The following is a 138,938-nucleotide window of genomic DNA, read 5'->3' on the forward strand; positions in this document are numbered from 1 at the left end:
CCAGGGTGTGCAGTGTGTGTGAAGGGAGGTGGGGGAGGCAGTCGCTCTGCTAAAGCCGACTGGATAAAATGTTCAGCCTGTTAATTGAGAACAGTTTGCTTCCGTGACAAACAACTGCTACACAACCGAGCAATGAGAGCTCTCTCCCTCCTGCAATGGAACTGAGTTCTCACTCAAAGTACCCTTCACAGCAGCTTATATCCCATAGCTCTCATACCCATACACAAATTATGTATTGTACCTCATTCTCTCTAGACACTGTTAATGCAATATACTGTCACACCCTGATCTGTTTCACATGTCTTGTGCTTGTCTCCACCCCCTCCAGGTGTTGCCCATTTTCCCTCATTATCTCCTGTGCATTTATACCTGTGTTTTCTGTTTGTCTGTTGCCAGTTCGTCTTGTCTCGTCAAGTTTACCAGCATGTTTTTTCCCGTACTCCTGTTTGGTCTAGTCCCTGTTTTCTAGTTCTTCCGGTTTTGACCATTCTGCCTGTCCTGACCCTGAGCCTGCCTGCCTTTCTGTACCTTTCTTACACTGCCCTGGATTACTGACCTCTGCCTGCCCTGACCCTGAGCCTGCCTGCCTTTCTGTACCTTTCTTACACTGCCCTGGATTACTGACCTCTGCCTGCCCTGACCCTGAGCCTGCCTGCCATTCTGTACCTTTCTTACACTGCCCTGGATTACTGACCTCTGCCTGCCCTGACCCTGAGCCTGCCTGCCATTCTGCACCTTACTGACACTACCCTGGATTACGGACCTCTGCCTGCCCTTGACCTGTCGTTTGCCTGCCCCCTGTTTTGTAAATAAACATCTGTGATCCGAACTGTCTCCATCTGGGTCTTATCCCGAGTTCTGATATATACAGTATACAAAAAAAGTGGGTGTTAATAAGTTAGCAGTTGTAATATATGTTGATTTCCCATAATCTGTAGCCAAACCCTGTGCATACTATTGCTAGTCATAATAATCTACACTTAGCCACAGAAGAAGATATCTGAAAGTGACAGTGTCTTTCTAATCATCTTCAACATTTCAATGGCATCATTTAGTAAACCTTGAATCCACTTTGATGTGGATGTCTTATTCTACTTCTGCTTTGATTAAAACAATTAAAATACGTTGGTTGTGTTTTGTTCTGCCAACTGCAATTGTTTGCCATTGTGTTCTCCAGACTGCAGAACAGACTGCTGTTAGATGCCTTTGTATGCATATGTTTTACTACACATACAATTGAACTGAAATTGATGTATCATGTTGTGTTGTCTCCAACAATAGAGTTAATTTGTTTTATAGATGCCAAAACAGACCTGACAAATTCTGGGCATTGCTTGACAGAAACTCGGCTGACGTTTCGAAGTCTGAAGTCTGTACTATAACTACATGTCTCCGGTTGTTGTTTATCAATTTTTCTCTGTCCAAATGACAAGCTTTTCAGGCAGGACTCCAACTGTTCTGAGCAATAGGCCAGTCCAATATCCTTGTGGTTGTTGATGGACAGATAATACAGCACTGCTTATGAGAGCCCACAACTTGTCTAACAGGAAAGATGATGGGAAATTGCTGCCACGTTGCCTTGGAGTTATTTTTAGTGCTCAATTAAATAGGCCGCATGATAGGTTTTGTATTGCCAGCTATTAGATAATTGTAGAAACATAGCTACTGTTAAGTGTTGGTCAACTTGTTTCTAGGCCTGTGAGCAGATTTATATCCCTGAAGTTTGAAAGATGAGCAGAAACTACTTATTATTATGTCAGTAAATCCTGTAGTTATGACATGTCATCAAATCCAATGATCTGGATTTATAGGGATTAAAATATACATTTTATTGCATTAAAGTGGTGGGATCAGCTGCCTTCATAAAATGCAATTAGCCTGAATAGCATCTGGGTAAATATGTTTCTCTTGACCAACGATAAAAAATGTGATGTATTGCTAAATGCCTGGATTTAGCATCCGAGGGAACGCCTTTTATCCTGACCGTTTATTATGTCCTGGAGAATGAATATGGTGCATGTTCACAAACTGTCACAATCGTCGGATATAGAGGACCAAGGCGCTGTCACGCTCTGGCTCCGGGACTTTGTATGTTGAGCCAGGGTGTGTTCGTTTCGTTGTGTTCTGTTTGGTTGGGTTGTCTATTTGGTTGTGTTTCCTTGTTTGGTCAAATGACTCCCAATCGGAGGTAACGAGTGTCAGCTGTCGGCTCGTTATCTCTGATTGGGAGCCATATTTAAACTGTGTGTTTTCACCTTGGGGTTGTGGGTTTTTGTTCCTGTACAGTCATTGTCACTGTGGACTTCTCGTATCGTCATTTGTTTTGTGGTTTTCGTGTTGCACTTTAATTAAATAAAGTCATGTTCGCTCAACGCGCTGCGCTTTGGTCCACTCCCTCATTAGACGATCGTGACAGAAAAACCCACCGTAAAAGGACCAAGCAGCGTGTCCAGGAGCAAGGAGGCTGGACATGGGAGGAAGCGCCGGGTAAGGAGATCGAGAGGCTGGCGATGGCCCAGGTGGGCAAATCGTGGTCCTGGGAGGACATGCTCGGGGGCAAGGGACCTTGGGGTCAGCAGGGCCATCGTCGGACGGACGAGAGGCAACCCCAAAAAAAATTTGGGGGGGGGCACATGGCTTGGGCGGCTGGGCAGCAGGAGGCTGCCACAGGGCAATTCGGAGAGGAGGCCACCGGGTTTTGGGGGCCAGAAGGCAGGTTGGCTCGGCCGGGATGGAGAGCGGAACCAACTTCCCGTACTCAGGCATGGCAGCATGGGACGGGGCAGGTTCCGCGGTATGCGGAGCAGCGTACGGTGCCACGAGTGGTCCGGCACAGTCCTGTACGTCCTGTGCGAGCACCCCGCACGTGTCGTGCGAAGGGGGGTATGCAGCCAGGACGGAGTGTGCCGGCTCAACGCTCGTGGTCTCCTATGCCTCTCCGCGGTCCCGGATATCCTGCTCCAGTATCACGTGCTGTCATGTCGGTACGGGTACACAGCCCTGTACGTCCTGTGCGGATGCCTCACACAGAGTGTGTGAAGGTAGGCATTCAGCCGGGACGGGTTGTGGCCGCTCTTCATTCCAGGTCTCCTATCCGTCTCCACAGTCCGGTGAGGCCTGTCCCTGCTCCACGCACTAAGTTAATGGTGCGCGTTGCCAGCCCAGCCCGGCCTGCCCTGCTCTACGCACAAAGCCTACGGTGTGCGTCGCCAGCCCAGCCCGGCCTGTTCCTGCTCCACGCACAAAACCTACGGTGTGCGTCGCCAGCCCAGCCCGGCCTGTTCCTGCTCTACGCACAAAGCCTACGGGGTGCGTCGCCAGCCCAGCCCGGCCTGTCCCTGCTCTACGCACAAAGCCTACGGTGTGCGTCGCCAGCCCAGCCCGGCCTGTTCCTGCCCCACGCACAAAACCTACGGTGTGCGTCGCCAGCCCAGCCCGGCCTGTTCCTGCTCTACGCACAAAGCCTACGGGGTGCGTCGCCAGCCCAGCCCGGCCTGTTCCTGCTCCACGCACAGAACCTACGGTGTGCGTCGTCAGCCCAGCCCGGCCTGTTCCTGCTCCACGCACAGAGCCTACGGTGTGCGTCGCCAGCCCAGCCCGGCCTGTTCCTGCTCCACGCACAGAGCCTACGGTGTGCGTCGCCAGCCCAGCCCGGCCTGTTCCTGCTACTCGCACCAAGCCAAGGGTGCGAGTCGTCAGCCGGATCCAGCCTGTTCCTGCTACTCGCACCAAGCCAAGGGTGCGAGTCGTCAGCCTGGTTCAGCCCGTTCCTGCTACTCGCACCAAGCCAGGGGTACGAGTCGTCGGCCTGGTACAGCCCGTTCCTGCTACTCGCACCAAGCCAAGGGTGCGAGTCGTCAGCCTGGTTCAGCCCGTTCCTGCTACTCGCACCAAGCCAAGGGTGCGAGTCGTCAGCCTGGTTCAGCTCGTCCCTGCTACTCGCACCAAGCCAGGGAGGCGAGTCGTCAGCCTGGTGAGGCCCGTTCCGAATCCACGCATCAAGCCTAGGGTGCGTATCGTCGGCCAGGTCCGGTCCGTTCCTGCCTCACGCGCCAAGCCAGGGGTGCGCGCCGTCAGTCCAGATCCTACCAGCTGGGTCAGATCGGACCGGGGGCGCTACGGGGGGATTGAAGAAGGGTGGTGGTCAAGCCCGGAGCCGGAGCCGCCTCCGAGGAGTAATGCCCACCCAGCCCTCCCCTGTTTGGGGTTTTTGAGGCGCGGTCGCAGTCCGCGCCTTTAGGGGGGGGTACTGTCACGCTCTGGCTCCGGGACTTTGTATGTTGAGCCAGGGTGTGTTCGTTTCGTTGTGTTCTGTTTGGTTGGGTTGTCTATTTGGTTGTGTTTCCTTGTTTGGTCAAATGACTCCCAATCGGAGGTAACGAGTGTCAGCTGTCGGCTCGTTATCTCTGATTGGGAGCCATATTTAAACTGTGTGTTTTCACCTTGGGGTTGTGGGTTTTTGTTCCTGTACAGTCATTGTCACTGTGGACTTCTCGTATCGTCATTTGTTTTGTGGTTTTCGTGTTGCACTTTAATTAAATAAAGTCATGTTCGCTCAACGCGCTGCGCTTTGGTCCACTCCCTCATTAGACGATCGTGACAGGCGCAGCGTGGAAGGTGAACATACTTATTTATTAAATGATACACGAACAAAAGAACAAATCGATACGTGACGTCCACAGGTGCAAAACACAAACCAACACGGAACAAGATCCCACAAACACTGTGGGAAAACCACCTGACTAAATATGGTTCCCAATCAGAGACAACCAGCAACAGCTGATACTCGTTGCCTCTGATTGAGAACCACTCTGGCCAACATAGATATACAAAAACTAGACTAGACACAACGAGCACAAAACATAAACTCTACACACCCTGGCTCAACTTAAAAGAGTCCCTAGAGCCAGGGCGTGACAGTACCCCCCCCCTAAAGGCGCGGAATGCGACCGCGCCTAAACATCACTGAACAGGGGAGGGCTGGGTGGGCATTCCTCCTCGGAGGCGGTTCCGGCTCCGGGCTTGACCACCACCCTCTACTAACCCCCCCGTAGTGCCCCTGGTCTGGTCTAGCCCCACTGGCTGGAGCTGGACTGGACTTCGGTGGAGCGGATTGCTCAGGTTCCGGTGTGGAGCAGCTGACCGGTCCCTGACCAGGCACCGGTGAAACGGGCACGGGCTGGCGAAGCGCACCACAGGTTTGGTGCGGGGAGCAGGAACAGACCGGGTCGGGCTGGCGACGCGCACCACTAGCTTGGTGCTGGGAGCAGGAACAGGCCGGACCGGGCTGGCGATGCGCACCACAGGTTTGGTGCGGGGAGCAGGAACGGGCCGGGCCGGGCTGGCAACGCGCACCATTGGCTTGGTGCGGGGAGCAGGAACAGGCCGGGCCGGGCTGGCGACGCGTACCATAGGCTTGGCGCGATGGACAGGAACAGGCCGGACCGTACTGGGAACACACACCACTGGCCTTACACAGGGATCAGGAACGGGCCGGACCGGACTGGCAACACACTTCAGTACCTCTCGCCGTGCCTCTACATTTTCCTTCCCTCTATACACCAATGGTTCCCGTAACCCGGTGGCCTTCTCTCCTCGTCCACCAACTCGCCCCTTATCTGCCTCCAGTGGCCCCGTCGTCCCTGCCATGTGCCCCCCCCTAAAAATGTATTGGGGGTGCCCCTCGCCTGTCCGACGACTGCCCGGTTGGCGCCGCTTCTCCTCTCCTGCCTGGGCACGCTGCTTGGTCCTGTATTGGTGGGATCTTCTGTCACGATCGTCGGATATAGAGGACCAAGGCGCAACGTGGAAGGTGAACATACTTATTTATTAAATGATACACGAACAAAACAACAAATCGATACGTGACGTCCACAGGTACAAACCAACACGGAACAAGATCCCACAAACACTGTGGGAAAACCACCTGACTAAATATGGTTCCCAATCAGAGACAACCAGCAACAGCTGATACTCGTTGCCTCTGATTGAGAACCACTCTGGCCAACATAGATATACAAAAACTAGACTAGACACAACGAGCACAAAACATAAACTCTACACACCCTGGCTCAACTTAAAAGAGTCCCTAGAGCCAGGGCGTGACACAAACTTGGTTGTTTGTAGGATTTTTAATGAATTTATTTGCAAATTATGGTGGGAAATAAGTATTTGGTCACCTACAAACAAGCAAGATTTCTGGGTCTCACAGACCTGTAACTTCTTCTTTAAGAGGCTCCTCTGTCCTCCACTCGTTACCTGTATTAATGGCACCTGTTTGAACTTGTTATCAGTATAAAAGACACCTGTCCACAACCTCAAACAGTCACACTCCAAACTCCACTATGGCCAAGACCAAAGAGCTGTCAAAGGACACCAGAAACAAAATTGTAGACCTGCACCAGGCTGGGAAGACTGAATCTGCAATAGGTAAGCAGCTTGGTTTGAAGAAATCAACTGTGGGAGCAATTATTAGGAAATGGAAGACATACAAGACATATTACATTTACATTTACATTTTAGTCATTTAGCAGACGCTCTTATCCAGAGCGACTTACAGGAGCAATTAGGGTTAAGTGCCTTGCTCAAGGGCACATTAACGTCATTTAGCAGACGCTCTTAGCCAGAGCGACTCACAAATTGGTGCGTTCACCCTATAGCCAGTGGGATAACCACTTTACAATTTGGGGGGGGGGGTTAGAAGGAACACTTTATCCTATCCCAGGTATTCCTTAAAGAGGTGGGGTTTCAAATGTCTCCGGAAGGTGGTGAGTGACTCCGCTGTCCTGGCGTCGTGAGGGAGCTTGTTCCACCATTGGGGTGCCAGAGCAGCGAACAGTTTTGACTGGGCTGAGCGGGAGCTATGCTTCCGCAGAGGAAGGGGAGCCAGCAGGCCAGAGGTGGATGAACGCAATGCCCTCGTTTGGGTGTAGGGACTGATCAGAGCCTGAAGGTACAGAGGTGCCGTTCCCCTCACTGCTCCATAGGCAAGCACCATGGTCTTGTAGCGGATGCGAGCTTCAACTGGAAGCCAGTGGAGTGTGCGGAGGAGGGGGGTGACGTGAGAGAACTTGGGAAGGTTGAACACCAGACGGGCTGCGGCATTCTGGATGAGTTGTAGGGGTTTAATGGCACAGGCAGGGAGGCCAGCCAACAGCGAGTTGCAGTAGTCCAGACGGGAGATGACAAGTGCCTGGATTAGGACCTGTGCCGCTTCCTGTGTAAGGCAGGGTCGTACTCTCCGAATGTTGTAGAGCATGAACCTGCAGGAGCGGGTCACCGCCTTGATGTTGGCGGAGAACGACAGGGTGTTGTCCAGGGTCACGCCTAGGCTCTTCGCACTCTGGGAGGAGGACACAGTGGAGTTGTCAACCGTGATGGCGAGATCATGGAACGGGCAGTCCTTCCCCGGGAGGAAGAGCAGCTCCGTCTTGCCAGGGTTCAGCTTGAGGTGGTGATCCGTCATCCATACTGATATGTCTGCCAGACATGCAGAGATGCGATTCGCCACCTGGTTATCAGAAGGGGGAAAGGAGAAGATTAGTTGTGTATCGTCAGCGTAGCAATGATAGGAAAGGCCATGTGAGGATATGACAGAGCCAAGTGACTTGGTGTATAGGGAGAAAAGGAGAGGGCCTAGAACTGAGCCCTGGGGGACACCAGTGGTGAGAGCACGTGGTGCGGAGACAGCTTCTCGCCACGCCACTTGGTAGGAGCGACCGGTCAGGTAGGACCACTGATAATCTCCCTCGATCTGGGGCTCCACGCAAGATCTCACCCCGTGGGGTCAAAATGATCACCAGAACGGTGAGCAGAAATCCCAGAACCACACTGGGGGACCTAGTGAATGACCTGCAGAGAGCTGGGACCAAAGTAACAAAGCCTACCATCAGTAACACACTACGCCGCCAGGGACTCAAATCCTGCAGTGCCAGACGTGTCCCCCTGCTTAAGCCAGTACATGTCCAGGCCCGTCTGAAGTTTGCTAGAGTGCATTTGGATGATCCAGAAGAGGACTGGGAGAATGTCATATGGTCAGATGAAACCAAAATAGAACTTTTTGTTAAAAACTCAACTCGTCGTGTTTGGAGGACAAAGAATGCTGTATTGCATCCAAAGAACATCATACCTACTGTGAAGCATGGGGGTGGAAACATCATGCTTTGGGGCTGTTTTTCTGCAAAGGGACCAGGACGACTGATCCGTGTAAAGGAAAGAATGAATGGGGCCATGTATCGTGAGATTTTGAGTGAAAACCTCCTTCCATCAGCAAGGGCATTGAAGATTAAACGTGGCTGGGTCTTTCAGCATGACAATGATCCCAAACACACCGCCCGGGCAACGAAGGAGTGGCTTCGTAAGAAGCATTTCAAGGTCCTGGAGTGGCCTAGCCAGTCTCCAGATCTCAACCCCATAGAAAATCTTTGGAGGGAGTTGAAAGTCTGTGATGCCCAGCGACAGCCCCAAAACATCACTGCTCTAGAGGAGATCTGCATGGAGGAATGGGCCAAAATACCAGCAACAGTGTGTGAAAACCTTGTGAAGATTTACAGAAAACGTTTGACCTGTGTCATTGCCAACAAAGGGTATATAACAAAGTATTGAGAAACTTTTGTTATTGACCAAATACTTATTTTCCACCATAATTTGCAACTAAATTCATAACAAATCCTACAATGTGATTTTCTGGAATTATTTTTCTCATTTTGTCTGTCATAGTTGACGTGTACCTATGATGAAAATTACAGGCCTCTCTCATCTTTTTAAGTGGGAGAACTTGCACAATTGGTGGCTGACTAAGTACATTTTTCCACCACTGTATATACACAGTTGAAGTTGGAAGTTTACATACACCTTAGCCAAATCCATTTAAACTCAGTTTTTCACAATTCCTGACATTTAATCCTAGTAAAAATTCCCTGTCTTAGGTCAGTTAGGATCACCACTTTATTTTGAGAATGTGAAATGTCAGAATAATAGTAGAGAGAATGATTTATTTCAGCTTTTATTTATTTCACCACATTCCCAGTGGGTCAGAAGTTTACATACACTCAATTAGTATTTGGTAGCATTGCCTTTAAATTGTTTAACTTGGGTCAAACGTTTTGGGTAGCCTTCCACAAGCTGAATTTTGGCCTATTCCTCCTGACAGAGCTGGTGTAACTGAATCAGGTTGTAGGCCTCCTTGCTCGCACACACTTTTTCAGTTCTGCCCACACATTTTCTATAGGATTGAGGTCAGGGCTTTGTGATGGCCACTCCAATACCTAGACTTTGTTGTCCTTAAGCCATTTTGATACAACTTTGGAAGTATGCTTGGGGTCATTGTCCATTTGGAAGACCCATTTACGACCAAGCTTTAACTTTCTGACTGATGTCTTGAGATGTTGCTTCAATATATCCACATCATTTTCCTTCCTCATGATGCCATCTATTTTGTGAAGTGCACCAGTCCCTCCTGCAGCAAAGCACCCCCACAGCATGATGCTGCCACCCCCGTGCTTCACGGTTGGGATGGTGTTCTTCGGCTTGCAAGTCCCCCTTTTTCCTCCAAACATAACGATGGTCATTATGGCCAAACAGTTCTATTTTTGTTTCATCAGACCAGAGGACATTTCTCCAAAAAGTACGATCTTTGTCCCCATGTGCAGTTGCAAACCGTAGTCTGGCTTTTTTATGGCGGTTTTGGATAGTGGCTTCTTCTTTGCTGACTCAAATGATTGACTCAAATGATGTCAATTAGCCTATCAGAAGCTTCTAAAGCCATGGCATCATTTTCTGGAATTTTCCAAGCTGTTTAAAGGCACAGTCAACTTAGTGTATGTAAACTTCTGACCCACTGGAATTGTGATACAGTGAATTATAAGTGAAATAATCTGTCTGTAATCAATTGTTGGAAAAATGACTTGTGTCATGCACAAAGTAGATGTCCTAACCGACTTGCCAAAACTATAGTTTGTTAACAAGAAATTTGTGGAGTGGTTGAAAAATGAGTTTTAATGACTCCAACCTAAGTGTATGTAAACTTCAGACTTCAACTGTACATATACAAAGTATTGCCAATAGAAAACAGGTCAAACAAAATGAAGTGCAGCTAGTTTGCATTCTTTCCAGCTTCAGTTTGAAGTGATTGTGTTAGCTTTGTTGTTGGCTAGCTCCTCTGAACAACAGTGTCCTGATGAGAGAGCACATCTTCTATGCCAGCGAAATCGTGCATCATTAGCTCATTGTTATGGATGTATCCAAATAAATGTCACTAGAAAACAGCTTAAACAAACGCAAATGCAGCTACTTTGCTGCACTGTTTGACGTGACTGTAAATGAGCCATAGTTGACTAGCTAGCAAGCAAGGGATAAGAACATTGCCAGCCAGTATGACAATGGAACATTTAGAACGAACGACTGGGTCGCGTCCATAGTTACAGAACCAAAAGACTGAGCGACTGGGTCGCATGTCTGGCAACCGAACCGATAGAACGAACGACCAGCCGGCTTGGATAGCAACCTTAGATTTGTGTCGGGACTATATCTTGTGCAAGGATGAACTAGAAGATGAAAATTAATTTATTGGCACGGTTTGCCGGGCCTCTGCTTCGTCTCAGACCTAACAACACCGATGCCAATATATCCCCCAAACACCGGCTTCTCGGGCATTATCACTTAAATGAAAACCATAAACACTCAGAATTCCATTCATTCATCAGAAAGAGCAAGATGGAATGTTCTGTTTCTGTATCTTCTAGCACAATGAGAGCAGCACAGTGAGAGCATTTCATGCAGACCATTCATAACCATTCATTTCTCATGTATATCTAGTGCAGTCGTAACTCCTAACGATTGCAGAACACACATTCATTCGTGGTGCAACAACCAGCTAAACCCGTCCTGGACTCTATCTCGGGAACAGTCAGGCTAACTGTCCCTGAATTCCGTCCAATTTCCCAGCATGCCACTCCACGACAAGCAAACTCATCAGTGATAATTATACAGCCCAGCACTCAGCCTCTTCAAATAAAACAGCCAGGGCCATTTTGGAGATGCTCCAACAGGGGCTGGGAATGTGCAGACAGGGACCTATAGCCAGAAGAAAACCGCTGATGAAGGCGTATCAGACACTTAAATTGTAATCATTGTCTTCATCCAAGGATCCTCTGATTATTTACAGGGAAAATCACAATTGTTAAATGTCTCAACACTATCCCTGCTTTCAGCAGAACTGCCATAGACTGTACAAGATAACTGCAACACATAAAATATGCTGTAATGGAAAATAAATCCACAAGATGGCGACTGTGGGCTTTGTAGAATTCCAGTGCAGTATCTCATAATAATACTGCATGTCTGAAGTATTCATTTGTTTATCACCCTCTCTACAGTACTAAAAACAGAGTATTTATGCATCTTGTAAAAAAACACAGCTAATGGTGTGGGACTGTAAACTGTATTGATTCATGTTGAGAATCATGCCAAGCAGAGATTAGTAATAACCACAGGGGTCCAACAATTATACTCCTTTAAATATGGCCACACACTTAAAAGAGGCCTATTTCACAAAGACATGATGGACAGCTCGCAAAGTAACCTTGGTTATTTTAAAAGGAAGTAACTAACTTCCCCACACCTCCCATGTCTTTTTTTCATTCTTCCTTTTCCAGTGTGCATATTGAACTTATTTTCATGTGTGCAAGAACAAGGGAGATTGTTTCCTTCTTGTAATGTCAGGGGGGTGGGATGATGCAACAAAGAAAATCACTTAGACGAGACAGACACTCTGTGCAGCAGTTTAATCAGATCCCCTCAATGGGATTAGGGCCCAATTTAATCTGGAATAAAAGCGATAAACAGGTCTGAAGGTGTGGAGACTGGAAAGTGTGGGGAGAAATGGCTTTAGCCAAGCAATCAAGAGATGAGAAAAGATAAAGGGATTAAATATCTCATGATAATCTTCCACTTTGCATGGCCGGCATGGGTTTTTAGTTGTTTTTATTTTTCATTTCTAATGTCGATACTGTTGTTGATAGGGAAGGAATGAAAGAGGTAGTGCTAATGAAAGACGTAGTCTGATTAGAGGAAAACATCACGCCATAACATCATAATACCTACAGTGCCTTCAGAAAGTATTCACACCCCTTGACTTTTTCCACATTTGGCTGTGTTACAGCCTGAATTTAAAATGGATTACATTGAGATTCGTTTGTCACTGGCCTACACACAATACCCCATAATGTCAAAGCGGAATTATGTTTTTTGAAATGTTTACAACTTAATTAAATGTCAATGAGTCAATAAGTATTCAACCCCTTTGTTATGGCAAGCCTAAATAAGTTCAGGACAAAAGATTTGCTTAACAAGTCACATAATAGATTGCATGGACTCACTCTATGTGCAGTAGTCATTTTTAATGAGTAGCTTATCTCTGTACCCCACACATAAAATTATCTGTAAGGTCCCTCAGTCGAGCAGTGAATTTCAAACACAGATTCAACCACAAAGACCAGGGAGGTTTTCATTGGGAGAAAAAAAAAGAAGCAGACACTGAATATCCCTTTGAGCATGGTGAAGTTATTAATTAATAATATGCCATTTAGCAGACGCTTTTATCCAAAGCGACTTACAGTCATGTGTGCATACATTTTTACGTATGGGTGGTCCTGGGGATCGAACCCACTACCCTGGCGTTACAAGCGCCGTGCTCTACCAATTGAGCTACAGAGGACCACATTACACTTTGGATGGTGTATCAATACATCCAGTCACTACAAAGATGCAGGCATCCTTCCTAACTCAGTTGCCGGAGAGGAAGGAAACCGCTCAGGGATTTCACCATGAGGCCATTGTTGACTTTAAAACAGTTACAGAGTTTAATGGCTGTAATAGAAGAAAACTGAGGATGGATCAACAAACATTGTAGTTCTCCACAATACTAACCTAACTGAAAGAGTGAACAGAAGTAAGCCTGTACAGAATAAAAAATATTGCAAAACATGTATCCTGTTTGCAACAAGGCACTAAAGTAATACTGCAAAAAACTGTGGCAAAGCAATCACTTTTTTTCCTGAATAAAAAGTGTTATCTTTGGGGCAAATCCAATATAACACATTACTGAGTACCTCTCCATATTTTCAAGCATAATGGTGGCTGCATCATGTTATGGGTATGCTTGTAAACGTTAAGGACTGGGGAGTATTTCAGGATAAAAAAAGAAACGGAATGGAGGTAAGCACAAGCAAAATCCTAGAGGAAAACCTGGTTCAGTCTGCTTTCCACCAGACACTAGTAGATGAATTCACCTTTCAGCAGGACAATAACCTAAAACACAAGGCCAAATCTACACTGGAGTTGCTTACCAAGAAGACAATGGATGTTCCTGAGTGGCCGAGTTACAGTTTTGACTTAAATCTACTTGAAATCTATGGCAAGACCTGAAAATGGTTGTCTAGCAATGATCAACAACCAATTTGACAGAGCTTGAAGAATTTTGAAAAGTATAATGAGCAAATGTTGGAAAGTCCTTAAAGACTTACCCAGAAAGACTCACAGCTGTAATCGCTGCCAAAGGTGCTTCTACAAAGTATTGACTCAGGGTTGTGTAAATTAGATATTTCTATATTTAATTTTCAATACATTTGCAAAAATGTCTAAAAACATGTTTTCACTTTGTCATTATGGGGTATTGTGTGTAGATGAGTGATTTAAAAAAAATATTTAATCCATTTTGAATTCAGGCTGTAACACAGCAAAATATGGAATAGGTCAATGGTTATGAATACTTTCTGAAGGCACTGTATATCACGCTATTCCTCTAAGCCTCTACTGACTCCCATTTAGTCTTGGGGTACTGTACTGTCCACCTATTCACTTAACAAAGGTTCCCTTTCATAAACGAGCAATGGGTCAATGAACCAGCATCATATTTTGAGGTGTGCAACGAGGCATCTTTCATTTCCTGTTTCTGTTTCACTCCTAATGACCTCAGCGTGTTGGGAAGGCTAGAAGATATGACCTCAGGTCTGCTGTGGCCTCCGAAGTCCGACCACGTATTCACCAGGGAGCCAGGGGCCCTTCACGCTTGATTAATATGTGGAGCATATATACATGTAATATGTGTGGCAGACTAAACAGTACCCCCATTGCTATTTTTACTGATTAGCGCTCATTAATAAGACTATTAATTCCACCCCCTAAAAAGAACAGCCCTTTCTTTGAGCAAGCCACACAACTCCAGTCCACAGGAGGAGAAGGAGGTCGTTCCTGCCACAGTCAGACTGATACATACCAGGTAATTCGTAATAATCTTTTACTGACTTCCATGGGGTTTTTGTTACATATTTTAATTGACAAATGTGTTAAGTTATTGATGTGCTTCTGACGCTCTTCCTCGAGCTCAGTTTCTCAGACACAACTTTATGCCTGAAATCGGGGACACAATGAGGCAGAGCGAGTGTGTTTAATGTTATTCTTATGTTTGGCATTCATTATGCATGAGTTTGTGTTTTGCATGGCTGTAACTTCATGGTGAGTGGATAAATTGGAATGGAGTGCCACTCTCTTTCTTTCTTTCTCTCACTCTGTATTTATCCCCCCCCCCCTCTCTGAGGGTAATCTGTTACCAACCCTGAGAGGGACAAACAAAAATGATTCATTATCCTCTCAAATAGCTTTTATCTCCTAGGCAGAACCATTTGATTATTTTCTATCAATGAGCTTTGCTATCGGCACGGCATCTTTGTGGATGCAAAATAAGTCTTATTGTGCCATTAAAAATCCACTAAAACAACTCCCTCTCTCAGGCAGAAACCAATGGGAGACAAGAGCTTTTCAATGTCTAGAAATAGGAAAACAATGACGTTTATATGCAGGATTAATTAGGTATATTTATAGAGATAATCCACAATCAGTAGGAGTTTGGTTTATTTATTAATCATGCTTCAATTAAGACTGCGGCCTGCGGTGACTGACAAATGGCTTGGGTATCCTGCCTCTGTGCATGGCTGTGTCTGATAAGTCACTAACAGCCAGCTCAACCTTTTTTCCCCCAAGCTTTCGGGGACATTCACAGAAATATCAGCTCTCGTGATGTTTCTGTTTGTATTTTCTCTTTCATTCTCTCTCCGTGCCCTATTGTGGCGGCTCATGTGGCATATAATAAACAAAAACATTAGCCCTTTGCCTTGAGTCAAATGTAGAAAGGGTTAAAGTGTGGCTTTGGTTTAGGGCTAGGCAAAAGCATTACAGCTTCTAAATCCATACATCCAAAAATCCACTTAAGAGGCACACATTTCCTCTTCAATTACCAGGGTCCAAATTCTTTTTTTCCGCCTGGAAATATTGGTTAGAAAATGTAGGCTACAATGCTAAAGGGGATCAAAATCCGACACAAATCATTTTCCCGTTATCAGTCTTTGGATGTCCCCTCTAATAACAGGTTTAAAAGTATTTTATATGTATACCTTGGATGATCCCAACCTTCTATAAACAACAAGGGAATCCATCCTGGTCAAATGACTCCCCTGAACACGCCAGATATACCAGCTGCTGTTGTGTCGCTATAGGATCAAAGAGCTCTCCAAACCTAACTTTTTTTAAAGCTGATTAAAACAAACTGTAGTGACCCTTTCAATATTGATTCAATCTTCTTTAATTGTCTGATAATCCCATTGCTTGTTATATCATCCTTACATGAGTGGCCATCATTTCAATTTTACAAGCCATTTCAAAGCAGATGGAATCAAAATAAATAACATTGTCAATAACCTGTTAAGGAACACTATGGAAATCATTTGTACTATTGAATATTTACATTGAATATGAACGAGATTGGAGAGGTGATAATCTGATATTGAAATGTCTGATTGATTAACTGCCAAGCCACTTCATTTTGCCAGGTAATAATAAAGATAGGTACTTGTGGGAGACTTTTGTATCGGATAAGAGGATTCAAACAGATTGTAATGTAGAGGTAACTTTTGACCAGCAGTGGAGGAATATTGTTGTTGTGCTAGGTCAATCCCACTTCCTCCTATTGAAACAGTAGCTACATTCCCCCTTTAAAACCTTTAACCCTTATCTTCCTGTTGAGAAAATGGAAATCCCTTGGACGGCGCACAGCTGGCCAGCTGAGAACTTTTGTTCCCGCAGATACAGAGGCGATTATGCCAGTGACAGAGAGATTGTGACACAGTATGTGTCCGTCAGTGTTTGTCTATGATGGAAAAATTTAGGCTTACGTGTTTTTGTCTGCATTTGTCTGTGACTGAGTCTGTGAGAGTGTGCGTGTGAGCGCCTGAGTGTACGCATCAGTGTGCAATTAGACAGCAAACGAGCGAAATGCATATACTTCCCACAATAGACAAACATAGCCTACGCTGATAACCAAAGAGTTATGTTGCATCTTTGTTTCTTTTCCCAATCAGAAATAAAAGGCCGGCTTTGTGGGCTGCCCAGCCCATTGGCCATAGAGGTTATGTTGTAGTAATCAACTGCTAGAGTGCAAATCTGCTCCCTGATTAAACATAGAGAGCAGATAAACCGTTCCCAATTGCGGCCGCTTCCAGAAGGTTGAAACACAGGACATGAGCTCCCGATTAGTTTGGTTTTGGGAGGAAGCCGAGGCTTGACACTACGGAAATGACTGTGAGGGCTGGAGCTCCTTGATTAGGACTGAGCAGATTAGATTACCAGAACCACTGATTTTCAAAATGTGTAATAAGACAATGAGAGGTCTTTGTAGTGAAGCTAGCTATCACCTCTGATGTGAGGACAGGGAAGTGAGTCAGGGCATACATTATACAGTACGGCCCTATGCATCATGGGAGTTTGGACGTCATGAGTTAAAGGCAGATGTGTGACTAACTACCCCAACTATTCTATACTGACTATTCCTTTTTTTACAAAGTCTTCATCAAGGGTAGATACAAAGTCGTAAAGTCGCACTCCGAATAATGTATGATTTCTCCATCTGATTTAAATGAGCTATGTTGGGAGTAAAATATCAATTGAAATATGACAATTATAATATCTGTTGGTTTTATTGGTCCTGTACATGACAAATTACAGCATTTTTGCCAAATGAAGAGCTTTCTCTTGTGGTTAACCATAATGCAGTGTCTGTACGGTTTGTTATTGAGAGAAGGTATGAAGGGCAAAGTGCAACACCATGATGAAACTCTATGGCAATTTTAACTCAAGTCTAAAAACCTGAAGGGAATATATTCTGGGAATTAATGGTTTCAACATGTGAGTCTAAGGAAAGCAACATGAAAGCATTGCCTAAGTCTATTTTCTCAAACAACTAAGTGGCTTTCTCTTTCATTTTTCCAAGCATCGCTTCAGGTTTCTTCAACTCCACACATCTCGCTATCATAAAACATTTCTTATTCGTTTGGATTGTTGTTGGTGTTAACAGTGGAGTGCCAGCTTGTCTTTAGTTTCAGAGAAACTGTACCAAAATATAGTGAATTTGTTAATTATATCCTGGTCAAAGCAGTTAAATCAAATGTTTTATTACAGTACTACATCGTTAAAGTGGTTAACCTTTGAACTGTCAAGGTAACATGACCTAGATTACCTTTTTATTTTACACATTTAGACATTTGATGTAATCACTTTCAGTGTTTAAAAACATGGCACTGTACATTGTATTCCTTACAATTCCCTATTTCCACTCGACTGTATCTTGTACTTTGCTTTATTTAGAGTGAGCATCCAGCCACCACAGTCTAGCTGAGTTGAATTAACACTGGGTGTGTTAGAAGCATTAACATTTTCCAACTTGAATACTTAACCATAATGCAGTGAAGAGGAATGCTTCCACCATGTTGCATAATTTACCATGATCCCCCCCCCCCCCCCCCCCCCCCCCCAAACAACAGATCTAGAGTGCATTGTAGGCACCATCTGAAAGCACTGGAAAGTGAGAGGGGCACAACCCTCTGCATCAGGTTGGTGTCATTGAAATAACCCCTCGCTGGCTGGATTGTCCGAGAAGCTTGAAAAGTGATGAAAGTGGGGGGCAATCACACAGAGTCAGGTAAAATCAGGGGGAGAGAAAAGAAACCACCCTTTACAAAAATCAGTGCAAAATCATTCAGAGGTGTTTCGGTGCATTGCTTAAAATGTCGAAGTATGTATAGCGTTAGAGATGGGAGGGGGAGATGTGTTGATTTGGGAATTTGGGATGGAGGGGTTATAAAGTCAGTTCCCTCCCAATCCTAGCCCCAGGCTGAATGCCACATTCACATTGAGATCAGTCAGATGAGTTCTTGTAAACTGTACGTCACCATTCTCTAAGGGGCTTTACAGCGTATTGCTTGCCCAACGCAAATGAACCATGACAAGAACCCTGCTATTTTTAAAGAGCACACTTCACAAGGAATTGACTCCCCTTCACTGGCTGTGATGAACATCAAGGATCACATACCAAGGACTGGACAGGGTTAAACACTGTCTCAATGGTCAAGACAGTCAGTGCGACACAACCACTAGCTGACCACTTGAAACAGAAATGACTGCCAAAACGGAAAATGAGAAGAGCTTCCAGTAATATCATTAGGTCAAAGCACTGCTACATTCCACTGAGTGTCCTCTGAGTCCTACAGAGTGACTTTTATTACATTTCCCAGACACCGCTTTTAAGGACGGTCATGAAAAGTAGCTGAGTCTTTGCATAGGCTACATGGAAAATCAAGCTTCCTTTCCAAGAATCACCCCTGGTCTGCATAATGAAGTATCTCAGTCACACAGCACACCTCTCACCCTGTCACATGCAGGGCCAGTTCAGATCAATGTAAAGTAACACATACATATTTATAATCTTTATGATTAAATATCTACTGCTCTGAGAAGGATGTATTTCTGTAATTATATCTATGGTCTGCATGGCATTTAGAGTGTCACACCCTGATCTGTTCCACCTGTCGTTGTGATTGTCTCCACCCCCTCCAGGTGTCACCCATCTTCCCCATTATCCCCAGTGTATTTATACCTGTGTTCTCTGTTTGTCTGTTGCCAGTTGTTTTATTTCGTCAAGCCTACCAGCGGTTTTCCCCTTGCTCCTGTCTTTCTCAAGTTCCTGTTTTCTAGTTTTCCCGGTTTTGACCATTCTGCCTTCCCTGACCCTGAGACTGCCTGCCGTTCCGTACCTTGTCACACCACTCTGCATTATTGACCTCTGCCTGCCCTGACCCTGAGACTGCCTGCCGTTCTGTACCTTTTGGACTCTGATCTGGATTACTGACCTCTGCCTGCCCTTGACCTGTCGTTTGCCTGCCCCCTGTTTTTGAAAGAAAAGTTTTTTACTTCAACACTGTCTGCATCTGGGTCTTCTCCTGAAACGTGATAGTACGAACTGGCCATGACTGACCCAGCAGACTCGGACCAGCTCTGCAATGCCATCTCCTCCCAAGGAGCCACCATTGGAAGGCACGAGGAGTTGCTTCGTGGTCTCATGAAAGGGTTCCAGACCTTGGCCGAATGCCATGACCGAGCGTTTAACACCTTGCTGGAGCAATTCCGCAGGTTGTCTGTTAGGCAGCCTACCACGACGGTAACCTCCCAGCCCCTCAGTAACCCAGCTGTTAGCAGCACGGCCTCCCCGGCCACCTCGGTTTCCCGAGAACCCCGCTTACCTCCCCCGGAACACTTCGCTGGAGAGTCTAAAACATGTCGGGCATTTCTCGCTCAGTGTTTGCTCATCATCGAGCTGCAGCCCTCCTTCTTCCCCTTGAATCGCTCTGAGATAACGTACCTCTTCACGCTGATGTCCGGGAGGGCTCCCGCCTGGGCTACGGCAGTGTAGGAACAACAGTCGGCCGTATGCTTCAGTCTGGAGTTCATGCAGGAGGTAAAGAAGGTTTTCGATGCTCCATTGTCCTTGAGAGAGGCTGCCCGGAAGTTACTCCAGCTTCAGCAAGAATCCCGCAGTGTGGCAGACTATGCAGTGGATTTCCGCACGTTGGCAGCTGAGTGTGCCTGGAACCTGGAAGCGCAGTTCGACACGTTCCTGCACAGAGTATCGGAGGAAGTAAAGGACGAGCTTGCAGCCCGGGAAGTACCGACGGATCTCAACTCGCTCATCGCCTTGACCATTCGGATCGATGGCCGACTACGGAAACGAAGGAAGGAGAGGAAGTCCGGTTCCACCTCGCCTCCGAGCCCTCCCGGAAGTCCCAGAGAGTCTCCGAAGTCTGCCGATTCACCTCTTCCCGAGCCAATGCAACTAGGCAGACGGCAATACAGGATTCACATGAAGAGTTGCCTGTATTGCGGGACTACTGGTCATTTTGTGTCCACCTGTCCACTAAAATACCAGGCTCACCTGTAGGAGCGAGTACTCTGGTGGGCCATATGGATAACTTTTCTTCTCCCCTTACTCACACCCCCTTTCATGCCATCTTGCTGTGGGGGAACCAGTCTAAATCTCTCCGGGTACTCTGGGACCGACTCTGAGGCCATCGACTATTGGGTTTCTCTTGACTCCAGCGACACAACCCCTTTATTGACTGGTCTACTGGTGCCATCATGGGCTGGAGCCCGTTCTGCCACGCTCATTGCCTGAAGTCAGTGCAGCCTGCCCCGGGACGTCTTCCTGGGGGCTCGGAAGTTGCCTCGGACCTCTCCGCCATTCCCAAGGAGTACCAGGACCTCCGGGAGGTGTTCAGTAAGGCCCGGGCCACTTCGCTTCTACCGCACTGACCCTACGACTGCGAAATCGACCTTCTCCCAGGCACCACTCCGCCATGGGGACGACTGTACTCGCTGTCGGGTCCGGAGACCAAGGCTATGGAGACCTACATTGAGGACTCCCTAGCTGCCGGGTTCATCCGTACTTCTGCCTTTTCGCCGGCGCAGGGTTCTTCTTTGTGGAGAAGAAGGACAAAACCCTGCCCCCGTGCATCGACTACCGGGGCCTCAACGACATCACTGTGAAGAACCGCTACCCGCTACCACTCATCTCCTCGGCCTTCGAGCCGCTCCAGGGGGCCAACGTGTTCTCCAAGCTGGACCTACGGAACGCCTACCATCTGGTGCGGATACGGGAGGGGGACGAGTGGAAGACTGCCTTCAACACGGCCAGAGCGGTCACTACGAGTATCTGGTCATGCCATTTGGCCTTACCAATGCTCCGGCTGTGTTCCAGGCCCTGGTTAATGATGTTCTCCGTGACATGTTGAACCGGTTCGTCTTCGTCTACCTCGACGACATCCTCGTCTTCTCCCGCTCTGCCCAAGAACACGTGCTCCACGTCCGACAGGTCCTCCAACGCCTCCTGGAGAACCAGCTTTTTGTGAAAGCGGGAAGGTGAGAGCGGTGGTGGATTGGCCACAGCCTACGTCCAGAGTGCAGCTGCAACGTTTCCTGGGCTTCGCCAACTTGTATTGCCGCTTTATCCAGGGTTACAGTACCCTGGCTTCCCCCCTGTCTGCACTTACCTCTCCCAAGGTTCCGTTCACATGGTCCCCAGCTGCTGACCGGGTGTTCCGGGACCTCAAACACCGTTTCACCATTGTTCCCATCTTGGTTCATCCTGACCCGTCCCGCCAGTTCGTGGTGGAGGCTGATGCTTCGAATGTCGGAGTGGGGGTGGTCCTGTCCCAGCATTCGGCCCTGGACCTCAAGTTACATCCCTGCGCCTTCTTCTCCCATTGCCTCAACACCACGGAGAGGAATTATGATGTGGGGGGCCCCAGACAACCGGATGTTTGTTCCTAGCGCTGTCCACTCCTCGGTCCTGGAGTGGGCCCACTCCTCCAGGCTTGCATGCCACCTGGGCTCCCGTCGGACCCTGGCCTCTGTGCGACAACACTTTTGGTGGCCTACCATGGTTCCTGACGTCTCCGCGTTCGTCGCCGCCTGCACCATCTGTGCGCAGAACAAGACTCCCCGGCAAGCTCCGGCTGGTCTCCTACAACCTCTGCCTGTTCCTCACCGTCCCTGGTCTCACATATCCGTGGACTTTGTCACGGGTCTTCCCCTGTCTGATGGCAACACCACCATCCTGACAGTTGTGGGCCGGTTTTCCAAAGCGGCCCAGCTCATGGTGCAGCACGTCTTCCAGATCCATGGACTCCCAGTGGACATGGTCTCCGACCGGGGTCCTCAGTTCTCGTCTCCGTTCTTGAAGGCGTTCTGCACATTCATTGGGTCGTCGGCCAGCCTGTGCTCCGGTTTCCACCCTCAGTCCAACGGCCAGTCGGAGCGAGCCAACCAAGACCTGGAGACGACTCTGCGCTGCCTGGTCTCCGCCAACCCCACCACCTGGAGCCAGCAGCTAGTGTGGGTCGAATACACCTGCAACACCCTTCCCTGCACTGCCACGGGTCTTTCGCCCTTTGAGAATTTCCTGGGATATCAGCCCCCGCTCTTCCCGGCATACCCTCGGCCCAGATGTTTGTCCACCGCTGTCGTCATACCTGGAGGAGAGCCTGGTTGGCTCTTCTCAAGACCATCTCCAGGTATCGACGACAAGCGGACCGCCACCGGACCCCGGCTCTCTGGTAATGTCTCGGGCAAAAGGTATGGCTGTCCACCCAAGATCTGCCCCTCCGGGTGGAGTCCCGCAAACTTTCCCCACAGTTTATCGGCCCTTTCCCCATCTCCAAGATCATTATCCCCTCTGCTGTTCATCTTCTGTTGCCCCGTACCCCCCGTATACATCCCACTTTTCATGTGTCTAGGATCAGCCCTTTGTCTCCTGTTTTCAGGCCCACCCCTTTCCCCCGTCTCATCGATGGCCAACCGGCGTACATGGTGAGGCGTCTCCTGAAGGTTCAACCTCAGGGCAGGGGTTTCCAGTACCTGGTTGACTGGGAGGGTTATGGCCCGGAGGAGAGTTGCTGGGTTCCGCTAGGGACATCCTGGATCCAGGACTCATCGCTGAGTTTCAACGCTGGCACCCCGGTCAACCAGGTGTGAGCCCAGGTAGGACGCCAGGTGGCGCCCCTGCGTTTTTCCCCTTGCTCCTGTCTTTCTCAAGCCTGTTTTCTAGTTTTCCCGGTTTTGACCATTCTGCCCTGACCCTGAGCCTGCCTGCCGTTCTGTACCTTGTCACACCACCCTGGATTATTGACCTCTGCCTGCCCTGACCCTGAGACTGCCTGCCGTTCTGTACCTTTTGGACTCTGATCTGGATTACTGACCTCTGCCTGCCCTTGACCTGTCGTTTGCCTGCCCCCTGTTTTTGTAATAAACTTGTGTTACTTCAACACTGTCTGCATCTGGGTCTTCTCCTGAAACGTGATATAGGGGGATTTAATTTATTCATTTTTAACTCTTTATTCTAGAGGCTGTGCCTTAAGCACAGTTCCTCTCATGGGAACCCTGTAGATTCCCATGACTATATCTAATATCTAAACAGCTAAATAGCTATGTGCATAATATCACATCTCTCTCTCTTTATACAGTACATATCTACAGAAGAAGCAGATCCCCTCCCTCCTACCAACAACAGCTAGAACCATGACCCCTGCAGTGACAAAGGATGGTGTAATTTTCTTGTAATACAGAATGCTTTAATTATAATAAAGGCTGCTTCCTTTTGAGAGTCCATTACCAGAAGAAAATACCTACAAGTAGCCATCAAAGAATGAATTGAAATGTAAAGTGAGGTCAAAGCAGGTGAATAACGAGAGAAGAATAGAAGAGTAAGAGACATAGAGAGAGACAGGAGGGTGATTTGCTGCTCCCACTCCAGGGACGGCTACTTCATTCTAGAGCTACTTGTCTGTCTGCTGTCTGATCCATGAAGACGTTGAGAAGAGTAATGGTTGCCAAGCCGGAAAATAAACAAATAAATAAACAAACGTCAAATGGGCAGTCTCTCTCTCTCGCTCTCTCTCTCTCTCTCTCTCTCTCTCTCTCTCTCTCTCTCTCTCTCTCTGCCCCAAGGTATCATCGTAGGTCTTCTGTCAAATAGGCTTGCCCTCTCTTTAAGACTAATCTCACTAAACTGACTGCCTCCCTTCAGATCTACAGGGTGTGTTGCTGAGGGGCTTTGATAAAAAAACTACCATACAGCTCCAGTCCAATTCCCCAAATTACAGATGATGCTCAAGGGATAAGCGAGAGGGCACTGGAGAAAGCCCACTCATCTCACTTACCAGCTTAGACAAGATCTCTGAGACAGATACGCCGCCGTAGCCCTGAAAAATGTAATACCACTATATGGGAAATCTCATGGGATTAACGTCTATAACCTGTTTATCATAATCTTTGTCCCATAGGTATGAATAATGAATCGCTTTGCTTTCTCTCCTTCTTTTTGTGTTTTCATCATGGAGGCGAGAGCAGGAATGTAATGCTTCTCACATCGCTCTGCCCCTCCACGCGCCACAGTCTGCCTGCCTCTTAACATGTGGCTGGTGCTCTCACCGCCTCCTCCAGTCACTTCAGCAGCGACGTGCAGCGCTGTGATCCACGCATCGCATGCCTCCCTCTCCCCCCTCAGCCCAGGCTCTTCAGGCTGCAATTAGGAGCTGCTGTTTGTTCTATCTGATTCTCTGTGGGACTCTCCACGTCAGGGGCCACAGAGTGGACTCCAACAAGAGGAGAGGAGAGGGACTGTAACAGGAAACGTGACAAGGGGAACTGGGCTGATCTTTGTGGCCATTGGGCTGGCCTGGAAGTCCTGAGTGCTCCCCTCTGAGAAGAGAATCAGACAGGTCCACAACCAACAGCTAACACTACTACTGCTCTTTCACCCAGGATCTACCTGAGACTCATACCTGCCTCATACGCATTGGACGATCTAAAAAGGAGGAGTTCTGAAAACAATTCATCTCTAGTAAGTCATTCCAGTCATTTATACTGTATGAATTGTTTTGTTTCTATTGTAAGTTTGGTTACACATAACTCATAACATTTTATCATTTGTGTGGATACGTATGAAATGTATGATTGAAATACCACATCGATACAGTATGTTGTATCTTGTTGCGTCTCAAACTGATATAATCTATTACCACAATGGGCAACAGCGACTGATTTGATAACATTAGCCCTGAGTGTAAGGCTGAACCCTCGAGACAATTTGATACCAGATTGACTATGTTTATATGTGCTACGCTAATACTCTGTAGCCAGGAGGGAGAAATAAATCAAAACAAATCCTGAAACCATCTGTGCATCTTGAGTTACACTATAGTGTACAACATATTGAGTCTTGTATTCTATGACCTAAGTGTAAGGTAACTCAACCTATCCTTTTCCTTTCAAAAGTAGAACAATTTATTCATTTACCTATACCAGATTTATGACAGTGTTAATAACATTGAATTGTTTCGATACTGTACATAGATAGATATGCAATTTAAATATATACTGACGTCAGCTGCTCTAGAACTAATTGTTGAGGCTTGAAATGATGAGAATGAAGTCAAACATACAGATGAACGCTAGGATAGCAGTTAAACCAGTCAAATAACATCTAATGACACTGAACTAATCCTTTTAGCAAATATAATGTCAAATAACTTTGGTAAAAGACCTCAGAGAAGAGGTGTGATAGATAGCCACTGTCTGTTAGACTCAGAGAACAAGTGCTGCCAGAGAGAGCCAGTGAGTCCAGTGTGATGGTGTGTGGGTGAAGCAGGGCTGAGGAGATGGCTCATCAGTGACAGACGGCGTTTCCTAGAGGAGTGAGTAGGCAGACAGATTGTTGGAAGCTGCTCTGTGATTAAAGCTGTTTTAATCTACAGCGGGCAAACACACACACCCACACACACATATTGTACGTCACTTAATTCTACTGTATCATCACAATATTGAGGCTTGCTTGATAGTTGATCTTGAATAGTCAGATTTCAACATAATGTGTATGCTGAGTGCTTGCCTTGATATTACCAAATATTGCCTATTTTCTGACTAATGTTACAGTACAGTATACGATTAGAGATCGCAGGTGCATCAGGTCAGGTTGTGTGAATATATCCATAAACTGATGAATTGATATGGATCTTCCATATAGCTTTGTGTGCTACTTGGGATTGGAACACAGCACCAATTGTCTCAGGCATACCAGGCTGTGAACTGTGTGAGTCATGTGGAATAATGTACAGCATATTTCAAAATACAGTACCGTATTCCTCTTTTTTTTCTACAAGATAAGCTGCCTTATTGAGAACTTCTGAAAAATGTCTACATGGTCATAAAATCGGACATTTGCATAGACCGCATTTAAAATGGCACAGACAGAGAAATATACTTTCAGTTATCATTGAATGGCATTCAAATGAAAGGTCAATGGACTCGCTTTGAGGAGAACAAGAAACTGACATTATGGATATAGGTTGCCCATCATTCGAGAGTTTAAATGGGTTTGATCCATTTGAACTAGGTATAGCTGAGGTCCTGAATGAAATACTTTACAATTGTCCGATAGCATCCTACCTAAACCAACTCATTTAACACATTGTTTAAAAATCCCATTGTTGTCTCCTTAACTCTCGCTACTGCTCAAGAAAATTGTCAGAGAAAGAGAGCCAGAGAGACAGAGAGAGAGGGAGAGAAAGAGAGAGGGGGGGAGAAGACGGGGGCAGAAATTGAATTGCAGGAAGGGTGTAAGGCCATAGTAGCATTAGCGTAATGATGACCCTTCATTAGAAATGTGAATGTTATTTCCCAAGGGCATTGTGTTTACACTTCCTCTCCTTGATAAAAGCCCAGACTTCACATCATGACCTCACTGGGAGGACTTACTGTATGTACCCAGTAACAGAACAAGGAGACATTCAAAAAATGCAATTTTTGACATAGTGGGCCATCCATGACTACAAAGACAGCTACAAATAGTGATGATTGAGGATGTCTATCTCTAAAGTAACTGGAGTTTAAAAAAGGCCTCTCTCCTTTATGGGACAAACTTCAGGGCGTGGCAAGAAGGACATCGGATGACGCACTGTTAACCCATATGATTAGGAGTAACAAGGTTTGACTCCTTACGTTATAGCACAGAGTAAATGTTTTCTAACAAACCATTTTAACTGTTCAGATAAATAGCTGAACACAATATTTAATAAGTTATGGAACAACAAAACATGATGAGATACTCACTTTGTGCCAAGTTCTTTACCTCAAAGGCCCAGATAAACCTATTGTCAGTGTGGAGAAGATAAGATACTTTATTATCTGTGCTGTATGGGGTTGTAATGAAAGTCATTTGATTGTAGTAGTTTTGGGACTTTAGAATATGATATTAAGCCATTTGGGAACATTTACGAACCATAATCCACCTCATCTTAATATCCACTGCTGAGGGCTGGCAACAATAAGAGTGGAATAACCCAGATAAAGCATATTATCTGGGATGGACTGATTTAATGTTTAGCTATCCTCTTGACCACAAAGAAAGTGTCCATTTAAAGAAAGTGTCCATTCAACTTTTCTAGCGGAAAACTCCCAAAAGTGCCAACAATGCCCACCGGGCATGCCAGGCAAGCTTAATTAAATGCACCCAAAGTAATAGTTAACAATTGAAAGAAGACAAATAAGTTTTGAGCCAGGTGTGTTGCCTGAGGCGTGAGTGGTCTCAATGGCCCGGATTTAATGATCTGCTTTCCCTTCCTCTGCTTCTCCCTTCCTTCCTTCAGATGATGAGACAGTCTGCATGGAGGCAGATGACTGGGCCAGAGCTGTGGATGGGTCTCTTTGCCTTGGCCCTGTCCCTCAGTCTAACCATGGCTGAACATATGGACCAGAGGCCAGCACTCCAAACCAGCCCAGTTCTCCACAGGCACAAGAGAGAGTGGTTGTGGAACAACCTTTACGTGGAGGAGGAAAGGCCAACCTACACCCAATACTATCTTGGAAAGGTATGTCGTTGTTTTACCATGTAGGTGTACTCTTGGAGGCTCAGGTAGAATGCCAGAAAGTTGAATTAACATTGTCTTCTGTTTTTCTATTTGTAGTTAAAGTCAACTAAGTCTGGTTACAGGACACGCTATGTCATTGAAGGAGAAGGTGCCAACACAATCTTCAAAGTGGATGAAAAAGGAGACATCTATGTCACTGAACGATTGGATCGAGAGGTGAAAAGCACATACCATCTAAAGGCCCAGCTGTTTGATACCAGCAACAACTTGGTGGAGAGAGTGGAAGAGTTTGTGATCCTGGTTACTGACATCAATGACAACGATCCAGTGTTTACTAAATCATTCAACGCTTCTATCAAAGAGAGATCCAAAAGAGGTACAGGAGGTCAAATCCTAAACACAAGGATGGTTATGCTGGATATTAAAAACTGCTTTTGCTAAATCCCTTCTCTTTATGTCTTCCCTGTGTAGGAACTAAAGTGATAGAAGTCACTGCCACTGATGCAGATGATCCAACGACTGCAAATGGAGAACTTGCTTACAAATTATTAGAGGGGGGAGATGTCTTCAATATAGACAGCACAACAGGTAGGAGATGTTCATTCATTTTAACTCATATGGCATAAAGTCCATTGTATCTTAATCTCTTTTCAATATTCTTTCCTAATAACCCTTATTCATTTCAGGGATTATCACCACCAAGTATGAGAACCTGGACCGTGAGACCCAGAGTAGCTATGTGGTTGTGGTTCAAGCCCAGGATCTGAGAGGACTTAAACAAGGGGGTACCGCCACCACCTCTGTCACCATCGCAGTCAGCGACATCAATGATAACATAGCCACGTTTACCAAAAGTAAGGGCAATATAGAACATCCCTGACAGCTACATATAGCATATTGACAATTATTGGTCTTATAGGAGATAAACCTAAATATGAATGATTGTTACGGAATGCTTAGCTGCAAATGAGGGATTATTCCATAATGTCCCTCAGAAGCTTCTCTTACTAAGATGTAGAGTGTATTTTGCCCCTAGGTTCCTATGTATTTAGTGTGAAAGAGGACATGAAGCGGGGACAGAGAATAGACACCATGGTCCTGGAGGACAGAGATGAGGTCCAGAATAAAGACCCCATCTTCACCCTAGCACCTTCATCTGACATCTTTGAAATGGAGCGCAGTCAGACCAAAGATGGCAACCTCATGCTGAAACAGGTATTTCACTCATCCTAAACTGTTTAAAAAAAAATATCACAGAAAATGATCCACATTTGTCTCAATAGTGCAACCAGGTTTAATGCTTTCCTAATGTGTCCTAAACTCTACTGTACATGTGAGCATTACAGAGTGATGCATAACACTGAACTATACAGTAGCAGAGACTAAAGAAATAAGACCATGCACTCTTTGAAGGACATATGAAAATGATTGTCCTTGAAAGACTCCTTGAAGGGCATTATTAAGTAAATTAAGAAAATTAAACTACTTAAAGTATTCTGCGAAAAAAGTATCAGTACAGCCTGTACATTATAGATAATGTTGTAGGAAATATGTATGAGAGTGACACATTTGCTAAAGATTATACGTATAGTACATGTACTGAGTCTTTTCCTTAACCTTCCTTACTTCTTTTCAGGGACTTGATTATGAAACTAAGAGCAGCTACACGTTCTTTGTGGATGTGAGGGAGAACCACTTGCAGTCCCCTGCAGATAATAAGGACAATCCAGTGATCAAGGCCCAGGTGACCATCCAGGTACTAGATGTTGATGAGCAGCCAGAATTCAGCAAGAGCATCTATAACTTCAACGTGATAGAGGAAATGATGGTCAATAATATTGGAGTCGTTTCAGCCAGAGATCCTGATAAAGCCAACAAGGCCATACGGTAGGCCTACACTTTCACTAATTGGCACATGCTAGAATAAACAGCACTTATTTTCTGAGAGGCCATTTCCACAATGTCTCAATGTGTCCTCTACAGGTATTCCATTGAGGACAAGGACAGTCCCATTGGTATCAACCCCATAACTGGACAACTTTTCACAGTGAGGAAGCTGGATCGGGAGTATGTAGCCAATCACATGTTCCAGGTTAAAGCTAAGGAGGAACCAAATGGTATGACATTAGCCATCATCTTTAATCTTATTAACTGCAAATTCACATTTATTGCATGAAATGTAATTAATGTCCAAAACATGTTTTACCTTAATAACTGGTATGCTTTAGGTGTTTCCCAATAATAAAATCATGTTTCCTGTCTCCTCTTCAGGACTGGAATCTTTTGTGAACGTCAACATACTGGTCATCGATATCAATGACAACAAACCAGAGCTGTCCATTGAAGAGATATTCGTTTGTGAAAATGATATGGCTGGCACGGTAGGATTTTTTCCAGAGTTAGATGTCATCTAAGCCATCAATCTTTAAACTCTTGCTGAAAATTGCATTATGTCTTTCTTAAAATGTATTCCCCTCACACAGGTGATTGGGACCATAAGTGCCACAGACAAAGATGATCATTTGCCCGCATTCAGCTTCACATTGGTGAAGCCGAACGCCAACTTTTCAGTCATCGCTAACAACGGTGAGAGAACTGATCATTTCTATGCATGAACATATGACAAGTGGCACCTTTATTATGTCAACTAGAGCTGTGCAGGCAGACACATTCTACTGATGCTAAGCTGTTGGTTGGTGTGAGGGGTGGTGAGGTGGGTATAACAGGGATAATGTGATTGGCTGGTTCACATATGGGCTCAGGATAGCACTGTGCTCCCCAGTGGCAGAGGAATCAGCCTGGGCAGCGCTCCGTTCTAAAGCTATCTGACGTCTGAACGTTCTCCACCTAGTCGGGTGGAAACGAGAACAGCAACAAACCGCAGAGAGCCCCTGAAATATTCATGATGTACAAGCTCTTTAAAACCAGCAGCCCTTCAATACATATTTTGAGAGCAACAGCGACGACCTCAGAGGCACTCTGGCTGGGGAACATTTTCAGTGCAGCGCTGGGGTGGCCTGGTCCAGTCTGTGCTGCCTCGTTGGCTGCACTGCATAATGAACTGATGTGACATTTCCCCATGTACTGATCAGCCAGGAACACGGAACACTGGGAGTAGGCTGCACATTAGCCCAGTGCAACTAGAGAGAAGGTCATAGCAACGGAAGAACAGAAGAACAGTGAGAAGTTGTTCTTACATTAGTGATGATGTGCATGTTAAGGCCATATCTCTAGCTTTGATGTACAGTATGCACTACAGGACATCCTTCATAGCTTCTATTTCTGAATGGTTATATACTGTAATTCTACTTCAATTAGGCCAGCCAAATTGAACATACAAAATGAGTATGCCCAGTTTCTATCAACATATACTGGCACCTAAAGCTCATGGAGATAATCATATGTGGAAAAGCATAATTTCTATATCAAGGTTCGGAGCACATTCAATCATCCTGCTTTGTGGATTCTTACCTACTGCGATTTTAGGTGATTGTTAGTGCGGAAAAGTTTCACTTACACAGGAACCCTCAGATTCAACAGTCTGCTTATTAGGTAGATGCAAAAGTCTACACCTAAGTAAATTGTAGCTAAGAACATTCCACCATTGGAACCAATGCACTATGAAGACCCATATAATGTATAAAAATGTCCTCCAAATCTAACCATGGCAAACCTCTGATAACTAACATTGTTTTATGTCCACCTCTCCTAGACAACACATCTAACATAGTGCTGAAACATGGAGGCTTCAGCCTGGAGGACTCCAGGGACTATGTAATAGACATTGAGATCAGCGATGGAGGCAGGCCTCCCATGAGCAGCATCACCTCTCTGCCTATCAAAGTGTGCAGGTGTGACAACAAGAGGATCCACACCCAGTGCAAAGCAGCCCAACTCAAAATGGGTGTCAGTGTCCACGCCCTGATTGCTATACTGTTGTGCATCCTGACTATTCTGGGTGAGTCAATCTCTCCTCTACTGTATACAGCCCTCTCCATTTTAACTGGCATTCTACAACACCACTGTTCCTGATTAAGACATATTGTAAAATAGAGCAATCGTCTAAGAAATAAAAAACTGAGATCATTAAACAAGGTACTTCAGCTCAAGGTGTTCTTGGGTAAAATCATGAAGTATTTACGACACAGGGAGAAGGATAGGTAAATGTGAACAATTCAGATGATGTGCGACTCATTTTAATTTTTTTGGACAAAGTTGAATAGTTTTACCTCAGTATCTGATTGGATAAATAACATACAAGAATCCAGGACAAGCTAAGTAAATAGTGGAAGGAACGGGAAGCATTGAGATGAATATTCTTTTTGATACATTCTCTGCTCTGCTGTCTTGGGAGAAAGCCATTTGTCATATTAGATGAGCCATGTGCCAGAGATGTTTTGTCAAAAGCTCATATCTGAAGCAGAGAGCAATCGCACTGCTGCAGTAGGCTTCCACTAAAGCAGATATGTGGGAAAAACATGAGAAGAATGGGAAGGCTAATGAGAAGATGATCAGTTATTCGGTCTTGTTATCAAAGACACATAATGAAGTGGTGATTAACTATTAAACAGTCATTATCGTATGAATCCCAAAGAAATATACTGGAGACCCATTCAACAAAGTATTTTCTCACACCCGATTTCATTTGCCTCATGAAATATATATTTTTCCCGCTCCTATCTCCTTCAGTACTTATTAAAACCCCAAAGTGTCTGTCATGGATATTAAACATGTTTTCGTTCTCGTTCCAGTCATAGTGATCCTGATTGCTATGAGGAAGCGTCACCAGAAGGACGCCCTGGTCACTCGGGGAAAGAGTGAGATCCACGAGCAGCTGGTGACGTATGACGAGGAGGGTGGTGGGGAGATGGACACCAACGGCTACGACGTGTCCATCCTGACCTCAGCTCGGAACGACGGCAGCATGAGCATGAGGCAGGGCCCCAGCCTTTACGCCATGGTGAAGAAACCACCAACAGCGTGCAAGGGAGACATGGCCATGATGATCGAGGTGAAGAAAGACGACGCTGACCATGACAGGGATGGGATCCCCTACGATACCCTGCACATCTACGGCTACGAGGGGCCAGAGTCCCTGGCTGGTAGCCTCAGTTCCCTGGATAGTTCCTCCACTGGCTCTAACCTTGACTATGACTTCTTAAACGACTGGGGCCCTCGCTTCAGAACCCTGGCTGAGCTCTATGGGGTGGATGGGTCTGAGGGAAGTGACTCCCCGTATTGAGCACATTGAGCCTAAAGACCAGCAGGCAGGACGTCTCTCAGCTCTCTCAGCTCTTCCTTTGACTAAAAGCACAACGGGATTAACTTCTTCCACTAATCCGTCCAATCATAGCACACTATGATAGGGTCCACTCAAGCGTGTGCCAATTTGAAGTAATTCTCTCTTGCTTCCTCTTTTTCTACCTCCTGTTCCTCCTCTTCTTACGTCTCCTTTTTCCTCTCTTTCCCTTTTTATTATTATTATTTTAAAGAAATCGTGTTTTATTTCCTTTTCTTTCATTTCATTAATTTCTGTCACATGTAAATATGACGATAAAGGGAAACAGATTTGCTGTAAAGAAAACTGTTAACATTCCACAACTGTGCTTCATTTATTTGTTTTACATTTATTTTAGGTTTCAGAGGAGATTGAGAAAATGAGTTTGATTTTTTATCTGATTACTCACACAGAAATCTGTATAACTTCATTTTGATTGATTGTGTTTTTTATGGTTGACTAAACCAACTGTAGCTATGTAGTGAGAGGTGGGCCATTCAGTGAGTCACAGTGGCAGCCTGAGTTGTCTTTCAGACAGAATTACCCTTCTCCTCAGGAGATACTATTGCACAGGGAGCCCGGCAGGAAACAATGATAACAGAAGCTCTGAAAGAATTAAAGTCTATTCCCAGTTTATTTGACAGGACTCATCAACACATCAATTGTTGTGGATACAGCCCAGGTCTCTGAGGTCCACTGTAACAAAAGTATTACATCCAACTCAGGAAATGTGAAGTATCTCAATAGTCATTTGGATGAAAACAAAGTTATCTGAATAACTTTAACCTTTCATCTTTGAGCTAATGCTTCAACGTACTGCTTCAACCTACTGCTTCCATATCTGCTTCAACATACTGCTTCAACATACTGCTTCCATATTCTGCTTCAACATACTGCTTCAACATACTTCTTCAACATACTGCTTCAATATACTGCTTCAATATTCTTCTTCAACATACTGCTTCAACATACTGCTTCAATATACTGCTTCAATATTCTTCTTCAACATACTGCTTCAACATACTGCTTCAACATACTGCTTCCATATTCTGCTTCAACATACTGCTTCAACATACTGCTTCAACATACTGCTTCAATATACTGCTTCAATATTCTTCTTCAACATACTGCCTCAACATACTGCTTCCACATACTGCTTCAATATTCTGCTTCAACAAACTGCTTCAACATACTGCTTCAATATACTGCTTCAATATTCTTCTTCAACATACTGCCTCAACATACTGCTTCCACATACTGCTTCAATATTCTGCTTCAACAAACTGCTTCAACATACTTCTTCAACATACAGCATGTGCTTCTGCTCCATTTGCTGAAACAGCTTAATATAATGAGGGCAATCTACACAAGTTCAAGTTTATCATTATCGCTATTGTCCTTCTTGACTGAATACAGCAAAAAGAGAGCAAAGGTTTACTCCTGTTTTCATTTTATTCCATATTATTTAGAATGTGGACTGTTTGTTGTATACTGAAGCTTTGAATACTTGGGACCACCTCTCATAAACTATGGATACAATATGTGGAAGCCATCTTACCACTTTCCTGTCTGGATCATATACATGGAGGGCTGGACCTCCATCCTTTTTCAAACACCGGAGTCCACCCCTACACATCACCCAAACAAAACACTGGAATCAGCTTCCTGCACATATGTGTGTGAGGAAGTCCTCTTCCTGTCCTGTTATCTTTTAAAGTAAAGCAACACATTGCGGCCCGCTTCCTGTTTTCCTGCCTGGGAAAAACCTTTTGGAGAGGGCAAAATAGATAGAGAACAATGCAAGAGCCATGATGACTTTAACAACAGGCAACATTTCATTTCATTGTCGACCATCTACCAAAGATCAGTATGGTGAAACCTCAGCTTACAATAGTTTCCACTGGTAAACTGTTCTGTAATGTTATGTCTCCAGTACTCCATTTCTATATAACATACCTGATCTACTTCGGTCCATGCTATTAATAATCATTGTCTGCTCACAATTCTATTCTATTTCACAAGCTCTTACTGTTAGTGGTGCTCTGTATAATCATCTGTAAACCTTACGGACTATTTTTCAATGGCACTAAGTAACTTGGCAATACGGGATCCATGTTATCGAGATTGTGAGTACTGGAAATATAGTTGTCTACAATGTATATAGAAAATGTGCCTGAATATTGATATTGGCCTCACTTCCTTTTGCGTTATTTCAAAATGATTTTACTTGACACTGGTCTTTGTCAGCTGAAAGTGTAAAATATGTAGTCTTTTTTTACACTTGTAGTTTAATTGATGTGTAATTGTGCATTGATTGATACTGTATGTAGGTGTGAGTCTACCTGTGTAAATACACTCCAGTGGGTGTCAGTATTGGGCACCAAAATGAGAAGAGAAAACATTCAAATGCATTTCTTTTGTATGCAGCTAGATTATTCTGTAGGGGAGCAATATGTGCCTTGGTTTATGATCATTCTCACGATGGTGAACACAATCTTTTCTAAGGTTTGTATTGTGTAAAACGTTTTATTATGTACCAATTTAATATGTGTAAAATAAACGTAGCACTCAAATGAGAAGTACAAAAAGTGGGCTTTATTGTTTCAAAAAATGCAAGAAGGAATAAAGTAATATCATGCTAAATGGAATTGAACTGACTAGATTAGCATAATATAGCTTTGAAACTTGGTACAAACAATGGTCCGTTCTAAGTTTTGGTTTCTGTGTTTTGCTGTAAGATAAAGAACAGTCTCATAATGCCTTTATAGCCATCTAAATTGGCCTCTTGTGATTGTAAAGTCATTATTGTATGAGAGGGTTATCTTCAGGTGAGGCTCAATCTTCAGATCCAACAGCAGCTACAGTCCCTGAGGTCTAGAAAGTATGTGGGAGGACTGGGTGTGTGTGTGTGAGATTGCAAAGATAACAGAGAGACTAGGGAAAATGCCTCAGTGATGTCATGCCTCAAACTACCGGGACTAAAAGAAAACAGCCAGTAGGGAACTTCCTGAAGCCTCACATGTCCTCACATTTTTTTAAAGGACCAGGAAAGTGTTGGGCCTCTCACGACCTCTGATATATGGTGAGTGCCGCTGTGCATTTGAGCCTTATGAGTCATTGTTACAATACTGAGAAAGCTATGTGCTGAAAATACTTTGATTCGTTAGGGTATAGGAGAACAGTTGGGATTTGTATCATGGACCGGAAGACGATAATGAAGGTCTTCCCTGGAGTCTTCAAGAAATATTGCATCACATTTTCCAACGGTCAGCAGCCAAGTGGCCCTTTACTATTCTCATTTGCACTGTGAACTGGGGCAGGAGGATTGTGAACCTTGACCAAAGATCTCTTCTTTACAGCACAGGAAGTCCAAAGGGGCAAATTAGAGAGAAAATGTGTCATTTGGAATGTTTTAAGTGGCCACAATTTGGCTAAAAAACGATTACAATTCAGTTATAACTCAGCTATGGGTCAGTTACAATCTGTGATATGTTTCAACAGAGTGCTGAACTGAATAACTGGCAGACAGGTGTAGTTTGCCCAAGTGAACACTGGGAGACAGTAAAATGTTACGAACGCAGTGCAGGAGGTAACATTTTAGATCAACACAAATGCTTTCACAGAGAATAGATTCACTCTCTCGCTCTATTGTCAGAGGAGGAACAATGCTGCTTTTTAGCCTGACCACATGTTGATTTGCTATCATTTTATTGTTTGTCATCCAACATTCAAACAAACTAATAACTATGTCATGGTTAGATCATAGAACAATGATGAGCCACTTCCTTCAAACAGTCAATAATAACAAAAGCCAGGTGAATGGGATAAACACTCTCAGGGGATATCCCATGTCATGTCCAGTCCATACTGCTACGGAATGCAACAATACAGAGTTAGTTAGGGTACGTCTCCTATTCCTGGCCACCCTGCCCATTCATACCCACGGACTATCTGACCGCTCCACCTGTTTCCTACGTCTCAGACAACCTTTCTGTGTTTGCTGCCTGGCAGACACAAAGATAAATACAACAGCTGGGAATGAATGGCCTCTTACTGGGGGAAGCAGCCAGGGCACCAATACACACACACGCAGGCGCGCACACACACACACACACAATGACACTGAGATAAAAACACAATTCAATGCTAAATGTAATTGTCTATCCCTATATTCATGGTTTTAATAGTTATAATTTTTTGTGCTACGGAGGAATGAGGATAAAGGAACCCAGGTCCTCTTCTCTGTCAGGGTGGTGATGTGTACGCGGCGAGTGAAGTCAGACGCAGAACACAGAGAATCAGGTTGACTACTTTACTGAACGTTACGCACAAAACAAACGTCTCCAACACTGGAGGGAAAAACACCATATGCGTAATCTGGAGAAGTAGCTAGGCCGAACATCAACTAGACATACAACAATAACACACAAAACCCAAACGTGAAACAAGGGAAATTATAGGCTAAACAATCAAAACTAATAGGCAACAGGTGTACTAATCTAGACAAAACAAGACAAACACCGAAAACATCGATCAGCAGTAGCTAGTACTCCGGGGACGACGAACGCCGAAGCCTGCCCGAGCAAGGAGGAGGAGCAGCCTCGGCAGAATCCGTGACAGTACCCCCCCCTTGACGCGCGGCTCCAGCCGTGCGCCGACCCCGGCCTCGGGGACGGCCAGGAGGATGCGGAGCAGGGTGAGTGGGATGACTCCGGTGGAACTCTGTCAAGAGGGAGGGATCTAAGATGTCCCTCCTAGGCACCCAGCACCGTTCCTCCGGACCGTACCCCTCCCACTCCACGAGATACTGCAGACCCCCCATCCGACGTCTCGAATCCACGATGGACCGGACTGAGTACGCCGGAGCCCCCTCGATGTCCAGTGGGGGCGGAGGAGCCTCTCGTATCTCATTCTCCTGGAGTGGACCAGCTACCACCGGCCTGAGGAGAGACACATGGAACGAGGGGTTAATGCGATAATCATTGGGCAGTTGTAACCTGTAACATACCTCGTTCAATCTCCTCAGGACTTTAAATGGCCCCACAAACCGCCGACCCAGCTTCCGGCAGGGCAGGCGAAGGGGTAGGTTTCGAGTCGAGAGCCAGACTCGATCTCCAGGTGCATACACTGGACCCTCACTACGGTGGCGATCGGCGCTCGCCTTATGCCTACGGATAGCCCGCAGCAGATGGACATGCGCAGCGTTCCATGTTTCCTCCGAGCGCCGAAACCATTCATCCACCGCAGGAGCCTCGATCTGGCTCTGATGCCAGGGTGCCAGAACCGGCTGATACCCCAACACACACTGAAAAGGAGTCAGATTAGTGGAGGAGTGGCGAAGTGAGTTCTGGGCAATCTCTGCCCAGGGGATATACCCCGACCACTCCTCCTGCCGGTCCTGGCAATAGGACCTCAGAAACCTACCCACATCCTGGTTGACTCTCTCCACCTGCCCATTACTCTCAGGGTGGAAACCCGAGGTAAGGCTAACCGAGACCCCCAAGCGTTCCATAAACGCCCTCCAGACTCTAGAGGTGAACTGGGGACCCCGATCAGACACTATATCCTCAGGTACCCCGTAGTGCCGGAAGACGTGTGTAAACAGGGCCTCAGCAGTTTGTAGGGCAGCAGGGAGACCCGGCATCAGAATGACAAAACCGATCCACAACGACCAAAATAGTGGTATTCCCCTGGGAGGGGGGAAGGTCCATGACAAAGTCCACCGATAGGTGAGACCACGGCCGTTGTGGAACTGGTAGGGGTTGTAACTTCCCCCTGGGCAGGTGTCTAGGTGCCTTACACTGAGCGCACACCGAGCAGGAGGAGACATAAACCCGTCCTTTGCCAATGTTGGCCACCAGTACTTCTCACTAAGGCAGTGCACTGTCCGGCCAATACCAGGATGACCAGAGGAGGGTGACGTGTGAGCCCAATAAATCAGTCGATCACGGATCTCGAGCGGCACGTACTTCCGCCCCTCCGGACACTCTGGAGGAGTAGAGTCGGTACGTAACGCCCGCTCGATCTCCGCATCGACCTCCCACACCACCGGTGCCACCAGACAAGACTCCGGAAGTATGGGAGTGGGCTCAATGGACCTCTCCTCTGTGTCATATCGCCGGGACAGGGCGTCTGCCTTAACGTTCTGTGACCCTGGTATATACGTGAGCTTAAAGACAAACCGGGCCAGAAACATGGCCCACCTAGCCTGACGAGGGTTCAGTCTCCTAGCTGCCCGGATGTACTCCAGGTTACGATGGTCAGTCAGAATGAGAAAAGGGTGTTGAGCCCCCTCAAGCCAATGCCTCCACACCTTTAGGGCTTGAACCACAGCTAGCAGCTCCCTGTCCCCCACGTCATAATTACATTCCGCCGGGCTGAGCATCTTAGAGTAAAAGGCACAGGGACAGAGTTTAGGAGGCGTGCCCGAGCGTTGAGACAGTACAGCCCCAATTCCCGCCTCTGACGCGTCCACCTCCACTTGGAACGCCAAAGAGGGGTCCGGATGTGCCAGCACCGGAACCGAGGTGAACAGGTCCTTCAGATGTCTAAACGCCCTGTCCGCCTCAGCCGACCACTGCAAACGCACCGGGCCCCCCTTTAGCAGGGAGGTGATGGGAGCTGCTACCTGTCCAAAACCCCGGATAAACCTCCGGTAGTAATTGGCAAAACCCAAAAACCGCTGCACCTCCTTAACCGTGGTGGGAGTCTGCCAATTACGCACGGCTGAAACGCGGTCAATCTCCATCTCCACCCCTGACGCGGACAACCGATGTCCCAGGAAGGAGATGGACTCCTGGAAAAACAGGCATTTCTCCGCCTTCACATACAAGTCATGCTCCAACAGCCTACCCAACACCTGACTGTCACGCCCTGGCTCTGGGGACTATGTTATGTTGAGCCAGGGTGTGTAAGTCTATGTTTTGTATATCTATGTTGGCCTGAGTGACTCCCAATCAGAGGCAACGAGTGTCAGCTGGTTGTCTCTGATTGGGAGCCATATTTAACTATCGGTCTTTTCACTTTGTGTTGTGGTTTCTTGTTCCTTTTGGTTTGTGTGTATCGAAGGACTTCACGTTTCGTTCGTTGTTTTGATCGGGTGATCTGTTTAATAAATAATATGTACGCATTCAACGCTGCGCATTGGTCCTCCTCCTTAAGCGAACGTGACAGAAGAAACCACCAAGACAGGACCAAGCAGCGTGAAGAGGAGAGAGGAAGGACCTTGGATCAGGGGAGTAGGAGTTTCGGCTGGGCTACGCTAAGTGAAGAGGAGAGAGGCTGGTCTATGAAGCAATGGATCGAGAGTCTGGCGAGAGCTAGGGAGGCCTGGTCCACGGGGAGGAGAGAACCCCAGAAAATTTTTAGGGGGGGGCTCACGACGTGGACGACGGGGCAGCCGGAGGCCGCGATGGAGCGGTCCAGCGGGTGTGCAGAGGAGGCCGCCAGGTTAAGGGGGCCACTGGTCACAGAGGAGAGGGAAAGTGTGGAGGCACGGCGAGAGGTACTGGGGTGTATTACCAGTCCGGTCCGGCCCGTTCCTGATCCCTGCATAGGGCCAGTGGCGTGTGTCCCCAGTACGGTTCGGCCTGTTCCTGCCTCTCGCACCGAGCCTGTGGTGCGCGTCGTCAGCCCTGTCCGGCCCGTTCCTGCTCTCCGTACCAAGTCGGTGGTGCGCGTCGCCAGCCCGGTCCGGCCCATTCCTGCTCTCCGCACCAAGTCTGTGGTGCGCGTCGCCAGCCCAGTCCGGCCCATCCAAGCTTCCCGCACCAAGCCAGTGGTGTGCGTCGTCAGTCCGGCACGGCCCGTTCCTGCTCTCCGCACCAAGTCTATGGTGCGTTTCGTCAGCCCTGTCCGGCCCGTTCCTGCTCTCCGCACCAAGTCTGTGGTGCGCGTCGCCAGCCCAGTCCGGCCCATCCAAGCTCCCCGCACCAGGTCAGTGGTGCGCGTCGTCAGCCCGGTCCGGCTCATTCCTGCTCCCCGCACCAAGTCAGGGGTGCGCATTGTCAGCCCGGTCCGGCCCGTTCCTCCTCCACGCATCAAGCCAGGGGTGTGCGTCGTCAGTCCAGCACAACCCGTGCCTGGGTCATGTCCGGAGCCGGATCCGCCGCCGAGGCGGAGTGCCCACCCGGTCCCTCCCCTGTTGTGGTTGTTTGGCGCGGCCGGAGTCCGCGCCTTTGGGGGGGGGTACTGTCACGCCCTGGCTCTGGGGACTATGTTATGTTGAGCCAGGGTGTGTAAGTCTATGTTTTGTATATCTATGTTGGCCTGAGTGACTCCCAATCAGAGGCAACGAGTGTCAGCTGGTTGTCTCTGATTGGGAGCCATATTTAACTATCGGTCTTTTCACTTTGTGTTGTGGTTTCTTGTTCCTTTTGGTTTGTGTGTATCGAAGGACTTCACGTTTCGTTCGTTGTTTTGATCGGGTGATCTGTTTAATAAATAATATGTACGCATTCAACGCTGCGCATTGGTCCTCCTCCTTAAGCGAACGTGACACTGACACACCAGGGCCACATGCTCGGCTCGTGTAGCAGAGTATATTAGAACGTTGTCAATATACACCACTACATCCTGCCCAGGCAAATCCCGGAAAATCTCGTCCACAAATGATTGGAAGACTGAAGGAGCATTCATTAACCCGTATGGCATGACGAGATACTCATAGTGACCCGAGGTGGTACTAAATGCTGTTTTCCATTCATCTCCTTCCCTAATGCGCACCAGGTTGTAAGCGCTCCTGAGATCCAATTTTGTGAAGAATTGCGCTCCGTGTAATAACTCTGTCATACTCGCAATCAGAGGGAGAGGATAACTGTATTTAATAGTAATCTGATTGAGACTACGGTAATCAATACACGGGCGCAAACCTCCATCCTTCTTCTTCACAAAAAAAGAAACTTGAGGGCGCAGGAGAAGTGGAGGGCCGTATGTATCCCTGTCCCAGAGATTCGGCGATGTATGTCTCCATAGCCGCCGTCTCCTCTTGAGACAGAGGATACACATGACTACGCGGAAGTGCAGCGCCTGCCTGGAGGTCTATCGCACAATCCCCTTGTCTATGAGGTGGTAATTGAGTCGCCCTCTTCTTACTGAAGACGAGTGCCAAATCATTATACTCAGGAGGAATGTGCAGTGCGGGCACTTGGTTCGGACTTTCCACTGTTGTCGCCCCTACGGAAACACCTATACACCGCCCGACACACTGATCAGACCACTCCCTGAGAGCCCTCTGTTGCCACGAAATGTTGGGGTCATGAGATATTAACCAAGGAAGCCCCAACACCACGGGAAACGCAGGAGAGTCGATCAGATAAAACTGTATAATTTCCTCATGACCCCCCTGCGTCTTCATCTTAAGTGGCGCCGTGACCTCCCTAATCAATCCTGACCCCAAAGGACGGCTGTCTAGGGCATGGATAGGGAAAGGCACATCTACTGGTATGAGGGGAATCCCTAACTTATAACAGAAATTACGATCAATAAAATTCCCAGCTGCGCCTGAATCGACTAGCGCCTTATGCTGGGAATGAGATGAAACCTGGGGAAACTCAACTTGGATACACAAGTGGACAACAGAGAGCTCTGGGTGAGTTGGGCGCTTACTCACCTGGAATGACTCATCAGTGCGTGACCTGCTGCCTCGATCCCTAGGAGACCCTCCCCAGCACCGAACCGCAGTGTGTCCTCTACGGCTACAGTTGGTGCAGGGGACGGCCTCTCTCCGGGTCTCTCTCCTCCTCTCTCTAGCACCAGCACCCCCGAGCTCCATAGGGCTCGGCTCGGAGGTGCTGGGGGATGGAATGGACGGCCCCAGCTCCGGACGTCCGCGGGTAGCCAGCAGGGTATCCAGACGGATCGACATGTCCACCAACTGATCGAAGCTCAAGTTGGTGTCCCTGCAGGCCAACTCTCGGCGAACGTCCTCCCGTAGGCTGCACCTATAGTGGTCGATGAGGGCCCTCTCATTCCATCCCGCATTGGCCGCCAGAGTCCGGAAATCCAGTGCGAACTCTTGTGCGCTCCTCTTCCCCTGTCTGAGGTGGAACAGACGCTCCCCCGCAGCTTTCCCCTCTGGGGGATGATCGAAAACCGCCCTGAAGCGGCGGGAGAACTCCGCATAACTGACGGTGGCAGCGTCTATTCCCCTCCATTCGGCATTGGCCCACTCCAAAGCCTTGCCGGACAGACAGGAGATGAGGGCGGAAACGCTCTCGTATCCCGAGGGCGCCGGGTGAATGGTTGCCAGGTAGAGTTCGACTTGAAGCAGGAAACCCTGACACCCGGCTGCGGTGCCATCATAAGCCCTCGGGAGCGAGAGCCGAATCCCACTGGACTCCGGAGATGGAACGATGGGTCTGGCCGATGGTGGTGGTATTGTAGGAGGAGGTGTGGGCAAACCTCCTCTTTCCCATCGGCTCAAAGTGTCCATTACATCCTGCATGGCGGTGCCGAGTCTTCGGATCATGGCGTCTTGGCTACTGACGCGCTCCTCCAATGACTCCGTCGGTACCGCTGATCCTGCTGACTCCATGGTGGTGTGTTATTCTGTCAGGGTGGTGCCTCGGCAGAATCCGTGACATTCTCATTGTCATTACAACTACATAGATAAACATGGTTGAGGAAATATCCAATATGGCAGTCCCATTTGTACATGTCTGAATTGTTTTAAATAGACAGCTGGATGGCTTAAATTATCCCTCTTCTAATTACCCCTGCAAGACAAATTCCTCACTCAGGAGCGTGTGCAACATAAACACACTGCCACTGCTGTGGTTCCTGTCGGATTAATGAGACAGGGGTATCAATTATTAACTATCAGGCCCCGACAACATCAGCGCCTCTAAAGTTATTGTCACGTCAGCAACACCCCGGGGGGCAACGCCCATCCGCTCAACCCGCGCCCCAGCCATGTGGATTGACAGATCAAACAGACGCAGTGTGAACTGAGATGACACCAGCATCTGATCTGGAGATGTGGAGACAAACACCTGAGGGAAGAAGCCCTAGTGCTGCCTTACATAGTTGTTTCAGCCTCAGTGGACTAAATGAGTTCTAATGGTTGAGATGAGGAACTAGGAGGAGTAATGGAGAAGTCCCATTACCCATTAAACACCACCAGGGGGCCATGGACTAGCTAGACCACGAGACCACAGCCCATTCATACATACTGTACTGTCTACACCACAGTCTGTGCATCACAGTATACATCACTATGAATCATTAAACTTGTCCTTTATTTATCCAGCTAGTTGCAACTAGTTCCACAATACTCATGTGCTCCAATGGTGCCCTAATTTAATAATAATAATAATTATTATTATTATTATTAATTTGTAGAGCGCATTGACCCATGCTCAATGTGCAAATTTCATCACCTATTGGGATTGAGGTTGGTAGAGATACCTTGACAAAGATATAATGGTTCTCCCTCTGTTTTTAGGCAACTGGAATCTGTGGGTTCATTCAAATGTGAGCATAAATGCATCATTAACATATACATGACATGAGATCAAATATTAATACCTTGCACCATGCTTGCTGAACAAATTAGCTCAATAAGATAGATAATCAATGCAGACCTCCAGTCCATGTGCAGCATGTTACATTTCCTGCTTGGTGTAACATAATGAAGCTGGATTGGATCTGAAATGACTGTGCATAAATACATGCTGAAGCCATCCCATGTGCATACATGTGTCATCTGTCTCAATTTATTTAAGGGCTAGCCCTTCCTTATAGAATATTACATGCTTGTAAATGGCTCCTGATGAGAATTTATTTGATTTCATCCCTCCAAGGAGGAGGAGGTGGACTGAAGCAAAATGACGTGAAGGTCATGCAAGCGAAGGAATTTTGTTCCCTCGTTACACCCTCTCTTTGTTTTAGATTTTATCTCCTCAGTACATCTCCCTCCTTATCACACATCCTGTCACCCGAAACATGTCATGCTCAACTTTCATCCACAACACAACGATATTACTTAGAAGATGCTATTAATCTTTCAAATTATGACAGAGCTTTTCCATATTGGATGACAGTCCTACATGTTACATAAACTTTCCACCCTCTCGCCAACCGGAATGTATCTTCCACCTCAATGCCTTACCAGAGTGCAATCAGATGGCCTCCTGGTCTCTAGTTTTTCACCTTCTCCTTACTCACACAGACTCTCATATAGTGTACACATACAGTGCTAAGACGCACACACACTCACTAACTCATCCAAAGGTACCAAATTTCCCATATTACTACTAAGAAATAAATAATCTGCCTCAAAAATCTTATTTCATCGCTCTCTCACACACACAGTAAAATCCCTCCTGTACTTTGTATCATTTTCCACACGTAGTTAATCCATATAAAGTCAACAATGTGATGTGGTAACTGAACAGAGATTACAGATCAGATGGCCTGTGTGTGCCCTGAGCGGTTTGTGTCCTAGCAGCAGCAGCAGTCCAGCTCCAGGGAGGCATGTCATCGCTGGCCGTACTCCTCCGACCATATGGCCCCAGCTCTGAGTCTCTGGGGAGGAAAGAGAGAGTGTGTCTAAATCCAAAAGCTAAATCCAAATCTTTCTGTATTATGTAAACTGTAGTTGTGGAAAGGTCCCATGATACAGACACTTGTAGAACATAGCCTTCATAATGGGATTAATAAATATGAATACTGTATGCTATAGGTTATTCCGCTGTCCTGGTTTAGGGAATAACAATGTCCTGATATGACTCTGTCAGAGCACAGGCATCTGAGTTTATGCCGCTGAAATCTGACTAATCCTTCACTGATTTGAAGGGACCTGGTGAATTGTGGTAAAAGCAATAGCTTTTGTTAACGTATGTATCCCTGCCCGACACCTCAGTGAATAAAGTCTGCCTGCACACATCTACAGTGTACAGAAACACACCATCTGGGTATCTGTTTCGTTCTATATCCCCATCGGTGTGAACTTTCATTGTTGACGTGAACTAAAGATTCATACACTCATCTTTTTCTGCTGACAAAGAATAAAGGACAGAAAATACACATATCAGATTCCACAGATGAGACAGACACTTTAAAAACACAGACGGGTTCATGACAGACTACGACCAGTTGGCATCAACAACAAACTAGGCAATATCACATTTCTATGTCACCATAGAGAGATAGGCCTATGGCATGCATCTGAAAATACAGCTGGTCTATTCGTTTCTTAAAATACCCTCACTCCTTCTTCCACTTACAGTATACCTCTGTTCTCCTTACTTTTCAACTCTACAACAACATTGCATAATCTATGATGACATTTTAAATGCCAAGTGCACATAGTGCACCTTTTTTGCCTTTAGAATGGCATGTTTTGGTGAAGGTATCCTTTCAGTGCTAAGTTGGGAGACTTTGCCCGCCGCTAGCAGTAGTTTTACAGGCTGAAATATATATATAGCTGTGTGTGCTTGCTGCTGCTGCAGTGCAGATGAAATAGGACTGGCAATGACTGACCGGCAGGCCCATCAAGCCCCCAGTCACCACCTTACAATTCCCTTATCACAGCCCGCTGTTTAGGCTACTGCCTGTCTGTCACAGCCAAAACATCCAACAAGGTGACAGTAGTCACCAACATTGATCCTATCTCTCTGCTCAAAATGTGTCAGCGTTTATTAAAGCTAGTCCAGGCTGTGACACTGTGACATCCAACACAAAGATGCCGGGCTGTTACCTGAACACCACATGAGGTTGGTGGCACCTTAATTGGGGAGGACGGGCTCGTGGCAATGGCTGGAGCGGAATAGGTGGAATGGTATCAAATACATTAAACACATGGTTCCTATTTGTTTGGCGCCATTCCATTAACTCCGTTCCAGACATTATTATGAGCTGTCCTCCCCTCAGCAGCCTCCACTGCTGAATACATCTCAGGAGGAGAGGGAAAGAGACACAGATTATCTATCACTTTAAAGGAAAACTATATTTTGCTATTTGCCATTAGTCCTTTGTTGGTCTAGTCCCAAAATGTTTTGCATGTCAGCAATCAAGTGTTCAAGATATATAACTTTCAAAATACATAAATAAATGTAGCATATTATGATTTGGATGGAATTTTCCTTTAAGGCAGCAAACAGCAGTACAAACAATATTATACAGTGCATTCGGAAAGTAATCAGACCCCTTGACTTTTTCCAAATGTTGTTACATTACAGCCTTATTCTAAAATTGATTAAGTTGTTTTTTTCCCTCATCAATCTACACACAATACCCCATAATGACAAAGCAAAAACAGGTTTTTAGACATTTTTGAACAAAATAAAAATATATATATATTACATTTACAGTATTCAGACCCTTTACTCAGTACTTTGTTGAAGCACTTTTGGCAGCGATTACAGCCTCAAGTCTTCTTGGGTATGACGCTACAAGCTTGGCACACCTGCATTTGGGGAGTTTCTCCCATTCTTCTCTGCAGATCCTCTCAAGCTCTGTCAGGTTGGATGGGGAGTGTCGCTGCACAGCTATTTTCAGGTCTCTCCAGAGACGTTTGATTGGGTTCAAGTCCGGGCTCTGGCTGGGCCACTCAAGGACATTCAGAGACTTGTCCCGAAGCCACTCCTGCATTGTCTTGGCTGTGTGCTTAGAGTCGTTGTCTTGTTGGAAGGTGAACCTTCGCCTCAGTTTGAGGTCCTGAGCGCTCTGGAGCAGGTTTTCATCAAGGATCTCTCTGTACTTTGCTCTGTTCATCTTTCCCTCGATCCTGACTAGTCTCCCAGTCCCTGCCGCTGACAAACATCCCCACAGCATAATGCTGCCACCACCATGCTTCACCTTAGGGATGGTGCCAGGTTTCCTCCAGACGTAATGCTTGGCATTCAGGCTAAATAGTTCAATCTTGGTTTCATCAGACCAGAGAATCTTGTTTCTCATGGTCTGAGAGTCCTTTAGGTGCCTTTTGGCAAACTCCAAGTGGACTGTCATGTGCCTTTTACTGAGGAGTGGCTTCCGTCTGGCCACTCTACCATAAAGGCCTGATTGGTGGTGCTGCAGAGATGGTTGTCCTTCTGGAAGGTTCTCCCATCTCCACAGAGGAACTCTGGAGCTCTGTCAGAGTGACCATTGGTTTCTTGATTACCTCCCTGACCAAGGCCTATCTCCCCTGATTGCTCAGTTTGGCAAGCTCTAGGAAGAGTTTTGGTGGTTCCAAACTTCTTTGATTTAAGAATGATGGAGGCCACTGTGTTCATGGAGACCTTCAATGCTGCAGGATTTTTTGGGTACCATTCCCTAGATCTGTGCCTCGACACAATCCTGTCTCGGAGCTCTACGGACAATTCCTTCGACCTCATTTTGCTCTAACATGCACTGTCATCTGTGGGACCTTATATAGACAGGTGTGTGCCTTTCCAGATTATGTCCAATCAATTGAATTTACCACAGGTGGACTCCAATCAAGATGTAGAAACATCTCAAGGATGATCAATGGAAACAGGATGCACCTGAGCTCAAATTGGAGTCTCATAACAAAGGTCTGAATACTTATGTAAATAAGGTATTTCTGTTTCTTAGTTTTAATACATTTGGCATTATGGGGTATTGTGTGTAGATTGATGAGGGGAACAAATTATTCAATCAATTTTATAATAAGGCTGTAATGTAACAAAATGTGGAAAAATCAAGGGGTCTGAATAATTTCCGAATGCACTGTATGTTGCTATAATGGCGATGTTTAACGATGTTGTGCTGCAGTAGCCTATTGCCACATCGAAGTCCTAGAATAGACTAGTGGTTCCCAACCTGGGGTACTAGGACCCCTGGGGGTACTTGGCCTATCCACAGGGGGTACCTGAGAAGACTCTTGAGACAATAGGCTTAGCCCTCCTAGTAAAATGCACATGAGGGGCTACAACAAGTGGGTACTCTCGGTAGAGCAAAATTCAGTTGGTGGTAGGCTACAGTAACCGAAAAAGGTTGGGAACCACTGGCACTAGACTCCACCACCCAAACATGAAACTCTTCAACACATTTGTAGCGCTCACAAAGTGCACGCATATTATTGTGTGTGCTACTAGTAACATTACAACATCTACACAAAAAACGACTTATTGGAACATTGAAACTATTTATTGTATCATCTAAAAGTTACATTTCATTGCCAACCTGTGTTTGATGTTTGCCATCTCCGGTATTGGCGTGCTTTTTAGGAGGTGCACGCAACATTAGACTACTTCATCGTTAGGCCTATAGACTATCACGTCAGTGACGCCGGTAAGTACTCTGTTATGGATAAATGTTGTTACATTACAAGTAATTACTTTCTGCATAAATCAGTGACTGCAGTAATCATTATTTATGTATGATTTTCATGTGAATATTCAAAAATCTGCATAAAAACAATATGCACATTTTCCCACCAAATATGTGTTTCTATCAAATTGACTTGTTGCGGATACAATGCTGTGAGGGATGACCAATAGTGGGCAACTGCAGCCCACAATTCGGGGCGTTCCTGCATGTGGGCATGACTGCATCTGCAGGAACGCCTGCCCTCGAGCATCCTATTGGTTCCTTCATCTGTTCAGGCTATATGCCATCCTCTAGTCATTATTTACATTTTAGTAATTTAGTCATTGTAGCTGGAAACGGCTGATTTTTTATGGAATATCTACATAGGCGTACAGAGGCCCATTATCAGCAACCATCAATCCTGTGTTCCAATGGCACGTTGTGTTTGCTAATCCAAGTTTATCATTTTAAAAGGCTAATTGATCATTAGAAAACCCTTTTGCAATTATGTTAGCACAGCTGAAAACTGTTGTGCTGATTAAAGAAGCAATAAAACTGGCCTTCTTGAGACTAGTTGAGTATCTGGAGCATCAGCAATTGTGGGTTCGATTACAGGCTCAAAATGACCAGAAACAAAGAACTTTCTTCTGAAACTCATCAGTCTATTCTTGTTCTGAGAAATTAAGGCTATTCCATGCGAGAAATTGCCAAGAAACTGAAGATCTCGTACAACGCTGTGTACTACTCCCTTCACAGAACAGTGCAAACTGGCTCTAACCATAATAGAAAGATGAGTGGGAGGCCCCGGTGCACAACTGAGCAAGAAGACAAATACATTAGAGTGTCTAGTTTGAGAAACAGACGCCTCACAGGTCCTCAACTGGCAGCTTCATTAAATAGTACCCGCAAAACAACAGTCTCAACATCAACAGTGAAGAGGCGACTCCGGGATGCTGACCTTCTAGGCAGAGTTGCAAAGAAAAAGCCATATCTCAGACTGGCCAATAAAAATAAAAGATTAAGATGGGCAAAAGAACACAGACACTGGACAGAGGAAGATTGGAAAAAAAATTTATGGACAGACGAATCGAAGTTTGAGGTGTTCGGATCACAAAGAACATTTGTGAGACGCAGACCAAATGAAAAGATGCTGGAGGAGTGCTTGATGTCATCTGTCAAGCATGGTGGAGGCAATGTTATGGTCTGGGGGTGCTTTGGTGGTGGTAAAGTGGGGGATTTGTACAGGGTAAAAGGGATCTTGAAGAAGGAAGGCTATCACTCCATTTTGCAATGCCATGCCATACCCTGTGGACGGTGCTTGATTGGAGCCAATTTCCTCCTACAACAGGACAATGACCCAAAGCACAGCTCCAAACTATGCAATAACTATTTAGGGAAGAAGCAGTCAGCTGGTATTCTGTCTATAATGGAGTGGCCAGCACAGTCACCCGAGTGGCGCAGTGGTCTAAGGCACTGCATCGCGTGCTAGCTGTGCCACTAGAGATCCTGGTTCGAATCCAGGCACTGTCGTAGCCGGCCGCGACCGGGAGACCCATGGGGCGGTGCACAATTGGCCCAGGGTAGGGGAGGGAATGGCCGGCAGGGATGTAGCTCAGTTGGTAGAGCATGGCGTTTGTGGGTTCGATTCCCACAGGGGGCCAGTATGAAAAAATAAAAAAAATAATGTATGCACTAACTGTAAGTCGCTCTGGATAAGAGCGTCTGCTAAATTACAAAAATGTAAATATCAACCCTATTGAGCTGTTGTGGGAGCAGCTTGACTGTATGGTACGTAAGAAGTGCCCATCAAACCAATCCAACTTGTGGGAGGTGCTTCAGGAAGCATGGGGTGAAATCTCTTCAGATTACCTCAACAAATTGACAACTAGAATGCCAAAGGGCTGTAATTGCTGCAAATGGAGGATTCTTTGACGAAAGCAAAGTTTGAAGGACAAAATAATTATTTCAATTAAAAATAATTATTTCTAACCTTGTCAATGACTACATTTCCTATTCATTTTGCTATATTTCCTATTCAAACTCATTTCATGTATGTTTTCATGGAAAACAAGGACATTTCTAAGTGACCCCAAACTTTTGAACGGTAGTGTATATATTCTTAATTCATTCCTTACTTAGATTTGTGTGTATTGGGTATATGTTGTCAAATTGTTAGATATTACTGCAGTCGGAGCTAGAAGCACAAGTTTTTCGCTACACCCGCAATAACATATGCTAAACACGTGTGTGACCAATACAATTTTATTCGATTTGATTTACCTCGACTAACCTGTGCCCCCGCACATTGACTCTGTACCGGTACCCCCTGTATATAGCCTCGTTACTGTTATTCTATTGTTGCTCTTTAATTATTAGTTATTTTTCTATTTTTCTTCATTATTTATTTGTATTTATTGTTTACTTCAGTTTATTTAGTAAATACTTTCTTAACACTTTTTTTTTCTTAAAACTGTATTGTTGGTTAAGGGCTTGTAAGTAAGCATTTCAATGTAAGGTCTACACCTGTTGTATTCGGCACATGTGACAAATACAATTTGATTTGATTTGATTTGATTCTCATTTACTTTTGAGTCAATACCACATTTTAATTGACTGAGTTCTGCTTACTATAAATATTTGAGTTAAAAATGCCTTTGGGTTTACAGTGTATTCATTTACAAATCCAAATGCTATCAAATTTATGGTTATGGATACAATGTCCTTATGATGTACACAGAATTACAATTTCCTTCAGCAGACAGACATAATGGGAAGAATGTATCATAATATAGAACACCACCAGCAAGCCTTTTTGGCAATGCATTATATCACCAGTAGGGGTGGCCAACACACCTATCATGGAATATTTGTAATACCCCACATCAACTTCATGAATTGTATTTCATTCAGAAATGGAACACCTTCCTAATATTTTTTGTCTTGCCCATTCACCCTCTGAATGGCACACATACACAATCCATGTTCTCAATTGTCTCAAGGCTTAAAAATCCTTCTTTAACTTGTCTCCTCACCTTCATCTACACTGATTAAAGTGGATTTAATGAGTGACATTAATTTAACCTGGATTCACTTGGTCAGTCTATGTCATGGAAAGAGCAGATGCTATTGATGTTTTGTATACTCAGTGTAGGCCTAGTGTCTTTTCGCAAGTTATTATTTCAGCTAAAAATGAAAAATGTCCATTGTATTCAATGAAAATTATTACATTCTTGAATTGGAATTTCCTTAATTGATTGAACTGAAATGGTATTGACTCCAATCTTCCCTTTTTCAATATCCTCCTATGTAGTAATAAATGCATAAACAGTGAATAAAGTGGATAACAGTCGAAATGTGTGGATGTCAGAAGACAGTTCACAACATAACAGCCTTCGTCTGCTTCAGAAAACGAAAATAAAAAAATAAAATACTGTAAACTTGACAACAGACAATTGTGGTGCTCTTACATCCTGGGACATTCATAATGTATTTGCCCGGTAGTATCCATCCGTCCAACTACAATTATGTCATTTGTAAACAAACGCCAGTGTTGGCACATGACTGCCGCTGCCCGCCTGTCATCTAAATTAAATATCATGGCGTTATAATACTGTATGTTGGATAACTGAGCGCTGCAAACGACCAACCACGTTCGCAGCAACGGCGGGACATAGAAGATGCTTCTTGCTGCATAGTGTTTGATTTGACGGCTTTTGATGGCATTTGGTTTATATGCTCGATGTTTACACCGGGGATATTAGAAAAACTAGTTTTATCTAGTATCTACTGTGCTAACGGAAGTTTAATTAGTGATATACTTGCTATGTTGGCCAGGTGGGCAATGTCTCCGGTCGACGGCACGCGTTTTTGAGGGTTGAGGGTTTGTTCTGAGGGTTTTCGCACCAGATATTATGTTGCACCGTAAGATATCGTATCCCTTTTAACCACGATGTTTTCTTCGAATTAAACAAGTAATATTTCTGCTGGCATTGAGTAGGTAGGCTATCCGAAATCGAAGGACAGGAAGGCACCTGCATCGCACGGGGATATTTTTATACTGGTCCGTGGGTACGTACTCTATCACTCTTTTCTCTTGTCCGATAAGCTGTTGAATTTGCGACCTGTGATCTGCGTAAAACTATTCCAGGTTGAGCAGTTGCTTTTTTTAAGTTATGTTGTGTTGTGGGTACACCTTTAAAGATGTTTTCACCATTGAGATCATGGCATCCATGCACCATGCTTGGTCTTTCATAGAATGTTTCCAAAAAATTAATTGAAGTCATTAATATTTCTCATTATTACGTTATGAGTTTGGTTCTTGTCCAAGGAAGGCCATGAATTGATGACTGACCCAAAATAGGCTAAATTGGGCTGTCACATAGGGCTAGCCCAAGATTGATGAGCATAGTGTATACAGGCACCAAGTGCTATGCACCTGCCCCTGAGGAGTCTGTAGAATCTAGCTAGAGAGCATTGCATTTATATTCCAAACATCCCCAGAATCTATATGGTCTAGTACGTGGAAACAGAGCTCTGCATGGAACTATATTTGTCCCATTTAAAGGGACTATCTGCATTTGAAATGTCCACATTACTGTACAGTAGGACAGCCAGTTTAGAGACCCATCTGGTTTCATATAAAATCTAAGTATCTATCCTAGTGCTCTATTAGTAGCTGTAGAGGACGATGCTAACCCACTGACTATGTTACATAATGTTCATGAGAAGTTATTACATTCCCATCCTCCTTTTTGGGTTCTTTTTCAACATATTGATCTGGGTATCCAGAAACTGTCTGATATCAGGTTGGTTACACAACTAATCAACTTCATTTCTGCCTTTGATAAATACAGAAACGACAGAGCTCACAGAGCAAAATGAATGAATAAAGAACTATAGATTTTTCTGTGGGGGATAACAAAGTCTTATCTTGATCTTCACTTTTTAGCTTGTCAATAATACTGTCACATCACCATAAAGTTTGGGCGTTGATGTTGTGAGATAACTGGCAAGACTGTCTGAATATCTGATCTGTAGTCAGCTCTGCTGTAGTTTTGCCTCAGACGATAATGGTCATGGCAGCCTGTTGACCAAAGCCACTATGCATATGTTGTTACTGTCTGGCTTAGTCCCACATTCTCCCTTGGACTTGAAATACCAAGCCAAGCCATGGCTTGTCCAATCCCTGCATTAGCCTCATCGGGCCTGGGCAGAAATGCCAAAGAGGCATGATGTGATGTCAGAGTCCGCCAAGAGGGAATAACACCCCAGTCACCATAAAACAAAGTTGACAGGAATACAAAATGAGATTAATGCTTCCTCTCTCTCTCTGTTTCACTCCTGCCCTGTACCTCTCCAGCTCTAGCACTGCACACTCCCCTTGTCTGTGGCACCTCAAACGCAATTGAAGTTGTCAGGAACTACTCCAAAGCCTGTGAGTTTTCTCTGTGTTTTACATGCTCAGTACTGTACTTAACCCTGGCTTCTTATACAAGGAATGCACAGGTTATATCATACATGGATGTGGGTATATGAATGTATGGTGTGTCTACTGTATAATACAAGACTCATGGTCCATGAACGGAGTGTACTAGAATCTAAGAGATTTTAGCTGCTGCCTGGAAGATGCAGCATTATGTAAGAGCACTATGCAACTTTGGTTAGCGTGACATTAGATACTCTGCTTTAAACAGGACTTGAAACCTCATTCACAATGGCAGGGCTTTGTGATGGCAGGCAGTACAGTCATCCTTCATACAGTGTGCACAGAGTAAATGTCATCATATATGACTCACCTCATTTGAATATAAACACACATGCACAATACACAAAGTAATAGCATATGTATAATACAGTGCTTGACTCATTTACATATTGATTTCTTCTAAACAAGAAAATGAAACATATATATTTCAAGATAACCAATCTGAAGCAGATTTCAGTGTTCATAATTTCCACCTAGTTACAAATCCAGTCTCCGAATGCCTTAACGGAATACTTCAGGATTTTGGCAATGAGGCCATTTATCTACTTCCCCAGAGTCAGATGAACTCGTGTATACCATTTTTATGCCTCTGTGTCTAGTATGAAGAAAGTTAGAGGTAGTTTCGTGAGCCAATGCTAACTAGCATTAGCGCAATGACTTGAAGTCTATGGGTATCTGCTAGATACCCATAGACTTCTAGTCATTGCACTAACGCTAGTTAGCAATTGCCCTAGCGCTAGTTAGCAACTTCCTTCAAACTGTCACGATCGTCGTAGTAAGGAGTAGACCAAGGCGCAGCGTGAGAAACAAACATGACTTTAATTAGTTAAAGTATCCAAATTACAAAACAAGAAACGACTCGTGAAGTCCACGGTGACAATGACCGAACACGGAACAAAAACCCACAAACACAAAGTGAAACACAGACAGTTAAATATGGCTCCCAATCAGAGACAACCAGCACACAGCTGACACTCGTTGCCTCTGATTGGGAGTCACTCAGTCAAACATAGAAATAAACAACCTAGAACACCCAACATAGAAACAGAACACATAGAATGAACACACCCTGGCTCAACATAATGAGTCCCAGAGCCAGGGTGTGACACAAACTGCACGCAGAGACATAAAAATTGTATCCACGAGTTCATCTGACTCTGGGGAAGTAGATAGATTCATTGCCAAAATCCTGAAGTATCCCTTTAATATTGTATGTAGAGGGGTCCTGGTATTGATCGGGACTCTCAGACCCTGGGGTCATGTACCGGAAAGACTAATGAACACGGGGCAGCGTGGGTGGCCCATTGGCTGCACACCACACACAAATACACACGCGCACACACATGCATGTACCTCAGGCTTTATAAACAACAGAGAGCCTGTCACTCACATCACTCTCTCTCGCTCTCTCTCTCTCTCTCTCTCTCTCTCTCTCTCTCTCTCTCTCTCTCTCTCTCTCTCTCTCTCTCTCTCTCTCTCTTTCTCTCTCTTTCTCTCTCTCTCTCTCTCTATCTCTCTGTCTCCCTCTCCCCCCTCACAATCTCTCTCCCTTCTGCCTGCCCTTGCAGATGAGGACATCGCCCTTCTGTGCAGAAGAGAGGAGCTCAAGTTCGGCACCTGCCTCATTAACCGGCTGAAATGTTACTATAAGAAGGACTGTGGAAGGGAGTACATGTTGATGAAATTAATCTGCTCAGGTAAGGGACACATCCTTGCATGTTTACTGCACATTTCTATTTGAATTGTCTTAATGGTTCTTGTCATGGTGTATACTAGATGTATAATGACTAAGAACATGTAACTCTGCCTCTTTAGAGAAACCAATAATAACCATGGCAACATATGTCTGGGATGTGATTGAGAACATTTGTTTCTGTCTTTAGTTGATTAAATAGTGTAGTTGTAAGCTGCCTCTGGCACTCGTCTTCAGATCATCAATTTACCTGAGAGAAATGCAGACACCAGAGCCAATGTCCAGAGAACTGAACCACTTAAATAACGACCTCAGGTGTCTTAAATCTATAGTGACTTTCTAAAGTGGTAGCCGTTAGTGTTAGTAGTGTTGGACTTCATTTTATCACTGTACGTACAGCGTTATGGGAATACACATCCCATGGTGTCAAAATGACTCAAAATGCCGGTTACTGCTAAAAAATAAACAGATAAATAAATAAATATTACAAACGCGGGTATACCTCCCTGCCTGGTTGATTTTTAATCAGGGTCTTTTTTTTCATTGCCAGACACATGGTTTGTACGTCAGTAGTGACCACGTGTTGCCTTATTGTGTTAAAAAGCTGCCATCTTGCCTTTTATATAACACCTCCATCTCTGAAATATGATCTATTGCCTGCTAGGTAGCCTCGGTCCTTTATAAGTACCTTTCCAGTGAACAGCTTGTCCCCTCGGCCACGGTGTGTTTACACCCGCCACTAATGCAGCCTGACCTTTCACTAAACTGTTTGCAGAGAGAGAAAATTGTGCCCACAAACGTCGGCAGTCAGTCAGTGGAACCTCGGTACGTCATGTGGTCCCTGGCCCTCTCCAGAAGAGCTCTAACGAGCCACAGAGGGCTTCTCAACCAGCCACAATATCTATCTCCTGACTGACTATTTGGGTGGGCTGGGATCAGGGAGGAAATTGTACCTGTTAAAGCTGGCCCTTGTGGGATTTTATGGCATCCGTATTCTACATACATATCCATTGAAATCTGAATAAAGTAATATCAAGATGAGAGGAAATGTTTAAATTTTCTTCAAAGTATTTATCATGTTTAGACTGCACACACTGTGTTTAGACTGTGTTGGTGCTAATAAACTAAGCTGTAATGGGAGTTTTCCCAGTGATGGAAGTGGCTGAACCTATACAGCCTCGCTGGCTGCTCTGACAATCATAGCTCCTCTCAAAGTAATACTCACCAATCCCAGCTCTCCCTCTAATCTATCATTCACAGCTCATCCCCCTCACACCTGAAATGTCACCAGTGCCCTAGGCTACGGAATGACTTTCGGTGGACGGACTCCCCGCTCTCGGCCAAGCTGTAAAAAATGAATAGAGAAAATAAATAGATAAAGAGAATGGAAAGGCAGGATCTTTTTAGGTTCCTCTATGGACATGCCCCTATGCCCAGTACAGTCCTCTATGTTGACACTGTAGCTGAGGACTTTCTTTGATATGTTGTTGGGGATCACCCCACAACATGTAGCTGGCCAAGTGTGTTGCTACTATCTCATTACCTCAGTGATAGGTGTAAAACTTCTCATTCCACAAACAGATCACTGAGAAGGTCTTCGAGAAATACATTTGCCACAATCTTAAAAATATGTTTGTAATCTGAATGTCATGATAGCAGATATTATCTAAGCGATCTTTATTTCTTAATGCCTTTCCTTTTGAGGACCTATTATATAATGCACATGTGTTAATATTAGAATTTGATATACATTTACATTTAAATACATTCAATGGATGAATCCTCTCATCTTGATAAAATATATGTGAATTAATTGTATAATTTATTTATTCAGATATTACCTGCTTCATACTGTATGCCCAAGCATACTATTTTCATTGTTAGCAGTGAATAGATAACCGCCTGCATCCTGAATCTCCTGTTAACCTTGCATTAGTCACAGTGCAGGTATCTGCTTCAGCTCTCAAATGGAGGCACTGGCTCTGTGCTCCCATGTCAAATCAAATAGTGGAGTGGATTTCATGGATTTAGCACTATCCTCTTCACTTTGGTCTGTTTATTCTTTGTCATAGTAATTAACTTCCAATAAATATCTTCCCCCCATACTAGTGTGGCAGCGATACTGTATTAAGTTGGTATTTTATTTCATCATTCTGATTGAGAACGGGGCTTCGGTGAAGGATAGCTCGCTGAAGGACAAAGGCTACAGATGGGACGTCGGCGCTCTATCCTTGAGAAGGACACTTAGTCCAAATTGTTTGTCTAAATATCCAGCTGTAGAAGCGAATGATATGTAAATCCATCCATCTCCCGGTGGATCAGGGCATCTGCTGAGTAGGTAACTAAATAATGTAAAGAGCAACAAGTGGCTGACTAATGTTGCCACTTTGTCACCATGCCCCTCTCCTGATTTGACCTTCTCCTCACCGTTGCCAACGCAGACCTAGGGACTGTGACGGTGGCTCTGGATCCCCTGGAGTGGTCCTGCTGTGGCCCTGCTCCTGCTGGGTGTCTGTCAGAGTAGGGACAGACAGGAACAGACAGGCTCTACGCTGTGGCTGCACTCACCAGACCACATCTATCACCACTGTAATGTACTGTTCCTCAACATCCACAACAACCGCCGCTCCTCTCCGCCAGGAAAACGCCAGATCCACACTTGTTCTCTGTGTTCTCTAGTCTGTTCTCTAGTCATCTGTGTTCTCTAGTCATTTGTTTGTGTGTGAATACCTGTTTGCAGCTTGCACAATTTCAGAGATGTGCAAACTGGGATTATGATTCTATGGTGAGGGAAGGTTTTAACACAATCAGTTTGAGTTTCTTTGGAAATCGAATGCATGTAAATGTCAACGTACATCACCCAAACTTCAATATGCAATCACACCAATCATATCATACCTACATTGTAATTACAATGTGTTTGCCCACAGTATGTAATGCTATGTAAATATACATTTTAGCAACACCTATTATGAAGCCTCTTCACAGACAAAAGTTGAGGCACGTCGTCTTTCCAAACCTTATTTCGGTGTCTTCATATTTTATAGGGAGATCTATGGCCACTTTCATTGTTCTCTCTGTAAACACTTTCAATTATCTGAACATCAGAATGTATTCAATAATGTACACTGAGTATACAAAACATTAAGAACACCTGCTCTTTCCATGACAAAGACTGACCAGGTGAATCCAGGTGAAAGCTATGATCCCTTATTGATGTCACTTGTTAAATCCACTTCATGAAGGAGACGAGACAAGTTAAAGAAGGAGTATTTTAAGTATTGAGATAATTGAGACATGGATTGTGATTGTGTGCCATTCAGAGGGTGAATGGGCAAGACAAAAAATGTAAGTGCCTTTGAACGGGGTATGGTAGTAGGTGCCAGGCGCACCGGTTTGTGACAAGAACTGCAACGCTGCTGGGTTTTTCATGCTCAACAGTTTCCCATGGTATCAAGAATGGGGGGGGGTTCCTAATGTTTGGTATACTCAGTGCATTTCCTTTTTATCTTTTCATCAAAGAGCCAATCCTATTGCACCCTTTGCATCTTAATGAGTATGATTGTTTACTCCTAGCAAATCATGTCCTCAGAAATAAGCACCTGTGTCAGTAAAATATTGAAACGGTCTGTTCCAGTTCAGTGCACATGATCTACAAGTAAAATGGTACCCATGATCCTTTGCTTATCCATCAGAAAGAACCCCATATTTAATGAATTATGAAAAGATCAGAAATTGCCGCATTTGCAAATTTTAGTTGCTTTTTCACTTGGTCCAAGTATGACCATCTATATGCATATTAGGAGATGTGGTGAGATTGTAGAATATGGAGGCTGGGGATAAAATACCAAGATGGTTCTGCTTCAGTTCCCTTGTCACAGTAGAAAAAATTAAATAATTAAAGGCATTGCAGGTGGCCAGAAAGTGGTGGCAGATGTCAGGTGAATTCTCCCTGTGCCTTTTGGAAGAAAAGCTATTTTCTTTGCAATTAGTGGCCAAGCTTTCTTAATAGCATCTATTAATTGCCATGGCAAACTGCTGTGGGGTGGAGTGAGTGAGACAGGAGGAGGATGGAGAGAATAGGTCCTTTATGAGTGCCTTTATTCCCATTCATTGCTTTAGACATATTCCTTTAATTCTATCACTTTCTCTACGCCTTAGTCTATTGATCCCTCTGTTCACCATTTACAGCAAATGGATCCATTAACTTAGTTTTACAACTCCAATCCAATATGTAGGAAATACAGTATCAGTCGAAGCGGCAGACATGATGAGAATGAATGTGTCTGTGAATACGATGCCTGGAAAATGGCTCCAGAACACTGTCGGCAGAAGAAACATGAGGAAGGGTTATTGTGTTCTGGTCTAACACCCCAAGCATCCGTTCCTCCACACATTGCAAAAGCAATGGGATTTCTCAAAGTGGGAAATGTGCTTACACATGCCATACCCAATTCACAGCTGTGGATACAATACGCAAAGGTCAGTAGTGTCCTATGGCAAGCCTGCTTCTCCCTATACCCAGCTGTACCCTAGGGCCCAGGTTATACATTACCCTTGTATTGTGTCACCCCAGGGTTTCAGATGCAGGCCTGTAGTGTACAGTATGTTGGGAATGGACATCCATCTCCCCGTCAGTTGAGAAGTCAGGGCAGATACAGTAGGAGGGAGCAGGAGTTATTACATACACTAGAAGCAGGGGTTATTAGAGCCGCCTTAACCAGATTAAGAGGCTGCAGTTCGGTCTCATCCCGTGGGCTCAGTGTGCCAGCCGTGACAGTGAGAGTGGGATCAAAGTAGCCAAATCCCCCTGAAATGGGCCATGCTATTGGCCCTCCTGACCCACTAAACCTCAGAGGTCTGGATAATGCAGGGCCGGGCCTCATCCCCTGGCTGTCTGTTTGTTTGGGAGGTGCAGCAGCCATGGCCCATACATGCAGGTTTATCCCTGGTACTCCTCTGATCTGGGTTAAATGACATGGGGAGAGCTCTCTTTAAATGGCCGCCCCTCCTCCCAAAGTCTCTAATTATCTTAGCGGGATAAAGTGCAGTGAAGTCATGGGCTGCTTACTGTCCTTGACAGTGTTTTAGGACTGTGGTTGTCGAATTTGGGAAAAAGCTGACTATACACACATACTTTAATAACAGTGAATTTAAAAGATGCTGTAGTCCTGTTCAAGAAGCCATGTTGTATCTAATGGGCTAATGCAATGTTGAATGTCGTATGACCTTGAGCACTAGCATTGGAGGTCATTCACTCTGTGAAAGCCTTTCAAAGAGGCTTTGTGTACCTGGAGTAATCAACTGTTCTTCAGAGCTCACTTGAATCACATGGATAATCATGATAACCAAAACCTGTCCCCCGCTCCGCCCCCTCTGTCTCTAGCATGGCATCACAGTAAACCTGGTCCCCTGAGGAACTCTGTAGAAGTGTAGCTGGCTGGCCGCCACATGCAATCCAAACTGGTTTGATCCAGAATGAGTGCAGCTCAATTATTCACTCACTCCCTTTCGGGGTTCGGTTGTCTAATTCGGCTTTCCACGGATCCCCCTCAGAAGGATCTCCGTATGAAGTTTCCCACCGGCTGGAGCCTCTGGCAGAGCCTGGATAAGGACAGAATGCCTGTGCTCTCAGACACCTCAAAGTCTCAGCCAATTATGGCGTAGCGGACGTCAGTTTTGACAGACTTATGCACTTTTCACCATGTCATATCTTCCTGACAGTTTCCACAACAGCTTTGAGTGAAGCAGCTTCCTTTGCCTAAATCCACAGAGGCTGAATAATCCACAATATGAATGGAAATAAAGTCAGAGGCTAACCAAACTCAAGAGGACAGTGCATTTCCTTCTTCTTCAATATCTCCTTGTTCTTGTAAAGCCAGGCATGCTGGAGGGAGGCACAGCCAGTCAATGATTTGATCTCGTAATCTTCTATTGAATTAATAGAATCAAAAGGCATCAACTTTCATTCTGCAAGTTCTTCCCTGGTGGCAGTGTTTTGGTGAGCCGATACCTGCCACTGTTAGATAACCCACTTATAATGATTACAATTGTGCTGAATTGAAGTCTTCCAATTTATGACATGACCTAGCTCTTCCCCTACTTTGAGTTAAAATCATTTCCTGTAGCTGTTGTGTCATGCTGCCTCTCCTGTGCTGTTACTGTGGCAAGAGGGACAGACAGTCCCAGCCAGGTTTGGGCCTAGATTAGTACAGGAAATGACTCATTCATACCTAACCCCATTAAGCCTCTTTAGACTGATGGTGTCTGGACTTCCGGGATATGAGCACTGTCACACCTCCACCTCAACGGGAGACAAACTAACCACATTTGTTTTCACCATGGCAGCCTCAAGGGAATGGTCAGACGCTTTATTTTCCACACCGTAATAGTCTGGATTGGTGAATCATTGGCAGATCTACAGGGCTCCACTGTTTCCATGGCTCAGTGCTCAAAATGTGTCTGTGATGGCTATATGTATTATTGTCTGTTAAGGGAGATTTCCCCCTTTTCAAACACCACTCTTCTGAAAAGTGTCCAGTCCAGCAGAAATGGGGTAGGGATTTTGAGTAATTTCAAACCGCTGCCAGGCAGATGAGCGAAAATATCTATTTTAGGATTCATTATGTATCTAATGTGAAATATGCAAAGACCTAATTCCTCTGACTCTAATTCTATTGCAGTGATGTTGAATGATGGGATTGGGTTAATGGATCTAGAATAGTGAAATATGGTGATGCCACGACATCACACACATACGCATCCATGCATGCACACAACAACAACAACAAACCTCCTGGTAAATGAGTAGGGTTGGGTGTGGAAGAACACTGGTATAATATTGATAATCTGTGCCATCCCTTCTGTGGTTTATTAATAGGTGAGCCAGAATGCACAGAGACTTAAACTTCTATGATCCAGTTTGACCCAGATATTCGTTCCCCCTCCATGTCTCTGTGACCCACATCCAATCATATCCAACTTCCCTTCATGTATAATATTGTGGTGGTGTTACGCTGTGAAGGAGGCTGTTACAATAATACTGTCTGATAAAGGGCATTGTGCCCAGATACAGTATTAGGTCGCATCTCTGAGACAGATACAGTTCATTTGTTGTTCTATACAGATGTTACTGTTTTGTATCACCTGTGATCTCAATGAACTGTTTCAATAGAATAAACGGAATAGTTAATGTGTCTGCTATCTATCGCTTTCATGCATATCAGTTGGGATCATAGGAGGCTGCTGAGGGGAGGACGGCTCATAATAATGGCTGGAATGGAGCGAATGGAATGGTATCAAACACATGGAAACCATGTGTTTGATGTGTTCAATACCATTCAATTTATTCCGTTCCAGCCATTACTATGAGCCCATCCTACCCAATTAAGGTGCCACCAGCCGCCTGTGGTTGGGATATCATAGTGACAGGGCCGTTGTGGATAAGACTGATGTCTATTGGGTTTCTGCTGTTCTGTGGACTGCTTGCTCTCATTTTACACCAGCCTCTGGGTTTCAGAATCAGATCTCTGATGCTTTGTCTTACAGCCAGAAAAACAGCCAAGACCCCTGCAGTAGGCAGGAAATGGGTCACACCATGTATTGTGTAAAACATAAAGCACACTGTGGTTTGCTGTCTTTGTCAGATTGAATCAAGGGGCTGACGATAAGAGAGCTGGGTACACGTGTGTTTGTTCCTCATTCTTCATAGCTCTGTTTTTGTGTTAATTTGTCTGTGGGTCCTATTTGGGTTAGTTTGTGTGTGAGCGACAGAGATATGAGAAAGAGAGAGAGAGAGATGAGAAAGAGAGATGAGAGAGAGGGGGAGAAAGGGAGAGAGAGAGAGGGAGAGAGATTAGAAAGAGAGTGTGAAGGAGGGGGATAGGGAGAGGGAGAGGGAGAAAGAGAGAGAGAGAGTGTGTGGGAGTGTGTGTTCTTAGTATTTGGCCCCCTGGAGCTGTTGCTCTGTGCAGTCACAGTGTGCCCTGGCCTGGTCAGCAGCTGTCGTGTCGTCCAGACTCCAGCCTGATTCTGATGGATGTGCTGCAGGATGACCTTGAGCCGCTGAATCAGTCTCATGCTAAATTGATTTGGGAGGGTTGCTGTGGAGATGGCTGCATGGCTGACAGACTGCCCAGTAACAGCAGTCCCATCCCAAGTCACAGTCAGGGAGCAACGGTGACATCTCAGCCCTGGAGGCTCCTTTTAACACTGAATGTGAAAGGAGGGAACATCACTGTGACTATCAGATCCATTATAACCCATCCATCAACCAGCCAGCCAACAGAGTATGTCTACCACAGGGTGTGAGAATGACTGCTTACCAACCACTAGTAACATGCAGAAAACAGGTGAAATTATAAGATAATTATCACACACAGAAGTGTGTATGGTCCTGGCATGGCTTGGCTAGTATGTATGGTATGTTCTTACTATACTAAATGTATGTATAAACAGGTGGAGTACAGATATACAGTGGGGGAAAAAAGTATTTAGTCAGCCACCAATTGTGCAAGTTCTCCCACTTAAAAAGATGAGAGAGGCCTGTAATTTTCATCATAGGTACACGTGAACTATGACAGACAAAATGAGAAAAAAGAATCCAGAAAATCACATTGTAGGATTTTTAATGAATTTATTTGCAAATTATGGTGGAAAATAAGTGTTTGGTCAATAATAAAAGTTTCTCAATACTTTGTTATATACCCTTTGTTGGCAATGACACAGGTCAAACGTTTTCTGTAAGTCTTCACAAGGTTTTCACACACTGTTGCTGGTATTTTGGCCCATTCCTCCATAAAGATCTCCTCTAGAGCAGTGATGTTTTGGGGCTGTCGCTGGGCAACACGGACTTTCAACTCCCTCCAAAGATTTTCTATGGGGTTGAGATCTGGAGACTGGCTAGGCCACTCCAGGACCTTGAAATTCTTCTTACGAAGCCACTCCTTCGTTGCCCGGGCGGTGTGTTTGGGATCATTGTCATGCTGAAAGACCCAGCCACGTTTCATCTTCAATACCCTTGCTGATGGAAGGAGGTTTTCACTCAAAATCTCACGATACATGGCCCCATTCATTCTTTCCTTTACACGGATCAGTCGTCCTGGTCCCTTTGCAGAAAAACAGCCCCAAAGCATGATGTTTCCATCCCCATGCTTCACAGTAGGTATGGTGTTCTTTGGATGCAACTCAGCATTCTTTGTCCTCCAAACACGACGAGTTGAGTTTTTACCAAAAGTTATATTTTGGTTTCATCTGACCATATGACATTCTCCCAATCCTCTTCTGGATCATCCAAATGCACTCTAGCAAACTTCAGACGGGCCTGGACATGTACTGGCTTAAGCAGGGGGACACATCTCGCACTGCAGGATTTGAGTCCCTGGCGGCGTAGTGTGTTACTGATGGTAGGCTTTGTTACTTTGGTCCCAGCTCTCTGCAGGTCATTCACTAGGTCCCCCCGTGTGGTTCTGGGATTTTTGCTCACCGTTCTTGTGATCATTTTGACCCCACGGGGTGAGATCTTGCATGGAGCCCCAGATCGAGGGAGATTATCAGTGGTCTTGTATGTCTTCCATTTCCTAATAATTGCTCCCACAGTTGATTTCTTCAAACCAAGCTGCTTACCTATTGCAGATTCAGTCTTCCCAGCCTGGTGCAGGTCTACAATTTTGTTTCTGGTGTCCTTTGACAGCTCTTTGGTCTTGGCCATAGTGGAGTTTGGAGTGTGACTGTTTGAGGTTGTGGACAGGTGTCTTTTATACTGATAACAAGTTCAAACAGGTGCCATTAATACAGGTAACGGGTGGAGGACAGAGGAGCCAATTAAAGAAGAAGTTACAGGTCTGTGAGAGCCAGAAATCTTGCTTGTTTGTAGGTGACCAAATACTTATTTTCCACCATAATTTGCAAATAAATTCATAAAAAATCCTACAATGTGATTTTCTGGATTTTTTTTCCCTCATTTTGTCTGTCATAGTTGACGTGTACCTATGATGAAAATTACAGGCCTCTCTCATCTTTTTAAGTGGGAGAACTTGCACAATTGGTGGCTGACTAAATACTTGTTTTCCCCACTGTAGTATCTTAATTTGATCACTCTGTTGTGGCTGAGTATTTTCCTGCACCTCAGGAAATTCAAATGAGCCTCGTGATGAATAAATTCACAGAAAACCAGCAGTTCTCTTTCTTTCTCACTCGCTCAAACGCTAAAGCACCAGACAGAATCAATATACTACTACTGTAGGTCCCACTACTGTGACATTCAAATGTACAAAAATGTATCTGAAATTCAGCCATAATTAACACAAATATAAACGCAACATGCAACAATTTCAAAGATTTTACTGAGTTACAGCTCATATAAGGAAATCAGTAAATTTAAATAAATTCATGAGGCCCTAATCGATGGATTTCTCATGACTGGGAATACAGATATGCATCTGTTGGTCACAGATACCTTAAAAAAAGGTAGGGGCGTGGATCAGAAAACCAATCAGTATCTGGTGTGACCAGAATGTTGTCCCACTCCTCTTCAATAGCTGTGCAAAGTTGCTGGATATTGGCGGGATCTGGAACATGCTGTCGTACACATCGATCCAGAGCATCCCAAACATGCTCAATGGGTGACATGTCTGGTGAGTATGCAGGCAATGGAAGAACTGGGACATTTTCAGCTTCGAGGAATTGTGTACAGATCCTTGTGACATGGGGCCGTGCATTATCGTGCTGAAACATGAGGTGATGGCCCCGGATGAATGGTACGACAATGGGCCTCAGGATCTCGTGACGGTATCTCTGTGTCATCGATAAAATGTAATTGTGTTCGTTGTCCGTAGCTTATGCCTGCCCATACAATAACCCCACCGCCACCATAGGGCACTCTGTTCACAATGTTGACATCAGCAAACCGCTCGCCCACATGACGCCATACACGTGGTCTGCGGTTGTGAGGCCGGTTGGACGGACTGTCAAGTTCTCTAAAACAACGTTGGCCTCCAATTCTCTAAAACAATTTTATCTTTGTTTTAGAGAATTTTACAGTCCGTCCAACCGTCCTCACAACCGCAGACCACGTGTATGGCGTCATGTGGGCGAGCGGTTTGCTGATGTCAATGTAGAGAAATTAACATTCGATTCTCTGTCAACAGCTCTGGTGGACATTCCTGCAGTCAGCATGCCAATTGCATACTCCCTCAAAACTTCAGACATCTGTGGCATTATGTTGTGTGACAAAACTGCACATTTCAGAGTGTCCTTTTATTGTCCCCAGCACAAGGTGCACCTGTGTAATGATCATGCTGTTTAATCAGCTTCTTGATATGCTACACCTGTCAGGTGGATGGATTATCTTGGCAAAGGAGAAATGCTCACATTTCTGGTATCTTTTATTTCAGCTCATGAAACATGGGACCAACACTTTACATGTTGCATTTATATTTTTGTTCAGTGTAGCTTAATAATAACACAAGATAGATATTGGTCTACGACATAGAAGTGTATCCGAAATGCAGCTGTAGGCTGCACCTAAACTATAGCCTATTGGAGCCTATGAAAATACATTTCCTGTTAGAATGTTTTACTTTTTTGAGAATAATCAAATCCTCCTGCTGCAAGATTATTTTACTCCTGCGACGAAACTGGTCAAATTAAGATCCAACATCTGTATGTGAATATGAGAGTTAGTGTGTGCTTTTGTGAACTGAACTGTGAGTGTGCTTTCCACTGTAGATACAATATCTGGTAATAAGCATTTGCACAGTATGGATGGTGTTATGTGTCCAGGAGTTTGGGAACATGTGTGTGATTCCACCTGGTTGAAAATAGTGATCACATCAGACACACCCCAAACTGCTGTGTCAGCTCAGGTGTCAGCAAACATCTCCAGTGTGAGCCTCAGTTCTAACAGGCTCCTGAATTCCTGCTTTCATGTGTCAAAGCCTGCAGTGGCCTGCTCATAAATTACCCATCAGCCCCTGTGTGAGTATCACACCCACCTCCTGGCTGCCTGGTCTGGCAGTAGGGGAGCGGTAGAGGAGCGAGAGGCTTCGTGTCAGGCCTGGGATCCGGACATCCTCCCTCACTCCACTGGTGATTTGACATGACTGCTTAATGAATACCTCAGCCAAGGGCCCAGAATCAGACCTGACGTTTGCTCGATACAACCGGAAGCCGCTCTTAGCGCCTGTCGACTAAACTGATCTGCTGCTGCTAACTCACAGAGAGACCAGAGAGACAGAGACAGTACTACACGTACAGCCCTTCCTTTGTCATCAACAGAACCACATCCTGAAGAAAAACATTTTGTGGGGAGAAGCATCCATGATGGGAAAATATCGATACAGTTACATGAAATTGGGAGCCAATTTGTTTTCTGCGCTTTTAGTTCCATGACTGATCAAAACGTGTTTTCTCATGACTCTCTCTTGTCTCTGCAGCAGACATATGGTGAGCCATATGTTTGGAACATCGAATCGCAATAAAATCACAGTATCAAATCGCAATACATATCGTATCGGCACTTAAGTATCGTGATAATATCATATCGTGAGGTCCCTGGCAATACCAGCCCTATTATGTTAGACTAGGGAAATTGTGTTTCCATAGCTAGGGCTGACAGTAGGACTTGTGAAGGGCAGAATCAACAACATCTGCGTAATCAAAACAGTTGCTTTGTGAGAAGGTTTTAAAGTTCACAGTTAGCCATTGTTAAGTGAATGCCAGCTGAAAAGTACCAGTGGCCTGGCTTTGGCCCCAAGTGATAGCAGGTCCACCGGAGCCATTGCCCAGTGAGACACGGGTGCCAGCCCGCGTAGATGGAAACAGAAATGTCTGTGCCTTTTGGGTAAAACATTGGGGTAAATCTTGTATGGAAATGCGCCATGAGTGAACTGCTATGTCTTTGGTTTGTACTTTTCAAAAAGGGCATGGAATGTTACCAGTACACCTGTATTGTGTTTCCAATTATCCCTGGTGCCACTTAGCAACACTTCAAGGTGTACCAGTGGCACTGCCTTTACTATTGGTTGTTTTGTAAGTAGACTACATGTTGGCTTTTTGAAGCACAAGCCACTGCAGTGTGTGTGCTTTGTAGTGTGGCTATGATCGATTTCTGCTCAATGAAGCAGGCTCTACCTTACATTAGAAGAATGGATTGCGGGGAAAGCATTTATAAAAGACTGTGGTGCTTTTCCACGCAGTGCTGTCCATCTCACAGACTCGTCATACAGGGCCATTTCCTCCCCGTGTCTGTTTTCATAAGACTTCCTCTCACTCCCTCATGGCATTGAAGGAACATATTTGTGATGAGAGGAGAAAAGCTGTCACCCGGGAGAGACAGGGCAATAATTTCACTCGTCCCCTCCACAGTCCTCTCCTCTTCTCTCACTCTTCTTTATTTGCACCTCTCTTTTTTTCTCCTCTCATTCTTCTCATATGTTGCTGTCTTTTGGTAAGCGCTGTGGACATCTGACATGTTTTCTTGTTAATAGAAGAGGGAAATTGTGGATGTGTCCCTGCCTGTCTCTTCTGTTATCCCCGTGCCTAGGGTTAGAAAGGAAACGTATATTACTAGAAACTTTCTAAGTTTACCAGTAAACTACCAGAATTGTGGTATCTTTCAAGGATTTTATGTAATCTATCGCAAGACATCAGTGGGCCTTTTGGATACTTCAGATTTGTACAGGTGTCTGTAATGATCTCTGGCCCTCTGTGTGGCCTTATCACATGTAACATTTATGAAATAATTAAATAAGATGATTTTCAAATAAAAATTGAATGACAAAGCTGTAAAACATTATCATAAATATAAACCATCTACTTAGTGAATACCATTGGTGTTTAATATGAGGGTTTCAGCATGAAATATCCTTTGTTTTATTTTTTACACACTTTTTCTTATTTTACTATGTCAGTTTGTTGTCAAATAGTTGCAGAATTAATTGAAAATAATGCCATTGTTGATTAGATGCTTTTTAGTAAAGCTATTTTCTCTTGAACTATATGGTCTATCTACTAGAAACTCATGGACAAAAATTATACTAAATATGAATACGTCTTTCTAAAGCTATTCAAGTATAAATTACCAAAATTACGATAGATTATCATAGATTTTCTGTTAATTACCAAAATTACTGAAGATTCCGGTAGCTTTGGTAAATTACCGCTATCGTTGCAATCCTACCCGTGCCACATGGACACAAATAAGCAAAGAGTTGTGTCACCTATTAATGTAAGTGACCCATCAGTATCTCTATTTGCACATCATCTCTTGCACATCATTCCAGTGTTAATACTAAATTGTAATTATTTTGCACTATAGCCTATTTTATTGCCTTACCTCCATAACTTGCTAAATTTGCACACACTGTATATATATGTATTTCTGTTGTATTTTTGACTTTGTTTTGTTTTACCCCATATGTAACTCTGTGTTGTTGTTTTTTATCGCACTGCTTTGCTTTATCTTGGCCAGGTCGCAGTTGTAAATGAGAACTTGTTCTCAACTGGTTTACCTGGTTAAATAAAGGTGAAATAAAATAAAATAAAAAAATAAAATGGGAGTCCCATTGGGGATCCTGTGTTGCTTGTAGGAGGTAGGAAGGCTTGCATGACGTAAGACATGGAACTGCCATCTAGTGGTAGTCAGTGTTCTGGCCTGGGATATCAGCCTGTCTTCCAGTCCCAGAGTTGTTTATTTCCTGCTCAGGGGATACCTTCGTCTTTGGAGATGAAGTTGGGATTTTGTTGTTATTGAAGTCTATGGGGATTGCTGATTTATAATAAGGAAATCTAATATTGAATCCAAGTAAATGAAGAATACTCTCATAGTCCTTTTCATTCGTAATACCAATACATATTGTTAGACCTGGACGTAGAGCTAGATATTTTCTTCTTTGTAATGTTGTAATATTTCAGAATTGAAATAAATTAAAATAGATATCCTTGAGGTCAGAGCAGAAATCAGGCGGCTGAAAAATATCTCTGCTCTTCTCTGGCATACAATAGGTTAATCTTCTAGAGACATGCGAGGTGACATTTGTTTTCCTCGTCACCTTGAGAGAATGCCCACAATGTCAGGGAGGACTGTTATCATTGAATGCAGGGAGAGGAGTCCTTATCACCCCTCATTCTATAGGGCCATATCAACGTGTTTTACTCTCTCTCCACATAACCATGTATTGTACCTCTCATACTGGGTAATACCCATGTAATACAACAGCCTTCATCTTCTCCTCACACTGCATTCCCTACTGGCCCATTGACCATCACCAATGTCACCTGCACAATGTACTCAGTGATGGATGTCCCTTATACATATTCATAGAGCAGTCATCTTCAGGACAGTTACCAATACACATCCAGACATCCTTTCAGGATCAGGCTGCTGTCTCAATGTTGTGGTCACTCTAGCTTGTATAGAGTCTATAGACTATTTAAAGCACACCCTGTCATCATCTATCAGTATCATAATAGTCACATTAGATCCAGCAAGGTTTCACATGGGTAGACAAGCATGCAGCCAATTGATACACTGGATGTGGCCTTGGTATGTACCGTACGTGTCAGGACAACATAGGAATTAGAGTGATTGTCTTGTATTGAGGTCATACAGGAACTTGCTGTGTGTAATGAATAACGTCCGCTTTTATTACAGTACTGTATGTTTGTCATGTCCCATTGAATCAGCTCAGTGTCAACATATTGAACACGAGGAACTGCAGTAGACTTCTTCTCACAAGGTTGTACATACCAATGTGAAATGTGATAAATATGTTAAAAAGGCTACCCAGTAAAGTGTGAATTGGCTTGTAAAGAATTGTCAAAAAATAAGCAAAACACTTCCTTATAGCGACGTGCATGTGTTAAACATTATCAGCACCTGCTTGGGTTGGTGCTGAAGATGTGTTAATTAGCTATGGTTCGTCTTCTGTGTTAAAACATTTAAAAAACACAGTGAATTTACACTGAAGCTGTGGTTATTATATCTTAAATCTGTCAACTTCATAAGATTTTAGAGAAATGTTTGTTTGTGTTATCTGATCTCTCCTCTGAGAGAGATAGAGATGCTGGTTATGTGTCATTGAATATTGTTCGGTTCGTATCCCACTGTTTTATACTATGCTCCTAGCAGCGATGCTGTTCAACCACTTCTTTATCCTAGCATCTCCTGAGAGTAAAGCCTCTGAGTTCCTCTGTCTAACCAGAATAATGTGCCAGGAAAGATGCCCTCGCTCGGTTTTCTTCTCCCACTCTCTCTGCAGCTGGGGCCAGGCCTGCTAACCCCACAGGGCGCACAAACATCACACAGACACAATTTATAACAATCACCTCTCCCGCTCTCTCTCGCTCCCTGTGCCTCTCCCTCTCCCCCTCTTCTCACACACACACACTCTCTCTTTCTCACTCTCTTTCTGTCTCTCTCTCTCTTTCTCTCTGTCTGTTCCTCTCTCTCACACAATCGCACTCACGCACAACCATTCATATTCCCGGAGTTATCATATTGAGGTTGATACCACCATACAGGAGACAGTTCCACTGTTTGAGAACACCAAAGTCCTATGAGAAATATATAGTGTGTGAGTGTACTACTTGGCTTTGTCTGGATTATAAAGCACTTGAGGAGGAACGGAATGATATTGTGAATTTAAATCACAGGGAGCTTTATCGATGGTTCTGTTTAATGTTCAACGGAAAGACAGGGCAGGGGTGGCAGGAAAGGACTGGAGTCTTATGGGAGTGAACATAAAGACAGTGAGAAATGCTTTCTAATCTTATGATAAACTGTCATATAAACACAAAGACACAAAGGGAACAGACTACCACTGTTAGCAGTATTATCTGAGCATGGAGAAAGGACGTTTGGACTACATATGGGCTATAATTATTGCAATCTGTGGTAGAAAACTGGAATGAGTCCTGTGGGAGAAAGGGAGGGTGGAAGAGAAAGAGGATGGAAAGGGAATGGTGTGTTCAACAGTTGAAGAAATAAAGATGAAACGGTAGTGATCGAGAAAAGGGGAGGATATGTACTATCATAAAAATATGTTAGAGAAAGAGATTAAGAGAGTGAGGGAGAGAGGGTACATTGATTATATACAGTACATGGTCCTGGTGTTCTGGCCTGGTGTGACCCTCTGCATCGAGTGGGCTGGCTGTGTGCTCTGTGAGGTCCTGTTTCACAGGCCCAAGGGCAGGTTTGGAGAAGGTCAGCACCACTTACTTATGCATGGAGGAGCAGCAATCAAACACATTCAAAGTGCTCGATAGACCCAGGCCCTGACAATATGCCATTCACTCAGCTCAACAGCAGACACGCGCACGTACGTACACATTTGCTCACTTTCTTTCTTTCTTTCTCTCTCTCTCTCTCTCTCTCTCTCTCTCTCTCTCTCTCTCTCTCTCTCTCTCTCTCTCTCTCTCTCTCTCTCTCTCTCTCTCTCTCTCTCTCTCTCTCTCTCTCTCTCTCTCTCTCTCTCTCTCTCTCTCTCTCTCTCTCTCTCTCTCTCTCTCTCTCTCTCTCTCTCTCTCTCTCTCTCTCTCTCTCTCTCTCTCTCTCTCTCTCTCTCTCTCTCTCTCTCTCTCTCTCTCTCTCTCTCTCTCTCTCTCTCTCTCTCTCTCTCTCTCACACACACAGCTTCACATAGGACATTCTCTGGCGAAGCCTCCACAGCACATCCTGTTTCATGCACATGGGCAATATGACGTCCCAGACGTGTCTCCCAATGTGAAGCACAGCCAGCTGGATGACCCAAGGCATCCATGGTGCATTGGCTACAGCACTGGGCCCTGGAGACATGGCCATGTGGCGCTCTGCTGCTGCTGGTGCTCTCAGAGATGTCCTTACTCTACAGCCACTACAAAATGCATCACTTACTGAACCCATGCTGCTGAATTCAGCACATACTGTATGAGGACTACTAATAACTACTACCAATTGGTAGGTACATGGTGTCAACTAGGAGTTTAGCAGGTGAATTACTTAAACAACAAAATATAATCTATTTGGCACAGTCTTGGCCCTCTCCAGTATGTGAGATTCATGAAGCGCAACAGCGGAAGTTTGCTCTAATGATGTGTCTAAAAGGCCTCTTAATGACAGAGCAAAGACTAATTAGCATCTCTGTTTTGGGCAGTGAAGAATCATGCTAAATTAAGAATGATGCTAACCATGCTCAGATGCTTGATACACAACAAGAGTTGTCTTTTTTTTCTGATTGAGGCTTTGACTTGATGCCTTTAGAAATATCAGGCTGTATATATATATATATATATATATATATATATATATATATATATATATATCGCTCTTTTTCTCTCTCACCCTCTCTCTCTCTCAATCAGATATCATATCAAATAATACAGTTATTATTCAAGAGTATGCTATTTCAATGCATCACTGATCTAGTGATTGATTTTGATGTCTCTAATCTCTGCTCATTTATTTTCCCTGCCACCTTATTTTAGATGAAATCAATCTTTATAAAGCATCAGCTCAGGGGAAAGTCCTGAGAAAGCATTGTGTAAGCAGTCCTGTGAATCATATATAACCATAATGAGTTGCCCTGTAGAATAATCCCATTAACCTACACTGGGATATCGCCCTTTATTGCCTTCAGACCTTTCTCTGGATTAACACTGACCTCAGAGGTGTTACAGATCGGTATTAATGGAAGACTCTGGACTTTATTTTGACACACCACAGATACTGTATATGTACACTACCGTTGAAAAGTTTGGGGTCACTTAGAAATGTCCTTGTTTTCGAAAGAAAAGCATTTTTTTGTCCATTAAAATAACATAAAATTGATCACAAATACAGTGTAGACATTGTTAATGTTGTGAATGGCTATTGTAGCTGGACATTTATGGAATATCTAAATTGGCGTGCAGAGGTCCATTATCAGCAACCATCAGTCCTGTGTTCCAATAGCACGTTGTGTTTGCTAATCCAAGTTGATAAAAGTTGCAAAGAAAAAGCCATATCACAGACTGGCCAATAAAAATAAAAGATTAAGATGGGCAAAAGAACAAAGACACTGGACTTTTTCTTTGCAACTCTGCCTAGAAGGTCAGCATCCCGGAGTCGCCTCTTCACTGTTGATGTTGAGACTGGTGTTTTGCGGGTACTATTTAATGAAGCTGCCAGTTGAGGACCTGTGAGGCGTCTGTTTCTCAAACTAGACACTAAAGTATTTGTCCTCTTGCTCAGTTGTGCACCGGGGCCTCCCACTCCTCTTTCTATTCTGGTTAGAGCCCGTTTGCGCTGTTCTGTGAAGGGAGTAGTACACAGCATTGTACGAGATCTTCCGTTTCTTGGTAATTTCTTGTATGGAATAGCCTTCATTTCTCAGAACAAGAATTGACTGACGAGTTTCAGAAGAAAGTTATTTGTTTCTGGCCATTTTGAGCCTGTAATCGAACCCACAATTGCTGATGCTCCAGATACTCAACTAGTCTCAAGAAGGCCAGTTTTATTGCTTCTTTAATCAGCACAACAGTTTTCAGCTGTGCTAACATAATTGCAAAAGGGTTTTCTAATGATCAATTTGCCTTTTAAAATGATAAACTTGGATTAGCAAACACAACGTGCCATTGGAACACAGGACTGATGGTTGCTGATAATGGGCCTCTGTACGCCTATGTAGATATTCCATAAAAAAATCTGCTGTTTCCAGCTACAATAGCCATTTACAACATTAACAATGTCTACACTGTATTTCTGATCAATTTGATGTTATTTTAATGGACAGAAAAATTGCTTTTCTTTCGAAAACAAGGACATTTCTAGGTGACCCCAAACTTTTGAACGGTAGGATAACTTCACCTCTCCTCTCAATTAGGAGGAGAAACCCTAGGCTGGAATTTCCCTCAATCAATCAATGTATTAATCAATTCAATAAATCTGTTCATTTATGGTTCTGTAGTGTAAGGCACAGCCTGTGGAATCATTATATTTGCATAGCTAGTTCACTCCCAAAGCAACAGGAGAGGAGCAGCAAGTAGTCCCTTGTTTTGATGCCATCATTGCAGTGATGTCAATGTGGCCACTAGCCAATCAGGATGTCCCGAACATTCAATAGGTTGCTCCAAAAGTTCTAGTAACACAAAAACTGTCCAGTTGTGCTGATGATTATACAATGTTTGTATAAAACAGTCACCTGATGTTGCAAGAACGTTCCCAGAACAAATGTTGTTATTACATTACCTGGAAACCTAATAAGAACCTTAGGGTAATGTTCTGTGGCGGCTGTTACAGATTTTGTGCACAACATTTTAGTGAATGTTAGGAGAACATTTGAAGGATATAAAAAAAATAAAAACAGTATTTGAATGTTTTTGAGATGTTATCATCCTAATGTTAGATAAAATCCTAACTAGAACTTAATGGGAATATAATGTTGTGGGAATGTTCCCAGTTTGCTGGGTGGGTACTGCAGGGATGCAGGCAGCTATGCCAACACATAAATAGCACGAAGCAGTAGACTACTCTGCTAGGTCTTCAAATCAACACACAATGCTCAATGTTGATTAAAAGATTAACATTGATTATGATCAACACAAATATTTTATAACCTCAATTATGGCAGGAATTCCTCAGCAAGGAAGAGATGAACAGAGACTAATTTGATTAGCATTTAGACAACGGCCTCCTCATAAATAAATTGATTAGATTTCTTGTCTCCTGTTGATGGGCACCCAAAAAGATTTTCAGAGGCCAGACGTGGCAAAGTTAACACGGCAGCTCGTATTATCTCAGCCTGCACTTGGATATTGAATCTGTCTGTGTCATTATCTATGTGGTGTTATTTGAGTACATTTGTATTTATGTTGTTTGCTCTTATTTTGGTTTCTCTCTGGTTCTGATGAAAAGGGTGAAGGGGATTTGAGAAGAGCCACTTATGGCTGAAGTTGGGTTTTCTGCCTCCTGAGCTGACATGAAATAGTTCCACCCCGGGTATTTAAAAATTCTAACGGGTTGAGGATTAAATATTAAACACTGCAGACTTGGGAATCCATTCCTCCGCTGAGGAATGAAAATCTTGGGAGTGTTCCTGACCTGCGGTCCACAGAGAGGTATGTGTATGATGAGAAATATCAGCTTACATGTTTCTCTCCATAGGGTCATGGAGGCAACGTCTCACATTGACATTGCCACAAAGGATTTGAATTTCTGCTTTACAACCAACAAAATAATGAACCTGTGTTTGTTTTTTCTCTCTCCACCTTCTCTCATCCTCTCGCCACTCTCCTCTCTCCATCACCCCCCCCCCCCCTCCTCTCCACACTGTCCCCCTTTTATTCCATTGTTCTCTGCTTTCTCTCTTCTGTGGCTGTGCCCCACCTGTGGTGTGTGAACTGTGCAGTGAGCTCGAACCAGAGCAGTGCCCATGAGTACCCAGACTGCCGTGATGGGGGCAGCGAGGCCAGCCTGCTGGTGTCACCGCTGGTGGTGGCTGGCATCGTCATCGGCCTGGTGCTCTTCCTTTCCTGCGTTACCATCATTGTGGGCAGTCTGCGCAAAGACAGCCGTCTGCGCAACCCCCACCTTCGGGCCAGCTATGGTGAGTTACAGAGAGCTGTCCATCAATGAGGCCAGTGGTTGTGTTAGAGGTCAGTTCATTTATAAGCTTTAGTTTATCGGTTTTCAGTTACAAGCGGTTTCATTGGTCTTATTTACAAATCACTGGGACAAAATGTATGGCCATGCATTTTCCATGCTACTTTTCCCAGAGCTGAATCAATAGAAGATATCCAGTTCAGTCTTCTATGAACACATTTCACCCACATGGCATTAATATGCCACATTTGGCATTCTCCAGAGCTGGCATTTACACCAACCAGTGCTCTTCTCCTGAAACCTCATATAAAGGGACCACACTCTGCCTGTGGGGTTGATAACGGAATGGGAAAAAAACAAAATATTGCGCCAAACTGAATCACACACACACACACACACACACACAGCCAAAGCCGTGTCTGTGGAAGGCCACTTGGCCCAGTGGACTGGGTCCCATTGTCAGTCCACACAGAGAAGCACAAAAAGCTCAAAGAGCATCCTTTGTATGAGGACGCGGCCCCAATCTCCCTCTGCCTGGCCAAAGGCTGATATACCCAGATTATATCACACTGGCTTCAATCACAGCCCCTCTATCTTTAAGGAGCCACATGCTCTTAGCCTTTATGTTTCATAAAAGATTCTGACTGCTCCAGTGTAAAAACAGTGCAGATGAGAGAGATAGACTGCTAAAATAAATATTTACTGTAAATCTGCTTATTCCGTTCAAAGTTGGATCCCTAAACCATGAGATATATAATTCAGTTGAACTGAACACAGAGAATATTTACAATCCTGACTGTGTGCTGTAGTTCACTGAGAAAAAAGCTATTGTGTTCGTTAGTGTTGTATTAGACTGCCCTGCCTCTCCACAGCTCCGGATGGCTTTTCGTATGGTGGCTCCATTGGGGAGCTGAGGTCGACGTGTATCGAGGAGTTCCCTCCAGCGTTTGACTTTGACTCCTACGTGGAGACTCTGTCACAAGTCAATGTGATGTATCCAGACTCCCCGCCTCAGTAAGTCATTTAACTCTACTGTATTCATGTATTACGGCATTACGATCATCTTCATTCATGTGGTCACCAAAATGGCTAGATAAAGGGAGTTTTATGATGGTCCATTTGCTGTTATCTTCATACATTATGATAAATGATGGATGAGTAATGATCACCACTATTTTTCTGGACGGTTACCTCTGGGTGATTCCCAGGGTGTGTGTGTGTGTGTGTGTGTGTGCGTGTGCGTGTGCGTGTGCGTGTGCGTGCGCGTGCGTGTGTGTGTGTGTGTGTGTGTGTGTGTGTGTGTGTGTGTGTGTGTGTGTGTGTGTGTGTGTGTGTGTGTGTGTGTGTGTGTGTGTGTGTGTGTGTGTGTGTGTGTGTGTGTGTGCGTGCGTGCGTGCGTGCGTGCGTGCGTGCGTGCGTGCGTGCGTGCGTGCGTGCGTGCGTGCGTGCGTGCGTGCGTGCGTGTGTGTGTTTGATAGGATCTGGCTATGATAATGAAGCAGGACCATTGTGAAGGGACAAGGTAATGGAATGGAGGGATGGGCTGGGGAATGGAGAGCTGTAGTAAGGAGTAGATGTGAGAAGTGGTTAAGAGCTCTCTAATCAATCTAAAGATCACATTATCATCCACCATAGTGGAGAGCCATAGTTCCTATGATGGGCTTTCTGTACTTAGTGCACTCTTATGGTTATATGATTGAAATGTAAAGGGTTTTGGAATATATTCAATATGCATTTCATTTGCATTCCAGTTTCCATGCAATAACTGTGGTTCTCTAGCTCAGTTAGTAGAGCACAGCGCTTGTAACGCCAGGATAGTGGGTTCAATTCCCGGGACCACCCGTATGTAAAATGTATGCACGCATGACTCAGTCATTTTGGATAAAAGCGTCTGCTAAATGATACTGTATATATCATAACTTTGCTGTAAGCCATGCTCACCTTATCAACAGTGAACGGACTGGGGATTGTGCTTGAAGATGCTTTTGAAAGCCTTTTTAGTTTCAACTTGCCAAGATGGCTGCCCTCTACCCTCCTAGTGTAGCCTTTGTAGACATACAGTAAGGAGACAGAAAGAGTAGGAGAGATAAGATAAAGAGGGGAAGAGAAAGAGAGGAAGAGGAAGAGAGGGAAAAAAAGACTCCATTTACACACCAGCCTTACAATTCAGGTCTGGCCTCGGTAACCTCTCTGAGGTTGAGTTGAACCATGCTGTTGTGTCAAGTCGTTCATTAGAGCACTGTTGCACAGCTCAACTCTTTCATGGCTGGGTGCACCGCCTCACACTCTAAACTCTCCGCCCAGCACGCAGCCTGCTTCGCTCCCTGAACAAGCCTCTGGTGCTGCTAGGTAAATGCCACTGCTTTGCAGTGAAAGACACCCGGTGTGTTTGATCTAAATGGCAGCCCAGCTAATTGGCGTCTTTAATAATTCAGCCATATTCCTCTCTCTTGCAGTTTGGTCTGGCATCCTTTCTAAAGACACTCATGAAGTGTTGATGCCAGCTGATAAAAGAAGGTTAAAGAAATGAGAGTATTGAATACAATCTAGAATACATTGAGTGTAATACATGGTACAATATACTCTGTTTCTCACTACCTCTCTCAATGAGAGGAGAGGATCACCTTAGGTTTGTGTAACAAAATGGAAGCAAGCTCCACCTGAGCACCAGTCTTGACAGTTGGTTTAAAAATTACTTGACAGATAGAACTCAATGTATATCTACTGATGGTGTTAAATCAGGTTTTCTGGACATAATGAAAGGTATCCCGCAGGTGTCAATTCTGTGTCCTGTACTTTTTACATTAACAATATTGAAAAATTGTAACCTGCAATTGTATACCGATGATACTGTTGTGTATGCTATTACCCCCACGGTTGACCAGGCTCTATCTGAACTACAGTCTGCCTTCATTGTATTACAGAAAAACTTTATTGACCTGAAATTAGTATTGAATGCAGGTAAAACTAAGTAAATGTTTTTCTCAAGAGTGTATAAAAAGAACTCTGATGATTTAAACATATGTACTTTGGATGGTGTCCATATTGATCATGTCCCTGCTTACAAATATCTGGGCATCTGGATAGATGAAAAGCTGTCTTTTAAAGAGCATTATGATGAGTTAGTTAAGAAGCTGAGAATAAAAATGGGCTTCTTCTATAAATAAAATAGGTAATGCCTCTCGCTAAATAGTGGAAAGCAGATTATTCAGTTGATGTTCCTATCATAGACTATGATGACATCATCTATATGAACTCAGCTGCCACTTCATTAAAGCTGTTAGATGTAGTTTATCATAGCGCACTGCGCTTTAATACGGGGACGGTTTTAGTACTCATCACTGCATTCTCTACCAGAAAGTTGGTTGTCCCTCTTTGATGTCATGTAGGTTGATACATTGCTATTTTTCAGGTATAAAGCCCTTTTATAAAAACTCCCACTGTAGCTAACAAGATTACTAAACCTTAGACACCCGGTCTCAGGGATGGCTAACTCTGGAAATTCCTTTGGTCTCTACTGAGTTAGATAAATCAGCTTTTAGTTTTCTTGCACCTTATTTGTGGAACAATCATCAACATGTTCTTAAATTTGATGTTTTGGTGCCTCTAGGGCAATTCAGAAAGCTGATTGAGGACCTTATTACTGATGAATGTGTTTGTTTTTTATGACTGTGTTTTTCTTTCTTTCTTTCTGCTTGCATTTTGTATTTGTATTTTGATGTGTGTATTTTCTGTAATTTATGTAATTCAGGGATCATCAGTAAAAGAGACCTTGGTCGCAGTATGACTCCCTGATTAAAAAAAAGACGAAAAAAAGTTGTTTCCTCACAGAGAGAGGGTAGGCTACGGAGCAGCAGTTCTTTATTCCCTGTTTAGGTTCAGAGTCCAGTTAATGCACTCTTTCCTCACTGTGATTGGATTACATAGGAGGAGGAGGAGGCTTAATCCTGACAGTCCTCTAAACCTCCACAGGCTCAATCTGCAGGTCTAAACATCCTGCCAGCCTCCACCACATCATCTCCACTCTGATCCCTGGCTGACACTACACCTGTTTACTGACTACTGGGCTGTGATTACATCCTAAACAGCTCCTGGTGATTTCACTATCTAGGAATTACCCCATGTATTTCAGAATTAAGATAGAAAACAAACCTGAAAGGAAATGCAACCTTTCTGTAACTAGATGGACTGACTGTGGGTTTGGTTTGAAGCCACCCACCTTCCCCTCCCCTCCCTCAGGTATAAAGATGAGATAAGATAATTAGGTGGGTGCTTACATTTGTCCTATTTGTGAATTGGAAATGTGTTTTTTGCATATCACACTGAGACACCCTCGGAGAGTGGGGTCAGAGAATGGGTCAGTCATTATTGACGGCGACCCTGGAACAATTAGGGTTAAGTGCCTTGCTCAAAGGCACATAGACAGATTTTTCCCCTAGTCGGTGAGGGATTTGACCAAACGACCTTTCGGTTACTGGCCCAACGCTCCTAACCGCTAGACTCCGTGTGTGTGTGTGTGTGTGTGTGTGTGTGTGTGTGTGTGTGTGTGTGTGTGTGTGTGTGTGTGTGTGTGTGTGTGTGTGTGTGTGTGTGTGTGTGTGTGTGTGTGTGTGTGTGTGTGTGTGTGTGTGTGTGTGTGTGTGTGTGTGTGTGTGTGTGTGTGTGTGTGTGTGTGTGTGTGTGTGTGTGTGTGTGTGTGTGTGTGTGTGTGTGTGTGTGTGTGTGTGTGTGTGTGTGTGTGTGTGTGTGTGTGGTTATCCGGCTCAATTCTGCCTGCTTGCCCTTCAAGGTTTGTTTCACAGAATCACAAAGTTATTTACATTTATATGACAGTTCCATTAGTGTGGCGGCCCCTGTGTATGGCCCTGTGAGGGGCCTCTAAAGAGGGTGAAATTACCTCTCCCTCCAGAGGAGCCATCTGAAACATCAGGCCCTTTCCTGTTCAACAACAAATTATGAAAAATATGGAATATTACTGCCATAGACAGGGCTATTAATGTCACTGAATAGTGTGTAATTCGGTTTGGCGATATATCAATCTGCTCAATTTCTGTATAGATAGTAATGTCCTGCCTCTTTTATTCACTGGCCTTTTCTATCAGATAAACCTGTAGGTTACATATGCAAACGTAGGCTGAAGCCCCATTTATAACTGGTTCTAACATGTGTCTTTTGTCCTGATCTTGTCCACATTCTGATTGTGCCCACATTTTTAGACAGGTGTAGAATATTAAAAGACGGATCGTGATCAGATTGTGAACAGGTCTTCCTGACCAACTCAGGAGGTAGTCAGGCACGCATTGTGTCTCGATATCTTAGTGTAGATGGATCTGGACAGTGAAACCATTTAAATAATCATTATCCTGCCTTCTAAAATCATCAGTCAGGTGGCACCATTGACTTATGACATCAATATGTGTCTTAAAATAAATAAATAAATAAATATTATTTTCAAATAATGTCTGTCAAATAATTTGCATACAGGGAGGGACCAAGAAATCTGTTCAGCATGTGGATACAGTGGATGGATAAGAGACACATTTAAATACCATGTGTAGATACATATCTGAAATACAATCAGAATGTGGGCAAGATCAGGACAGGATGCATGTTAACGCCAGGTATAAACAAGGCTTACAAGAGAGAGACTGAGTGGGCACGAATGAGAGGAAGAGGAAGAGGAGGTTTAGCCAATCGTGTCTCTTAACATGAAAAACACAAGTCTTTGTTCTGCGCTAAATACCAACACCTGGTTGTTGATAGTCAGAGCTTGTCCTTTAATGAGACACATGCTAATGATCAACAGATGCAACAAATTGTCAACAACGGTATTGATCTTTGCAGTGTCATGGCTACATCTAAGAAAGTCCTATGCTAACACAACATATTTGATGAAAAGACCAGACAGGATTACTAGCTTCTAATTGGCAAATTGTCATGTAGTGCTTGTGTTTTCAAGCCTTTAGAGAGCTTGTGTTATTATTGGTTTAGATGTTAGGCTCCACTGTTAGATGGGGTTAGTGGTGGTTGGCTTGGGTGTTGGCGCTGGCGCTGAACAAGCCACTCTGTCAATGCCTCTGCCTCTCATAGCCTCCATCCATCTCTGTTACGCTGTGGAGGGAGGGAAATCACTCCTCATATTAACAGAGGCACGATTCCTGTCTGGGGCCTAATGTGCTTTTATCACTCCCAAACTACGTCTTCTCAAACGATGTCTTCTTCGCTGCTGTGCCAATTAACGTGGGAAACCACACCACAGGAATGTTTTCTTATGCCTGAATTTAGGCTCAAATGTGTCATAGATTGAGGTAGATTTAGATCAGGGAAAATATCCAGTGCAAAACAGAGATATCTAAGTCTGTTGGCCGAGGACCAGTGCATTGGAGAGGATGAAAGAGAGAGTATGTTTTGAAGTGTACATTGTGTGCATAGTCAGGGATAGGAGGCAGTGGGGTGGAGTGGATAGAGGGAAAGGCATGTGATGCAGGGCAGTGCTGCCATGGCCACAGATGGCTCAGGGAAACCACAGAGCTTACACCACCTAGATCAACAGCTCACCTGTGGAGCCTGTGAAGGGACTTGCTTCCGCAGAGGGAGAACTGGGCACATCCCAGCACAAATATACACACGCACACACACACCACACTGTTACATTATTTACATATACACTGAGTGTACAAAACATTAAGAACACCTTCATAATATTGAGTTGCCCCCCTCCCCCCTTTTGCCCTCAGAACAGACTCGGTTCGTCAGAGCATGGACTCTATAAGGTGTCGAAAACATTCCACAGGGATGCTGGCACATGTTGACTCTAATGCGTCCCACAGTTGTGTCAAGTTGGCTAGATGTCCTTTGGATGGTGGTCCATTTTTGATACACACGGGAAACTGTTGAGCGTGAAAAACCCAGCAGTGTTGCAGTTCTTGACTCAAACCGGTGTGCCTGGCACCTACTACCATCCCCTATTGAAAGGCACTTAAATCTTTTGTCTGGCCCATTCACCCTCTGAATGACACACATACACAATCCATGTCTCAATTGTCTCAAGGCTTAAAAATCCTTCTTTAACCTGTCTCCTACCCCTTCATCTACACTGATTGAAGTGGATTTAACAAGTGACATCAATAAGGGATCATAGCTTTCACCTGGATTCTCCTGGTCAGTCTATGTCATAGAAAGAACAGGTGAACTTCATGTTTTGTACACTGAGTTTTTTTTCACTAATCTAAACACACACGCATGCATTCACACACTCACACTAACATCTACAGGTATATGCACAATAATGTATGCACATCACAATCACAACCACACACTGTTGCTCTTGTCCGTAGCTCTACAGGCATGGGCCTCTGACAGTGCCAGGGAGCTCCCTGTGCCAGCCCCGCAGTGCAGTGGACAGACCGGGCCATATGCTCCAGTCAGTGCTGTCATCTCTCCAGAGCCACAGGCTAGAAGCCAGAGGTCCTCCCTCTAGTGACCCACACCTCTCCTTGGGCTTTGGAGTACATTGTATACCCATAAAGATTTATATAGTATTGCGTTTTACTTTAAACTTTTTGACCGCCTAACGCACCTGCATCATTGTTGTGAATGCCTCTCTAGGCATTGGAAAGTAACACATTCTGTGTCATATGCACTGCAAGTTTTCTGTAGAAGTCTTATGGTTCTCCATACTGTAGTTTCATCCTATGACAAATAATGCCCAGATTACAAATTATACAGCTGTGCTCAGGGAAATTAATGTGTATGCAAACATACATTTACCAGAGCGACTTACAGGAGCAATTAGGGTTAAGTGCCTTGCTCAAGGGCACATCGCCAGATTTTCACCTAGTCAGCTCGGGGATTCGAACCAGCGACCTTTCGATTACTGGGCCAATGTACTTAACCGCTAGTTTACCTGCCGCCCCATACAGCATGCAGATTATTACAAACAGCAGTAGACTGCAGGATTGATTAGACAAAATCTAAACAGGGCTAGGCTGTAGCGGTGTTATATCCGACATTGCTAGCTAATAATGAATTGTTTTTAGGATGCAACACCTTGTGTTAGCATCCTAGGTGACTTATAGTTCCCACAAGGGGGGCGACTGCAACGTGCAAAACATTCTCACCCGAATCAGAGGGGGGATTCTCAGCTTGGTGTAACACTCATGAAACCCGGGCATGAAAAGAGCTAGGCCCTCAGGTGTCCACAGCGCTACCATACCTGGCAAACACATTCTGGAGTGACTCTCGACAAACGTCTGTATCAGCATGTTTATTTAAAGAGAAAAGTCCTATTTTCAATGTTTATGTGGAGCTGGTAGTTTGTTGCACCCTGAAGGGATTAAAAACATTGCTGAGCTGTGTGATGAATATCAGACACACGTAAACAAACACACACACACACACACACTTCTGAAAACTGAGACTCTCACTCTCTTTCCTGGATCAGCGTGGTCATAATTTATTCATGACAACTAGTAGGAAAAAAGAACTGCTGAAAGTAACCGGGGCAACAGCTGATAACTTGATATTCCTTCTGACTGGAGCTGACTAACAGTATGGGTTAGAAAGGTTAAGAGATATGTGGGTGTTATGTACAGTATTTAGTGCAGCGTTTCCCAAACTAGGGGTCGCGACCCCATGGGGTCGCCTGATTGAAAATGGGGTTGCAAGAGAAACTGGATAAAAAAGCACTTGGTTCATAGAACAAAATATTATGACCCCATCACTGAACGATAAGACTATCAGGAACACATACAGGTCTTCTGTTCCCCTCTACGATGCCCACAAGCCACGCAGGTCTCATTAGAACAGAGTGGACAAGACCAGGCACTAAAGACTGGGGTGGAAAAAACATCATCTACACAGAAGATCATACAAAGTTATTGCCTGATGATCTTCTGAACTTCGCAATACCTTTTTGATGCATTTTAGTCACTTCAAACCATACTTCCCTCAGATGTAAATACTGTCATAAATACTGTCAGACTGATTTGTAATAGACTAATTAAAAAAGTAAACATTGGCCGTTGATTCCATCACTTTTTTTACATGGTGGGGTCGCACTTTTTTTTAAATGTCAAAATAGGGTCGCGGACCCAAAAAGTTTGGGAACCCCTGATTTAGTGCTTTTGAAGGGTGCCAGTGCTCGACAGTGATTACTAGCAAAACAAACCCTTCTCTACCCACAACATCAGGATACTTCAAGTAGTCAGGTGACCCCTGGTCAGTTTGTTCTGATACTGCCCAGCTGTCTGCACAGCTGTAACCAACGATGCATAAGAGTAAGGAATACAATCTACTCGATAACAGAAAGTTACCAGAGAGAATTTGAACTAATAAGATAATGCAATGTTTACTAGTTTCTTATTAGCATCATCTTCCTCTTCAACTCTCAGAAGAAAATATTTGAGATAAGAAAAAAAAGTAGTTGAGAGATACTTGATGTATCACCACTGACTGCCAGTTGTGTCATCACCTCTCAATAGTAAGTTGGCGTTTCTGTGCCCACTGCTTTAATGTTGCTGTGTTATGCAGTCATTACATAACATGGCATGCTACAGTATTGAGCGTTACACATGCAGAGCCAGAGGGAGGAAACGAGTGCATTTTTTTTTTCTTTGGTTACACAGTTACAAAGGATCTCAAATGCTCTCACCTTTTTTATAAAGTATCTAAGATCACTCTCACCTTTTTACTCACAATCGTAAACAAATATTTTTCAATGTGTCGATCCAAGTACAATAGAAAAAAGAAAAAAAAATGCATTTGTACTGCTGTATGGCAAATTAATGGCCCACTGTAGTCTTGCGTAGCAAATGGACTTATGAACCATTTTTGCACTATAGCACCGGCTAATGGCAAGTCCTGTTTTTGTCTGTAACCCCGGATCATGTGAAATCTTTCTGTCCTGCTGTGTTCTGGGGACATTAAGTCTGTCTGAATGAGCCGGAGTGCGGCCGGGAGTCTAAAATAGCTCTGCACGCAGGCAGACAGGCAGCACTCTGCAGCACAGTGATGGCGGGTGGAGGGAGCAGAGGCCGGGGAGTAAGTCAGCTACACGGATCATTTGAAATCAAGCAGTCATTACTGAGGCTCCTGAACAGCATCTTTTACTGTCCCACTGAGCACAGAGCACCAGCAGAGGAGAGGAGCCGCTACCTGACTCTGTATGAGTCTCTATGAGGAGCAGATACCTGACTGTATGAGTCTCTATGAGGAGCAGATACCTGACTCTGTATGAGTCTCTATGAGGAGCAGATACCTGACTGTATGAGTCTCTATGAGGAGCAGATACCTGACTGTATGAGTCTCTATGAGGAGCAGATACCTGACTGTATGAGTCTCTATGAGGAGCAGATACCTGACTGTATGAGTCTCTATGAGGAGCAGATACCTGACTGTATGAGTCTCTATGAGGAGCAGATACCTGACTATATGAGTCTCTATGAGGAGCAGATACCTGACTGTATGAGTCTCTATGAGGAGCAGATACCTGACTGTATGAGTCTCTATGAGGAGCAGATACCTGACTGTATGAGTCTCTATGAGGAGCAGATACCTGACTGTATGAGTCTCTATGAGGAGCAGATACCTGACTGTATGAGTCTCTATGAGGAGCAGATACCTGACTGTATGAGTCTCTATGAGGAGCAGATACCTGACTGTATGAGTCTCTATGAGGAGCAGATACCTGACTGTATGAGTCTCTATGAGGAGCCGATACCTGACTTTATGAGACTCTGTATAAAGAGTAGCTCACATAATTTTGTTTACCTCAAACCCATTTGAAACCATCCAGAATAACGCATAGAACAGAATGGGGCAATGTGGTGGCAGAAAATATATACTGAGTGTACAAAACATTAGGAACACCTTCCTAATATTGAGTTGCACCCCCTTTTGCCCTCAGGACAGCCGCAATTCGTCGGGGCATGGACTCTACAAGGTGTTGAAAGTGTTCCACAGGGATGCTGGCCCATGTTGACTCCAAGGCTTCCCACAGTTGTGTCAAGTTGGCTGGATGTCCTTTGGGTGGTGGACCATTCTTGATACACACAGGAAACTGTTGAGCGTGAAAAACCCAGCAGCATTGCAGTTCTTGACACACTCAAACCGGTGCGCCTGGCACCTACTACCATACCCCGTTCAAAGGCACTTAGATCCTATGTCTAGCCCATTCACCCTCTAAATGGCACACATACACAATCAATGTCTCAATTGTCTCAAGACTTTAAAAAAAATTGTCTCCTCCCCTTCATATACACTGATCGAAGTGGATTTAACAGGTGACATCAATAAGGGATCATAGCTTATACCTAGATTCACCTGGTCAGTCTATGTCATGAAAAGAGCAGGTGTTCCTAATGTTTTGTACACTCAGTGTATATCCAATACACTATAGCTGGACTCATCTGATATATGAGGGCAATTGTGAATGTTCCTACTGTTCAGCTTAGCTAAACTTGTTACTGGAAATATTGTTTTCCCAGCCCTGTGCAGAGGAAGTGGAACTCTCATCCAGTCTATCATTAATAAAGATCTCATTTACTCCAGCTCCCAATGCCTTCTCTCATTAAATCTCTCAGTGTATCGCCCGACCCAGCCCGGAGGTGACAGGCTTAAGTAATCCACAGCCACAGTGCCATTTGCCTTGCTTGCCCACACCGGCTCTCTGAGAGGCCGATACTGTTAATAATTCCACAGATTAAATTATCCCGCTATATTTTCTCTATTCCCAGATATCCCCTGGGGTCAGTGTCGGGGTAGTAGAGAGCGATTTAGCAAGTGGTTTACACATATGACGATGGTCCGTGATAAATGTATCTCACATAATGTTATACAAGCCAGTCGGCCTGACTGACACCATTTTTGCCTCTCTCTCTCTCTCTCTTTCTCTCTCCGCTTATTCCTTTTGTGTTACAGGGCCTCTATAAAGCCCAGTCAGCTCTAGTAGGGTGGTGGTATGTGCTAGACAGACTTCCAGTGCACTGTGGGATTGTGGGTTACGTGAGAGCTGAAATAATTGTCCATTGGCAGGCTCTCCCATGGAAAGCACCCAACCAAGACTAGCAGCCGCCACAAAGGAACAGAACTCACAGTAGATGACAATACTCTTCTCTAACAGGCCTGTTCCACCATTCAGATTTCTATGATGTTTAGTCACCAAACAGCCAGGACAGCTGTCATGTCATATTTATTTTCTCTTCTTATGCTAAACATTTCTTTTGTGTTTGAGTTCATGTTGTTAACTACAAACATAGAATCCAGGTCCATCAGCATAGGCTAAATGAACACTTGGTATACCATTGTTTGAAGGTTGGAGATATCCTTAGGCCTTTTAAAACCTATTTACCTGATATACTCTCCTTTATTTCAGCTATGATGAATGTGTGGGACCAGGTGCGACACAGATATACGTCCCCACAGATGACCCCCCTCCGTACTCCCTCACGGACCCCTGTCAGCAGGGCCACCAGCAGGCCACCTACACCAGCCTGGAGATGGAGGAGCCGTCCGCTGGTGCTGGAGCCTCTTGGGTGTCTGCCAGCAGCGCCGCCGCCTCCCACTACCCAATCAGACTGCACGAGCTCAGGCAGCAGCCAATATCCTCCATCTCCCTGTCAGCATTCCCCCTGGATGAGGCGCCCCCATACGAGGTGGTGGTGAGCAGGCAGAACCAGCCCATCCCTCTGATGCCCATGGACCTGCTCAAACACCCCTCAGAGGACAGCCATAGTCCCCAGAGAGCCCGAGTTGTCACACACAGGATCCTGTAGAGCTGCCTGGGATAGTCCGCTCCAATGCTCTTTCTGCAGACAGCCACACACACACCCATCCCAGTCTGAGTAGGACAGTTTAACTCTCTTCTGCTTCTTCCAGTGTCCCTTTGTGCATGACAGGCAGTATCAAAAGAGATGGACTTTCTGGACCGAAGCTGAAAGTTTGGGTTGAACCTGAACTCAGTCTGCGCCTTTCTTTCCTTCCCTACCTCTTGGATAAGCTGTGTCCCCCGAACCCAAGATGTTACCCGCACCACTCCTCACTCTCTCTCCCTTTACTACTGGGGCACTGCCATGAAATCACAGGGCTACTACTGGTAACCTGGGGCTGGGAGTATGGTCTTTCTGTCCAGAGGGAATTCACTTCATACTGTACATTGGTCTCAGTTTAGGAGGCATTCAAGCATTTAGGAAGCATTATCAAAGTCTGTTTTTAGCACAAAAAAACACTAGAGGTAACCTGAAGTGGTTTCACATAGATATTCTGTATGTACTGTTGGTTCTTGTTGTGTTGAAATGGAATTGCTCTTGATAAAAAACACTATAGAAAGAATGTCTAATTTCACATTTCTTCACAACATATCCATATGGTTTTATTAATATTTTCTTAATGCAAATAATATTTGATTTATATTTAGCTGACTTTAGGACTCCCACAGTCTGTAAAACGTCCAGTAATTTCAACTGAAAAAATAGAACCTAAAAGGGTTCTTTGGCTGTCCCCATAAGATAATCTTTGAAGAACCCTTTTTGGTTCCAGGTAGAACACTTTTGGTTCCATGTAGAACCCTTTCCACAGAGCGTTCTACATGGAACCCAAAAGGGTTCTACCTAGAACCAAGAAGGGTTCGCCTATGGGGACAGCCGAAGAAACCTTTTGGAACCCTATGTAGGTATTTTTGAAATAAATTATTTTTGTGGTATATGGTTTTATATGGTTTCTGGATATAAACACGTTCTAATGAGCTGGAAATACTGTATATTCTCTATAATTAGGTTTCCCCTCTGGGGGCTGAGGTCCATTTAGATCCTAACTGCTCTGTTTCAGTCTCTGAATGTGCACTGCCACACATTCCTCTTCTCTCTCTCATTACTCCTCTTTTGGGAAGAGCTTTTTTAGGTGTTCACACGCGAAATTACTATGAACTTGACCCATTCGCCAGCTAACATCAAAGTACAATATAGCTTGTAGCAGAGATACAATGGTATTTGACAATTGGTGGGAAGGAAAAATAATATTTGCACACAGTTTACTGTGATAAGGGATTTACTATACTTTAGTACTGACATCTTTGATATTATGATAAATATACAATACACATTGTATTTTTCAATATGCTGGAATCTTTTTAATGCTTCCAAATTATTATTCAGTATTTTGTTTTTGGTTGTGAGTATTCATTGTACAGATAAACTGTCTTCAGTCTACATGTCTATCATCCATGTATAAATTGTATAAAAATGACTGTGCCTGCCAAGCACTAAGTCTAAGACTGTTAGACTGCTTAACATTGCAGCCATAATAACTTGCAACACTGATTAACAAATCAAGAGCTTTCCTTTTCTAAATAGCTTATTATTTTTCAAGGCTTGTGTTACTTTGTTAAGTTATTCAGATAAGTCTATGTTTATCATTGAAACCCCAGAAAAAGCACTCTCAGATGATATATAAAACTGTATTTGTGGAGTCAATGACCCCGTCACCTTTGCATTTGGCCCCAGAACTTGGTATCTCTGTTCCTGCCCCCCTCTCATTCTCATTGTCTCCCTCATTTATCAAATCCCTTATTGTGAAGTGATATCCTCACTGATGAACCCTTAAATCATATTTTATAAATGAATTAGTCGCATGATTGCATTGCTGGCATTGTGGATAAAAGTTATAAAGAGATGAGTATTTATTTAGAATAGCTTTATCAATAATATGTGTAACTGTGGAAAGACTACTATTAAATAGTTTTTGTGAGATTCACCAGAATGTAGATGTACTACAACACAGATGCTTTGCACTAGAGAGAATCGTCTAAAGACTAAAGATCAACAGGTTATTTTCTTGCATTACATTCTTGTGCCGATCTTCATCTAATGGATTTGACTTTGAGAGTTTGTTAAATGGCTTTTAAAAACCAAATGCTGTTCTCAGCACTTGTTAATACATAGTCTATTTGTGGTCAGAATTGTCATGTCAAGCCCTATAAAAAAAACAATATTTGGGCTGAAAATTGTGTTAATGAGCATTTACTTGATGCTTATTATTATGTAGCTGCTGCAAATCTAGCGATGCTATACGATAATAATGATGAGCTTGTGTTTCATAAAGTGAAATCTAAAAGTGCAATGCAGTGAATAGTACAACATATTAGATTGTGAGCATTGTGACACACACAGAGGCATCTAGAAATATACTTTACCTGCCTTTACAAGTCAGTAGAAATGCACTGTAACTGTGTTGGAAAACCTAGTCCAATACCTGTTGATGTGAAACTGCAATGCGGTTAACTCTGGTCTTACATGCTGTTTCATCTTTGTTGTTTACCTCCTTTTGGTAGCACAATAGGTACATGTCCAACATAAATGTGAACTGATGTGTAATACTGTACATGTACACTTCCAACGTATAGTTTCCCTATAAGTCCCACTTTGTACACAACTGTCCTGTGTGACAAGGATTGTTGTTTCCTATAATCACAGTCATCAACGTATATCCATATTTTGTATTAGAGCTTTTATTAATTTCTTATATTGAGGAAAGTAAATAAATTTGACCTCTATGATTTGAGTCGGCGTGACTGTTCGTTCTGGTTTTGCTACTCTGGGCATTGAAATCGCCTTCCTGTTTTACATGTAGGCTACACCTAGGAGTATCCGGTTTTACATGTAGGCTACACCTAGGAGTATACTGTTTTACATGTAGGCTACACATAGGAGTATCCGGTTTTACATGTAGGCTACACCTAGGAGTAACCGGTTTTACATGTAGGTTACACCTAGGAGTATACGGTTTTACATGTAGGCTACACCTAGGAGTATCCTGTTTTACATGTAGGCTACACCTAGGAGTATTCTGTTTTACATCTAGGCTACATCTAGGAGTATTCTGTTTTACATGTAGGCTACACCTAGGAGTATTCTGTTTTACATGTAGGCTACACCTAGGAGTATTCTGTTTTACATGTAGGCTACACCTAGGAGTATTCTGTTTTACATGTAGGCTACACCTAGGAGTATTCTGTTTTACATGTAGGCTACACCTAGGAGTATTCTGTTTTACATGTAGACTACACCTAGGAGTATACTGTTTTACATGTAGACTACACCTAGGAGTATACTGTTTTACATGTAGGCTACACCTAGGAGTATTCTGTTTTACATGCAGGCTATACCTAGGAGTATCCTTTTTACATGTAGGCTACACCTAGGAGTATCCTGTTTTACATGTAGGCTACACCTAGGAGTAGTATCTGTAATAGAAATAGGAGGAGGAGCATTACTATTAATAAACATAGGGATGATAGAGGAGGGAGTTGTGGATGAGGAGTGTTTGTATAGCATCCAAAAGTGCAGAAACAGTGTAGCGCAATTATCTACATTGGCAAAATGTTTCCCTAAATGTTTTCCCAATCCAATGCTGCTATGTATAATGCATGGGAATATGTTGTGACATCCTGTCTGTTGACAGCCATTCATTCCACTCTGATCTGCTCTGACTGTTGTGTTTGGATGGTGGGCTAGCTAGCTAATGTAAATCAAACTGAGCAGATGGTCTGTGCCGTTGCTCTGCTCCTAATTACCCTCGTTGCCCAGTGCAAGGCTCCTATTAGGGCGTGCCAGCAGAAAGCTAATTTCATCTAGTGCCACTGCACTCTGGATAATACGTCCACAGCGTCCATTATGAGGCTTTGTGAATACTGCACTCACCCAGATCTTATTGACTAAGGAGGGGAATCATTTAAACTGTGTTTTCCTTCCTGGTGTGACTGACAAAGCAGAGAGCTCTCTGGAGCAGCTCTGGTCTCTGTAGCGAGTTAGAGGTGATGAGAGAGGTTACCATAGGTCAGGCGGACATCATCCGTGATATAACCTCATAGATAGTGTTTTACAGCGATGTCTCCAAGGTATCCAATCACCTTAATGCCTGAACAATCACCATGCCATTGCAAAATTGTTTTAACATTATCACTATTCAACTGAAACATTCTCTAAATCAGGCTGTTCCAAGGGAGGGAGGAGATCCCACTATGCGTTCATAATTCAAGGGTTTATCATCATTCTCTATCCCATTGTCAGGGAGAATGTTGTTTTTGGTGGGACATGTAACATCTATCACCTGTAGCAGCACAGAAAAACTAACTGATGAAGAGAGATACACTGGAAGATGATTAATTAGCATTACAGAGAAGAACTGCTACAGCCTTTTCAGCATTATCGCAGGTTTGTGGCATGACTAGAATATAATATATTTTTATTTCCTGTAGCACCATCTGTTGGAAGACGCATGTCTAGAACAGAAATGTTCTATTGTATCCTCTAGATGTCAGTCGTGCAATGCAACAACACAAAGCCGATACTGAAGGAGAAACTTCATTGATACATGGGCAAATCTAATGTCACCGTAGCCTAACTGTAGCGAAACAGTAATGATTCCGCATTTTTGTACATTTTTACCTACTTGACTAGCCTGTCAGATCAATAGTGTGCCGTCTCTTTCACTTCCACTCTTGTCATACTTCCTAGTTCCTATGTTATTGCTAAATCCGATAAGAAGCGTGTAGCCTAGCTAAACAGTATTTTTCAACCAAAAAAACAAACATGAAGGACGGTGTCGGTGACCAAACACCTGTAGCGCGTAAAGAGGCTTTCGACGATTACCTAAATTACTATGATCAGATTTGGAGTAATGGTAACCTGAAACTATGCCAAGAGAAACAGGTTACTGGGGGAGCTAGACGAGTTTTGCTGTTAGAGACAGACCCCGGAGAAAGATTTTCTCATTTTGACTTCTACCTTACTGCATCTGAATGCCTAAAACAAGGATTTAAAGATTGTAGGACATTCTTCAGTGCGCTCATCAAAGCCACAGAGGTGTTGGAGATTTTCTGTGTAAATCTGTTTCTTTACCCATGGAAGAAGGAAATCAAGATAATCAAGGTAAAGATATAAATAGTATGGTATTCATAGTTCGACAAATTAGGCCTAGGCTGCTTTTATCTTGCGCAATGCACCCAAGCAAGTGGGGTGAAGAGAAGTTGTATAGACTTAGGCTAGGATAGCCTAATGCACATGTTCAAATTAGTATTATCAGAGTAAAAAATAAATAGAGGGATAATATATGACTATGGTTTTACATTGAATCGCCATCTCTAATCACAGGCCACATATTTTAAAAGTGCAGCTGTCACATATCAGGAAGTGAAAGTAAACTGTATGAGGCTATATTATTTGCTGGGCTTGTGAAATGTCAAAAAGTTAAGCATGATTTGAAACTTGAGAGGATTAAAGTACAGATGTTCTCTATACTGTAGTGATCACGTTCTTAAGTTTAATTAAGTTGTCATAATTAACACTCTTATCTCCCACTCAGACTTTCACTGGCCCCTTTGTCTACTGCATCCAGCCGGTCCTGACAAAGAGTGCCACGAAAAGTATCCTTGAAACAATAGGATATCATCTGGAGACTGACACAGAGTACCGACTCACAAACAATGCAGACCCTGAAACAGCCATGAAAATGGGTTTTGAGCTTTTCCTGGCCCGAACAGAGTGTGAGTACCTGTTGGAGCTCATGGGTCAGCGGTCACAGCCTGAGTGTCTGGAGATTCTACAGAGGAGAGCTGCACAACTACCTCACACCCAGAAGGCTGCCGAGGAGACAGCAAAGGACTCTGAAACAGAGCCCTTACAAATGCAAAAAGAGGAGGAGAATGAGGATAAGGGTCTATCTAATGGTTGTTCTCTGGTAGATCCAGGACCAGTGGAGACCGATGAGGGGGACTTAATCGAGGAGAACCCTTTCACCGCTAGCACACCAGGCAGGCAACAGGATGATGGAGAGATACCCCTCAACCTGGAAGTTCAGTCCATTGATATGACACACTCTCCAGGAATCAGACCTCCCAGGGCATTCTTGAACGATGACAGGTCTATCCTGGAGATGCAGCAGAATTACCCAGACCTTGCCATAAGGCAGAAACCAATATTCAGTATGCCACTGGGTGGACCTCCTGTAGCGCGGGGGCGACTTATCAAAGGGAACACACCTGAGGAAGGTAGCAGTGCAGCCAACTTAGCTGGCAGTGATATAAGTGGTCCCCAGTCCATCTCCATTCACACCACAGCAGCGCCAAAATCCCATCTCACAGAAGCAGTCCCAAAACTCCAGCCTCCAGAAGGTAAGGCCTACAAGACTACTGCCACACTCCATGGATCAACTCCTCCACAGGCAGAAGTGACCAGAGAGGGTCAGGATGCCGATGATGCAGACGAGCTGAGCAAGCTGGCTGAGACGATGGGCCAACTGCATGTCCATGAGCACAAGGTGGAGGAGCACCTGAAGTACCCTGTAGAAGAGACAGCACCGCCACATGCCAGTTGCCATGATGTGTTCCCTCACCAGGGTTCTGCAGGGGACCAGAGCCAGCCCCTAATGTGCCATCCTTCTCTGGTTCCGGTCTGTAACATCCCAGGCTGTAACAGCTGTGAAGGAGCAGACGGTCCCCATAAACAAATTCCTGGTAAGGATACCATCAAAGAGCCACCTCACTCCATCTATGTCCCAACCAGCCTCCTTGACCCCCCAGTGCTGGACCCTACTGCTGCTGACCACCCCTCCTCCGCAGGCCCTCAGCACCAGGATATGGAGGGGCCCATCCCTCAGCCCACAGAGGATGAGCTGACTCTGACCTTTGTCTTGATTGACATGTCTGTTCAGGTCTAAAACATCACTTGCCACTAAGTTGTTTTGGTCTGGGGCTCATAATAACGTCTGGAACGGAGCAAATGGAATGGCATCAAACCATGTGTTTGATACCATTCCACCCTTTCCGCTCCAGCCCTTACCACGAGCCCGTCCTCCCCAATTAAGGTGCCACCAACCTCCTGTGGATTCAATGTCCGAAGGTGACAAGAAGAATGACTTCATTGAATTTAATTTATTTTCTGGTCTTTGTTTTGTACTGTTTCTCAGGTGATATCGACTTTTAATACAGTGTTAATCATGCTTGACCTAATTTATGAGGTGGAGTTAATGTTTCCACTGTGTCCTCTTATGTACAGTGCCTTACTGAAATGAATTCTATGCCAATCCTGCACTTACTTTCCTTGCTCATTGTCATTGAGACCACTGAATGTTTTGTAATGTTTATGGAAATGTAAGTCCAATTGTATTCAGAATGTTATGACCTTTAACTCAAATAAAAATGTATGGAAAACTTTCATGGTCTTCAGAAGTTCAAATGGATCATACAAAATAGACAGTTACACTAACTTTATTCAGCAATATAGCATAAATGAACATATGTTATTATAGAAAATCACTTTTAGGAATTTATTAAAACAAACTCAGCGAAAGAGTACAATATTTAACGTGATTACTGTTGGTCCTGTTCACAACAAAGTGCAATTCCAGCCTGACAACATGTTCCTCTATATATTAGCAGCAAATAAAAGAAATAAGAACAAAACATATAGCTATGTTAGTCAGCAGCCCCCTACAATATATGCTTTGTATTACAGACGTGGTACTGCTATGTCCCAGCAGTTGTAAAATTGAGGTATTATTTCACGGCTGACACCACATGATCATCATTAAGTAATCAACACGGCATCATGTTCGCGTATAGAGAGAATCAATCATGGTCAGTGAAACAAACAAAAATGAGCAAGTGCATATGTAACAGATGTGTTGGAAAGCGACTTGTAGCAGTAAATATACAGTATGGATACCTGCGGTCTGAAAATGTACACCGGTTGACAAGATAAAAGGAACTCCACTAGCTCATTCTGGTATGCTCTCTTGGGCTGTAATAACCTGCTTACAGACAACAAACATATCTACTGCCATTGTTGGTGCAGCATATATACTAGAGTCACACATTGCTCCCTGCTAAAATCTTCTCTCTGTTCTCTTCATACTGGTGGAGCATCTTCTGCAGGTCATCGTCCGCTGAAATTACCTGTAAAATATAGAAGTACATATACACTGAGTATACCAAACATTATGATCAATGACATCGACCCCACAGTAACCGTACGTACATACCCTAACCAGAAGCCATGGATTACAGGCAACATCCGCACTGAGCTAAAGGGTAGAGCTGCCGCTTTCAAGGAGCGGGACTCTAACTCGGACGCTTGTAAGAAATCCCGCTATGCCCTCCGACGAACCATCAAACAGGCATAGCGTCAATACAGGACTAAGATTGAATCCTACTACACCGGCTCCGACGCTCGTCGGATGTGGCAGGGCTTGCAAACTATTACGGATTACAAAGGGAAGCACAGCCGCGAGCTGCCCAGTGACACAAGCCTACCAGACGTGTACTCCAAGCATGCGCTGACCAACTGGCAGGTGTCTTCACTGACATTTTCAACCTGTCCCTGACCGAGTCTGTAATACCAACATGTTTCAAGCAGACCACCATAGTCCCTGTGCCCAAGAACACCAAGGTAACCTGTCTAGATGACTACCGACCCGTAGCACTCACATCTGTAGCCATGAAGTGCTTTGAAAGGCTGGTCATGGCTCACATCAACACCATTATCCCAGAAACCCTAGACCCACTCCAATTTGCATACCACCCCAACAGATCCACATATTACTCAATCTCTATTGCACTCCACACTGCCCTTTCCCACCTGGACAAAAGGAACACCTACGTGAGAATGCTATTCATTGACTACAGCTCAGCGTTCAACACCATAGTGCCCTCAAAGCGCATCACTAAGCTAAGGACCCTGGGACTAAACACCTCCCTCTGCAACTGGATCCTAGACTTCCTGACGGGCCGCCCCCAGGTGGTAAGGGTAGGTAACAACACATCTGCCACGCTGATCCTCAACATGGGGGCCCTTCAGGGGTGCATGCTCAGTCCCCTCCTGTACTCCCTGTTCACCCATGACTGCATGGCCAAGCACAACTCCAACACCATCATTAAGTTTGCCGACGACACAACAGTGGTAGGCCTGATCACCGACAACGATGAGACAGCCTATAGGGAGGAGGTCAGAGACCTGGCCGTGTGGTGCCAGGATAACAACCTCTCCCACAACGTGATCAAGACAAAGGAGATGATCGTGGACTACAGGAAAAGGAGGACCGAGCATGCCCCCATTCTCATCGACGGGGCTGTAGTGGTGCAGATTGAGAGCTTCAAGTTCCTTGGTGTCCAAATCATCAACAAACTATCATGGTCCAAACACACCAAGACAGTCGTGAAGAGGGCACGACAACGCCTATTCCCCCTCAGGAGACTGAAAAGATTTGGCATGGGACCTCAGATCCTCAAAACGTTCTACAGCTGCATCATCGAGAGCATCTGACTGGTTGCATCACTGCCTGGTATGGCAATAGTTCGGCCTCCGACCGCAAGGCACTACAGAGGGTAGTGCGTACGGCCCAGTATATCACTGGGGCCAAGCTTCCTGCCATCCAGGACCTCTATACCAGGCTGTGTCAGAGGAAGGACCTAAAAATTGCCAAAGACTCCAGCCACCCTAGTCATAGACTGTTCTCTCTGCTACCGCACGGCAAGTGCGCCAAGTCTAGGTCCAAAATGCTTCTTAACAGCTTCTTCCCCCAAGCCATAAGACTCCTGAACAGCTAATGAAATGGCTACCCGGACTATTTGCATTGACCCCCCCCACCCCCATTTTTTACGCTGCTGCTACTCTCTGTTTATTATCTATGCAGTCACTTTACCTCTACCTACATGTACATATTACCTCAATTACCTCGACTAACCTGTGCCCCCACACATTGACTCTGTACCGGTACCTCCTGTATATAGCCTTGTTACTGTTATTTTATTGTTGCTCTTTAATTATGTTATTTTTCTATTTTCTCTATTTTTATTTTTTACTTCAGTTTATTTTAGTAAATACTTTAACACTTATTTGTCTTAATACTGCATTGTTGGTTAAGGGTTTGTAAGTAAGCATTTCACTGTAAGGTCTACTACACCTGTTGTATTCGGCACATGTGACAAATAAAATTTGATTTGATTTTTGATTTGATTATGAACACCTTCCTAATATTGAGATGCACCCCCTTTGCCCTCAGAACAGCCTCAATTTGTTGGGGCATGGACTCTACAAGGTGTCGTAAGAGTTCCACAGGGATGTTGGCCCATGTTGACTCCAATGCCTCCGACAGTTTTGTCAAGTTGGCTGGATGTCCTTTGGGTGGTGGACCATTCTTGATACACACGGGAAACTGTTGAGCGTGAAAAACCCAGGAGTGTTGCAGTTCTTGACCCAAACCGGTGCTCCTGGCACCTACTACCATACCCGGTTCAAAGGCACTTCGATCTTGTCTTGCCCATTCACCCTCTGAATGGCAGACATACACAATACATGTCTCAACTGTCTCAAGACTTAAAGATCCTTCTTTAACCTGTCTCCTCCCCTTCATATAAACTGATTGAAGTGGATTTAACAAGTGACCTCAATAAGAGATAATAACTTTCACCTGGATTCACCTGGTCAGTCTATATTACGTCAGGTGTTTTCTACTCAGTGTATATTCTCATTAAATGTTGTGAAACTGCCTTTACAGATTATAGTAATGTGAACTAAAACAGAGCAGTGTTTAGCAATCACTTACAGTGGGGGAAAAAAGTATTTAGTCAGCCACCAATTGTGCAAGTTCTCCCACTTAAAAAGATGAGAGAGGCCTGTAATATTCATCATAGGTACACGTCAACTATGACAGACAAATTGAGAAAAAAAAAATCCAGAAAATCACATTGTAGGATTTTTAATGAATTTATTTGCAAATTATGGTGGAAAATAAGTATTTGGTTACCTACAAACAAGCAAGATTTCTGGCTCTCACAGACCTGTAACTTCTTCTTTAAGAGGCTCCTCTGTCCTCCACTCGTTACCTGTATTAATGGCACCTGTTTGAACTTGTTATCAGTATAAAATACACCTGTCCACAACCTCAAACAGTCACACTCCAAACTCCACTATGGCCAAGACCAAAGAGCTGTCAAAGGACACCAGAAACAAAATTGTAGACCTGCACCAGGCTGGAAAGACTGAATCTGCAATAGGTAAGCAGCTTGGTTTGAAGAAATCAACTGTGGGAGCAATTATTAGGAAATGGAAGACATACAAGACCACTGATAATCTCCCTCGATCTGGGGCTCCACGCAAGATCTCACCCCGTGGGGTTAAAATGATCACAAGAACGGTGAGCAAAAATCCCAGAACCACACGGGGGGACCTAGTGAATGACCTGCAGAGAGCTGGGACCAAAGTAACAAAGCCTACCATCAGTAACACACTACGCCGCCAGGGACTCAAATCCTGCAATGCCAGACATGTCCCCCTGCTTAAGCCAGTACATGTCCAGGCCCGTCTGAAGTTTGCTAGAGTGCATTTGGATGATCCAGAAGAGGATTGGGAGAATGTCATATGGTCAGATGAAACCAAAATAGAACTTTTTGGTAAAAACTCAACTCGTCGTGTTTGGAGGACAAAGAATGCTGAGTTGCATCCAAAGAACACCATACCTACTGTGAAGCATGGGGGTGGAAACATCATGCTTTGGGGCTGTTTTTCTGCAAAGGGACCAGGACGACTGATCCGTGTAAAGGAAAGAATGAATGGGGCCATGTATCGTGAGATTTTGAGTGAAAACCTCCTTCCATCAGCAAGGGCATTGAAGATTAAACGTGATGATCCCAAACACACCGCCCGGGCAACGAAGGAGTGGCTTCGTAAGAAGCATTTCAAGGTCCTGGAGTGGCCTAGCCAGTCTCCAGATCTCAACCCCATAGAAAATCTTTGGAGGGAGTTGAAAGTCTGTGTTGCCCAGCGACAGCCCCAAAACATCACTGCTCTAGAGGAGATCTGCATGGAGGAATGGGCCAAAATACCAGCAACAGTGTGTGAAAACCTTGTGAAGATTTACAGAAAACGTTTGACCTGTGTCATTGCCAACAAATGGTATATAACAAAGTATTGAGAAACTTTTGTTATTGACCAAATACTTATTTTCCACCATAATTTGCAAATAACTCCATTAAGAATCCTACAATGTGATTTTCTTGATTTTTTTTTCTCATTTTGTCTGTCATAGTTGACGTGTACCTATGATTAAAATTACAGGCCTCCCTCATCTTTTTAAGTGGGAGAACTTGCACAATTGGTGGCTGACTAAATACTTTTTCCCCCCACTGTACCTGCATACCTGCCTTTCTATTGAACAATTTACTATTTCCCAACAATGAAAAACAAGGATTCCTTGAAACAGATGACCAATACTCTGGTGCTTATCACAGGAGACACTAGGACGTATAAACAGTGTTCCTCATTAATAGACCATTGTCACCCAAACGCACGTCTGAAAATGATTGATCACTCACAAGGACTGGAGCAGGAACATTGAAGGACGTCTTCTTTATCAGCCAGTCTTCATATAGCTGATGGATTGCCTCTAAATATTCCTTTTAAAAAAGATAGAGAGATAGTAGGATGAGAGATTAGGGCAAGAGACGAGTCTTACAACTCCTCTGAAGTGAGACCAAGAACAGCATTGAGAGTTTCTGTCATTCTTCTACTCTCACCAAAGGAATGATATTCTCCTCCTCCCTGCATCTCTCTCTCAGCCTCTCATGGCAGGTCTGTGGAGACGACTGGAGGTAAACTGAAACAGAGGAGGAACTAAGTGAACAAGGTTCTACCAAGGACCCAAAATCATCAGAATAAAGTAGAAATCCTGTGTTTCTGCACAGCTTACCGATAAGATCCACAGGAATGGCAATGTTCTGAGTGATCCACTCAAACCACTCACTAAGAACTGCAAAGTCCACCTCGGGCATCTTCCCACTGCAGAGAGCAAAATATTGTCAAGTACATAAAATTAACTAGATTGGACACAAATGAAAACCAGCTATAAAGTGGTATGAAATATACCATGTGCATTACCTTCTGTAAAGATTTTCCACAAAGATGTACTTGGCACTGTAGATGGACCTTTCCATCATTCTCACTGGGGCTGACTGGAATCAACAAACCATGTTAATTATGCAATGTAAAATACAAGTCTTTGTACTTGGTGAAAGAGAAATCTGTACTATTGATAGAACACATGCAACAGTAGTGAAACAGTAGGATATCAGTGCAACCTGTTCTGTGCAATGTTTAAAGTACCTACTATTGTTGAGAGGTGTCGGTCCAGCATGGTTAGCTGAACATAGGTCTGTAGAGTGATGCCCCATCGAGTAGGGTCCTGGTACATCAACCCCTGCAGGATGGGAGGAGATCTAACATCCGCATAAAATATGTAATTTATCAAAATGAACCATCTTCTTTATAATGATCACGTACCAGGGGGTTGTGCCCTCGAACATTCCTCCATTTGGAAACTGGCTCAGTAAGCACCTGAGAAATGAAAACTAAAATAGTGATTTCATTTTACACACACAAATACAAAATGTTGAACAAGCATGTTGCATGTTTTTTTTTTTTTTACCTCAATGTTACTGGTTTTGCTGAAATACTCTAGGCATGTTGTCTTCCCACTAGCAATATTCCCCTCTATACAGATCTAAAGAAAAACAACAAGATACATGTGTTGACTTCTCCCTCAAGTATATAGGCAGCAAATGTCTTAGTATCAATTTCAAAGATTTTCAAGGATTTAAAATGACAGTGTATCAGTACATACCACTAACTTCTTCTCCTCCCCATTCCGCACCAGCTTTCCTTGGGAGGAGTAAGACAACATTGTGAGATAACCTGACTTCTTGGTTTCAGCTTCAGTCAGTAGCTATGGTAAAGCCAAACGGATAAGGATATTAATATAGGTGATGCAAGCAGGGGTGATAGCTTTCAGCCCTGGTTTGGTTAGAGCAAATTGATGAGCATGTAGCCTCAATGACAGTAGTGGTAGATAATTGCAGTGCTCATTGTGCTTTATTTGTTTGATGCAAATGTTAAAAAATGCAAAGTAGACATGCCCAATGTCTAATTTGCATTTTTGCACATTTTTATCAAATTTTAATTATTTACAGCATTTATTGGTGGTAGCTTAAGTGACTTCAGAATATAAGTGTATTGTTTCTAAACAACATTTAATTTTCTGTCACATTATATTGTAACTAGGCTATTCACGTTGTAACAGTATGAGTAGGCCTATTTTAAAAATATATTCTGTTGTTTTGATGCAACATTGTAACTCACGTCATTTGGAACATGGCATTATAACATTAGTCTACAACGTGTTTCATTGTATCGCTCTGTATTGAAACAATGTTTCAGACCAGCGAATAAAATAAACCTTGTGCACCGGAACCTACTTGAGACGTGCTGTGTATTGTTGCTATGGGCTCTCGTCTGGCAGAGCGCACCGCCACTAATCGCGCTGATGTGACAGCCGCGTGAGAAGATAGTCGTGTAGCAGATCTCCACAAATTGTTAATATAAAGCGAGTTAAAGGACATCTCGCATAATTATCTAAAACACACAGGGCTCGACTATCACGTGGCATTCCAGTTCCGTGTGTCAAATAACCTCTTCCTGGTTCATGATATGGAGATGTAGTTTTTTTCTATTGGTTGAAGTGCTTTATTTGTTCTGAGACCTGCATTCCCTCCACCAACCACCATCACCAGAGGGCAAAAAAAAAGATAGAAACTGATCCTCGTTCAGATTATCAATACAGTAATGAAGAGGATCATTAAAATGCATAGGCCTACTCATAATGTTTTTACCTCTATGTCTGTAGGTCTATATGAGAAAGTCAATCAAATATTTTCAGATTGTAATATTCTATGCAGGTTGATTGCATTTTCAGATCATGATTAATTTGTTTAGTGGTATGCAAGCAGTAAGATAAGGCCTAGTGTGTTTAGCAGTGATGGGTGTGAAAACACTGCACACATTCTGAGCAATGTACTGTAATTTCCTGCAACTGAAGGAAATTGCTTGTTCAGGAAGCACAGACTCTGAGCTGGTTCTTTTGAAACTTAACAACATGACAGACGACTGTTCCAAAACAACCAGTAACATCCCTTCATTAACCATGGAGGTTGATACTGCTTTTCTCAGATCCTTGAGGGGTGTCCTTAAATTAGCAGAGATGGTGAGACATTTTTCATATGCATTTTTCATACTTTGATAAACCACTGGGTTTTGAAAAGACTTATCAGCACAGATAAAGCCATATATCAGGTATAAACTTGATTTTTTTTAAACAGCAAGAATGTATTGCACAGTATTATTACAAGATATTACAATAGCTTACTCTTACAGAGATTATATTGATTTACATTATTTCCTAAATATGTTGTATATGAGAAAACAGAAGTAGAAGTGAATGTCAGAGCTCTAGTTCCTGTGAGCTGTACAAACGTTAAACCCATTAGTTGATGATGACGTTTAACAAGATACTGCATTCCCTCTAGTGGACATTACATTCTAATCAATGAAAACTACCATCATTGTCACAGTGTTTGGTGTGAAACAACCATTTCAATTTGTAGGATTAGACTATTCTTAAATATCTTTGAATGGAAACAATCAATTAGCATTTCCTATAATTTCCTAATTGACAATGCTCTCTGTTTCAGGGGACTATGTTTGTAGCATTTGTGTGTTTTGCTGTAGCATCCAGGCCCAAATACATTGCAGCTACATGCATGGAGTTTGTGATCACATTCTCCCTGCTTCTGCTGTACACACTGAAGTTGAACAAGAAGCTGACTCTGTTCTTTTGGCCTCTCATTGTAAGGAACCTATTCAATTACAGTACATTGTTTACAGTAGGTATTTTACATTGATTAACTGCTGTGAAAATGTCAGGCAGTCAAGCTTTCTGAGTAACTTTCATTATTTTTCTTCTTCAGGATTTGTTAAACTCACTGTTTGCAGCAGTCTTCATACTTCTCCTGAGTTTGATAGCAGTGTCCACTTACACAGTGACAGGGACCCTGGGTGGAGGGGTGAGATAAAAACAAATGTATTCCTTGTTGAACTTCTAATTGGGGGCCTTATAGAACTGGGTTCCTGGGTGAAGCCTCCTCTTACACACCCTCCTGTCAATAACGAACTACCCGAAGGCAGTACAATCCTTGTGAACATTTCCACTAACATTCATCTATACTGTAATCCCACATTTGGCACCCAGTACAACTAATTAATGAACTATTACAAACATGTCAGCTACAATTCTATCTTGTAGCCTATATCCAATATTTACACTAAGTATTGTATTTTTTCCCTATCTAGATAGTGGGTTTCATAGCAACAGGCCTGTGGTGTGTGGATGGTTACATGCTTTTCAAGCGGGTCACATTAAATCAACCAAGAACAGCAGCAACTGGCACTGTGAAGTGAAGAGAAGACACCACAATTGTCTTGTCCCATGCTCACTCTCTTATATGTGTAGGTTTAAAGGGTCAATCAGCAGTTGAAACAATAACAAAACTTGGCCCTGGCCCGTTTTTTGGTAAAAAGCTGAAGGATATGGGGCTGGAGAAATGTAACCCCTCTCAAATTCATAGACAAAGCTATGTATGCAAGGACTGACCATCAATAATATCAACATTATAGTTTAAACCATGTTTCGAGGCTATATAGTGTTTGTTTACGTTTAGTTTGTTTACAATTATTGGAGTAAAACAAGCCTATATTTTGGGTCCTGATGGGGTATGACAGTTGAACTAAGCTCATGAGGCATTTATATATGGGTACATATATCATTAATTTCTAAGTCCAAAAATGGATGTATCAACTGCAGATTGCCCCTTTGTTTGTATAGCTTAATCAATGCAACAACACAATTATCATATATAAAAAAATAAAAATACACCTTTGAAACCTGTGCCTGTATCATTTTTGAAACAATGTCAGATTACATGTAGGCCTAGTGTATTTCTACTTTATTCTGAAGTAATGTTTCTATTGCATTTTGAGCTGTTTATGACGTTCCCATAAAGTTGGCCCATAGGCCTATTAAGTTAAAACATATTATTTATAAAACTCGAGGGATACATCACAACAATTTTAACAAATACATGACAGTATTTTAGTTTTGACGCATATTAGCATGCACATAGCCCAGTCACCCAGCATACGGGTCTAACATCTCTAGAATTCAGATGTTGCGCGTTTGTGAACTACGTTTTCGCACTGTCATTATTTCCGTTTCCACTTCAAGAAGCAACACACTTTTTCAGGGCTTTGCATTTTCCACTCTCTCAACTCTTCCAGCCCGCTGGATCTGTAACCATTACTGAAGTCAAACTTTTATCTTTGCAATGGGGGACATCGAAGCTCCCGATACGACTGGACCGCGCCAAAGTGTCCTTCAAACTATTCTCCCAATCGCAAAAGAATTCGCATCTTCACGGAAAGGACAACTTCTTATTGCAGAAGTGGTAACGTAGCATTTCAAATTATATATTACTGTCATTATTTCCATTGTGTCGTCCGAATACTTTTCTTTAACGCTGCCAAGACAAGCAGATGCGTAGAAGTTTAGTTGGCGGGGGCGGGGTGCACTCAATTTAATGGGTTTGTGTTATTCAGTGTTAGGATTAATTTATGCTATTACATACCAACTCTTCAAGCAGCTGTTTAGGTAAACTATATGGAAAACACAACGATCGAATTCTGCTCATTTCTATTGAGGTCAATGTGTCCATCACACGGTTCTCATTTAGGCAAGGGAGCATTTTGTTTTCGTCAATGGCGCTAAAAAAAATGATTTATTAATTAGACTTAGCCACATCTTTTTAACTTTGGAAGAAAGTTTTAAGTTTACGACAGACTACCTTTTAATTCAAGTGAGAACTTTGATTTATACCAGTTAGACGAAAGACATAATACATATGGATAATGTTGGAGACATAGCCTGTAAACTATCATTTATATTCATGTAGCCTAGTGTAGGCTAATTGATGTTTACACAAGCAAGCAATAGACCTTACATACAACTGTAATGTATTCTATATTTCATGTGGTCAGTCTTCTGTCGCACTTCTGCTCTGTATTACTGGATATATACTAATAGGTTTTGACATGATGTGCAGTAGCCTATTGTAGGGACACGTTTGCACATGCAATTAAACCAAATTGGTCATGGTAAAAATACATTTAAAAGAGAGTTTGCTAAAATTACAAATGGTTGCAAATAAATTAACTGCATGAATTATTCAATGATTATTGATTATTTAAAACCTCAGATATCAGGAGTGTGTCTGCTTAGACATCTTTCCTGTAAAAGGGGTTATCACAAAGGATTTGAACTGATTGAACACAAATATGTTATTATCATGGACCCTCCTATGTCTGCAATGCGAGATTCAGTTCCTGGATGTGCTGCATAAAACAATTATCAACCCTCTCAGTCTCTACTTAACTGACACTGCTGGAGGGCATGTAGCCCAAAAGCTATACTGAATAGAATAGAGGGCTTTATTAGAGGGCTCTGGCTGACTGGCCCTATAAGGTAAAGGAATCAGTCTCCAAGAACAATGCAGCCTCTTTACACCCACTTAGAATATGATCCTCTCCCCTGTTTGTTCTAGAAACCACATGGGTGCTACTATGACTTTAACCAATGGAAAATAATGGAAAAACTCACGATAAAATATGAAATATGGTGGTTTTAGTAGTGGCTCAAGACAGCTGGAAAACATATGCATATAGTTTTTTCTGATCATAATAGCTGGAATGACAATAATGCTGCTTAAGTAATTTAATTTGTCGCTCGTAGCATCCAATTTACAAGAAATGTGTTGTGCCAGAATTCTCAGAAGAAAGTATTAGATTCCAAGATTCCTAGAGAATTTCCCTTGTTGCTTTACTATCCAAGGACATATTTGGTAAGAACTGTTCCTGCTATGCAGAAACATAGTGGGTTTCTGAGATGAGAAACCTTAGCCATGTCAAGGTCAGACAAAATGTCTGATAAGCAGAATCACAGTTCTGCTGTGCATTATGAAGATATTCAACGTTATTCGATGATGAAACACATTCTAAGTGTTAGATAGATGAACAGTGTGCTCTTCTCAGGGTTGTATCTATGAAAGCAGCAGTAGCAGTCTGTGTTGCATTTGGGGGAGTTCCCACCCCGAGGCGAGCCTTGTCTGTGGTTTTGAAGACAAGATGGCTCTCTGTGTAGGATAACAGTGCCTGGGCTTGTCTTGTCCAATGATGTTGGCCGGGGGAACTCAGGACAAGGGGATGTAGGAAAACAAACACTATCACCAGAAATGCTTTACAAAGAAAACTGCATGCTGATATTAAAGACTTGTGCATGTCTTTGAAATCACAAAGACAGTTGCGTCTTTCAGGATGTGTGCTCAACCAGACAAACATGTTTCATGATTAGCTAAAGTGAACAATTACGTTAACACGTGTATAAACAAGCAAAAACATTTGAATTCACGTACAGTATAGGCTTCTAGCGTGTCTGTATAGACCTGTGTATATTATGTCATTCAACAGCTGCATCTCCTTACAGCTTGAGACAGGAAATGTAATAGCTTAGGGGCACTGCAACATTTCTTGAAAGGGAGATTTTGGACCAAAATAACTTTAGTAAGCCGTTACTGCATTCTATTGGTCACTTTCTCCATCTCTCCCTTCCTCTGTCTTCTCCGCTAGGCTCTGTCCCTCATCGCGTTCATCTGTTTTGTGGCGTCCACGGCAGCAGCCTTTGTTACAGCACCCCTCATTGAGTTCCTGGCTGCCCTCTTCCTCCTATTTGCCTATTCCACCAAATTCAATGAGCGATTTAAGGGATTCCACTTCCCCCTCATGGTGAGTATACTGGTCAGGTGCCACAAAGAGGGACCTCGGAAAACTACAATTGGCTCAGAACAGGGCAGCATGGCTGGCCCTTAAATGTACACGGAGAGCTAACGTGAATAATATGCATGTAAATCTCTCATGGCTCAAAGTGGAGGAGAGATTGACTTCATCACTGCTTGTTTTTGTAAGAAGTGTTGACATGCTGAATGTACCGAGCTGTCTGTTTAAACTACTAGCACACAGCTTGGACACCCATGCAGTAGAATCAGATTTTAAAAAACATAAAAATACACTTTATGGAACAGCGGGGACAGTGAAGAGACACACACAGGCACAGACACACATAAGACACACACTCTACACACACATGGATTTTGTACTGTAGATATGTGATAGTAGAGTAGTGGCCTGAGGGAACACATTTAATGTGTTGTGAAAAGTGTTATGAAATGTAATGTCATAATATTTTAACTGCCTTAATGTTGCTGTACCTCAGGAAGAGTAGCTGCTGCCTTGGCAGGAACTAATGGGGATCCATAATAAATACAAATACACTGAGTGTACAAAACATTAAGAACACCTCAATATTGAGTTGCCCCCACAGAACAGCCTCAATTCGTCGCGGCATGGCCCATGTTGACTCTGATGCTTCCCACAGTTGTGTCAAGTTGGCTGGATGTCCTTTGGATGGTGGACCATTCTTGATACACACGGGAAACTGTTGAGCGTGAAAACCCACTACTACCACCTACTACCATACCCTGTTCAAAGGCACTTAAATCTTTTGTCTTACCCATTCACCCTCTGAATGGCACATATACACAATCCATGTCTCAAGGCTTAGAAACCCTTCTTTAACCTGTCTCCTCCCCTTCATCTACACTGATTGAAGTGGATTTAACAAGTGACCTCAATAAGGGATCATAGCTTTCACCTGGTCAGTCTAAGTCATGGAAAGAGCAGGTGTTCACAATGTTTTGTCCACTCAGTATATTTATAGTAGAGATGGTAGCCACTGCTGACAACTGTAAAACAAATGTGAAAAGTACTTTTTCATTGTCATTATTTATCTGTTAGGATTTTCTGCGCTGTGTCAGTGCGTCCATCATCTTTTTCATCATCTCCATAATATCAGTTTCCAAGTTCACAGACGGGGCCTCTAAAGCAGCAGGGGTAAGACATGCTCTTTGACACTATCCACACATCTCTCATCTAACCTATGCCATGATCAGAGTTGTGTCTCCTCACCATTTACAGAACAGGTGTCAAACTCATTCCATGGAGGGTCGAGTGTCTGTGGGTTTCCGCTCCTCCCTTGTCATTGATTGATGAATTAAGATCACTAATTAGTAAGGAACTCCCCACACCTGGTTGTCTCTGGGTAATTGAAAGGAAAAAACAAAAACCTGCAGACACTAGGCTCCCCATGGAATGACTTTGACACCCCTGATGTACGGTATACACATTGAACTCTGAAGTTAACGTTTAACTCAGAAGTTGTGTCTTAATCGTGTCTGGATATCATATTACAGCTAACTTCTGTCAGACACTTCACCCCCTTCTGGATTTACTAGCTGTTTCACGTTGATATCAAAGGTTTTCTTTCCTTCCACCCCCTCCAGGTGTTCGGGTTCATTGCCACCATTGTTTTTGCGCTAGATTTCTACTTCATCTTTAATGACCTGGCTAATTTCCTCAAAAAAGGTGGGGACTCGGGTGACGAGCCACCAAGAACCTCAGGTAACGCATTCTTTCAAATAATGTCTAGTATATAGTATGATCTAATTAACGTAAATCTACATTTTGTCCCCAATGCGACACACTGTAGCTGCTACAGTACCCCTCAGAAACATTCAGTCCTTTCCTGTTCTTCCCACAAAATGGCTACAGGAAATATAGAAATGAAAACTTAGTGCTGACCCTCCATTCAGGGTTTTTGTTTCTGTCAGTTCTAATGAAATGTGTTTGGATAGTTTAGGAAAACGAATAGACTTGCAGTTTGCTGATAGCGCATAGTAGAAATCATAAGCCACATTGTGGACCACATGGCTCGAGTTCACTCAGCCAAGGGTCACAGGTCAATGGGGAGCTAATACTCATGGAGTGTGTTTGTGGAGTCAGCACATCATCTGGGAAAATCTGTGGAGATTGTTGTCTTTGTTCTGACCGTATGCTGAGTAGCTAATCTATTCAATAAACAAAACATGGTAACATTTGAATTCTGATTTCTCATTTGCCGTGAAACTGTATCTCAGCACAACCTAGTTGTTACTATGTTAACATTTATATTAGCTCTTTAATCGTCGATGTTGTCCACAAATGTGTTTTTACCTATCATGATTACTTTCTAGGATTATATAGCCTTTATATTCATTTCTAACTTCAATTCCTGATCATTGCATTAGGTCAGAGACCACAGGACTCAGCAAGACAAGGCATTCACTTCACTTCCCTCTTTGGAAGGGACAGGCAGAGGGGATGTGTCATACACAGACAGGCATTGCTCATACCCTCACTGTAAAAGTGTTTTTTCTGTTTTTGTGTTATAGAGTACAACGACTCAGACTCTGACTCCGACTGAAGAGGTTCTACCCCAGGGACCGTGTGTGTGTCCAGTCCACCATGCCGGACAGGAAGACAGCCATACTGCAGAAGTCAACGGCATCCTGAAGGATTCACATTTCATTTTAAACTGACGTGAAAACAGGTTTCCAATCTCAGTCTTTAGGGCATTGGAATGTTGGCGCGTACAATGATCAATTACGGTTACAGTATTATTTTCCAAATGCTCTAAAATTGCCCAAACTCTGAAATACATTTCTGAAGCTGTGAATGAACTGTGGTATTTATAGTGATGGCTATTGGTTTACAGTTGCTCCGCCTCCAGCATGGGGAACAAAGGCAGATTACACTAAATTTAAATGGAAGAATCGGGAGAAATTCCCTATATGTTTTTATGAGGTTTACATCATTGAAAAGATTGGCAGCTGGTTGGCTGGTTACACCATCTGTCCAATCATCATACTTGCTTTGCTTGATTTTTCATTTTCTGGTGACCTTTATTGAAAATGTTCCTGTATCTGATGTGATATCCTAGCATTAAAATAATTTTGTGACAGATCCATGTTCACCGAGCTGAGAACACTGACTGTGCATGGCACTTAGCGACTCTTACCGACTGCCTAAATGGCCACTTCCTGTTTGAATTTGATTTGTCAGCGGAATGTTTTCTTCTTTCTTCCAATTCAAAAAACCTTTGATCATGGAAAAGCACTAGGAGACTTTTGTTATTGTGTTTGAAAAGTAAACTGCAAATGTGGTAGGACTGCATTCATTGATTGAAAATGGTACACAAATGTTTTCCTATTTAGGTTTCCTTACCAGGTTTGTACATTAAACATTTGTCAATTTGCAGGTCATGTAAAGAAAATAAAGAAATCCGTTGATTTTCAGCCATTTGTAAGCTTTTCTTTGTTTAATAAAAAATTTGTTCAATAGCATTTCCAAATCCATTTATTTTGAGACAAGGTTGTCACCATAAACTATAGTTTTGTTAAATCTACAGAAAATTATTTAAATACATTAGATTTTAATACTGCCTCCTAGAGTCCAATAAATACCTGTATCAGTTACAGAACATTTAAGAAAATCAAGGTTAAACTTTAAAAAGATAAGAGCAGTAAGTCTTCACTTTAAAGATTAGCCATTTCAGATGTTGAGTGGTTCAAAACCTTGATACAAGCTATAACCTCTGCATGAAGCACTGTTGTTAAAGTTGTTTTAAGCATGTTACAAGATATTGTAATATAAATACACCTAGTTCAAAATATTAGGTTATATTTACAGAGTGCTCTAGATTGTTAAAGCCTTCATGAAGCATTAACTTGTATTGTTCCACTATAGTCACATAATTTCACTACTAGTTAAAGCAAGGATTACATATGCACTCACATGGTCTATTACTGTATGTTATAGCATACTGTATTACTAGATAAAGGAGATGGATCCACTCCTGTCAAGGCATAATATACTACTTAAAACAATCAACCCAGTCCACCATTGAATAGAGAGACATAAATAGAAACATTTGATTGTCTATTCTTCACACAAAACCACCCACTCACACGTTTCAATCATAATCAACAGTTATTACGGTCAATTCCTTCAAATTAAATCTGCAATTTGAGATTTGCAATGTTCCCGCCCTCGCCTACAAAGTCATTAATTTAGTTAGGCCTTAAGATTGTTCTCACAAAGAATATTGGTTCATCAACTCTTAAAAATACAAAATATGATCATTTTGACAAAGATGGCATCTTTTAAAACATTTGTAAGATGTCCCACAACCAGGAGTGGGTGCACTTCAGTACATATAAAGCATCCACCGTGAGCAGTTCCTCTGAGGGTATCCTTACCATAATCCACATATACATAAAGTTTTACCAGCAGGGTCAGTGGAATACAGAACACCCGGAATCACAATGTTGTGTAGATGTAAACACACAATACTATTTAGAACAAAAAATACAAAGGCCAAAACACAAGTCAACAGTTCTAAAAGTCCTTCATCCTAGACACATTCAGTACAAACTTGCACATATGAACAGACATAGGCTACATATCCATAAATGCGATCTCAATGTCCCTTGCTCTGTTTGTCTGTACCAAAACAAAAAAATACAGGAAGTTAAATTGACTGCGAGGGTGTTTTATGAAATAAGATATGTGATAATGTATGCTGTATAAGATGAATAAGATCACACATTCAACTGAAATACATTCAGGGCAAAAAGTAAAACCCCATTGGTGTGCCATTCTGTGAATGACTATGCCATGGACCCAATTATTTAGGTGGCAACGTCTTTTGAAAAATGTATGTGTTGCCACATTTAAGTTTCAAACAGAAAATAGAACAGAAATGATGAGTCAGCCAATACCTGAGATGTGCCATGGACACTGACCTCGACCAGCACCTGTTTATCAGCATTTCGTTCAATTACCAAACGTACCACCATGTTAGTAACGTATCGCTGTGCAATTTGTCTGTCACTCACTAGGTCAGGTATACTATAGGTACAACACCTATAAACGTCACATTTATACTCTTTAACCATTTACAAATAGCACCCATACCAACTACATTGCCTTCAGAAAGTATTCATACCCCTTGACTTTTTCCACATTTTGTTGTGTTCCAGCCTTAATTTCAATAAAGTTGCTAAAATGTATAAAAACATGTTTTCACTTTGTCATTATGGGGTATCATGTGTAGATGGGTGAGAAAAAACATATTTAATCAATTTTTTATTCAGGCTGTAACACAACACAATTTGGAATAAGTCAACGGGTATGAATACTTTCTGAAGAAACTGTAAATCAAAAGTCTTTCAATAAAAATGAGTAAAAAACAAATACCTTCAATCTTCCTTCAAAAGTCCATGTGGTTCGGTGTTGTGTATTAGTGAGATACACTGAGGATGGTTACTTTACATCTACAGAGAGAGAGACAACTGACATGTAATGAAATTGTGGAACTGAACTGTGTTGGGAATGTGTTTCAGGAGTATCGGAGTTCATAAACGTAATAACTGATCAACCTGCCATAACGAATAGGCCTAAGCTTTTGGTCCTTTTTTTAAAAGTTCATGTTCAAAAAAATATAAATCAATTAAATGTATTAAATTGTTGTTCTCATTGTGTGTCAGATCTGTAGTATTAAAAAAATCTTTCAATTTCTAAAACAGACAGTGCTACCTGTACGTATTGCAAATAACACAACCACCAAACCCTGTACAGTATGTGCTGGTGGCCATAGATACCAGTGGCTAAGTCACACAGTCAAGAGCATTTACAAAACACTGGAGCAAGATTTCAAACCACGCTGAATTCAAAACCAGAAAAACAATTAATTTATATCAAGTCAATGTTCTTGATGACCGTCGACAGAGGCAGATCTCTGAGCCAGTCTGTGTGTTGGTACTCTCAGGGGGCTAGGGCTCTGAGTCCAGGCCTTGAGGGTCTCTCGCCAAAGGAGACCCCCAAGTAAAGAGGCTGCAGTGCTCATCCATGGAGTGGGTACAGTGATTGGTTATGTCACTAGGGGGTAGTGGGAGAGAGGGTATGGTAGGATAGAAGCCCTAAATGTCAGTCTTGGTCTCAGAATGTCACCTCCTTCAGGCCAGGTCAGGCCGTGCCTCCATCTCTCCCCGGGAGGCAGTGCGGGCTCGCATGTACTCACTGGTCTGGACCGCCACTGAGTGCCCGTCACCTATACGCCACCTCTTCACCGCCAGGAAGGTGTTCACAGCGTATACACACGTCACCAGGAAGCCAAATATCTGCACAGGAAGTTACAGGAATATGATTCAAAACAACAGAATTTCTGTTACTATGAACTTAAAATAAATGTAGGTTTCCAAGTAGTACAGGAGGAAATGACACCTCCCTCCAGTCCTTCCTAATATTCCCAGCAGTAAATACATTTCAAATAGGGACTACTGTATAATAACAGCAAGACATTTAGCTGATTAAACAGTAACACAAAGTGTCTAATCTCTCTCCAAATCGCAGCCCTTTATGTAGTATACACCCCTAAAGAAATAGACAGTGGAATTCAACAAATACACCCCTCCCACGACTCCCTCCATCTCTCCCCAGGAGGAGAGCCCAGGGATTTAACAGGCCCCCTCCAGGCCTGAAAAAGCCCAGGATGTTTAATAGAAACTTCCTGCTGAGAACATCTGTACCATAAACGACTCAGCACAAATCCCCAGACCACCGGCTGGGCGCCCGTAGTACACAGTTCTGCTGATCCAGCCTCATGCACAACCACAGGAATCAAAGGACCAGCAGTGTGTGTGAGGACGTGCATGCTTTCTTATGTGTAAGGAAACAAGCAAGCTTTCCCAGACAATGCAATGAGCGGTGCAGAGAATGAGGGGGAGAGACCTCAAAATGAGGTTGAGGGTTACAAATAGGGTTAATAGTCAAAGAGAAAGAGACTGAGAAAGCGAAAGAAAGAGTGAAAGAGAGAGTGAAACAGAGAGAGAGTGAGAGAAACCAATGAGTTGTGATCTCTCTCTCTCCAACGAGGAGATTAGGGCTGAACTCCAGAGTAAACGTCCATGTCACCGCTCAGAGCTGACATGACAGGAATCAGAAATCAGCTCATAACCTCCAGGGAGGGCCTGAGTCAGTAAATAGTGTGGATGTGGCAGCAGCAGGGTGGCCAATGGAGCCATGAGCATTCACTGTGGCTCTGCTCACACATCATCAAGCTCTCAGCACTCCCCTGAACAGCAACACTTTACCCCTGGTCTGGCCAATTACAGCCTGGCCAACTGATCCTCAAATCTCTCACACTGTCAGGCAGATTGATGTGGCAGCAATTCTATTTTGGCTTTATTATACTGTAGGTGGGGAGGAAATTCCATATTGACTTGGCGAAATTGCCTTACCATAACTTGCTACATTTGCACACACTGTATATATATTTTCTGTTGTATTTTATGACCTTATGTTTTTTTTACCCCATATGTAACTCTGTGTTGTTGTTTTTATCGCACTGCTTTGCTTTATCTTGGCCAGGTCGCAGTTGTAAATGAGAACTTGTTCTCAACTGGCTTACCTGGTTAAATAAAGGTGAAATAAAATAAAATAAATAAAATGCAGTTCAGGCTACCTTCCACAGGGAGGCAGCAGTTAACAGGAAATGCAGTATAATGTGACAAGACAAAGAATCTGATAAACAGAAAAATCAACAGAAGAACTTCAATGAGACTAATAGCTAAATGTCTTGCATTCGATTTGATTATTGAACATATTTCTGAACATTACATTTTGTAGTAAAGGTCTTTGATGTATATTTTAGATGCATATAGGCTACTCTTCAAACAACAGAAATCCAGTGGGTCATGTAACACCAGCCATTGTTCTTAGCGTAGCACAATAATGGATCAAATAACCCTTTCACAGAGAGAGGGGAGTAGGGAAGGGAGGATGAGGGGGTGAGAGGAGAAAGTCCAGACCTCAGCCCATGTTTCAGTGGTGTACATCTGAGACAGACTAATAAACAGGGTGGTCACTCTGAGAAGGCCCAGGTCAGGGGTCACAGGGAGTGACCAGGATGAGGATGCAGTGGGGCGGGACGGGGAACTCACCACTGCTGCGATCTCGGCTCCAGACTTGTGGTTGAGAGCAGCCAGGACCACAGAAGCCAGGAAGAAGAAGAAGGTGCTGGCTGCAGTGTTGACCAGGTCCTGTAGGGACAGACAGACAGACCATGCATATTAATTAACAGGTAATGTTTAGACTGATAGTTACTGTACATATTGTAAGTAGCAAGGAGTTAGTAATAGCTTTTCTCACCATGTTGTGCAGAGACAATGTTGAGTAATGTTTTAGGGTCATATGTTAAAACATCTTTAAAAACCATCCCCACCCAAAAAGAAAACAAAAAAACAGCAGTGTTTCTCAAAGGTACTTCAGATCACTCATCAAGCAATTATTTATAAGAAATGTCAATGTTTCCCCCAACAACAACAAACAAAAAGATAACAAGAATAGCTACCCATCTAGTGGTCTGAAAACACATTTTTTCCCACCATGTTTTTGATCCAATAGAAAGCGGTAACTCTGTGGTGTCCAGCTCTAAAGGGAGAGAGTGACAGACGGGTGGATAGATGGATGGAGAGAGATGAGAGAAGGGTGGCCTGAGGCTTGGGTCTTTTATTGGGCAGGATGCAGCTCTTATGAACAGCAGACAGGGAGCGTAAAATGGCGATAGCACAATCCCTCTGACGCCTCCGTGTTTCGAAAGTTCATGTAATATATATCATGGAGCCGGAGGATACCTTAAGCATTGAAAACGTTCTCCTCCTGAACACTGCTCATAGGCTACAGCGAGAGACCCAGATATTTCATTATGTCTGGGTTTAAATCTGCAGGGGGTAACATGGAACTGAACCTTCAAAGAAGCACGCCTTACCACTGACTGGCACCTCACGTTTCACATTACTGAGCCAACACAAGGCAGAGACCTACCTTTGATCTAGCACTGGGAATACAGTATCATCTGCTGTTCTTTCACCGTGCGTTTGAAAAGAAAATGAATCCCATTAGGGGAGAATTGTGTATCTATATAGAGTATAGCCTCTATGGTACATCAGTAAAGAAACTTTATATTTTCACTCAAATCCATCATTCCCATACTAATGTAGACACACATGCTCATGTTGTATTTCAGAATTGTAATATTTAAGTAACATATTTAGAGTTTCAGTCATATTAAAGTAGAATATTTAAGAGTCTCTGTAACCCACATCATTGTCATACTTGTCAATCCATCAGCTATCTGAATGTTTGGAATTGTTTGTGCTGCTCTCTTATTGTCTGTTGATAGTAATTGGCGCTGAAGCCAATCACTGAAGGTCCTAGTACAAGGACCTGATTATTCACATGAACATAGGACACTGTGTCACAGTTAGCTTTCAGGATGTGCTGTTCTGGCTGGCTGACCAGTCATTCAGTGTATGGTTAATAAATGTTTCAGCATGACTGGGGCAAGGCCCCCCATGTGAATTGTTGAATGATGGGAGTCATAACCCACATCATCTCACATGACACCAACTCTCCCCCACAGACTGACTGGCCAAACCAGACTCAAGACTGAACACTAGCCAAGCGAGACCCTCAAAACTGGAAAACTGGCCAAACCAGACTCAAGTCTCCCTTTTTTGCACCAACACACATGTACAGCTCAGACCACCAAACCACACATAGGCTGGAATCAGAGACAAATCAAGCCTGAGTCTCACACTTGGCTTCAGATGTAGTGCAAATCAACCCTAGTGCCTCACTCCCTGTCTGTATGTGTGGCAGGTATACAGAGTGTGTCTGTGTGTGATCGGTTTGGCATGATGTGTGAAGAGAAACCAAACAGTGCTCAGTGGGGTGTAAAACTGTGAAAAGTGCTGTTTATCCTGGGGTTTAAGCTGTCTGATGTGTTTAATGGAAGCGTTCTTACAGCAGCGCTAGGCTATCTTGTAGAGCTGGATCTCCCACTGGACACACCACCAACACCATAGTAACAGCACAGCATACACTGGTCCAACTGGTGTTACAGGACTGATTTCTCAGCATCAATACTGCCACGCTCCCTCTACCACACATCCCAGATCCAGCTCACCCCAGATCCAGCTCACCCCAGCACAATAGTCTCTGGGAGAAAACATTTCCACATTCCACATGCACAGCAACGGTTTGTAAAGCAGCAGCAAAAGATGGAGCGCCTGCCTTTAAATAACCCGGTCAAACCGCTGCCTCTCGCTTTCTCTCTGCAGAGCGACACACTTCTTCAAGCCCTCCTCCACCCTGAGCCCCGAGGCTGAGAGGCAGGCAGGCCGCTTAGCCTTACTGGCTTCTCTGAGAGAGGGGGAGATGTCAGCATGCTCAGCATTTGGCAGAGCAGTCAGGGGCTCACTCTTTGGAAGCCAGAAAGTGTGTGTGTGTGTGCTAGGAGTGGTCTTTCACCGAGGAGGGCTGTCGAGGCTCCAGTAGCTACATCCCCTTGAAATGGCTCTACCAAATGTTTTCAGCTGCGTGTTTATGCTGATTTAGACAAGGATCAAGGCAACAGGAAGCACGCATATCCAGACAAACTCTCTGAAGTGCGTGTAGACTTCACGGAAGAAGAGTTACCAAAAACACATTGCAGAATACAGTCAGTTCAACAGTCTTTTTTGGGGGGGGATAAAATCAATAAAAAGATCAACATAATTATTGCATGTCTTCTGCTTGGGTGGCAAAATACAGGGCTAAAAGAACTGCAGTAAAAAACTTTTCCTGGACCCCCCTCTGAGATAATTTTGAGTGAAAATAAATAGAACGTGAGAGAGGAAGGCTCTGCGAGCACAACCGATTAATCACAATAGCAAACCCTGATTGGCAGTTGTATTAAACGTGTAGGGGGAGGGATGGACCCTGCTAGGTAAAACAGTATGGAGTCTGACAGAGACGTGCTTTGGAACAAACAGCGGAAACTACTAATGCACACACAAACAGGATGGCATTGCACACTATTTCAACAGATGCCAAGATTCAAGGAAAATAAACCATACAGCTTCATCTGCAAGAGGAATGCACTGTATCTCATGTTTAATCATTAGTCAGCAAAGTAAATAAATAACATGTTGCTTGTGATTTGCCACAGGGTCATCTATCAAAACAGAAACCTGCGCTCCACTCAAGCCAATACACTGCCTGATTTCCATAAGGAGCTGGCATAGCAGGATCTGCAGTAAAGTGAGAGGGGATAACCTGCAAACCAGGTCAGCATATGTTCTCACACTCAGAGGGGAGACTCTACTTGGCACATTCTCAAAGATCCAGTCAAGAGGCCACTTCTGGTTCTCCCACAGGCTGCCATTCCACTCATGCATGTACTGAGATTTCTGTTCCCAGCCTCCTCATTTCTGAGCAAAACCTTTCCCAGCACTCATTGGACCAGCACTCGCCCACATTGAAAACTGGCAGTGCCTGTGTTTGTGGTCACCCTTCTCTGTGCTGGCACTCCCTGGCATGGCAGTTGGTCATTTGAAAGCCTTTGTGTGGAGAGACAACAGAGCCAGCCAGCTTTGAGACAGTGTATGGCCATTGTGGCAACGCCACAAAAAGAGAGCCAGTCTCTGGCAGCACAAGACAGACCAACACCACCCAAACCCAGAGACACGGCATCCCACAGATCACTGGGGGCAGGGAGAGAAAAATAACACATAATACTGAACTCACTCCCCTTAGCTAGCGCCAACAATGTATCTGAATAACCAAATGACCTCTAACCAAATGTGACATTTCCAGGAGCCTTCACTCACCAACTTTTTGTAAAGGTTACCTCAGAGAGCTTTATGATAAAGCCCAAGGCTGTGCTCATTTTCTTAGGTGAGGGAATAGCTCCCCTCTATTCCCAAGACAGCAATAGAGCTTTACCAAACATATCATCGAGCACAGGTTTGAGATGACAGGATCAAATAGCACATAATTAGAAGAACAGACCTTCCTCTGAGACGTTTTCCACATTTATAAGTCAGCTCCACAAAGGGGTAATTTCAGTGTCACTGGTGTGTTCGGAGAATGACTTTCTCGGTTTACACTCAGTCAAAACTGCTGTGACATTTAAAAATTCCTGGGGCCCACTCACCTTGAATGTCACAGATATAAATACAATGAAGGGAAAACGGGCCACTATGCTGAGGATAAGTCCGCTACTCCACTCTAGAGCCAATACGAGCCCTGGAGACGGCAACAGCTCCCTTTAAGCCACAACCAAACACACATATGCACACAAAGCAACAGCCTCTGACTCAAAAAAATACACATAACAGACATTTCAACCGCCCACCCCCAAAGGCACACTGGCATAAACACACCAAATGACTTTTGTTTCCTCACACAAACGATGTGCATAAACTAAAAATAAAGAAGTTATGACATCACATTCACAGACATTTATATATTTCAGTGAGATATGGACATATGTAGGTACCGAATTATAGAGATACAAAGATAGCCATATGTTGTGTTGACATGGTGCAGTGTTTCCATCTCTTTGAAGGGTCCTGCATAGCCCAAAACCAGTGGGCCTCAGGAGAAAAACACACAAGGCCAATTTAAAACAATATATAAAAACCCTGCTTCATTTTACTTCACTTGGCCAACAGTAAAAGCCAAAGGCACACCCCTGTATGCCTGTTTGAGGTAAAACACATAGTACTAAGTATACCATGCAATACGATAGTTATAGTTGGATTTAAACCACTTTAACTCACCATCTATTACTCTTTCTGGTATGCAGTGTGCTCTGGAAATAAAGCAAAGAGCAGCGTTTCCATTTCCATCTGTAACACATACTGTACCGGACCCAACGCTCTAACGATGTGTGTTTGTAGGCAAATAGTTAAAGGGCCCATGTTGGATTGGAGAATACCCACCACTAACATTTTCTATGACTGCATTTTTAAAACTCATTCTCACCCACATTTTATAGGCAAGTGCACATTCAGCAAATTCAGTTTACCCTCAGTTCAACTTTTATTTTATCAAATGTGTTAATACTTTGTGAAGTTGCTCTTATACCTATGTAATAACACTATTTAAACTAGTCACAACTTTAGTCTCAAAACAAAGAGACCAACCCTTTAAGTCCTCCAGAAGACCCGCCTATTGGCTTATTGACATCTGAACCAGACTCTTGCCTCCAGTAAGAGGATGTGATTGGTCAGTGTGTGTTGGTGGTATACACACCGTCAGGCTCCAGTTGACTTGGGGCACTTTGGTGTGCAGACTGAGGCTGAAGATGAGGAGGAGGACGCCGGTGACTACAAAGGCACTGCAGCTGACAAACTCAAAGAAGTAGACCCCTCCACAGGGTAGACACAGCATGATGGTCTCTATGCAGATGAAGGCTATGAGGGCCAGGCCCTGCAGAGAGGGAGGAGGAAGAGGGACAGGTCAAGGACAGCCTTCAAATAAATGATAAACAAACAGTCCTACAGTAGAGCGGGTAGAGAGTATGTTGTTATGATACTACCCACATGAGTTAGTCCTTAATATTTCCAAATGTAAAGGCATTGTATTTGGGTCAGATCATTCACTAAACCCTAAACCACATCTCGTAATGAATAATGTGGAAATTGAGCAAGTTGAGGAGACTAAACTGCTTGGAGTAACCCTGGATTGTAGACTGTCATGGTCAAAGCATATTGATACAACAGTAGCTAAGATGGGGAGAAGTACGTCCATAATGAATTACAGGCCCTAGTTTTGTCGCACTTAGACTACTGTTCAGTAGTGTGGTCAGGTGCCACAAAGAGGGACTTGGGGAAATTGCAGTTGGCTCAGAACAGGGCAGCACGGCTGGCCCTTTAAAGTACACAGAGAGCTAACATTAATGACATGCATGTCAGTTTCTCTTGGCTCAGAGTGGAAGAGAGATTGACTTCATCACTGCTTGTTTTTGTAAGAGGTGTTGACAAGCTGAATGTACCGAGCCGTCTGTTTAAACTACTATCACACAGCTCGGAAACCCATGCATACCCCACAAGACATGCCACCAGAGGTCTCTTCACAGTCCCCAAGTCCAGAACAGACTATGGGAGGCGCACAGTACTACATAGAGCCATGGCTACATGGAACTCTATTCCACATCAGGTAACTGATGTAAGCAGTAGAATCAGATTTTAAAAACAGGTAAAAATAAACCTTATGGAACAACTGGGACTGTGAAGACACACACACACAAGGGTATAGACACATGCATACGCACACATTGTGATATTGTTGTATGGTGGTATTAAACATTTTGTATTGTAGGGCTTTGTCCCATCTGGGCCGGCTCAGACCGGATCTAGTTGCCTGACAGATCTAAATAAAGAATCTGTTCCATCGGGATAATGGGCCCAGTCCAGCTTTTATCATCAAAAATGTATGAGCTCTGTGATAGGGAGTCTGAGAATTACAAGCATGCTAATGCAGACTTAGCACCCTTGCCATGTATACATTCACACCACCTTGAGAAAGCTAAAAGGTGGCTAATGGAACATTCCCTAGTCACATCACCCAGTGAGTGAGAGAGAGAGAGAGCGCGAGAGATACAGCTACTTTGGTATCATCATCAAAAGTGACATTACACTAACGTATGCACACACACACATATGGAATCTCTTTATCTCTCTCCTCCCACCACTTTTCAAAAAGCCCCATCCTAAGGGGAGCCTTCAGATGTCTTAAGCAGATGCTCCGTTTCACAGCTTTGATGGGGGAATTCACATGACTTCTTGACAGTCTACGTCTCCCCACATGGACTTGGACAGCCAAGCGTCTGAGGATCTGCTTACGGCCAGAACTCTAAAGTACCAATACTAAGTCTGAGATTTAACCAAAATAATCCAGCCCTAACAAACCTTATCAAGAGGACATGAAATGAGAGACACAGATTTGCATACGTACACTTCATGCTGTTTCTATAATGTATGACCTGCTCAGATTTCTTGTCTGTTTTCCATGCTCTTTTGAAATGCAGATTGAGCCAGGCCTCCCTGTGAAGAGCCAGCTCCTGTTTTGTAGTGGGTAAATGGAAAGGGTGATTGACAGACAACACTTTCCATGGCAACAGTGGGACTTGAATATGCAGATTCACCTCCCTTTTTAGCAGTGATGTTATCTTTAGACAGAGAAAAACCACTTACCTCCGTAAAATTATCTGTAATAGCATTGGAGACAATATGAATCCTATGATTTATGTGTAAAGAATTACCATAATTTTGAAGTCGGACAAAAGACCAATCCATCGGTAATATTAAAAATGTTCATGAAAACAAAACGTATTTTCTATCAAATGTTGTCGCAGTGTCGAGGCCCAATCTGCTGATCAGAAGCAACTCTTTCCTCTCCATCCAAGTCATATATTACCCTAAAGAACAAGTTTGTGATACCTTGAGGATGAGTTAGTCATCCATCTGACAACAACAGTTTTCTAAAGCATAGAGCAATATTGTCAATGTCAATGTCAGAATTTGCTGTAAAACTGGCATCTTAGTTGGCTGAGACAGGAGACAACTGACATGATAAGTGCAGTGAGTAAACCAACCAGTATATTGAACCAGATGATGATGGGAGCAGCAGGGAGGCTACTCCCCTCCTTTCCTCTCCTCCCTAGCCCGGGCTGTTTCTTAAACCTGTCAGCCCAGTTAATGAACAGAACAGGGGACTGCAACAAGGCTTCTCATCACAACACTCCTCCGTTTCTGACACAGAGTTGTTGAGGCAGGAGAGCTGTCAGCAGAGAGCGCTTAGGCTACACTCCTGACAGGCTCTCTGGCTAACCACCCTTCACACGTTACACATCTGCTGCAATTAAAGCCCTGCGAAGGCCAAACACTACAATCAATCTCACTTTCTCATGTGGACACACAAGCATGTACACAGTCACGAACATACAAACGTATTATTATTTCAGAGTGGCAAATCTTTGTCAACCCCACACTTACAGTAGATACCTCTGTGAGGAATTCTTCAAGCCTATGTACATTGGGGGAAAAAGTATTTAGTCAGCCACCAATTGTGCAAGTTCTCCCACTGAAAAAAATAAGAGAGGCCTGTAATTTTCATCATAGGTACACGTCAACTATGACAGACAAATTGAGGGGAAAAAATCCAGAAAATCACATTGTAGGATTTTTAATGAATTAATTTGCAAATTAGGGTGGAAAATAAGTATTTGGTCACCTACAAACAAGCAAGATTTCTGGCTCTCACAGACCTGTAACTTCTTCTTTAAGAGGCTCCTCTGTCCTCCACTCGTTACCTGTATTAAATGGCACCTGTTTGAACTTGTTATCAGTATAAAAGACACCTGTCCACTGATAATCTCCCTCGATCTGGGGCTCCACGCAAGATCTCACCCCGTGGGGTCAAAATGATCACAAGAACGGTGAGCAAAAATCCCAGAACCACACGGGGGGACCTAGTGAATGACCTGCAGAGAGCTGGGACCAAAGTAACAAAGCCTACCATCAGTAACACGCTACGCCGCCAGGGACTCAAATCCTGCAGTGCCAGACGTGTCCCCCTGCTTAAGCCAGTACATGTCCAGGCCCGTCTGAAGTTTGCTAGAGTGCCTTTGGATGATCCAGAAGAGGATTGGGAGAATGTCATATGGTCAGATGAAACCATAATATACGTTTTTGGTAAAAACTCAACTCGTCGTGTTTGGAGGACAAAGAATGCTGAGTTGCATCCAAAGAACACCATACCTACTGTGATGCATGGGGGTGGAAACATCATGCTTTGGGGCTGTTTTTCTGCAAAGGGACCAGGATGACTGATCCGTGTAAAGGAAAGAATGAATGGGGCCATGTATCGTGAGATTTTGAGTGAAAACCTCCTTCCATCAGCAAGGGCATTGAAGATGAAACGTGGCTGGGTCTTTCAGCATGACAATGATCCCAAACACACCGCCCGGGCAACGAAGGAGTGGCTTCGTAAGAAGCATTTCAAGGTCCTGGAGTGGCCTAGCCAGTCTCCAGATCTCAACCCCATAGAAAATCTTTGGAGGGAGTTGAAAGTCCGTGTTGCCCAGCGACAGCCCCAAAACATCACTGCTCTAGAGGAGATCTGCATGGAGGAATGGGCCAAAATACCAGCAACAGTGTGAAAACCTTGTAAAGACTTACAGAAAACGTTTGACCTGTGTCATTGTCAACAAAGGGTATATAACAAAGTATTGAGAAACTTTTGTTATTGACCAAATACTTATTTTCCACCATAATTTGCAAATAAATTCATTAAAAATCCTACAATGTGATTTTCTGGATTTCTTTTCCTCATTTTGTCTGTCATAGTTGACATGTACCTATGATGAAAATTACAGGCCTCTCTCATCTTTTTAAGTGGGAGAACTTGCACAATTGGTGGCTGACTAAATACTTTTTTCCCCCCACTGTATTTCTCCATGCCAGCCAATTGAAACCCCATTAGAGCTGTGTTTGTCTAGGTGCACACAGTGTGACATTACAACATGGACGTGTCCAGACTGGGGGTGGATGCAGTGGATGAAGTCATTGCTGAGACATGATAAAAGCAGCTCTTCCCAGGCCCAGTGTGGAGCAGGTGTCAGACAGGGAGGGGGGAGGGGATGGAGTTACTATGCATGTTGGGTAAGCGTGTAACTAATGATTATATGTCAACCCCCCACCCTTCTCCAAAGCTTCCCATTCTTCATCTCTGGGATTAGGTACACTGTGAGATGCTTGCAATGGCCACTTGGAGTCAGATCCCAGTCTTGAGGTAGGCATCACAACAGACTGCACTCCAACGGCCTTTGATCAGTGGCGTCCTGTGTATTTCGTTCATGGCCTAAATGGTTCATAGTAACCTTTGTGAAAATAAGTTTTTCTCCTGTTTCTTGACCCCAGATATGTCTGTAGAGCCAGAAACTCCACCTATCATGTGTGTTTGTTAAAGACCAGTCTGAGAGAAACACTGGAACAGAACACACAGTCTCTCCAGAATGGGAAGTGCTAGCTGACACGGAGCAGCATCTGGTAAATTAATTTAGCTCCATACACAGCCCACAAAAATGGCCTTCAATAATATTTAACTTCCCCATGTTAAAGCACCACAAAAAAATATCTACATTACAAGGTCCATTGACACAATTGAATAGCTATGTAACAACTTAATCCAAATGGCAGCACTCTCCAAAAGAGATGAAAAGGGAGTTTTATCTTGGTATTATAAAAGGCCACAGTGTAAATTACATTATAACCAGTACTAAAAAGGTCAAAGTCAAAATCTGATTGGGTTAGAGCTGACTGGGTTAGAGCTGACTGGGTTAGAGCTGACTGGGTTAGAGCTGACTGGGTTAGAGCTGATTGGGTTAGAGCTGACTGGGTTAGAGCTGATTGGGTTAGAGCTGACTGGGTTAGAGCTGACTGGGTTAGAGCTGACTGGGTTAGAGCTGACTGGGTTAGAGCTGACTGGGTTAGAGCTGATTGGGTTAGAGCTGACTGGGTTAGAGCTGACTGGGTTAGAGCTGACTGGGTTAGAGCTGACTGGGTTAGAGCTGACTGGGTTAGAGCTGACTGGGTTAGAGCTGACTGGGTTAGAGCTGACTGGGTTAGAGCTGACTGGGTTAGAGCTGACTGGGTTAGAGCTGACTGGGTTAGAGCTGACCGGGTTAGAGCTGACCGGGTTAGAGCTGACCGGGTTAGAGCTGACTGGGTTAGAGCTGACTGGGTTAGAGCTGACTGGGTTAGAGCTGATTGGGTTAGAGCTGACTGGGTTGGAGCTGACTGGGTTAGAGCTGACTGGGTTAGAGCTGATTGGGTTAGAGCTGACTGGGTTAGAGCTGACTGGGTTAGAGCTGACTGGGTTAGAGCTGACTGGGTTAGAGCTGACTGGGTTGGAGCTGACTGGGTTAGAGCTGACTGGGTTAGAGCTGACTGGGTTAGATGACTTGAGCTCTGTGGAAATGCCTAATGGAGATGAGATCCACAAAAGCCTGCTGTCACGAGACTTTTCACACCCATGTAAAGTTTCATCATAGACTGACACAAAGAAAGGGTCTCTGAAGGTGATCGCACCAGTCTTCTGGGGCTACTGCTTATCCCAGTAACACCAGGTCAACCTCATGCCTTCAGAGTGTTTATGTAACAACAACCTCTATGGGACCAGAGACCAAGAGGGTGTGGCTGTAGGAACAGTTCTCATACTAAAGTCCTTAGGAGAGGTAAATGTGCTGCCGGGAGGAGGGTTTCAACTCAACTAATGTGACATATACTACACACACAACCTTCACGATTAGACCAGCAAGGTTAGCACCGAACATTCATCTTTACTAGCCCACCATTATGCTTTTTGATTTATATCTGAAATCGTAAGTGATTTTATGTAACTTAATAGTGAATAGCCTAAGAGAGAAGGATATCTTATCATCAACCCTCCCTTTAAACTATACTTTAGTCCATTATCACTAGTTTAATTTAGTTCAACAATATCAATCAACAACTTTGAATTAATGCAGATTGAACTGGAATGATCCATTAACATTGAGAGTGCTCTCGTTCAGGGAAAAACTGGGCCCATTTGCAGATGAGGTACAATGAGTTGTGTTTTGGGGATTAAATAGTCAAACACAAGACCTTAGCAGTTCCCTGTGAGGCCCTTCAAGTCAGTCAATCATTGTCCAGCGGCAGTGGAAAAGGCTGTGGCATACATACACTCCAAGGTCAACTGACAGTCAAACCGGGCCTACATATGGGAGCTCTGCTATTGTAAAACTATTATGGTCAACCTTGAGCATATTTCCTGATTGAGCTGTCGTGAGTAAATGTAAGGAATGTGTTATCAACTCCTCTGTACTATCGTTCAAAAGAAACCCCTTTACAGAGAAAGCATACAGTGACTAGATCCATAAAGCCAACAGGGCTTGGTTGGCAGACATGGTGAAGGTGAGATAACATTTACATCATTTAGCAGACGCTCTTATCCAGAGCGACTTACAAATTGGTGCATTCACCTTATAGCCAGTGGGATAACCACTTTACAATATGTTTTTTTTTTTTTTTTTTGTGAGATAATGACATTCAGATGTCCTGCCCAGTGCAAGTATTGAATTAGACTGGCATGAACAGGAAAGACTGGAAAGACCTGTCGCATTCACACATGTAATGTCACTGGGAGTTGTGGTGTCTCTACTGTACATTTACATTTGCCCTGGCTAACTGTGGTGAAAGACATGACTTCCTGTTTGACCTCAGTTTTTTATTTAACCTTTATTTAACCAGGTAAGCCAGTTGAGAACAAGTTCTCATTTACAACTGCGACCTGGCCAAGATAAAGCAAAGCAGTGTGATAAAAACAACAACACAGAGTTACATATGGGGTAAAAAAACATAAAGTCAAAAAATACAACAGAAATATATATACAGTGTGTGCAAATGTAGCAAGTTATGGAGGTAAGGCAATAAATAGGCTATAGTGCAAAATAATTACAATTAGTATTAACACTGGAATGCTAGATGTGCAAGAGATTATGTGCAAATAGAGATACTGGGGTGCAAAAGAGCAAAATAAATAACAATATAGGGATGAGGTAGTTGGGTGGGCTAATTTCAGATTGGCTGTGTACAGGTGCAGTGATCGGTAAGGTGCTCTGACAACTGATGCTTAAAGTTAGTGAGGGAGATAAGAGTCTCCAGCTTCAGAGATTTTTGCAATTCGTTCCAGTCATTGGCAGCAGAGAATGGCGGCCAAAGGAGGTGTTAGCTTTGGGAATGACCAGTGAGATATACCTGCTGGAGCGCAGACTACGGGTGGGTGCTGCTATGGTGACCAATGAGCTAAGATAAGGCGGGGATTTGCCTAGCAGTGATTTATTGATGGCCTGGAGCCAGTGAGTTTGACGACGAACATGTAGTGAGGACCAGCCAACAAGAGCGTACAGGTCACAGTGGTGGGTAGTGTATGGGGCTTTGGAGACAAAACGGATGGCACTGTGATAGACTACATCCAATTTGCTGAGTAGAGTGTTGGAGGCTATTTTGTAAATGACATCGCCGAAGTCAAGGATCGGTAGGATAGTCAGTTTTACGAGGGCATGTTTGGCAGCATGAGTGAAGGAGGCTTTGTTGCGAAATAGGAAGCCGATTCTAGATTTAACTTTGGATTGGAGATTCTTAATGTGAGTCTGGAAGGAGAGTTTACAGTCTAACCAGACACCTAGGTATTTGTAGTTGTCCACATACTCTAGGTCAGACCCGTCGAGAGTGGTGATCCTAGTCGGGTGGGCGGGTGCCAGCAGCGTTCGATTGAAGAGCATGCATTTAGTTTTACTAGTGTTTAAGAGCAGTTGGAGGCTACTGAAGGAGTGTTGTATGGAATTGAAGCTCGTTTGGAGGTTTGTTAACACAGTGTCCAATGAAGGGCCAGATGTATACAAAATGGTGTCGTCTGCGTAGAGGTGGATCTGAGAGTCACCAGCAGCAAGAGCGACATCATTGATATACACAGAGAAAAGAGTCGGCCCAAGAATTGAACCCTGTGGCACCCCCATAGAGACTGCCATAGGTCCAGACAACAGGCCCTCCGATTTGACACATTGAACTCTATCTGAGAAGTAGTTGGTGAACCAGGCGAGGCAGTCATTTGAGAAACCAAGGCTATTTAGTCTGCCAATAAGAATGCGATGGTTGACAGAGTCGAAAGCCTTGGCCAGGTCGATGAAGACGGCTGCACAGCACTGTCTATTATCGATTGCGGTTATAATATCGTTTAGGACCTTGAGCGTGGCTGAAGTGCACCCATGACCAGCTCGGAAACCGGATTGCATAGCGGAGAAGGTACGGTGGGATTCGAAATGGTCGGTGATCTGTTTGTTAACTTGGCTTTCAAAAACTTTCGAAAGGCAGGGCAGGATGGATATAGGTCTGTAACAGTTTGGATCTAGAGTGTCACCCCCTTTGAAGAGGGGGATGACCGCGGCAGCTTTCCAATCTCTGGGGATCTCAGACGTTACGAAAGAGAGGTTGAACAGGCTAGTAATAGGGGTTGCGACAATTTCGGCGGCTAGTTTTAGAAAGAAAGGGTCCAGATTGTCTAGCCCAGCTGATTTGTAGGGGTCCAGATTTTGCAGCTCTTTCAGAACATCAGCTGTCTGAATTTGTGTGAAGGAGAAGCGGGGGGGGGGGCATGGGCAAGTTGCAGCGGAGGGTGCAGAGTTGGTGGCCGGGGTAGTGGTAGCCAGGTGGAAAGCATGGCCAGCCGTAGCAAAATGCTTGTTGAAATTCTCGATTATTGTAGATTTATCGGTGGTGATAGTGTTTCCTAGCCTCATGTGCAGTGGGCAGCTGGGAGGAAGTGCTCTTATTCTCCATGGGCTTTACAGTGTCCCAAAACTTTTTGGAGTTAGTGCTACAGGATGCAAATTTCTGTTTGAAAAAGTGAGCCTTTGCTTTCCTGACTGCTTGTGTATATTGGTTCCTAACTTCCCTGAAAAGTTGCATATCACGGGGGCTATTTGATGCTAATGCAGTACGCCACAGGATGTTTTTGTGCTGGTCAAGGGCAGTCAAGTCTGAGGAGAACCAGGGGCTATATCTGTTCTTAGTTCTGTATTTTTTGAATGGGGCATGTTTATTTAAGATTGTTCTTTAAAAGTAATTTCCTCTCAACCAGGCATCCTCTACTGACGGAATGAGATCTATATCCATCCAGGATACCTGGGCCAGGTCAATTAGGAAGGCCTGCTCCCTAAAGTGTTTTAGGGAGCGTTTGACAGTGATGAGGGGTGGTCTTTTGACCGCAGACCCGTTACGGACGCAGGCAATAAGGCAGTGATCGCTGAGATCCTGGTTGAAGGAGGTGTATTTAGAGGGTAAGTTAGTCAGGATGATATCTATGAGGGTACCCATGTTTACGGATTTAGGGTTGTACCTGGTAGGTTCGTTGATAATTTGTGTGAGATTGAGGGCATCTAGTTTGGATTGTAGGATGGCCGGGGTGTTAAGCATATCCCAATTTAGGTCACCAAGCAGTACGAACTCTGAGGATAAATGGGGGGCAATCAATTCACATATGGTGTCCAGGGCACAGCTGGGGGCTGAGGGGGGTCTGTAGCAAGCGGCAACAGTGAGAGACTTATTTCTGGAAAGGTGGATTTTTAGAAGTAGAAGCTCAAACTGTTTGGGCACAGACCTGGATAGTATGATAGAGCTCTGTAGGCTATCTCTACAGTAGATTGCAACTCCACCCCCTTTGGCAGTTCTATCTAGACGGAAAATGTTGTAGTTGGGGATGGAAATTTCAGAATTTTTGGTGGCCTTCCTAAGCCAGGATTCAGACACTGCTAGAACATCAGGGTTGGCGGAGTGTGCTAACGCAGTGAATAACTCAAACTTAGGAAGTAGTCTTCTGATATTTACATGCAAGAAACCAAGACTTTTGCGATTACAGAAGTCAGCAAATGGTAGCGCCTGGGGAGTAGGAGTGATACTGAGGGCTGCAGGGCCTGGGTTAGCCTCTACATCACCGGAGGAACAGAGGAGGACTAGAATAAGGATACGGCTAAAGGCTTTAAGAACTGGTCTTCTAGTGCGTTGGGTACATAGAATAAAGGGGGCAGATTTCCGGGCGTTGTAGAAAGGATTCAGGGCATTATGTACAGACAAGGATATGGAAGGATATGAGTAAAGTGGAGGTAAACCTAAGCGTTGGGTAACAATGAAAGAGATAGCATCACTGGAGGCACCAATTGAGTCGGTCTCCGCGTGTATGGGGGGTGGGACAAAGGAGCTATCTAAGGCAGGTTTAGCTGGGCTGGGGGATCTACAGTGAAATAGTACAATTAGAAATAACCGAACCAGTGTTTTGTTTGTTTTTATGTAACCTTTAGTTGGTCAGCTTTCTCCAACTATGACATTGTTATTACATGCTTATTTTTGTCAGTCTCATCTGACCAAGCAGTGAACGTCCACCTGGGCACAGAGAGTTGCTCTCAGTACAGACTTTACACGCAGGCTACAGATGTCTTTCTCAAAGACAAATATCTCCGGTGTCTGTTCTCATTTTACATTTCAGTCATTTAGCAGACACTCTTATCCAGAGCAACTTACAGTTAGTGAGTGCATACATTTATTTTAATTTTTTTCATACTGGCCCCCCATAGGAATCGAACCCACAACCCTGGCGTTGCAAGCGCCATGCTCTACCAACTGAGCTACACGGAGCCTAACCCTTGTCAGACGGGTACTATGCCTTTTCTGGCTTTGAATCTGGTGAATCCTCTGAACATCAAAACTCTTTGTACAATGAGTTCATTTAAAGAGTCAGTGTGTGTGTGTGTTTTGACCGCTGTACAGTGCAACAAAAGCCAAATAACGTTCTATAACTGCTAATGAAGCAATATTCGAACATGGCATCTTTTGGGTAGGGGGGTCAGGTTGTTTCCCTTGGCACTGTATGCACTTAATTACTTCCTTAGTTCCACTGATTTTCGCCCACTGTGGATACAGTGCTTCATCTGTAGGCTATGTGAGAGCACCATCTCTGACTGAGCAGTTTGGCACCAATAGAGGGGACAAAACTCTGGCGGAGACGTTTCCTCTGCAGCTGAATTATCATAGCTTTGGGAGGCATCATCTTCCTTTGTTGTTGTGTTTTCTCCCTCCTAGACATCTGGTTTTAGGTGTATTGGCTCAAACCCCACATTAAACTATGCTGTTTCCCCTTCCTGTAAACTGCTGAGAGAAATGTTGCTGATTTCTTGAAAATAAACAATAGTCATACAAATTGTTATAACTGGTTGATATGGAATTCTTTCTAGTAGAGGAATTTGTCATTATTTGGGCTACTTCCATTGCAAAATCATGTACTGACTCCATGTACATATCTACCTCAAATACCTCTGCACATATGGTACTGTTACTCCCTGTATATAGCGCCATTCTTGTGTATGTTATTTTTTTTACTCTGTATTGTTGGGAAAGGCTCGTCAGCAAGCATTTCACCGTAAAGTCTTAAACCAGTTGTATTCGGCGCATGTGACACAAAATTTGATTTGAAAAAATGTGAAAGTGTAGCAGAGTGGACTGTGGGTGAGCCACATGCAAACTGGGCTACTACTATGTCACTATGCCTAAAGAGACAGGTCATCTATCAAAAACAGACAAGCACAGGCTACACACATACAAATGCAAACACTGTAGGCTACAACACACATCATTCAATGAAGCGTTTTCACATGCACATCTTTAACACTTTTCAGTAGCCTAGTCATGCAGTCTGTTGAATGATTTGACTTAATTATTTAACTTACCACTTCAACGGCCTTTAATATGCCAAAGTGTGACTTCAGGTATTCAAAGTCACACCTAATGCCACCCAAAACATTCCTTGAGTGTACGGGCTCGGTGGTGGGCTGGTATGGGCTACTTGCTCCGGAGATCATGGAAGTGTTGGAGGCCTCGCCATCAAACCCCTCCGCCTCCTCGCTGTTCCTCATGATGATTTCACTGTACGCTCCAACACGCACGGGAACTTTTAGTAGAGTAGCCCGGTGGATTACACACCGTTTGGCTTTGAAAACAAAAAACACTTTATGCAATAAGCGAAAGGGAAAAAATAAAAACACCTCACCTTTGATGCGACGATCGCACAACAAGCTACAATGTTGTGGCGAAAAAATTTTTAAAGGGGGAACAATGCTTATTCCGCGAATATTCCTCGTTGATCAAATACTGCTTCCAAAAAGAATGTGATACAAATTGCGTTACAGTTGCCCACCAGTGTAAGGGACGATTCTGGTTTGTTCTGCACGCACCGAAAACACCTATTCAGGGAGTTGGAGAAACAGGCGAGCTACATTCCGCTCCTTTGTGATACTTTTATGTAACGAACATAAATCCATCATGGCCAGAAGAAACGAGACATGGCGTTTTTACACCATGGCGTTTATAGCCAAATGTTCAGAGCTGGAATACAAATTATATTACGGTTGCTGTAAATGTAAAGTCTTCGCCCCCAAAAACGGCACATTCCTGTATGCACATGCTTTAAAAAGTTTTTAAAAGCTTGAAGACGACATTTGGATATAGTAACTTCTGGTAGCCTAGGTCCCGGAGGCAGTCTTTACTATCCCGGTTGATCTAATAGTGAAGGGCTTTCCCGATGTGTGTATAATCGTTCGTTGATAGATACTGCGTAGGTTTTCCACTGCCATGCAGGGCGCGGAGAGTGGTGGTCTATGATCGTGACGTGTACACAGGTAAACTGATGACGCTTTGCCAGGTAGGCCCATCATCTCTATGGCTAGGCCTACTGTATAGCGTTTGCAATAGTAGCCCGATTACTGTAACATATCTCCAAATAGGCCAATATACATGAAACAGAACAGGCAAAACCAATATGCTCCGAGACTTTTCATAAAGGCATAATTCATAAAGTAACCATAGGCAACATTACTTGCTCTGACCATCAGAGTAATTCGTGTCTGCTAAAAGTGATGACAGACAGAGAAGACTGATCACTATCATCTGTTCAGCTCCGTTTACTTTGGGTGGGTCAGATGTAGGGCAAGGACAAATAAATCGCACTTAAGTGTCCTACTGTCCTCGTGTCTGGAAAAACACTGCACTGCCCTCTCATGGTCAAGGTCATGAGAAAACCTAAGTACTACCGAGTACTGACCCTGAAAATCACTTGTTCACAAGGGACAAGTAAGCAGGGTGATATTATTGCACTTCCACTTAGTCCATTCACTTGCTACTCAAAAGTGACAACCTGTAGGTTGAGGGGTTCGATAAAATGACTAACCAATATGTACCCAGTGGTGTCACATAGAATCCTCACTGAATACCAGTAAATTAAACAGTGAAACAAAGCAATATTCTGTGTGGATTTTACAGTGTGGATCTAGACACACATTATCATGATTTGAGACAAAGGGATACAAAAGGTAACAAAAGTCTGGATTCTTTGTTTTATTGAAGCCAAGGCTGACAGACACTTTTCCTTATCTTTGTCGGCACAAAAAGCGACATACCACATGGCTGCATACTGAATCATGTTAAAGCCATACAATCACACTCATTTGAATATGTCCAGGGCACAAACACAGTACTCCATGTGGTTAAAAGGTTTTTATATCCTGAATAAAAAGGACTGGAAGCAAAAGCTTTTCAAATATCCTATATGTGTATATTTTCAAGGGCTGAAGGCATATCACTAAGATGATGTATAGAGCAGTCGCTTTTAACTTAAGCGTGAACTTTTTTTTACAAGATCTGTTTTTCATTCAATCTTGGGGATATCCAATCATCAAAAACATGCAATTTTTAAATCAAGCAGCGTGATAGTACTTTTCCTTGATGTACTAGCCAAACATCCAGATTTCTGTTTGGCTAATGCAGATGTATAGTAACTATGTGGAGACTAACAGAGTGAACTAGTTCACGAATTTCTAGGCTGTTACCACCCTAAAGATATCTGTCCTATATCATTTAAGCAAAATAATGCTTGCAAACAACCATTGTTGTGCAGAAAAATCTAACAGAATAATACTAAGGAGATGCTCTGCAATGGGCAGGTGTGACAGAAATACACATGAAAAACTAAGGAGCATTTTAGTTTATTTGGATAATTTCTTAAAAATCTCAGAAAAGGTCTAGTTTTAAAATTCTGGAGCAGATTTGACTGCCAGGGCCATGTTCGTTATACTGCTAATCCCAAAAATATTAAACGCAATATTAAGTGCATCACATTTGTGAGTAATTCATCAATACACATTCTAAGCAGGCAGGAAGAGAAGTATGCTTTCTCTAGTTTAAACAATAACATCTGGGGGTTCAATACAACTCTCCAAATGAAAGTGATTATTTCAACATAAGGAAATACTCCTGGCTGTCCCAATATTGTGCTTGAATTTCAGCAACAGATCTTAGATGCAAATTTCTGCCCAATGAAGATAAAATAAGCACTTCATTCTGATAGAATCAAAATCCAGCCAGTACTCATCTTATTCTTACAAGATATTAGTTCATATAAAATAAAGTAGACTGC

The 138,938-nt window shown here is 43.7% G+C and overlaps 6 protein-coding genes and 1 pseudogene across 7 annotated transcripts; 5 read left to right on the top strand and 2 right to left on the bottom strand.

Annotated features, from left to right (window-relative positions):
- The first annotated feature begins 24,653 nt into the window (after positions 1–24,653).
- On the top strand, positions 24,654–35,663 carry LOC311111632 (cadherin-5-like). Its single transcript, XM_084154406.1, has 12 exons — positions 24,654–24,778; positions 27,582–27,803; positions 27,900–28,179; positions 28,275–28,391; positions 28,490–28,657; positions 28,840–29,018; positions 29,440–29,690; positions 29,787–29,920; positions 30,075–30,184; positions 30,287–30,389; positions 31,516–31,761; positions 32,555–35,663. Exons 2-12 carry the CDS (start codon positions 27,582–27,584, stop codon positions 33,043–33,045), a joined length of 2,301 nt encoding a protein of 766 aa, XP_084010532.1. The 5' UTR covers positions 24,654–24,778; the 3' UTR covers positions 33,046–35,663.
- Positions 35,664–43,547: 7,884 nt separating this feature from the next.
- Positions 43,548–90,842, top strand: LOC311111339 (protein BEAN1-like; the record flags this gene model as incomplete). Its single annotated transcript, XM_084154059.1, has 6 exons — positions 43,548–43,590; positions 54,695–54,769; positions 56,389–56,517; positions 77,876–78,073; positions 78,942–79,083; positions 90,443–90,842. The coding sequence occupies 6 exons, from the start codon at positions 43,548–43,550 to the stop codon at positions 90,840–90,842; spliced, it is 987 nt and encodes a 328-aa protein (XP_084010185.1).
- Positions 90,843–95,411: 4,569 nt separating this feature from the next.
- On the top strand, positions 95,412–98,276 carry LOC311111513 (uncharacterized protein). The gene is made up of 2 exons (XM_084154247.1): positions 95,412–95,993; positions 96,427–98,276. Exons 1-2 carry the CDS (start codon positions 95,655–95,657, stop codon positions 97,777–97,779), a joined length of 1,692 nt encoding a protein of 563 aa, XP_084010373.1. The 5' UTR covers positions 95,412–95,654; the 3' UTR covers positions 97,780–98,276.
- A 37-nt stretch (positions 98,277–98,313) lies between these two features.
- Positions 98,314–105,553, bottom strand: LOC311111754 (thymidine kinase 2, mitochondrial-like; annotated as a pseudogene). The gene is made up of 10 exons (XR_014615916.1): positions 105,368–105,553; positions 104,737–104,774; positions 104,542–104,616; positions 104,397–104,450; positions 104,224–104,313; positions 103,995–104,068; positions 103,807–103,895; positions 103,634–103,713; positions 103,433–103,513; positions 98,314–99,016 (listed from the first exon to the last, which is right to left on the bottom strand). The product of XR_014615916.1 is annotated as a thymidine kinase 2, mitochondrial-like (transcript).
- A 491-nt stretch (positions 105,554–106,044) lies between these two features.
- Positions 106,045–107,828, top strand: LOC311111919 (CKLF-like MARVEL transmembrane domain-containing protein 3; the record flags this gene model as incomplete). The annotated part of the gene is made up of 4 exons (XM_084154842.1): positions 106,045–106,152; positions 106,640–106,795; positions 106,916–107,011; positions 107,298–107,828. The coding sequence occupies 4 exons, from the start codon at positions 106,045–106,047 to the stop codon at positions 107,403–107,405; spliced, it is 468 nt and encodes a 155-aa protein (XP_084010968.1). The 3' UTR covers positions 107,406–107,828.
- A 392-nt stretch (positions 107,829–108,220) lies between these two features.
- On the top strand, positions 108,221–114,284 carry LOC311111448 (CKLF-like MARVEL transmembrane domain-containing protein 3). Its single transcript, XM_084154177.1, has 5 exons — positions 108,221–108,448; positions 110,682–110,837; positions 111,906–112,001; positions 112,451–112,568; positions 113,378–114,284. The coding sequence occupies exons 1-5, from the start codon at positions 108,329–108,331 to the stop codon at positions 113,407–113,409; spliced, it is 522 nt and encodes a 173-aa protein (XP_084010303.1). The 5' UTR covers positions 108,221–108,328; the 3' UTR covers positions 113,410–114,284.
- A 2,493-nt stretch (positions 114,285–116,777) lies between these two features.
- On the bottom strand, positions 116,778–137,049 carry LOC311111447 (CKLF-like MARVEL transmembrane domain-containing protein 4). Its single transcript, XM_084154176.1, has 4 exons — positions 136,198–137,049; positions 124,128–124,304; positions 118,988–119,086; positions 116,778–117,166 (listed from the first exon to the last, which is right to left on the bottom strand). Exons 1-4 carry the CDS (start codon positions 136,381–136,383, stop codon positions 117,002–117,004), a joined length of 627 nt encoding a protein of 208 aa, XP_084010302.1. The 5' UTR covers positions 136,384–137,049; the 3' UTR covers positions 116,778–117,001.
- Positions 137,050–138,938: the final 1,889 nt, after the last annotated feature.

This window comes from Coregonus lavaretus, assembly GCF_964263955.1.
Source record: "Coregonus lavaretus genome assembly, chromosome: 37".
NCBI lineage: Eukaryota > Metazoa > Chordata > Actinopteri > Salmoniformes > Salmonidae > Coregonus > Coregonus lavaretus.

What these genes read in the sequence shown, in the direction of transcription:
- LOC311111632 (XM_084154406.1), top strand. Translation starts at nt 27,582, where the DNA reads ATGATGAGACAGTCTGCATGGAGGCAGATGACTGGGCCAGAGCTGTGG. An exon ending in CAATATAGACAGCACAACAG is followed by an intron (nt 28,392 to 28,489) that starts GTAGGAGATGTT and finishes TATTCATTTCAG; the next exon opens with GGATTATCACCACCAAGTAT. An exon ending in GCAACCTCATGCTGAAACAG is followed by an intron (nt 29,019 to 29,439) that starts GTATTTCACTCA and finishes ACTTCTTTTCAG; the next exon opens with GGACTTGATTATGAAACTAA.
- LOC311111513 (XM_084154247.1), top strand. Translation starts at nt 95,655, where the DNA reads ATGAAGGACGGTGTCGGTGACCAAACACCTGTAGCGCGTAAAGAGGCT. An exon ending in AGGAAATCAAGATAATCAAG is followed by an intron (nt 95,994 to 96,426) that starts GTAAAGATATAA and finishes TCTCCCACTCAG; the next exon opens with ACTTTCACTGGCCCCTTTGT.
- LOC311111448 (XM_084154177.1), top strand. Translation starts at nt 108,329, where the DNA reads ATGGGGGACATCGAAGCTCCCGATACGACTGGACCGCGCCAAAGTGTC. An exon ending in AACTTCTTATTGCAGAAGTG is followed by an intron (nt 108,449 to 110,681) that starts GTAACGTAGCAT and finishes CTTCTCCGCTAG; the next exon opens with GCTCTGTCCCTCATCGCGTT. An exon ending in GATTCCACTTCCCCCTCATG is followed by an intron (nt 110,838 to 111,905) that starts GTGAGTATACTG and finishes TTTATCTGTTAG; the next exon opens with GATTTTCTGCGCTGTGTCAG.
- LOC311111447 (XM_084154176.1), bottom strand. Translation starts at nt 136,383, where the DNA reads ATGAGGAACAGCGAGGAGGCGGAGGGGTTTGATGGCGAGGCCTCCAAC. An exon ending in TATTAAAGGCCGTTGAAGTG is followed by an intron (nt 124,305 to 136,197) that starts GTAAGTTAAATA and finishes CCCTCTCTGCAG; the next exon opens with GGCCTGGCCCTCATAGCCTT. An exon ending in AAGTCAACTGGAGCCTGACG is followed by an intron (nt 119,087 to 124,127) that starts GTGTGTATACCA and finishes CTGTCCCTACAG; the next exon opens with GACCTGGTCAACACTGCAGC.